Genomic DNA, 144,179 nt, shown 5'->3' with positions numbered 1-144,179 from the left:
ATGACCTATATGTTTAATGTTTTTATAGAGATTAGATCTCATCTTTGGAGTACGTCATATAAAGGATAAAACAAATGAATTGATGAAATTGTTAATAGAAAGCATAGAGAAAGAAGAATAACAAACAGAACATAGGAAGTGAGAGGTCTGAAAACAGAATATTGGGGAGGACCAATATTTCACATGTGAATAGAAAAAAGAGAGACATTAAAAATAGCAATCTAATGCTAGGAGGAAAATCAGAAAGATGATATAGGAATCACTTAAAGAATGACCAAACTTTGCTTTTTAATGCTGCGGCAATTTCAGGCAAGATAAAAAGTAAATGTGTCATTGTCTAACAGAAATAAACTCATTGGGGTGTTCGGAAAGCTATAGGGAGTTGCAAGTGAAAGTCCCAATATAACTGTTTAAAGCCTCAATGGAATGAAAATGAACTGAGGAGACACTAATGTCTTTTCAAAGGAATTAAAAGCATCATGAGAAAAAGGCATATCCTAGAAGGCTATATTTATTGATGTTAAATAAAAATTAACTTCTAGGTTTCGAGAGAAAAGAGGGAACAATCAAATAATTGATCACAAATGAATGCATAATACTTTTTTTTGGTAAATATCTTGGACATTTCTTGCAGTCTATGTAAATTGGTTTTATATCAAACCATCCATATGTTCTAGAATTTCCACTATAAGGAATCCTGTTGTTGTCATTATCATTTGTTTGTTTTTCAGAAGAAATATATCTTATCCTTAAAACAATCCCCAGATAATAACAGTGAAGAGAATCCATGCTCTTAGTTACCTGGATATGCCCTGTATCCAGAGTTTGCTTGGACAAAGAACTATTAGCCTCCCATGAAATGACATCTTTCTGTAACCCGTCTGGAAATCAAGTCCATGTAATGATTTGTTTGTGACAAATAAACCACATATGTAAATTCTGTAAGAACAAATGATTAAAGAAAAAGTTGAATGTTTTCCCATAATGTGAATACTTAAGGAAATCTCCACTTCTCATACACATATAATTCAGGAAGGCTATTTGAATAGTAAAAACATTAATTATGATGTAAAAGGAGAAGAAAATATAGGCTGGTTTGCTTGGCTTCTATAGGCACATCTTTTTGTTGTAGAATTTAAATATGTTTCTCTTTATGAAATCTTGGTTTTTATATAAGGATTAGGTAAATATAAATGTACAATGATGAGGAACCACACAGCAATAACCACTTTCATCCTGCTGGGACTGACAAATGACCCAAAACTGCAAGTTCTGCTTTTTATCTTTCTGTTGCTTACCTACATGTTGAGTGTAACAGGGAACCTGACTATTATCACCCTCACATTGGTGGATCCCCATCTTAAGACACCTATGTACTTCTTCCTCAGAAACTTTTCCTTCCTAGAAGTTTCATTTACTACTGTCTGTATCCCTAGATTCCTGTACAGTTTATCAACTGGAGACAATACTGTTACCTACAATGCTTGTGCAACTCAAATATTTTTTGTTTTTCTCTTTGGAGCAACAGAATTTTTTCTCCTGGCAGCCATGTCCTATGATCGCTATGTGGCCATCTGCAAACCCCTTCATTATATGACCATCATGAACAACAGAGTGTGCACCTTATTAGTCCTCTCCTGCTGGGTAGCTGGCTTGATGATTATTGTCCCACCCCTTAGCTTAGGTCTCCAGCTTGAATTCTGTGATTCTAATGTCATTGATCATTTCAGCTGTGATGCAAGTCCCCTCCTAAAGATCTCATGCTCAGACACGTGGATGCTGGAACAGATGGTTCTATTTGTGGCTGTATTTGGGCTTATTATTACCCTAGTCTGTGTGGTTCTGTCCTACACGTACATCATCAGGACCATTCTGAGATTCCCCTCTGTTCAGCAAAGGAAAAAGGCCTTTTCCACCTGCTCCTCCCACATGATTGTGGTTTCCATCACCTATGGCAGCTGCATCTTCATCTACATCAAGCCTTCAGCAAAGGAAGAGGTGGCCATAAATAAAGGAGTTTCAGTTCTCACCACTTCTGTAGCACCCTTGCTGAACCCTTTCATTTACACCTTGAGAAACAAGCAAGTGAAACTCGCTTTCAATGACTCCATAAAGAAGATTGTGTTTCTCTCAAAGAAGCAGGAGTTTTGATGAATCAAAGGAAAATAAAACATTCTGCAACTGTTTTACTGCTGCTTCTCACTTACTTCATGGCTTCCTTTATACATTTCAGTCTGATTAGCCTTCTCAATAATATTTAATATTTCATACTGACCACACCTTTATTAAACTCTTTATAATTTCAAATCGAATTCACACATTTTGTTTTCCTTTATTGTGAAATTTAAATATATAATTTCCAAGGAATTCTGTTTTTCTCCACTTATGAGATAGGGAAGTACAGAAAATAAGATTTCTCTAGGGAAGGAAAGTAATATTAAAAATTTGTATAAATTTTCTATGGGTTAAATTATATTACAATAGTGCTAGTCACTTACTTTCTGTAATAAAAGTCACAAAATGGACAACACAAATGCAACCATCAAAACAACAACAACAACAAAACCACCAGAGACATGCTGAAAATAATAAACCGAATAAGACATTCCAGGTCCATTAAACTAATTGGGAAAAAAGATGTCTACAGTAGTTTCTGATTAATCAGAATTGAAGAAGTAGAGATATCGTTATAATTACTGACAAGATTTACTTGATATTTTCTTATATAAAAGAGCAATATCACTTAAAAGACAAATACTTAATTTAAAGCAATATAAACATAAAATAACCTATTATGGGTTACTAACACACAATAGTTGCATAAAAGGTAATTGGGACACCAAACTTTAAGTTCCCACCAATAGGAAAACTTGTTAGATCCACACACAAAATATATACATAAAGGTGTGTGTGTGTGTGTGTGTGTGTGTGTGTATGTGTGTGTGTGTGTGTGTTTTCCTGAGTGGAGGTTATACCAGGGATTGAATTCAGGGGCACTTGACCACTGAACCACCTCCCCAGCCCTATTTTGTATTTTATTTAGATACAGGGTCTCTCAAGTTGCTTATTACCTCACTTTTGCTGAGGCTGGTTTTGAACTCACTATCCTCCTGGCTCAGCCTCCTCAATCACTGAGATTACAGGTGTGCACCACCACAACTGGCTTAAAAGTTTTCTATAACGATGTCAAAGATATAATGTGAGAAAAATAGAAAAAAAACTAGGAGATACAAATGTTAATATAGATTAGAATTAAGATCTAGGGAAGAATGAAGAAAATACTCAAAAATTAGAGAACTAATTTAACTAGTTTTGGAGTTATTAACAGTATACTCACCATTGAAAGAAAAAGGAAAGAAAATCCCAACAATATGTTACTGTCAAGAGGCACACCTCTGAGGCAGAGACATCCTCAGGCTAAAGTAAAAGGACAGAAAATTATATTCCACGGAAATGGAGATTGAAAGCAAGCAGAAGTAGCTCCTCTAATAGCCAACAAAGCAGATTTCAAGCTGAAATTAATGAGAAGAGACAAAAAGTTTCCCTTCACACTATAAAGGAAGAAACCCAACAAGAATATATCATAATACTAAATATTTATGCCCCCAGAACTTTTCAGAATAGCATATAATGAGCCTCTGGATCTCACTGATGTCTGTGGTGATATGTCCTTTTTCATCTCTAATTGCTTCTCTTCTTTCATCTGTCATTTTATCGCATCTCTCTCTTTCTTTTGCTTAGTTTGGCTAAAAGTCTATCAGTCTTGTTTATCTTTATAAAAAACAAACATTTATTACATTTTTCTTTGTACGTTATAATTTTCTATTAATTTTATCTTAGATCTTACTTATTCTTTTCCTTCCATTAGTTTTAGAATTGGTTTGTTCTTGTCTTTCTCAGACCTTCAGATGAATCATTAGATTGTTTCTTTGGGATCTCTCTGCGTTTGGAGTTTTTGTTGTTGTTTCTGTAGTTGTTCATGTAGGCACTTATAGCTGTAAACTTTCCTCTTAGAACAACCTTCAAAGTGTCCCAGAATAGGGAGAATGAGGTTGCCAACAGAGACTATTCCAGAGATACTGGCATAGTAAAAAGAAGAGTAAATGAAATTATTTCCTATGTATCATTTCTCTTATTAGAAATTGAGTTTCAGCCATGAAAACAAATGATAAAGGAATGAAGATTTTGACTACATTGTAAAGCCCTAAACCTTGAGGAGGGTTAGGTGTGTGTGTGTGTGTGTGTGTGTGTGTGTGTGTGTCTATGCAAAAATACAAAATAAAATGATGTATTGAAAATAACAAGAATCACAAGGTTTACACAAAGTGATGGAATTTTATTTAATTAAACTTTAAATGAGGGGCTCGGGTTTTGGCTCAGCGGTAGAGTGCTTGCTTAGCACGAGCGAGGTCCTGGGTTTAATCCTCAGCACCACATAAGAATAAATAAAGAAAATTAAGGTTAAAAAAACCCCCAAAAACCCCTTTACATGACTAGTGAAATTATATACCAAAACTTATGTATTATCAAGAAAGAAAAAGTACTTTTTAGTCTTTAACTTTCTTTAATTTCCCTCTAATTTATTCATAAAACAGAATAAACAATTGCTGCACAATACAGATTATTCTCCAGTAGAACTGCAAACTAATTTATTAGTTCTCTGACTAGATAGCCTGAAAATAAAAGGAATGTTTAATCATTTTTAAAGCATAAATGAGCATTGCATAGTTTTTTTTGGTATATTGCTTTGTTAATGTTAGCTCACACCTAGTTACCACTGTTATTTTGGGGGAAGCGATGATGATTATGATGATGACGACGATGATGATGATGATGATGATGATTGTTTTTGCATTCAGACTTGGTGAAAGTAAGAGCACCATAATGTGAAACCACACAAGACTGATAGTGTTCATCCTGGCAGGTTTGACTGATGACCCAGAATTGAAAGTTGTGTTATTTGTCTTCCTGCTTCTTCTTACCTACTTGCTGAGTGTCACTGGCAATCTGACCATCGCCACACTCGCCCTAGTGGATATGGACCTGAAGACTCCCATGTACTTTTTCCTTCAGAATTTCTCTCTTAGAAATTTCCAATACTATTAAATTGCTGGTTATTATGGCAATTGGGGACATGTCTTTTCCTATGCCGTTGTGCTACTCAAGTGTTTTTTGCCTTCCTACTTGGAGCATCAGAATTTTACTTGTTGGCAGCTATGTCCTATGACCACTATGTGGCCATCTGTAAGCCCCTTCATTACATGACCATCATGAACAGCAAAATCTGCATTCAGCTGGTCCTCAGTTGTTGGCTTGCTGGCTTGTCATCTTCCCACCACTCGTCTTAGGTCTAAATATTGACTTCTGTGCCTCCAACATTGTTGATCATTTCTACTGTGACACTACACCCCTCATGCAGATCTCCTGCACAGACACACAGCTCCTGGAGATGATGGGATTCATTTCAGCTTTGGTGACTCTCTTGGTCACACTGGTCATGATGATGGTATCCTACACCTATATCGCCCTTACCATTCTAAGAATCCCTTCAACTAGTCAGAGGAAAAAGGCTTTTCCACATGTTCTTCTCACATGATCCTGATATCCCTTTCCTATGGCAGCTGCTTTTGCATGTATCTTAAACCTTCAATCAAACAAAGAATATCTTTTTCCAAGGGAATTGCTGTCCTCGATACCTCAGTTGCTCCACTTTTGAACCCTTTCATCTGTACCTTACAGAATCAACAAGTGAAAAAGCCTTTGTTAATCTGCTACACAGAATTGTCTCTTTCTCAAAAAATTAATGTTTTACTTTGTTATACAAAGGATATGAATAAAGAATGCCCAGGTAGGATCAGTAGCTTCCAAGAGATAGTTTCCTCCTTTACTTTTTATTTCATTGCTCTGACATTTAACTTTATATCCTTTGAAAAATATTTTTTTTTTTCATAAAACCTTGGGGTTTGAAATGCTATTTTTTCTTTTAATCTCCATTAAAGCTGCCTTTTATTTTTGACATTATTTCCTCCCTTCTTTTAGTTTTCTTTCTATGGATATATGAAAACATTGAGCTTTCACTTTCAATATGTCTCTTTTGTCCCTTAAGAATTGCAATAAGGTAAGATTATAAAAGTTTATCTCATTTAAAATTGTATTTGACTTATGACCCATCAAACTAATTTAGAATTAATATTTATTTTTATGCTTCCAATTAACTGATGTATATTGTATTTAAGTAGATTAAAAGAAAATTATAGCAGAGCTTTTCATGTTTGCCTTTGAGCACTATTTATCTTTGACATGTATGTTCAAATATTTTATATGTGTTTCTCTAAGTGTATATTCACACATATCTATGTATTTGTGCATAAGCTCTAAAATAACAAATCACTTAATTTTTAGATGAAAGAATTTACATTTATAAATGATTTTTATCATAGTTAAAAGAAAATGTGATTATATTACTGGTTCATTTTGAAAATCAATAATAATAATAATATAATACTTATTTGATGGTCTCAATCTCCCCCAAATTCCTCTGATTAACTTGAGATAATCCTAAAGCAAATTCTAAATGATTTGTGAATCTTTGTGAAATAAGAGCAATGCTAATTCTATTTTGTTTTCACATTTTATTTGTCTGACCTTTATGTCTGACATAGGTATATATTAGTACAGATATGCAGATTGATATAGGTATACTTCCTACCAGTGATACCAAGATAGTTGAAGATTCTATTTCTAGCTTACTGATTTCCTAGCTTAGGACTGAATCTATTAGGAGACTCTGAAAGTTAAATTTTGTGGAATAAACAGAACTTCAAAAGAATAAAATATAATAGTATTTTTAAAGATACACATCTAATTTCATGAACATTTTCCTATAAACATCTGTATTAGATCGGATTTCCTTTTTTCACTTCATTTTTTAAAAGTGAGAATCTTAGTTGGAAAAAATATATTTGAAAATATCACCCAAAGGGATGGGATTAAATATTACCAGGGAGAAAAGTAAACATAGCATATAACTAAACAATTATATAAGTTTCTGTACAATTTGTAGAATAAATTGAATATTAGAAGATATTTAGATTATAAACATAATTTCAGGAAAAAACCTATTTAAACAACTGATTATAAATTATTTATAGTTTTTCTTTTCATTTAGTGTACATTTTTTTTCTAAATTTTCCATTTACACCTGATGATTGTAGAGCATTATCTAAGGTTTAGAGATATGAAGAGAACACAGAATTATGTGTGCACATACGTATGTACATATATACACACACATATGTATAAATATCTTGTAACAATGTTAAATAAAAGTCAAGCCTAAAGAATTCTCAAGAGATTCATCAATTTTGATTCTGTTATGTATCAGTGAGGACCGATTTGCTTAAAACAATACCATTCAAGTTAAACTGCCTGTCATTTATTTTGAAATACTTCATATATTAGCTTTTCTGAACCCTCTAAGTATTCAGTTCATATATCACTTAAGTATCTGTTTTTTCATTTCAATGCAGTTATCAATCAGTTCTCTGTGCTACTTATTTCATAACTTTTTTTAGTAACTCAATGACCTATCCCACAAGTCATTCTAATTTGCCAGTTGATTTACCCATAAAATTAACTATTTGAATTGACTTCTTTCAACATAAATTCTAATAGTTATGCACTTCCATTCTGACTATGCATACAGCTATGTTTTTTTACTCATCAAATTAATCTTCCCGAATTGAAATAAAGTATTTAAAGTGAAAGACCTTTATTTATTATTCAAAACAAAACTGTCAAATAGAGGTAGTTTGGATTAGGCAGAGTGGGGTGAAAGAGGGTAGGGGTAGGGGCATAGGAAGGATAGTAGAATGGATTGGATATCCTTACCCTGTATGCATGTATGACTACACGGGGCTGATGTAGTTCTGCATCATGTACACTCAGAAAAATGAGAAGTTATTCTCCATTTATTCATGATATGTCAATCATTCTAATGTCATGTAACTAACGAGAATAAATTTTAAAAATGTATAAATGAGTGAAAAATGGAAATATAGGTAAAATTTTATAGGAAAGTTTATATAAATATATATGATGTCAAAACTGAAAAAAGAAAACTGTCAGAATGTTTATTATTATATCAAAACAAATATCTCAAAAATGTGATCAGTTAAATATAAAATATAAAATATAAAATCCCTTATCTTCTAAATAAATCATTGTATTTGTACATTTTAATGTAAATATTTCTTCAATAATTTTAGTAAGTGAATAAGTAATTTAATATTATGTTAGCATTAATCTATAATTAGACTCCTTAAAAGCTCTATGTCATTTACACATGAAATAAATTCTCAGAATTTTGAAGTCTTTTTTTGAATAATACAAAATATAAGTTTCTAATTTTTAATTTCTTATCTTTATTGCTCTCTGTCTCCAAACATGTCATAATCCCCATATTCAGAAGTTCTTACAAATTATATTCATTTTCTAAAGCTGGTCATAACTTAAAATTTTTAGTAACAGATTCTCTGTTTGCTAACTTACTTGTTGAGCTAATTTTACATTCCATTCATAATATTTTAAATTTAAAGCTGAGTTGGGATTTTTATTATGATCAAAATACTTGAGATATTCTGGCTTTTGTATCACAGTGATATCTCAGAACATGTATTTTTAAGTATTCCTGTACTTCTATTTTTTTCAAAGAGTTGAAGAATTGGTATTAATTCTTCCTTGAAGTTTTGTGGAATTCATTTTTAAAGCTATTTTATCTTGGGCTTTACTTTTTGGAGGGAAGTTTTGTTGTGACTTCAATTCCTTTATTTTTACTTAGTTTTCAGACTATTCAGGATTCAGTCTTGGTGGGTATATATTTCTAGGAATCTGTTCATTACCTCTGGTTTATTCAATTTGGGGGGCATAAAATTTTTCGTAATAGTCCATTATGATTCTTTTATCTTTGAGGCATCTATAGTAATGTTTCTCTTTTTCATTTTTGATTTTACTAATTTTATTTTTCTCTCATTTTATTTTTAATTAGACTGTCCTAGGATTTGTTGACTGAATATTTTGAAGAAAATAACTCTTGTTTAGAAAAAGTTTTACTTATGCACATTTCCTGAAGGCAGAAAGAAACAAACAAATCCTTTCTTTATGATTCAATAGAATAATTATTTACAAAATGATAAAAGTTCTCAATTATTTTACTAAAAGTTCAATAAGAACTCAATAAAAATACAAACAAGATTTTTCTTATGGTTGTAAGTAAAATCAATTATATATGAAAAAAAATAGTAAAGTAACTATTGCCTAAAGAATTTGTTAAGAAAAGAAAATCTACAAGGAACAACAATTATCAGGGATTGAATATTTAATAAAATATCAAGTTGTAGGAGTATTAATAAATAGGTAAATTGGAATAGAATGAAAAGATTTATATATACTATTTTATATGTGAAATTTTGCATATAATAAAGATAGAAGATTACAGGAAATGTATGAACTTTTGTAGGGCATATTGATAAGTAATTTGGATATAAAGGTCACTCATTTCTTAAAATATAAATATAAAAATTGAGTTCAAATGGCTTAGGGATCTAAATATAAAAAATGAAACTAAACATAATTAAAAGAAAATGTGGGTAAATTTCTTTTTGAATTTTTAACTGATACATAGAACATAAAATTATATTTATGGAATATGATCTGAAGTTTTCATGTTTACCTTATAAATTATTTAAATAAGGGTAAACACATATATCTCCCCAAATATTTTTTATTTCTTCATGGTGAAAACATATACTTTCCTTTCTCTTAGCTTTTGAAATATATAGTGTCTTTATATTCACCCTTCTGTGCAATAGCAAAGAACTTCTTACTCCTATCTAAAAGTTTATTCTGCATAATCAAATGTTATTCTTCATAAAGATGAAAGAATCATTCAACATGTGAATTGATAAATGAGATACACTATGTCATCAGAATGAAGGACAAAAAATGATAATTTTAATACATACATAAGAGGCATTTGATACAATTTATTATCCCTTTGTGATTTAAATTCTGAACAAATTAGATTTTGAAAGAAAATAACCCAACATAATAAATACTACATCATATTGAATGGGGAAAAGCTTAAAGATTTCTAAGATCTGGAACAAAATGATGATGCCTATTTGACTAATTTTATTCAACCTACTACTGGAAGTCCTAGTCAGAGCATTCTGGCAAGAAAAGCAGTAAAAGGCATCCAAATTAAAAACGAGGAAGTCAAATTGTTCATGTTTGCAGATGACACAATCTTCCTAAAGGTTTCACCAGGAAATAATTAGAAGTAATAAATGAATTCAGCAAAATTACAGGATACAAAATCAATATATAATATCAGTTGCATTTCTATAAGTCACTGGTGAATTATCTAAAAATCAAGAAAGAAATCCTTTTATAATAGTTAGAAAAAACATAAAGTGTGTAGGAATAATCTCGCAATGAAAAAAAAGTATTAAAGAAGGAAATCAAAGATGAAAGTCACAAAACATAAGAAGACATTCCATGTCTTTCAATTAAAAGTATCAAAAATTAAGGTGTCTAAATTACACAAAGTGGTCTACACACTTAATGCAAGCTTTATCAAAATACCAGTGGCATGCTTCAAAGAACCAGGACAAAAAATCCTAAAACTCATATAAAACCACAGAAGACCCTAAATGTAAGGGTTCTGTGTTTAGGTCTCTGATAGCTTCATGACTGGGGCATGCTTGGTGGCTAGGAAGCTTCTGTGCAAAGACACAGAATGCCTGGCTGCTAGGAAAACTTCTGTGCAAAGACACAGAATGCCTAGCTGCTGCAGCAATGCCCTGCATGAGGAGGCTCTGTGCTAGAGTATTGTCAGCCTTGACCTTGATCTCTGGCACACAGCTCTGAAACTCTCTTGTTAGACAACAACCATATTTCACCAAGCTCCACTGTGCCTGAATCTGCCCACATAACAGTAACTTTAAATTATAGACTTTCTTGAGAGCTAATCAGAGCTCCTAACAATGCACATTGCAACTATAGTATGTAACTGAGGAATAAACTGCATAATGTTGCTAACTCTATAACCTTCCTAATGAAACAATGAACAATAGGGTACTACCAATGCCAGAGACCTAATGTAACTTATTGATATAAATAAAGCTGGTTGCTTGGCCATTCGGCCATTCTGCCATTTTTTTTCTGCCTCTGAGTCTTGCATATGTGTCTCTTTTTTATTTTCTTTACAACACCTAAATAACCAAAACATTCTAGAGCAAAAAGAATATAGCAGGAGGCATTACATTTCCTGCCTTCAAAATATACTGAAAAATTATAGTAATCAAAAGAGCATGGTATTGAGATAAAAACAGATATATGGACTAGTGGAGCAGAATAGAAAGCCTAGAAGCAACCCACACACCTATAGCCACTGACTCAAGACAAAGATGCTAACAACAAGCATTGGAGAAAAGATAGTCTTTTCAATAAACAATGCTGGTGAATTTCAAAATACAAATGCTAAGGAATGAAACTAGATCCCATCTCTTACCAGTTCCAAAAACTAACTTAATGAGAAAGAAATAGTTAAATGTGAAATTATGAAACTACCAGAAGAAAATGGAGAGGGCATTTTTAAGTCCTTGGAATGGGCAAAGATTTTTGGATAAGACTCCAAAACCACAGACATAAAAGCAAAACAAAACAAAACAAAACAACAATAACAACAACAAAAAATGAATGGAATTATATTTTAAAAAGCTATACAAGAAAGAAAACAGTCAATATGATGGATTATTTTACATATTTGATGTAAGAAAAAGATTTCTAGCTGTTATAATCAAATACAATAAAAATGATTGACACATTTGAAGACACAAAAATAAAGATCTTTTCCCCCCACATCTACTTAGACACAAACTCATAAAAAAATCAAGTCATGGTCAAATAGGAGGAAATATCTATCACACAGCAAAGATAAAAAGATGATATTAATGATTTATAAACAACTCTTAAAAGGTGTAAGAAAATAAAAACTTGATAGAGAAAATTAGCTAAAGACATATATAGACAACTCATAATTATATAGGAAATGGCAGCTTGATTTGTGAAATGATACTCAATCTAACATATAATTAGAGAAATGCAAAGTAAAATCATTCTCAACTACAATGTCTAAGACATAGGATAGCTAACATTTTGTAACTATATAAATTTACTCTGATGTTAAGGTTAATGAAAAACAAGAACCCTAATAATACAATATTAATAGGAATTAAAATACTGTGTGTAGAAAATGGTTTAACATTGCTAACTGAAAGTGAATGGGGTTTGCTTTTGATTCAGAAATCCCAATGTTAATAATTTATATTAGATTATGTAATTTAAATTTTATTAAAAAACTTATGAAATATATATATGCACAATTTTATTCATTTGTGCTCTCTACTTGTCAAAATTGTAAACAATCTATTAGCCAAATATGAGAGGAATTAAATCAACTGTGACACATCCTTACAAAGAAGGACTATGCACCCATTAACAAATTTAAAATATTTCCATGTGTTGGTGTATGTGTTTGAAAGGATATTCTTGTTTAGTGAATAATCCAAAAGGAAACAGGGTATGTGTCATATAACTTATTTAGCCTGAGCTTAATTAGTCTATAAGAGGCTATATTTTTATATCTTATATTTTCTTTTTTTTAATATTTATTTTTCAGTTTTTGGCAGACACAACATCTTTGTTTGTATGTGGTGCTGAGGATCGAACCCGGGCCGCATGCATGCCAGGCGAGCGTGCTACCGCTTGAGCCACATCCCCAGCCCTATATCTTATATTTTCACTTCTCATATCAACCTTAAAATATTATTATTTCTGTCTACTTCTAAACTCCTAACTATGTATCTGGGACTGGATGTGTGGTAGGCAATCAACTAGTATAACAACATATACAGAATTCATTGAAAGCATAGTTAGAACATATAAAAATGTGTGTGTGTGTGTGTGTGTGTGTGTGTGTAGAAAACAATTTGTCCATTTCTTAGGAAATGATATTTTGGGATGTCAGTTATCCTGAGAATTCTTTGTTCTTATTAGATATTTTCCTGTAAAACAGAAGACATAAATCCTTCACAGTGTCAAGTGATAATTAATTTTCATATTGTATAGCACATCACATTTAGCAAGTGATATAATACTTCAGATAAGTGGGTTATAGTAAATTTTAGAAAGAAGTTAGTTTGATAAATTTTCTAAGAACATATAATAAATTAGTCAAAATTAATATTTCTAAAATAACATTTAAATCAGTCATGTTTATGTAGAATTAAGTGCTTAGGGAGAAAACTGAATCCTCAGTGCTTTCTGCTCACCAGGATGATGAGTTAAGTATGGAAGTGCATAAGGTTGGCCCACAGAAGCAGATACTAATCTGTGTTAAACTATTAAAGGTTAGGGTTTTAACTATTATCTGTACTTCAGCTTGTAGATATGGGTGAAAGGTAATTGATAAGATAACATAATGATTTAAAAATAACTAGCATTTTAAGTTTCAATTTTATGTTATATTTACTATTTCAACAAAACTGCATATAAGTGTACTTATTGGCCCATGTTCATATGATGTTATATTATTTTCCCTCAAAATATGCATTGTACAGATACATGGTATATGTGATTGTTGAATCAGGAAAAATCAACCATGAGAAAATTGTAGTTTACTATATAATTAAACATTTATATTAGTGTTGCCTTTGGGATGGTTTGTGTAAATGAGATAAATTTATAATATACAATTTACATTTATTTTAATGTGGTAAAGAACTCTGAACATGGGCCACTGATCTTTCCATTGGTTTATACTTTTATTAAAGATGATTAAACAGGGGAACTCTAAATACTATTTTCAACCAAACTATGTTGGAGCCATTGATTTTCTTTGGCTTATCCTGCTTCATCTGTCTAGCACATCTTGTCTCATCTTTTTATCTCCTCCTAAGGTCCATCTAAAGATCCAAATACTCAAATGTCTACTTCTTTAAATTCCTGTACAGAACACTGTGGTAAGACCTCTATTTTTTGGTTCACCTTCGGTTCTTTTATGTTTATTTTTATATGTATTCTGCTGTCTTAAAGATAAATTATGCATTTTAGATTGAAAGTAATTCTGTTAATATCCTCAATTCAAAACACAAGATTTTACATAGCAACCATTTAAAATAGTTTTAAATATTTTGTGATGATCATAAAACACCTAAAAAAGAATTTTTACATAGGGGTATCACTAATTCTTTTTAGAAGTATTGTACTATAATTCAGCTTCTAGTTAAAACTTTAAAACAAAAAGCTTGCATAAAAGCTTTTAGAAACCTGTGCAGTTTTAAAGCCAGGACTTCTGAAAATAACCTCTATTAATCTGACCCTTTGCTCTAAATGTAAAACTGAGCACATTTCTGTAATATTTAATCTCATTTGTCCCACATAACACATGCAGAGCATTAAGAAAGTAATTGTTTTATATATAGTTCTCAGTGGGCACCAGATTATAGCCATAGACTTAGTAGCTTGTTTGCCTGACATATGAATATTATTATGTTGGGAAGGCTCTACATGCTATCCAAAATTTGTCTGAACTACAGTCCAACCACCCAGTGTAAGTTTAAAATTTATCACTAACTTTTCTTCTCCTTCTAAATTATGCTGACTTAAAGTATATTTATGATTGTAGTCTACACTTTGTGAAATCAACAAAGTGGTATGTTATTATAAAGAAGCATATTCTGTTTTAAATTTTCTTCCCTTATTACATATATATCTTTGTGTATTTTAATCACTCAATTTTTTCTTAAGCTAATTCCCCTAACTTTTTAAAAATATAATTTTTTTCTTTAGGTTACTATGACCCTTTCTTTCTCCTCACATTATACTTCACTTCTCATAGCACATCCCAAACACATTTTTATATTTCTGTGCTTCTGAAAATCATTACAGTACATTTCACATTATTAGATTTTATCAAGTTTCAAACTATAACTAGAAGAAAAACATTTTTTTTTATATAACAGCATTACCAAATTGTTTATAACAAAAATATTTTGGGAAGTGTGTGTCATCTGGAATAGATGTTATCAGAGATGAGGAGATAGAAATTGTCACAAGAAAAGCAAATAGATTGTACCTTGGTTGTTTGGAAATAGTTGAGGACCAGTGGTATAATTAGCCATAAAAGTCATGTAATATTCAGACATATTAAACTTTCATACAGCAGTAATGGCCACACTCTGGTTACTTGTCTAGACTAAATTTGTTTCTCTGTGTATGTTAAATGGCAAATATAGATTGCTGTGTATATGGTTCTACTTTACAAAGTAATCAAGAACTGATATGCCATCTCAACTCTTGTGTATTAATCAAAAAGGTGCATTCTCCAAGATTTATGGGTCTTCTTACTATTCATATAAATAACCAACACTCATTACATTTATAGAATTATAATATTGCTAAAATATATAAAGTTTTAATTTTCTGTCAAAGTATTCTGGAAATTCAAATTATTTTTCTTACCAGCAAATTACCTGTGCATTATGAATGAGCATTGCATTACTCTACCTGAAACATAATTTTGCTAATGGTAACTTAAGCACTAGCTATTGTTGTTATTTGATAGAGCTTCTTCCCTAACTCCCACCATTCAGACTTGATAAAAGTCAGAAAATGGTAATGGGAAACCATACAGTAGTGGCTGTGTTTATCATAGTAGGTTCAAATGATGACCCACATTTGAAAGTTGTGTTATTTGTTTTTCTGCTTCTCAGTTATATGCTAATCACTATTTTGAACTGATCATTTCCACACTCACCCTGCTGGATACTCACTAGGCTCTCATACATATTCTCTCCCTTAGAAATCCTATACTGGTATATGTATCTTCAAATTTTAGTATTATGGCTACAGGAAAAAAAAACACTATTTCCTATTACCATGAATGAAAATTTGTTTGAAATATTAGCTAAATTCAGAAATTTAAAAAATTTAAAAATATCAATCCAGGCATGGTGGTGCGTGCTTGTATTTCTAGGGGCTTTGAGGCTGAGGCAAGAGGACCTGGAGTTCAAAACCAGCCTCAGTAACTTAGTGAGACCCTAAGCAACTCGGTGAGAACCTGTTTCTAAATAAAATACAGAAAGGGGTTGGGAACATGGCTCAGTGCCCCTGCATTCAATACTTGGTTCAAAAAAAATAATCAAATATTTGAATAGCTTATAATAGCCTATTGTAGTAAAGCTTTTGAAAGATTGGTCATAGAAGGATCTCTCAGTGTTCTTATAAAGATGATGAATTAAGTGAAGGATATGTTAATTGTGATAACTCTCAGCTGATTTGAGAAATATTTGTGAATTGGTAAGTTTCTGAAAATGGAACTTTATATGGATGAAAAGGAAGAAATAACTTCTTGTAATATTAATTTTTATTTTATGTCAATTACATAGAACAAAAGAGAAATGAAGAATCAATCAGTGAAGATAAAGTTCATTTTGCTTGGACTCACAGATGACCCTCTGCTACAAATTGTGATTTTCCTCTTTCTATTTTTCAATTATATCTTGAGACTGCTGGGGAACTTAATCATCATCCTCCTTACCCTGGTGGATCCCCACCTCAAGACTCCAATATATTTCTTCCTCCAAAATTTTTCCTTTATGGAAATTTTGTTCACAACAGTCTGCATTCCACGGTTCCTGATAAGCATTCTCAGGAGACAAAAACAATTTCCTACAATGGTTGTACAATTCAGTTACTCTTTTTTTTTTCCTAGTAGGGGCTACAGAGTTTTACCTCCTGGCTGCCATGTCCTATGACTGCATGTCGCCATCTGCAAACCTCTGCATTACCCAGTCATTATGAACAGCAAAGTGTGCTACGTACTGGTGCTCAGCTCCTGGGCAGCTGTACTCTTAATAATCTTTCCCCCTTTGCTTTTGCTACTCAAGCTGGATTTCTGTTCTTCCAAAGTGATTGATCACTTCCTGAGTGAATCTTCTGTCCTGTAGATCTCTTGCACTGATACACGTTTCATAGAATTGATGGCTTTTGTCTTAGCTGTGATGACACTTGACATCACATTGTTATTAGTGGTCCTCTCCTACACATTCATCATCATAACTATTCTCAAATTCCCTTCTGGTCAACAACGAAGGAAGGCCTTTTCCACCTGCTCCTCACACATGGTAGTTGTCTCTATCACTTATGGAAGTTGTATCTTTATGTATATGAAGCCATCAGCAAAAGAAATGATGGCTTTAATTAAAATGTAGCTGTGCTCAATACCTCTGTTGCCCCTTTGCTCAACACTTACATTTACACTCTGAGGAACCAGCAGGTGAAAGAATCTCTTAAGCATATGCTCCAAAGATTTTGTTCTTTTAAAAAGGACAAGTCAGTGGTTAGACATAAATAATATGCTGTTGAAACTTGAATAAGAAAATTGAATATGATTATTTATTACATTAGTTTGTATGTATAATATTTCACCCCTTGAATATTTATATCTTATTAGGTTTCTTGTGTCTATCTACTCTTCTCTGTTCTTCTTTCTGAGTGGATTTTCCTAATTTCTATGAATAGATTCTCTTCTTTAATCCAGAATATTAAATTCTATCTTGACTTAGAGATGTCTATTCTCTTAAAGGGTAGTTTTATACATTGAAAATTTTTGCAAGAGAACCTTGCTAGACATACTTAGTTCAATATTTTGATATATGTGTTAATTGTTAAGCATTACATCTGCTCTTAAGTATTTTGCATTGCTAATATTGTCAGAGACAGGAAACATGATCATTTATTATGTAATGTAATTGCTGTTGTGATAGAAAAGTAGTAGAAAATCTAAGAAATTTTAAAGTTCAAGGTAAACTTCCAAGAAGAATCAGTATTTATGTTGAACATTGAAAGATGGATAAGGAAAATAAAAATGTAAGGATGTTGTGATGAGAGCTATAACATATGAAATGAATGTATATTCTACTGAAAACTTTTCTCCTGTGGAATTGTAATAATTAAGAATAAGTTAAACATAAACATGAATAGTTGTCATTTGAGGTAAAAAAAAAATTAAACTCCAGGCTTTGGTTCTAACTTTACAGTTTCTGAACACTGCAGGTGATACTACTTCATGAAAGAAATTCAACCTACAATTCATTTATATCTTGGTTTGGAAAAATATTTATATATTTAAAGCATGTGTATAAAATCACCTCCATCAGCCACTGAAAGAAACGATACACTGATGATTTTTAGTCACTGTAGATTAGGACCTGTTCTGAATTTCATATAAATGAAACTATGGTTTGAATTTCATGTCTGACTTCTTTTGTTCAATATAACAAAGTTCACCCATGCTATTGGATGCATTCATATCTTCTTCTTTATGCTAATGTAATTTAGCAACATGTCTTCTGTTCTTTTGAAATTGCCAGTTTTTCCTCACTTGATCCAATAGTTTGGTGTTTCATTGTCTGAGGAATCTCTCCACAAAAGTAAATTATTTCCTTGATTAGTGTGAAAAGTGAGTAAATTAAAATGCCAATCCCTGAAAAATTCTATCCTTACATATGTCCTTTTGAAATAAAATCTCTCAGAATGAAATTAATAAGAATGGACTTCTTATTTTTTGATGATTCCACTCTCCAGTTCCCATCATCCAGGCAGAGAAGCTTAAAAAATTGTCTCTCAAGGAATAGAAGAAGTAACTGTAACCCTAACCCTAACCCTAACCCTAACCCTAACCCTAACCCTAACCCTAGTGGGCCACGGGCCCACTTCACCTGAAAATAAACTTGATAACTTGTTTTTATAAATAAACAGACTCCAAGACTCAACTTGGTTTTGAAGATTGAGGGAGCCAAAAGCCAAAGTATGAGTATTGATGACAGGATGTTGATCAAACTAACACTTAAGATTTCAGGATGGAGGTCTGCAAAGAAGGTGAGGCAGGTGTGAATGGGAAATGGGAATGCATTTCATAATTTCTGAGGCAGTGTTTAGGGAAAGCCTTAGCAGTACAGTAGGTAATTCCCAAACACTTAGTGAGAAGATCCTCTGGATGTCACATTGGCTCAGCTGCCTGACTACAAACACCTCTGGGGAACAATAAACTTTGCTTCTTTTCCCACTTGCAAGTTTTTCACAAAGTCCTCTCCTGGTTTTAACTTACCATAGTGAGAAGGAAACACTGGGGAATGGCCTCCCAGTTGGTCCTCTGCCCTCAGAGAACAGCTAGAAAGGTCATGTGTGATGTTGACTCAGCAATATATAGCTCAATGGAGATTCTATAAAACCAAAGCCATGGTATTAGAGAGTGCAAATCATTGCTTTTATTGCTGACTCTACTCAAAGAATGATGTCAGTGTTGTGGACAGGCTGGAAGGAATGAGATGCATTTTTCATCTTCTTGTTCAATTTAAACCAGTTATAAGGACTGTTTGAAGTTTCTGTCAATTATGAATGCTTACATCCATGAAATCTACTCATGCTATTTCAGATGCCTTATGTCCTGGTTGGTGAGCGTAGTTTTAGAGGGTATAGAAGATGATTTCTTTTTTTAATTTTTTTATTATTAGTTGTTCAAAACATTACAAAGCTCTTGACATATCATATTTCATACATTTGATTCAAGCAGATTATGAACTCCCATTTTTACCCCGTATACATATTGCAGATTCACATCGGTTCCACAAGAAGATGATTTCTGATGCAGGGAAGAATCAGAAAAAGAGCAACAATCATAAGCATATATATTACTATTAAAGCAATTTAATTTTTCCAAGCCAAAACAGGTCTAGATTTTAAGATCTATATGTGTCCCTTGTAGAACAATATCTCAACTCCAAGCTCTTCTGGGACAAATTCTTCTCAGTCATCAAATCACAAATTCTGGGAACAAACCTATACTCATTCTTTCATTCATAACCTGACCAAACAGCTATCTAGGAACTTGTATCATACTAGACAAAAATAGGCATGCTCCTGGAAATTGAATGTTGATAGTTTCATTGACAGTAGATTGAGACCCATAAAATAAAATGCTAAAACACATGATAGAGAATTCTATTTGGGATTCTTTGTGTATTGCAGATACAAGTCCTTTTTCAGATATGCAATTTTCATATATATTTTCTACATTGTGGCTTGTATTTCCATTCACGAATAATGTGTTTTGAAGAGCATAATGTTGATTATTTATATTTATCAATTATTTTTCTTTACAGCTCATGTTTCAATTTAGCCCAAGATAACATCTACTGTCAGTTTTGTGTTTATCTGGAAGTTTTATACCTTTATTTTTATAGCTATGATTTATTTGAGTTTTCTATATAGTATGAGTTACTGATCATGTGAATAGCCATTTTTTTCAGATATTATTTGTTTAAAGATGCCCATAGAGAAAAATATTTATCATGTTGGCAATGTTAATAGTTCCAAGAATAAAAACACTAATCTATAAAAACTCACATGATTGAGAGAAAATTACAAGACATAATTTATCAAATGCCATCCTATACATGCCTTGTTATCATAAATATTGTTTCATAATGTGCTAAAATTTAGCTTAAAACTGAGCTTTATTACATTGACCATAAACTAAAACTTAATGAAGTACTATGGTAAATAATTAGAGGATTTTTTCTGCTGTTGTCCATATTTTGTAAAACTAGAGAATGAACAGAGAGAGGTGATAATAACCTTTGTGTGTCAATAGAAACTCACATCTGTTTTGTTATGCATACATTTGTCTTTGAAATGTGATCATGATAATGAAGAAGATAAACATGATGATAAAAATGAAGATATGTAGATGTTCCTAATAATACAAGCACACTTACAAAAGGTGAAGAAAGTTAACAGATCATGGGACATGAGCAAAGACAAACACATGAAAGAGTATTTTCATAGTGAAAATCAAATGATGTTATAAATTTAAATTAGGAATGTGTAATACAGTTATACCAGACAATAGCACCAAAATCACACACTGGAGAAAAGATAGCCTCTTCAACAAATGGCTGGGTAAACTGGAAATCCATATGAAATAGAATGAAAGTTAACTCCCATCTCTCACCCTTTACAAAAATCATCTCTAAGTGGATCAAGGACCCAGGAATCAGAACAGAAACACTGCACATACTAGAGGAAAGTGTAGGCCCACCAGTTCGACATTTTGGCACAGGAACTGACTTCTTTAACAAGAGTCCTAAAGCACAATAAATAAAGAATCAATACATGGGTTGGCATCAAACTAAAAAAACTTCTTTATAGCCAAGGAAACAATCAAGAGCATGAAGAGAGGGCCTATAGAGTGAGAGAACATCTTTGCTACCTGCACCTCACATGGAGTATTAATTCCCAGGATATGTAAAAAAAACTCAAAAAACTTAACACCAAATAAACAAACAAAACTAGAAAAGAAAAAAAATAAAAACAAACAAAAACAAATAACCCAATTAACAAATGGGCAAAAGAACTAAGTGGACACTTCTCAAAAGAAGAAATGTGAATGACCAACAAATATATAAAAACATGTTTAACATCTCTATCAATTAGAAAATTGCAAGTGAAAATTACAGAAATTCCATCACACTTCAAAAAGAATGGCAATTATCAAGAATATAAGTAACAACAAATGATTGTGAGGATGTGGGAAAAAGGGAACAGTTGGGACTGAAAATTGGTGCAATCTTTCTGAAGAGCAGTATAGAGATTCCTCCAAAGACTAGAAATGGAACCACCATTGACCCACTCCATGGCATATATCCAAAGTATTTTAAATCAGTGTACTACAATAACACAGCCCCATCAATGTTTATAGCAGCACAATTCACAATAGCTAAGTTATGTAAGCAACCTAGATGCCCCATCAACAGATGAATGGATAAAGGAAATAATGGAGTATTACTCAGCTGTAAACAATGACTTTAGGGCTGGGGTTGTGGCTAAAGCTGTAATGTGCTCGCCTGGCATGTGCAGGGCGCTGGGTTCGATCCTCAGCACCATATAAAATAAAATATAAAGATGTTGTGTCCACTGAAAACTGAAAAATAAATATTAAAAACTTCTCTTTCTCCTCTCTCTCTCTCTAAAAAAAAGAATGACTTTATTTCTTTTGCTGGTAAATGTATGGATCTGGAGAGTATCATGCTAAGTGAAATAATCCAATCCCCCAAAAATGAAGGTTTAATATTTTTGATGATATGTAGAAGCTAAATCACAATAAATGTGTGAGAAGGGAATCAGAGAAGCTCAGTAGATTATACAAAGGAGAATGAAAGGAAGGGATTTGGGAAAGGAATAAGGAAGACAGTAGAATCAATCTAATATAATTTTTCTAAGTACACATATTAAAATACCTAAGTGAACCCACCATTGTCCCCATACACAAGAATGGGGTCTTAATTAAAATAAGATATATTCCATCCTTATATAATTTTATCAAAATAGAGTCTACTCTCATTTTTAACTAAGAAGACCCAATTTAAAACAGGTGTATACTGGGCTTTTAGAAAGTGGAGAGGAGATTTATATAAAATTAGAATTTGAAGACAATCACTTTTCTAGATGACATGAAAAAAAATTTCATAATTGAAAAATGAAATAGTCCTTGTCAGAATTACTGTGTACTATGGAGTAAAAGGACTGAGGCACAAGTAATTATTGATCTGAGTTCACATACACTTCTACTTTCACACTTGAAAGGCACTCCTGGGAGATTCAATTGAAAATGTACAATAAGAAGTAAATTTACCAAGGACACAGGAATATAATTCTCAAATTTTGGGGGGCTATTCCTGATACAGTTAATGTGAGTGAGTTATGCCCCAGGGCCTGATATGAGAGCACATTCCTGCATTCATTCCTGCATCACTCTCTCTAAACAGAGTGAGAATTCTGTCCTGTGGAGAGAAACTTTCAAAGTCTAGGGATACTAGGACAGAAAGCTTTGTGATTTTATTATAGACATAAGTTAATAAAATATTCCAAATGAATAAACTAGACTTTTTGTAATTAGTTATGATTTTAAATCTGTAGCATAATTCCTAAAGCTCATCTAAAAGTTGTTGTTTTTGTTTGTTTATTTTTTGCTTTATGAGACACTCATGTACTGTGACTGTCTCATATAAATTTATACATGTGTTTAAATATATACCTGTTTAAATATATAATTTAAATATATACATGTGTTTAAAATTAGGCAAATATTTCTAAAGTATTACTTTCATAGTTGTATATAACAGTAAATCATGATCCCCTTATTGCACACTATCCCCCAAGCTTTCATTTCGAACTTCAGTAGTAATGTGTATTATGTTTATATTCCTTTGAGTTTTGTTTACATTCTTCTTCTGGCAGTCTTCACTGAATTGGTCCCTTGAGTCAGTGACAGAGAAAATGGATAAAAATATTAAGTAGCTCATGATATATAAAATTTTTATAGAAACCACATCAAACCATTTTAAAGCACTTCTGATACTGTTTCTATTTTATATTTTTGCTTCTTTCTCACGATTTATAGTCAAAGAGATATATCTGCTCTGGATAAAATGGAAAAAATAAGGCAAAAATTTTGACAATATAAAAATTGATTTGTATTTTAAGTTGTGCATAACCTGCAACAATTAAAATAAGCATACTAGTTCAGTAGAAGAAAGAGGGAATGTTTTTAGGAATACTGGTTTCCTTGAATTAAAACAAAGCCATTGTCTATTTTTTTTTATTATTCCAGTCATACTGGTTATTAGTGAAACTGGATAAAAGCCAGAGGTAAGTTGGATATACAGAGAGTGGAGGAAGACTCTTAAATCTCAGCATTGATTCAATTCTTAACAGCTCAACTTTTAATCAAGGTTAAATAGAATATACTCGGGTATATTTTGAAACTTGACATATTAAAAGTCACAAAATGGTTAGCATGTTTTGCTTTACTTAATCTATTCATTTTCTATTGATTAAAAGCAGAAAATTACTATTCGTATCTCTGTATTTTAAATTGAATACCGACTTGTAGTACTGTGTTAAAGGAATAGACTTGAGAGTGTATTCCACATTTGCTAGCTGTGTGGATTAATGGAAATTTTACAATTTTGAGTCTCAATGCTTCTTTAGGAATAGGTGGAACAATTTGACACTTGTGTTATGATAACTGAGATAAAATAAAAAAGTTTTCAGTCATTGGAATAAACTTCTGTTCAGTAAACCACAATTACTATTAGTACTCTTCTAAGAGTTGAGAATTAATTCCAACCAAAAGAAAAATCATCAACACAGCTATTTTTACAACCTAAGAGCCACATGATTTATGGAGTACATTTGTTTACGTGATTATATTTAATTCTCAAAAAGAGTCTTGATATTCCATTTGCATTTTAAGCAGAGACTGAAGCTTAATGAATTTAAGTAATGCATCCAAAGTCACCAATCCATTGCATGACACATCTGTATTTTTGATCTATATCTAAAAACCTAAGCTCATACCTAATGTAATAAAGAATAATCTAATCATGATTTGAGATGATTATTTCTTCTTCCTTTCTTGTTTAAATTATAGATAACTAGGTAATGAAATGAAAATATAAACACTGACACGAGTGTGAGTATTTATGAAATGATCATCAGTTCTAATTCAATGAACTCTCTTTTCCCTTTATTTCTTTCTCTGTAAGCTGGTATGATTACAGAGAATTGAATCTGCTCATCATTACTGAAATTAATAGATATAAATTATTCTTATTTCTATTACTTTTTAGGCAAAAGTTTTCTAAAATAATTGAAAGAAACAGTAAAAATAAATTCTCATAAACAAGTGTTTCAACCACTCAGTTGGTGTTCCTAAGGAGTCTTTGCTTTATTCATGCTGACGGACTTTTTCAGGAACCATCATCTCCCATGTCCTGGCTCAGAGGCTGAAATGCCTAAGAAGTGTAAAAGTGCATTTTAGTGTGGTTACAGAGCTGAGCTAGAGACTGCCCACATGTCGAATTCAATAATTAGCTTGTTCTGTAATGTACTAACCTAGATACTGAACAGATCCTGAAATTTATAAAGTAGAAAGAAAGAGTGTAACAGGATCAGATGCTCTATGAAATTTTACTAATGATTTCCACTGGGGTTTAAGTGAAGAAAAGAGAATTGAGCAAACGAAATATTGAAAAACTAGATTCTCAAAGTTATTGCATTACCAAGGAAGATGTCAACCCAGTGACATATATACATATATATATAAACAAACAACCAAAAGAGAGAGGTAGAGCTCAGAAATCAAATGGAGCCAAAGTTTTTTTATCTCATTCTCTAAAGAACATCCTTTGATTCTTCACATCTAATATATATTTTAGTATAGTGTTTCTAATCAAATATATTGCCCATATCATATTGGCTTTATTTATATAGTCATTATTAATATTTATTTGATAGTAGAGATTTGGAAAGTGCAAATTTTATTTAATAAGTTATAAATATCACTATTAAATTTCATTTTGAATGATTCAAAGAATCTATCTCAGATTCTTTGAAAACAAAATAAGAAGTTGCTGGGAGCCACAGCCAATTAATATGATGGATGGCATTTTTGATTGAAAGGTGATGCCAGCTAGCCATTGAGATGATATGATTATGTTAAAAATTACATTCATATGGATACCGGACTCCTGCTGCGGGACTCCTGGAGAAGTGCAGTAGGAGGGAATTCCGGGGGAGGCGCTTGCGCTGGAGTTCCGGGAAGGAACCGGCGGTACGCCGCGTGGGTGGATAAAAAAGCTTCCCAGGCACGGACGTGTTATTGGCGGTTCTTTCAAATAAAGTTTGTTCCTGTTTGAGTGGCTCATGATCTTGTGCCCAGCCAGAGACTGCGGCAACTGGTGGCCCTGTACGGGGAGCGCCTGAAGCTTGGAGGTGAGTAAAACTGCTCGCCCCTGAGGGAAGGCGACAGAATGGGTGACCATTTCAAAAAACAATGTGTTCTTCTTTTGATTTATTTTGTTTTTGTTTCAAGCTGCCTATCCCTAGAACTTTCTCAGGCAAACTGGGAAAAATGGTTGGCTCAAGGCTTGAAGTTGTTTGGCCCAGAGAAAGAGAAAATTGATACAACTATTCTTTGCTCCGTTTTTGTTTCATTCTGTTTCGGTTTTGTTTTATGCTACCTTACTGGGTTGCGTTACCTTTATAGTAGATTAGAAACTAGTAAAAAACAAACCGAAAAACTGTTAAGTAAATTGTTAGAGGTCCAAACTGTGGTAGAAAACATGTCAGGTCAAGCAAAAGAGAAGGTCTCTCCAGCTAGTCAGACAGAAGAAAATTTGAAGAAAGAAAGCTTAGAGGAAAAACGACCATCAAGTGGGGAGTTACAACAGGAGGCTGCTACTAACTCTGTTCTATCACCAGAGGGCGTAACAGCTGAGCGGCCCTCAACTCCCGTAGTTGATGCACAAAATCCTAAGGCAAGATACCAAAGACTAGCATGCCCTGTACTTGAGCAGGCAGGAGGGCAACGAATCCACCGTGCTTTAGATTTCAAAACAGTAAAGCAATTAAAGGAGGCTGTAACAACCTATGGCCCGCAAGCACCCTTCACCATAAGCATGGTCGAATCTATTACCAACTTAGACATGACACCAGCAGATTGGGCTAACATGTGTCGATCTGTGCTAAATGGAGGACAATATTTGTTATGGAAGGTTGCCAATGAGGAATTCTGCATGGAGACAGCTAGGCGAAATACAGCAGCCGGTTACCCTCAAAGAAATCTGGAGATGTTGTTAGGAAAGGGACCTTATGAGGGTCAACAGCAACAAATTGAATATGATCCTGGTGTATACGCACAAATTGCTGCAGATGCAGTTAGGGCATGGAAAACTTTACAGGGGCATGGAGATTTACAAGGACAGTTATCTAAGGTAATACAAGGAACTAACGAACCTTACGCTGAATTTGTAGATAGGCTTATTCAGACAGCTTCTAGAATATTTGGAGATGTAGAACAGGCAATGCCATTTATAAAACAACTGGCTTATGACCAAGCAAATCGTTGCTGCAGAGAGGTCATTAGACCATGGAAACATGAAGATTTAAACACATATATTAAATTATGTAGAGACATTAATGAACAAGGACAAGTCTTAGCAGCAGTACAACAGGCTTTAGATGCCAGGCCAAAAACATGCTACAATTGTGATCAGACAGGACATTTTAAAAGGAATTGCCCCATAGGAGGAGGGTTTAACAAAGCTAGGTATCAAAGGAATAGAATACCAGGTATTTGCCCACGATGCCGTAGAGGGAGACATTGGGCTAATGAATGCCGTTCTCAAACCACCATAGAGGGCACTCCGTTATCAAAAAACGGACAAGGATCAAGTGTTTACCCACGATATCGTGGAGAAAGGCATCAGGCTCCATTGCCAAAAAATGGACTGGAGGGCCCAATGCTCCGGGGCCCAAAACCACAAATATACGGGGCAATGGAGGAACCCAGCAGCACCATCAAGGTAGTGCCCAGGACACATTATCCATTAAATCCCTCATCAGACAAACTAGAGGGAGCGCAGGGCTGGACATCTGCGCCTCTGCCAGAGCAGTACTAACTCCAGAGATGGGAATTCAAATCATTCCCACAGGAGTAAAAGGACCTCTTCCCCAAGGAATGGTAGGCTTATTATTGGGACGCAGTTCTTCCACACTAAAAGGACTTATGATAAGTCCCGGGGTAATTGATCCCGATTATGAAGGTGAAATAAAAATTATAGCTAGTTCTCCAAGAGGCATATCAGTTATCTCACCAGGGGATAGAATAGCACAGTTACTAATAATACCCAGCCTACATGATAAATTTTCCAGTCGTACTGTAGAAAGAGGTACCAGGGGATTGGGCTCCACAGGTGTAGATTGGGCTATGCTGTCTTTAAATTTAGATTCTCGCCCCATGCTAAAACTAAATATTCAAGGATACGACTTTAATGGGCTACTGGACACAGGTGCAGACCTTAGCATCATATCTAGTCAGGAATGGCCAAAACATTGGCCATTACAACAAGCCACTCAAACGCTTCGAGGCCTAGGAGTGGCTACTAATCCCCATAGAAGTGCAATGGTATTAGATTGGAAGGATCCTGAAGGATGTGAGGGAACTATACAGCCATATGTATTGGATCATCTTCCTATAAATTTATGGGGACGAGATGTCCTAGATCAATTAGGTTTGACGTTAACAAATAACATCAATCCTAATGCGCCCACTACTAGGGCTAGACAAGGTTTTAAAAAAGAAAAAAGAATAGGAAAACAAGGACAAAATATAGCAGCACCAATTCAAATAGATCAAGGAACAGACAGACATGGGTTGGATTTTCAGAAAGGGCCACTGAGACAATAAAAATTACTTGGAAATCAGAAAGACCAGTGTGGGTTCCTCAGTGGCCCCTAACTAAAGAAAAGATACAAGTAGCCCATGATCTGGTCAAACAACAATTAGCAAAAGGACATATACAACCTTCCATATCTCCCCATAATACTCCCATTTTTGTCATTAAAAAAAAATCTGTTAAATGGAGATTATTACAAGATTTAAGAGCCATTAATAATGAGATGGTTATTATGGGACCTGCTCAATCAGGGATTCCCCAATTGTCTGCTTTACCAAAAACCTGGTATGTTTTAGCTATAGACATTAAAGATTGTTTTTTTTCAATTCCAATTCATCCTGAGGATAGTCCACGTTTTGCATTTACTATCCCTGCACTAAATCATGAAGGTCCTGATCAGAGATATGAATGGAAAGTACTCCCTCAGGGGATGGCTAATAGTCCAACTATGTGTCAAATTTATGTTAACAAAGCAATCCAACCACTTAGAAATCAAAATCCTGAACTACAAATATTTCACTATATGGATGATATGTTATTGGCACATAAAGATAAAAACACACTGCTAGAATGTTATGCCACACTTACAAATTTATTAAAAGGTTATAATCTAGAGATAGCAATAGATAAAGTACAATTAAATCTTCCAATTAATTATCTAGGAGTCCTGTTATCCTCAACCATGGTCCGTCCACCAAAAATTCAAATACGAGTAGATCAACTCAAATCACTTAATGACTTTCAAAAGTTATTGGGAGACATAAATTGGATAAGGCCTTATCTAGGCATACCAACAGGAGAGCTAGGACCTTTATTTGATATCCTAAAAGGTCCATCAGATCCAAATTCACCCCGCATGTTAACGCCTGAAGCAAGAAAGGCATTAAAAATCATTGAAACATATATGGAAAATATGCACTTGGATAGAATTGATATAAGTTTGCCTTTATTATTTATTGTACTACCAACAAAAAATATTCCTACAGGAGTATTTTGGCAAGAAGGTCCATTATTGTGGATACATTTATCTTATTCTCCTAATACTATTCTTACTAGATATCCTGAGGCTGTAGGACAATTAATACTCAAAGGAATAAAAGCAGCAAAGGGAGTGTTTGGGATTTCTCCCAATAAAATTATTACTCCATATACTATGGATCAAATTGATGAGTTAGCCAATGAGTTAAATACTTGGGCAATAATCATGTGTAAATCTAATGTTTCATTTGATAATCACTTGCCATCTAATCCTTTGTTGTCTTTTTGGTCTAAGCATCCTGTAGTTTTTCCAAAAATGACAAGAAAGACCCCTATCATGAATGCTCCAAATATATTAACTGATGGGTCAAATAATGGTACAGCAGCAGTAGTTACCCCTGATCAAACTTTTACATTTTTAGTACCCAAACAATCAGCTCAAAAGGTAGAGCTTAATGCAGTATTACAAGCTTTTATGATGTTTAAAGATTCTGTATTTAATTTATTTTCTGATAGTCAATATGTAGTTAATGCTATAGTATCCCTTGAAGATGCAGGTAGGATTTCCCCTTCTTCTACTGTTTTCTCTTTGTTTTCCACTATACAAAGTCTAATCTGGGACAGAAAAGATCCATTCTTTATAGGACATATCAGGGCACATACAGGATTGCCTGGAGCCCTTAGTTGGGGCAATGAATTAGCAGATAAATCTACACATGACATACATATTTTCTCCACAATAGAAGAAGCTATAAATTTTCATAAAAGGTTCCATGTCAATGCTAATACTTTACAAAAACGTTTTAAAATAACTAAAGAACAAGCCAGACATATAATAAAACAATGTCAAAATTGTGTGACATTTTTACCACAAGTTAATCTTGGAGTCAATCCTAGAGGACTGATACCTAACCATATTTGGCAGATGGACGTCACACACTTGCCAAAATTTGGAAAATTAAAATATTTGCATGTTACAGTTGATACTTCTTCCGGATTTTTGATGGGCTCCCTTCATGCCGGAGAAAAAACTAAAGATGTTATAGCTCATTGATTACAAAATTTTGCCACTGTGGGCGTTCCAAAACAGTTAAAAACAGATAACGGTCCCGGTTATGCTTCTACCTCTTTTAAACAATTCTGCTCATCATTTGGCATTACTCACATAACAGGAATTCCATACAATCCACAGGGACAAGGCATAGTTGAAAGAGCTCATCAAACTATTAAAATGTACTTATTAAAACAAAAGGAGGGAATTGGAAAGGGGTATATATCCCCCAAAGATAAACTTAAAATAACCCTCTTTACTCTAAACTTTTTAAATTTGGATTCATCAGGACTTAGTGCTGCGGAAAGGCATATGTATCCAAAAAATGTGCATAAGCCTAAAGTTCTTTGGAAAGATATTCTAACAGGACAATGGAAAGGTCCTGACCCAGTAATTGTCTGGAGTCGGGGCTCTGTTTGCGTGTTTCCACAGGGAGAACAGCAGCCGATTTGGATTCCAGAAAGACTAACCAAAACGATTTCTACAGATCGAAAAGAAGATGATTTGACTCAAATCCATAACAGCTGATATCCAGAACTCCAGCTTGGCCATTCTTACATCTGCGACAGTGATTAACCAGAATGCTTTTTTCAATATCTATTTTATTATTGCTTTTGCCCACATCATAAAGTTCTATTTTATTTTTGAGCTCATATAGACCTAGGTTGATGTTTTTCTGATCAGTTTTATTTTTTGACTGTGGAGTTTTTAACATTGCAATGGAGATTTCAACTAGGTGAAACTACAAGGCCTTTACTATTGTCTTATGTGTTGTATGTTATATGTGCACACTTCTGTTTTGTGTTATGTGTCTATATGTGCGTATGTCCATAGATCATATATGAGGAGTGCTCATAAAAAAATGGATCCAAGTACTTTTTATTATTCACGTAATTTTAATGGTTTAATTTAAATTGGGTAAACAGCTGTTAAAAATTATTTTAATATGTGTACAAATAAGCAGGTTAACAAATCTGTTTGTTTATTTTCATCTTTCCTTTTCATTATATTTAATAATTCTGTTCAAGATAATGTAAATTGTTCTAAAAAAAAATGTTTTCTTAGTACCTGTTAAAATGTTACATTTTTTTTCTTTCTCTCTTTAACATCATTGTCAAAATTCCTATTTTTCATCCCAGTGCCGGTGAAGACAAAGATGAAACCAAACTACAACTTCTTCGATAATTATCACAACAAACTGTATAAACTGATACATCAATGATCTTGGGAGGAAATGGACATATTGATAGATTCCTCCACTTTGAACTGCTTACAAAACTTGCCTGGACTATGTATCACTTGTATGCACTGTGATCTATCTGTTGATACAACAAATTATGGTAATGCTGGCGTATCTTTGCTGATGTGTCACCAGTGATGCAATTTTCCCTAGGAGTCGTCAATTGATGTGGTGTTGTGGCATTTCTGTATCCTCCTCCCTTCTACTAGTGATGGTCTAATTTTGGGGGCCAACAGAGGTGAGGCAAAGAACCTCACCCCCCCACTGGCACCAAGGCCAAATCTGGGGGCCAACAGAGGTGAGGCAAAGAACCTCACCCCCCCACTGGTGCATAGGCCTATCCACAAGTATGGCTATATGCTGGACCGGTAGTCAGTGACGGGTATGATCCAATTGCAGTGGTATCAACCTAAGACAGGAGGCTGACGCCTAAAGGTCAGTTTTCCAATGACGGGTAAGAACCATATGTTGAATTGGACAAACCTAACAGGCACGGTCCCTAGCCACATTACTTGTTGCTTAAACAGAAGGGGGGAGATGCTGGGAGCCACAGCCAATTAATATGATGCATGGCATTTTTGATTGAAAGGTGATGCCAGCTAGCCATTGAGATGATATGATTATGTTAAAAATTACATTCATATGGATACCGGACTCCTGCTGCGGGACTCCTGGAGAAGTGCAGTAGGAGGGAATTCCGGGGGAGGCGCTTGCGCTGGAGTTCCGGGAAGGAACCGGCGGTACGCCGCGTGGGTGGATAAAAAAGCTTCCCAGGCACGGACGTGTTATTGGCGGTTCTTTCAAATAAAGTTTGTTCCTGTTTGAGTGGCTCGTGATCTTGTGCCCAGCCAGAGACTGCGGCAAGAAGTAATTTTGATGTAATGTATAAAATGATGAGAACTAAATAACCAAAGACATGTTCTTTCAGGAGAAAATATAGAGTTTACATTCATAAATAATAAACTAAAATGATGAGTTAGATCTCTGCAGATACCATCATCCTCCATATAAACACATCCTTAGTTTAAGGATCAGGAATCATATATATTTTATTCAGTATTTAATTACTTTTCTTTCAAAGGAATAGAAATACTCATAATTTTTTCATGCTCATTTTATATTAACAAATGAAAACAATCCTTTGAATATTTACAAATTTTTATAGAAAAGCACAGTATACCACATTTAATTATTGATGTTCAATCTCCTACTGCTAGAGTTTCTTTAAGTCTGTTTCTTTGGTCTTTGGAAACTTGCTATACAAATGTTCATTTTTGTGTGATGTGCTCATAAAGCCTTCTTCTGTTTATTTATATCATCCTTCACTGCTCCTCCTACATTTCTTCAGAACCTTAATTAATAGCAAAAAATAGTGACTCATGATATTATTAATATTCACAAAAATGTTAAAATTTAACAAAGATTACAAAGATATATAGATATTCAATAAAGTTGGAAACAAAAATAAATAGAGTGTATTCATACATTTTAATATGGAATAGTAATAATGTAAATATATTTTTAAAAGTATGAGTTTCCCATATCAGTATGTTATTATAAGAACTTTAAAATTGAGACTGTCACCATATCTTGTCTATTTGATGGGAAGGTAGTTTATTATTTCAAGGTATTATGAAATACTCTTGATTTCAATAAAAACAAACACAAAGGAAAAGTAGTATTACTGGAGGAGGCATAAAGAGAATTGAAAGAAATGTTACAAAAGTAATTTAGAAATAATGTTTAATGAAGTTTTTAAAAATTTATGTATCAATAAAATGTGATTTCCCTTACTTTGTTTTAGATTAATTCCATATAGGGACATTGAGCTAAGTGTTTAAGTTTATCTTGTAAGGTAATGTGGGAATATACATCTTATAAGAGAAAAATAAGACATAAGTACTGCCCAGGCTAGAATAGAGCATAAAATAGGGAGCCTGATGGCAGCATTTGTTTCAACAACAAACTCAGCATTAACTGGATGAATCTTTCTTTTAGCTTTGAAGATAAGATCCTGTCCTTTCAAGAGTGAGTAGGGTAAGGACAGAGCTCACAGGAGACTTCAGCATAGTAAAGGTGTGGTGCGTTGGGAGGAAGGACTAGGGGTTCTTATAACATTATACGATGGGCACTCCTCCTGTGATGGAAAGAGGTGATTTGGGATGTCATTACAGTGAGCCACTCACAATGCTAGTTATAGCTTACTGAAAACCTCACAATCACTTCTGATACTAATGAGTATCAGAAAAACAAACTAGCCATGAATAATGTTGATATGCTGTGAATACATAATTTTCTCAGGTACAATGATCAAATCCTGCTAGGGATGGGAGTAGAGTGTGTGTACAATCAGGTAATTCCTAGTCTATTGTTGTTATTCTTGTGTAATTCTCTTGGGATTAAATGTATTTGTTCCTATGTATCTAAGATAGCCTTTGACTCAGAACATCATCCTAATCCCAAGGTATTCTTCTCAGTGGTTAGAGAATATTTTCTGCATAGAAAATGTCAATACAATTTCCATTAAATGTTAAGCATATTTCCAAATGCTTCACATATATTAACTTATTTAAATCTTACAATTATCAAATGAGATTGATTTGTATTGTAGATAAGAAAACTGAGCACAGAGGAGTGATTTTAAGACCTAAAGAGCAAATTGGATTTACAACCAGACATTCCCATTCTTTCATATGGAAATATCTTTGGTAATAATATTAAACTTTACCTCTAAAAAAAGCATTAGAACTTATTATTTTTAAAGTAAAAATAAAAATGTTAAAGCAAGTTTTCTTGGGATATGCTTATCTATTTATCTGAGGCCATTCTCAAATATTAATAACAATAATAAGGATATATTGCTTCAATTAGAAAAGAAAATAAGTTGACTAGTAATAAACAACATAAAAGTGACACAAGTAGACTAAAATGTCATAAAATCTTGCAAGAGCTTTACATTCAATAAACCTCAGATTCAAACCTTCCAGTGTTCTGTTTCCTGCTCCTTTCTCCCCTCTATCCTTCACACCTAGGCTGCTTATGGCAATGGCATCAGGATTTCCAACTTCCAATGAGATAGGAGGAAGAATTGGAAAGTTTATTAGCATTAGTAAATGTTAGTACATGGCTAAGGATAAAAAAATCACTTTAAATAATTATATGTCTTTTCCATTTTTGGTAATTTTCAATGAAACTAAACTATTACATAAGGGGAAATGTCTATAGAGATTGGCGCATTGTCCTAAAAGGAAGATATTTTGTAGACCCAGGTATGAAAGAGAAGACGTAACATTTGGAATCAGAAAAGTCTGGCTAAAAACTTAGTTAGCCCTACCATTTCAGGTTGTATAATACCAAACTATTTTCTTACTATCTTTAAACTTATTTTATGCACACATATTAACTATACATGTTAATGAAATTCAATGTGATATTTCTGTAGATGTATACAACATTCATTGATCATATTCAACAACTCTTCTTCCACTGTTCCATCAACCCATCCCTGCATTTTTCCTAATTGCTACTAATCACTATTATACTTGATTGTTTATTTTATTTTGTTATGTTTTTTAGATTCCGCATATGAGAGAGTACAGTGATACTTGTCTTCCGGGATCTAGCATATTTCACTAAAAATAATGCACTTCATTCCATCCATTTTGCTGCAAATGATTTCATTCCTCTTTGTGGTTGAATACTACTACTTTGAGTAGACATACTACATTTTATACATCCATTCATCTGTTGAAGAGCACCTAGGCCCTTAATATTTTACAATTGTGAGTTGTGCCACAATAAACATGGGCATGCAGGAATACCTTTAGTATAATGACTTCATTTCTTTTTTATATATACCCTGTAGTAGCATGGCTGGATCATTTGGTAGTTCTGTTTTTAGTTTTTGAGCACCTATGTGCTATCCTTCATAGTGTCTGTACTAATTTACATTCTTATCAACAATTTATAAGAACTCTTTCTCCACATATTTCCTTAGTATTTCCTCGTGTGTGTGTGTGTGTGTGTGTGTGTTTGACAATAACCATTCTAACATGGTGAGAGGACACCTCACTGGAGTATTGATACTAAAGCAGTTTTTAATCTACCTTAACTAAAGAGTTTTTCACTGTAAGAGTGGAAATTAAAGGGTTATTGTCATTGTCAGGTGGCTTTCCATTTCCCTTGAAGGTGGAAATGGCATAATATTTCAGCAAAATTCCAGCTTCACACGGGGATATTTATTAATCATCAACCCAAGTTTTTTGTGTGCACTTTCTCCTATAGGTTTGACAAGAGCAAACATAAACAACTGAAAACCAGATGAGAAACCACACAGAAATAAGAGCATTTATCCTCCTGGGACTGTCAGATGATCCCAGGCTCCAGGTGGTAATATTCATCTTTCTCTTCCTCACCTACATGCTCAGCATCACTGGGAACCTGACCATCATCACCCTTACTCTGCTGGATCCCCATCTTCAGACTCCCATGTATTTCTTCCTCAGGGATTTCTCTCTATTGGAAGTTTCATTCACAACCGTCAGTATACCCAAGTTCCTAAGTACCATTATTTCAGGAGATAAAACCATTTCTTTTAACAACTGTATAGCTCAGTTATTTTTTTTTTCATTCTCTTTGGAGTCACTGAATTTTACCTTCTGGCTGCCATGTCCTATGATCGCTACATTGCCATCTGCAAACCTCTGCACTACATGACCATCATGAATCGCAAAGTCTGCACAATGCTTGTCTTTGCTTCCTGGCTGGCCTCGTTTTTAATTATCTTCCCTTTGCTCATGATGCTGCTACACCTTGATTACTGTAGGTCGAATATCATTGACCATTTTACCTGTGATTACTTCCCCCTACTCCAACTTTCTTGTTCTGACATTAAATTCCTAGAGATAATGGGGTTTCCCTGTGCTGTGTTTACTCTGATGGTCACTTTGGCCTTAATAATTCTGTCCTACATATATATCATCAGAACGATTTTGAAGATTCCTTCTACTACTCAGAGGACAAAGGCCTTTTCTACATGTTCTTCCCACATGATTGTCATCTCCATCTCTTATGGCAGCTGCATTTTTATGTACATTAAACCCTCAGCCAGAGAGAGAGTGTCTCTGAGCAAGGGAGTGGCTGTGCTAAACACCTCAGTGGCTCCTATGCTCAACCCCTTTATTTACACCCTGAGGAATCAGCAGGTCAAGCAAGCCTTCATGAACATGGCAAGGAAGATTGTGTTTTTCACAAGTACAAGGAAAGACGTGGTGTGTTGAGGTAAAGGCACATTGATGAATAATTAAAAGTACAAAAGAATGAAATTTCAGTAGCCAATTCAAATCAGCATTTCCCTCTCTGTCCTTCTTGTTCATTTACTCTTTTTTCCTAACAAGTTCACTGACACATTTATTTACTATATGTCTCACAAAATTTAAATTATTTTTGTATACCTTTCTGACATCATGTTTTTCTGGTGCTTGTTTATTACAACTTCTCAAGCAATAATTATTTTACAAAGAAAACTGCAATTTGAGTTGTGGTCAGGACAAGAAGATATACATATACAAATGACACAAATTATAAATATTTTTATATTTTACTTAATACACACCAAAATATAAATTGTAATTTTATTCATATTCTACAGAAATTTCCTTGCACTTTTTTCTAGGAAACATCTTATATGTTACATAAGTGAATGAAAACTGTAAATTTTACTCATTTAAAAACCAAAAAATGGTCTAGGGTTGGAGCTCGATGGTAAAGGACTTGCCTGGCATGTGCAAGGTCCAACTTTATTCCCCAGCACCACAAAAATAATGATAATAATAACAATAGTTCATAAGTTAAAAATAAAAATAAACTAAGAAAAATGCTGCTGTCTATTCACAAAGTAGCATTGACCATTAATAATGCATCTCTAGATTTAGATGCTAAATAGACTTTCATATTTCCAAACCCTACAATTTCTCAGTAGATGCATAGGTAGACATACGTAAAAATATATGCATACAAACGTATATATACGCATACAAGGACATAATGAACAGATGCTATAGAAAATAATGAAGAAATAAGCACTGGATACATGGGATAAATTTATTTTCTGAAATTCCATTGTGATTAAGCTCTTTTCTGAATACGAACATGCCTGTGTTTGCACGTATATATGTGTATATATATGTATGTTCATATATATATGTATATATAAATAGATACATGCTCCTTGAAAATAATAAAAAAACATGATATATAAGGTACATATGCGTACATATGAAATCTCTTAACATATAGATCTTTTGAACATATTATATGTGTGAAAAAATTTATAGATATGGATATAGGTATCCTCATGTTTTGGACTTAGAAACAGGGCATATAATCAAATTAGTATATATTCAATTAAAATTTTGAAAATTTCTGCCTTGTAAAAAATAAAAGCGTCATTGCAAAGAAAAATATTCAATTATACATAAAGTCATGATTTCATTTGTTAAAATTTCTATTCCACACATTATGCTTAAAATACTTAAAAAGTTTTTAATAAATATGTGGCTGTGTTTGTGTGTATGAAAAACTTTAGAATATGGATACTGAGAAGTATTCTAACGTGAGAAAACTTACAGTAATTCTCATCAATGAGGTACATTTTTAATGTTATAATCAATTGAGAGATTGAGTATAAAATTTGCTGAAAGATAAAAAGGGATTCCAAATTTTGGAGGAAAATTGTACATAATTTGTAACTTACATTTCTTCTAAATTAATTGCAATTTTTATGTGAGGAAGTAAATATTTGAAAAACCTTTCTTTCTATAACCTCAAAGTACATATTTCCACACAAATAAATAAGGAATATTATCAAATAAATGAAGCATAAATAACATTATGAGGATGAAAACAAATCTGTATGTAGATCACATAGAATAATTACCTATATTAATGACTACCAGCAATTATTATAATTTTCTCTAGACACAGTGAGATAGTTTTGAACAGTTGCAGATAAAATTTGTCATTGGAATAAGAAAACTTAATGTAAGATCTAATCACATTGGCAAATTTTAAAATCACAACACAGCATGATTAAATAGAGGCACAATATTGTACAACAGATCTCTAGAATTTATTCATCTTGGAAATTCTATACACCCCTTGAATAGAAACTCCTATTTCCTTTTCTGCCAGTCCTGTAGCATTCTATTTTATGCTTCTATGAGTCTGCTTTAGATACTTCATATAGGTAGAATCATTCAGTGTTTGTACTACAATGATTGGCTTATGTAACTAAGTATATTGTCCTTCAGGTCCATGCTCATTGCACTTTATGGTAAGATTAAGTTTTCAAAACATAGTGTGTATATGTGTGTGTGTGTGTGTGTGTGTGTATAAAACATATATATGAAAAATATTATGCCAATTATCTTTGGATCCCCACCACAACCTTTCCCCCAATTATTTTGCTTTTCCTGCTGTGTAAGACAGCAATCATTTGACCATTGACTTTCTGAATATGGATTATTTCACTAAGCATGATGTTCTCCAGTTCTACTCATTTACCAGCAAACCATCTTCTTTCTTACAGGGTAACAACACAAATGTGCCTATATATCACATTTTCTTAATCCATTCATCTGTTGACAGGCACCTAGGCTTGTTTTATAACTTGGGAAAGGTGATTTGCACTACTATTAATATTGGTATGTATACATCACTCTCTTGGGATGATTTTAGTTCTTTAAGATAAATTCTGCAGAGTGGAAGAGCTGGGTCTTATAGGGCCCATTCTTAATCATTTTAGGAATCTGCATACTACTTTGCAGAGTCCTTGTATAAATTTGCAGTCCCACCTACAACCAAAGAGTGTACCTTTTTCTTCACATCCTCACCAGAATTATTATTATTTGTGCTCTTGATGATTTCCATTCTAGTAGAAGTCAGATGAAATCTCAATATAGTTTGATTGTGTTTCTGTCATCTCTAGAGATGTTCATTTTTTTGTGTGTATTTGTTGACCATTTGTATTTCATCTTTTGAAAAGTGTATGTTTACTTCTTTTGCCCATTTATTAATTAAGGTATTTGTTTTACTGGTGCTAAGTGTTTGAGTTCTTTGTATATTCTTGGTATTAATCCCCTGTCAGAGGAGTTGCTGGCAACAATTTTCTCCCATTCTGTGGTCTCTTCTCTTCATGCTCTTAACTGTTCCCTTTGTTGTGTGGAAGCTATTCAGTTTTGATTCCTTCTTGCTCATTTATCTGTGTTTTATTTTGTGAGTTTTATAGGCCTTCTTAAGGAAGTTGGTGCCTGCACCAATATATTGAGTTATTGACCCTATGTTTTCTTCTAACAGTTGCAAAGTTTATGGTCTAATTCCTAGGCCTTTGGTTCACTTTGAGATCATGTTTTGTGCAAGAGGAGAGATCAGGATCTCATTTCATTATTCTACATATGGCTGAGCAGTTTTCCTACCACCATTTTTTAAAGAGGCTATCTTTTCTCCACCATATATTTTTGACAACTTTGTCAAGTATCAGATGATTCTGGATTTGTGGGTTTGTCTCTGTGCATTTTATTTTATTCCATTGGTCTTTATGTCAATTTTGATGCTAACAACATGTTGTTTCTGTTACTATAAGTCCATAGTATAATTTGAGATCAGGTATTATGATTTGTTCACCCATGCTCTTCTTTGCTCAGGATTGCTTTTGCTATTCTGGGTCTCTTAGTCTTCCAAATGAATTTCTGGAATTCTTTTTTCTAGTTCTGTGAATAATTTTATTGGTATTCTGATGGAGGTTGCATTAAGTCTGTATGTTGCTTTTGATAGTATGGCCACTTTGACAATATTAATTAGCCTATCCAAGAACATAGGAGGCCTTTCTATCTTCTAAGATCTTCTTCATTTTTTTTTTTACAGAGTTCTATAATTTTCATCATAGAGCTCCTTCTTTCTCAACAAAATCACCATTGGAGTATAGAAAAGGTATTGATTTATTAAAGTTGGTCTTCAATTCTGATATTTTGCTGAACTATTTATCAGCTCTCTGAATTTTTTGGTGGAGCTTTCTTTCCTTCCTTCCTCCCTTCCTTCCTTCCTTCCTTCCTCCCTTCCTTCCTTCCTTCCTTCCTTCCTTCCTTCCTTCCTTCCTTCCTTCCTTCCTTCCTTCCTTCCTTCCTTCCTTCCTTCCTTCCTTCCTTCCTTCCTTTCCTCCTTCCTTCCTTCCTTCCTTCTTCCTTCTTCCTTCCCTCCCTCCCTCCCTCCCTCCCTCCCTCCCTCCCTCCCTCCCTCCCTCCCTCCCTCCCTCCTTCCTTTCTTTCTTTCTTTCTTTCTTTCTTTCTTTCTTTCTTTCTTTCTTTCTTTCTTTCTTTCTTTCTTTTTTTCTTTTCCAGGGAAAGTCTTATAGATTTAGGATCATATCATCAGCAAATAGAAATAGTTAGATTTCTTCCTATGTGTATTCTTTTAATTTCCTTCTCTTGTCTGATTGTTCTGGTTGGCTCAACATATATAAAACAACAAATGTGATTTTCCACATAAATAGATTTATAATAACATTTCAATAGATGTAGAAAAAGCCTTAGACAAAATCCAGCACTTATTCATGGTAAAAATGCTGAAGCAACTAGGGACAGATGAAATTTACCTTAACATATATTTTATTGGTTGTTCAAAACATTACAAAGCTCTTGACATATCATATTTCATACATTAGATTCAAGTGGGTTATGAACTCCCATTTTTACCCCATATACAGATTGCAGTATCACATCGGTTACACGTCCACGTTTTTACATAATGCCATACTAGTGACTGTTGTATTCTGCTGCCTTTCCTATCCTCTACTATCCCCTCTCCCCCTCCTCCACTCCCATCTTCTCTCTCTACCCCATCTACTGTAATTCATTTTTAAAGGATGTATATGACAAAATTAAGGACAGAGTCTTATCTTAGATAACCCTTCCTCATTGTGTAAGAAAACTGGAGAAATTACTAATTACAGGCATAATGCAGGAAAGTGCTCTATTATGAATCTGGAACATGTAGTTGATAAGAAGAAAGCCATCAAAATTTAAAATGTATGTTCAAAAAAACATCAAAAAACAAAACAAAAGCAAAACAAACAAACAAACAAACAACACTTTGCTCATAACTGAAGCACTCCAAAGAGGTCAGATTGTTAATTTTAATTTTCTGTGATATGTTTATGTCAAATACTAATGTGATCTAAAAGAAATTTCAAAATTATAAATTCATATGTCCATATGATTCAACATAATATACTTGAGAACCAACTCAGAATACTGAATAGACAACAGAGAAAGCATTTATCTAATCTTTTCTCTAGGAGTTTTAATAATAATAAGCAAATGGTAAATGATACATTGGAAATATTACAATTTTGTAGAATATAATGAACTAATGGAGTCAACTGTTCATCGCAATTCGGCTGCTCAGAAAATTTTGAAAACTTTGTAAGCATGTATTCCCTTTTTGAAACAGTTTTAAAAGAACAAAGGGAAAAATGCTATTAACCTGAATTAAATATATAAATCCAAATATTTACTATGGGAGATTTATATATATTGAATAATTTTTATTACATAATATGTTATTAGTTTGTGCAATTATATATTAAACATATGTGTTATTATCTAATGTTATGATTTGGATATGAAGGGTCCCATTAAATTCATATAAAAGGAAATAAAGGTATGTTCAGAGGTTAAATGATTAGATGATGATAGCTGGAAAGTCATCAGTGGATTAATACATTTGATGGATGAATAATTTGAATATAATACTGAGTGGTCTCTACAGGCTGGTAGGATTGGAGTGGAGGAAGTATATCACAGGGGTCATGCCTTGAGGACTTTATCTTGTTTCCTCAGATCCTCTGTTGTCCCTTCTCTGTCTCCTTTCTCTCTCGCTTTCTTCTCCTCCTCCTCTGTCTTGGTTTCCATGAGGTGAGAAGTTCTACTCCACCAGGGCTCTTTCACCATGACATTCTGCCTCACTGGGGCCCAGAGTAATGAAGTTTGCTGACCATGAACTGAACTTCTAAAACCATGAACCCCAAATCACATTCCTCCTTTAAGTTAGTGTTGTCAGGTATATGAACCACAGCACTGAAAAACTAACACATCTGATATTATATTTTCATTGTAGAAATATTTGAGAAGCATGAAGAACGTGAAAGAGAATAATATGTGTAATCCACTACCCAGAATGTCATATAGACGAAGGTTAATCATTTTGTGGTTATTTCCTATTAAAATATTGAAGTGATAATAAATAAAGGTAAAGCCAAGATGAGTAGAAAGATGAGGAAATTTGACAAAGCAATTAAATATTGCAGTCTTCAATGAGGATGATATTAGTTAAAGTATGTAATAACATTTTGTTAATTATGAAAAAAATATGTACTTCATAATTGTTATTTTTAAACTGACCATTATAGAATAACCTTTAGTTTACAGGGGACCAACATCTAACAAAGACAAAGTATTAACAATCAAAAAGGACTATGTAGACATTTTTTATATTTAAAAATATGATTAAATATTTAGATTTAGAATTCAGGTTTTGTAACAAAAGTATGCTTCATAGTTATTTTTATTGCTCAAAAAATATTACATACTAATAAAATATTAAGTAATCACAATTAATGGAAATACATAGTTTGTCGAAGACAGCATTGTAGATTCTCTGTGGAAAAAAAATACCATTCTCAAGGGAGATCCACAATAGAGAAGAGTTAGGAGGCTTCTGAGAAACTGAAGGATGGCTAACAAAAATCCCTCGAGGCTGATAAGATAGCAGATATATGGCCTGGCCTTTGTCTTGTTCCCAGGAGATTAAACCTTTGGAAAACAAACCAAGTAGAGTTAAAATATTTGAGATAAAATGTACAATCAGTTGGAAGCAGGATTGTGATTTAATAATCTATACTCATAACACCCAATTTTATAATATGTTTCTCTGTTCTTTCTTTAAATATTACTTTTTTAAACTTCTAGATCAAATTAGTGGAGGGGAACATAGTGTATTGCCACATTTTCCAAAAGTTTTTGACATTATATCTTTATTTCCTAAAATACTTCCCTTCCTTCATCATAAAATAGAGAAAATATAAAATCAAATTTGATTAGTGTGAATATTGCTAGTGTCTGACAAAAAAGCAATGATTTTATATTCTGTCCTTCACAGCAGAAATTTGAACATCTACAATATGGAAAAGACAGCTGTCAGGACTTAGCAGACTAAATCCACAGAATAGCATTCCCAGGCCAGTGTTTGAAGACCTGGGGACTAACTGAATGGGTTAAGGTGAATTGAAGATGTTTTCCTGTACACTTCTAGACATCCTTGTGGATGAGTGAATCAGTGGAATGAATGTCTTATGTGAGAAAAAATGACAAATGAAGAAAATGCTTTTCCATAAAACTTACCAGATAAGGAAGGATGATGTTTAAATGGAAAATATACTGTGCTATAATCCAGAGCTGCTAAAATAAGGCAAGTACTTTTGAAATTATGCTTCAAAACAAAGTGAAAAATAAATAACATGTTCTTTTAAGCTCAAAAATGAAAAAAAAAATTTGTATACTGTGTGCCTGCATGTACACACACACACACACACACACACACACACACACACTTCTAACAAATCATCAAAGACATCAAACTTTACAGATTTTGAGAGAATTATAATATAAATCAGTAAGTGAACATATTCCCTGGTTACTACATTAAATAGTCATATTATTACAAATAATATTATTACAAATATGTATTAAAATATAATGAAAAGAAGATAATCAAAATTGTTACAGATTGTGGAACTTATTTTAGAATTATATCAATAAGGACTGTACTGATCATAATAAATTATATCTTTCTTCTCTATTTAATTCTCTTTTACCCCCAATAGCTTTAAAAGAGGAAAAAGGAGAACCTAAGAGACAGGAACAAAGAGAAAGAGAGAGAGATGAACCACACAGAGATCACAGAATGTGCTTCTAGGCCTTTCTAATTATCCTGAGCTTCAGATTGGAATTTTTATCTTTTTATTTATCACTTATATATTAAATGTCACTGGGAATCTGACTATCATCACTCTAATCTTGGTGGAATTCCCTCTACAGACTACCATGCATTTCTTCCTCCAGAACTTCTCTTTCTTAGAGATCTCATTTACAATTCTGTCTATCCCTAGGTTTCTAAGTGCTATTATCACCCAGGATAAGACCATTTCCTATAACAACTGTGCAGCACAACTCTTTTTCTTTACCTTCATGGGAGTGACAGAATTTTACATTCTCACTGCCATGTCCTATGACCACTGTTTTGCCATTTGCAAGCCCCTTCATTGCACAACCATTATGAGCAGGAAACTCTGCACCCTGTTTGTGCTGTGTGCGTGGGTGGGTGGGTTTTTGGCCATTCCCCTCTCCCCCATGCTTCAGCTGGATTACTGTGCTTCCAATGTCATTGGTCATGCATATGATTATTTTCCCCTCTTACAACTGTCTTGCTCAGATACATGGCTCCTGGAAATCATTGGTTTCTACTTTGCTCTGGTTATTTTACAATTCACTTTGGCATAGTGTTTTTTTTTTTTTTTTTATCTTACATGTACATTATCGGGACCATTTTGGGAATTCCGTCTGCCAATCAGAGATAAAAGGTTTTCTCCACCTGTTTCTCTCACATGATTGTCATTTCTATTTCTTATGGAAGTTGTATATTCATGTATGCTAATCCCTCTGCCAAAGAAAAGGCATCACTGACTAAAGGAGTAGCTATTCTCAACACCTCTGTTGCCTCCAAGCTGAACCCTTTAATCTACACCCTGAGGAACCAGCAAGTAAAGCAAGCCCTAAAGGATGTGCTCCACAGGGTAGGGTATTCTACAAATAAATGAAAGAAAATTTGTCAAAAATAAGGGACACTGTAAGAAACAACTTAGTAAAATCTCAAAATTCATAAATATCTTTATTAGGTATCCTTGTTCTCTAATGGTTTCTTTATATGCCACATTATATTTGATTGGAGATTTCCCCAGTCCATTTTTCCAACTCCCACACCCATGTATATCCAACATATTGTTTACTGAGTTTTAAAAATATGCTGAAATTTTCCCCTACAGAATTTTCTTGAAATGGTATGTATTTATATAAAACATAATCTATGATATGGTAAAGAGTTTTAATTCTGTGTATATCATTCCATAAAAGGCACATGTGTCTCTATGTTGTACTTCAGATGTATAACTTCAAATTTTGCATAATTTCTCCCATGTTTTCAAGGTGAATATTGATAATGTCATAATGTTTTTAGATTCTACATGGTCTATATCTTGGTTCATTAAATTCAGTCCCTATAGGTAATATGTTCTATGACATTATATCTTAAGTATAGGGCTCTAAATTTTGTGAAATTGAAGGGCATTACTTTCATTTTCTCTGTAAATTGAGTCCCTCATTAAATGCACAAGATAAATTTAGGATTCACTATAATTATATTAATCATATGAACATCAACTCAATAATTAAAATTTTGTCTTAAGTTATCAGTTAATAGTTAGACCATAGGAGAATTTCAACTTCAAATGTTACTCTTTAAAAAATTTTTTTATCCAAGTAATATTGATTAGAAAATTTTATGACTAAACACTTTATTCCTAAATTTGTGGACTGCTATAATTTACAAAGTAAAACATAAAAATGGTTTTAATTATTTATAAAAAACCCATTACATAAATTCTAATATATTCCAAAAAATTCTTAGTCTTTATAGCTCAACAGTCTGCTAAAATCCGGAAATTAAAGGATTCCAATACAAGAAATTAACATGGTAATGCCTCACTGAGAAATTAAATCTTTAGGAATTTTTGTGATTTAAAGATGAATGCATGATTTTGAAGTAAATGTATTCCAATAGCTTTTTGAATTAAATATTTCCAAGGAACTTTCACATATGTATTACATTTATTTATTCAAAAATGTGTCTACTGAGGAAATGATTCAGTGATTGAAAAGTTTTGTACTTGCTCTCATGAAAATCTAAACAAAATAGAAAAAAATAAGTAAATAGGTGATCATAATGTAATTTTATAAGTGTTTTATCTCTATGAAGGATATATTGTACATATTTTAATTTTTTTAGTAGTAGATGGACAAAATACCATTATTTTACTTTTTTATTTTTATGTGGTGCTGAGGATTGAACCCAGTGCCTCACAAATGCAAAGCAAATGCTCCACCATTGAGCTATAGTCCCAGACTTTGTATTGAACATATTTACAGACATATTGAGATATAAATAATACCAGGTTTGCTCACAACATTAACAATTTACATAATTTTACCCACAAGCTGGCATCCTGGGTTGTAATCCTGTGGCCTTTTAATCTTGGGCTGCCAAGAGTAGCTTAAAACTGGAATGAAATTCTGTGGCTATTGAGCCTGGTCCAGTGCTCCGGAAACCATAAGCCCACAATTGCCATGGTCTTTCACTGAAGAGATTTGTTCAGAACCCAAGCTCCCTACATTTTGGCTGGTGGCTTTGAGAACCATAACATGAGTAAATCTCAAAGGATTTGTGGTTTATCTTGTGCCAGGGTGAGTCTAGAACTTCAGTCCATGAGTACAATCTTAAGTCATTAGCCAAGTCAGTAGACTATCTAGTGCTGTGTATACTGTGGTGGGTCTGGAATTGGGGTTTAAGGCTAATTCCTATGTTTATTTACCTCTCCTTTCCCCAAGTAGATGGTCTCTCTCCACACTGTACTGCCTGATGTTGGGAAGAGGTCACAAAAATAATATAAAATCATCCATCCTATGCTTCTTGATGTGTCAACTTTTATTCTTATACTACAACCAGGTTCTGTTGATGTATTACTTGGTTTCCTTAGCTGTTGTGAAACTAATATCATGTGAATATATTTGTACAAATTAAAGAGTAACGATGGATCAAGAGTCCTATTCCACCATTTTGCTATGCCATTCACAAAATTCCACTCCGCTTTCAAAGAAGTGCAGGACCAGTAGCTGAACTATGTTTCACTGGCTTAAAACCTAGTCACTAATCATCCCCATAGCATCTTGGGGATAAGTGGCATATTATTAAAAAGTAAGTATCCTTTTAGATTTTGGATAGATGTGTAACATGAAAGTTCAGTCAAAATTAAAAGTTAAATATTAGGAGGTCAGGGGAAAAACTATAGATGTAATAGAAACTAAAAATTAAGAAATAAAGATAGGAAATAAAAATGAGCAAGTGGTTGTGGAAGAAGAGAGGCAGGCCATTAATTGTTTTAAATTTTGAGAAAATATTTTAAAGAAGCATACATAATAGGATATTTAAAGAAAATGCTATGCTTTGTCTGATAGAGATTCATCTTATTTTTCCTATAAAAATATCAATAAGGTTACACTGCTGACAAATACACAAATGAGGGGGATTAGATACTTAACTGACTTCTGAACTTTTTTCCCTTAACCCTAACCCTAACCCTAACCCTAACCCTAACCCTTTATATGAATATGAGTTGCCTCATAAGTTTTTGTTCTGTTTAGAAAAAATGAGATAAACAAAATATTTAGTGCCTGATAATCAATAAATCTCAAACAATGATTGGTTAATTTATTATTGTTAAAGGCTTTAGGGAGAAAATAGGAAATATTAGCTATTTCTATTTAAAAAACAATGGCCATGGAATACAGTTTTCAGGGGTAGAAAATAGTGCCTATCATAATGTGTATCAATCATAAATTCAACACAACTCAATGCTATTTTATTTTTCTATGAGTTAACTAGTCATTTACTCATCTAGTTTCCTAGTTTCTCTCTTCTATCCCACTTTCAAATACTGTCATATTCCAATCCATCAGCGATTGCACTTCTGAAATTTAATATCACATGCTTTGCATACTTGTGATATTCATGTTATTTATGAAAAAATAAGAAATTGCTAAATGGAAAATGTATTACATATATACTTATGTATGATATGTGAGTGTTAATACTTTTCTAGTCATAAAACTTACATCTCTCAGTGTAGAACATTTTTAAATACATAAGTTTAAGTATTTAATACCAGATTTCTAACCATTTATTTTCTTGGTTCACAACTATTCCTGCAGTAAGAGGTTGTCATATGTATAACTATAAGCAACAGTTCAATGAAAGTATATGATACAGTGAAAGGAAGTAAATGTAACTTTTAGCAAATATTGCTATAATGTTAGCTATGGGTAGAAGAAGGCTCTCCCTAAATGTACATGATGATAGAGGGATAACTCTCATCAGAAATCCTTAACACTGGCCATTTCAGAAGACACTTAAGTCAGACTAGAAACTCAAGTAGCATTTTCTAACATATCCCTGTGTTATTATGAGGAAGATATGACGAGGTTGCCAAGATTCAAAGAATGCAAATATGCTAACATTCCTAAAGATAGATTCAGAATTCCTCAAAGAAAAAAGCATGAGTTCAAATAACCAAAGGAGAATCAAATTCTAAATCAAACTTTTATACACCCGATACCATATGTTATTTATATACTTACCTTATTAACATCAATACAGGTACTGTCTTATCAACATTTTAAAAAAAATTTTTATTTGTCAACTTTCTTTTATTTATTTATATGTGACTGAGAATTGAACTGAGTGCCTCACACATGCTAGGAAAGCACTCTACCACTGAGCTACAATCCTAGCCCTGGTCTTTTTCATTAATATTGATGAGACAGTTGAGGCTGGGGTTGTGAGTTTTATTCTTAGCACCACATATAAATAACTAAAATAAAGTTCCATTGACAACTAAAAATAAAATTTAAAAAAGAACAATGTCAATAATTCATTTATATCTTTTAGTGATAACCTTCCTCAGCAATCTTTGTTTACTTAATGAATTCCAAAGGTTATAAGAGACAGATAAAAATAAGCCAGCTCCACTTGTATAACATAAATACATAGAAATAGTTCTTCTTTTATATTGTTCTAATCAGCATTTGCCAGAAAATGTAAAATCATCAAGAAAGACCAGAAAGTTAGCTTGTTATTATTCAATTATTTAGTTTTTAATATTATGAGGGTTCTAAATCTGCAATTGTATGTGCAAACTGTATTTTGGAAAGTACAAATGAAATGGAATATGTATTATATTAAAGAATAACAAACTTACTTGTTATTTATTACTGGTAATATCATCAGTGGGGTCCCAACACAAGAACACAGCAATAGGCCTGTTTTTTTTTAAATTAATTTTTCCTTATGTTTCAGTGTTATGCTGTGATAGAAATGGGATCCTCTGTCTGAAAGTGGGCATTCTCTATCTGAAAGAATACCTTATTCCCAGTAAATTTTATTTTGATCATCCACTTGTTCATTTGCTACATCAATATTGAGAAAATAACTGAACCATGTATTTTATGAATGAAAATTTTTCTAGGCAATGATTTGTTTTGTGAAAAGAAGTTTCCCTTTCTTGTCCTTTTGGTCTTTTTACTAGAAAAGTAAATGAGGCAAAGAGGGTAATTATATTAGCCAAACCTTAAAATAGAAAATTTAGGAGAGAATATTAACACATTTTCCAAATACACATGTAGTTTCTAAAGTAGATGATAATTACAGTGACAGATTGTTAAACCTGTGAAAGTTGCCTAAAATACATGGCTTTAGTTTCCCAAAATATAACATCTGAAAGTAAGCTTAAATAAAATTTGAAGACTTTTGAAACTCTTCTTTCAATTGTGCTGTATTTTAGACTAGCTTTATAAGATTGAGGAAAGAAAAAACATCAATTACAATATTTTCATGAGTTTTATAAATTAAACATTTTTGTAAATAATTAAAAATTTAATTTTAAAGAAATACTGGAAGAAATAGCTTCTATTTAAATATTGTAACCATAAGCTTTTACCTATGGCCTGTAACAATATGTTTTCAATGAAGAGAGACCAATATTTAACTTCTGATCATACAAGTTATTTGGATGTGAGATACAATGGAAATGGGAGGGGGTTACTGGTGAACACAAGGTTTTATTTTATTTCACATAAAACTCATCTTTATGAATCTTTTTAAAGCATTATGCCCTGTCTTCAATCTCATACTAATATTTTACATTATAGGGAAACATTTTTATGTTCTAAAAAGAAGAAAAAAAAGGATTGACACTGAAAAACTACACTGTACCCACAGAATTCATTCTACTAGAGCTAACAGGTGACCCATAGTTCCAGGTTGTGATTTTGCTCTTTTTAATTATCACATATATATTGAGTGTCACTGGAAATATGAAAATCATCACTCTCACTTTGGTTGACTCCCATCTACAGACTCCTATGTATTTCTTCCCCAGGAACTTCTCTGTATTAGAAATTGCCTTTACAACTGTCTGTATCCCTAGATTCCTGGGCACAATTATTACTAAGGAAAAAAACAATTTCATATAATAATTGCACAACTCAGTTGCTTTTCTCCATCTTCTTGAGTATAACTGAATTTTACCTTCTAATGACCATGTCCTATGATCTGCATCATACCACCATCATGAACAAGAGTGTCTGCATATCGCTTGTCTTTTGTGCTTCGCTGTCAAGATTCTTAAACATCTTCCCACCAGTCATTCTTTTTCTCTAGTTAGATTACTGTGGCTCCAATGTCATTGATCACTTTGCTTGTGACCATTTCCCCCTATTGCAATTATCCTTCTCAGACAAATGGCTCCTAGAAGTGATTGAATTTTACTCTGCAGTAGTGATTTTGCTTTTCACTTTGGCATTAATAATTCTATCCTACATTTTCATCATGAGGACACAATTGAAATTCCCTTCTGCCAGTCAGAGAACAAAGGCATTTTCTACATGCTCCTCTCACATGATTGTCATTTCCATCTCTTACGGAGGTTGCATTTTATTTATCTTAATCCCTTTGCAAAAGAAAGAACATCATTGACCAAAGGAGTTGCTATTCTCAATACTTCTGTTGTTCCCATGATGAATTCATTTATATACTCTCTGAGGAATCAGCAAGTGAAGCAAGCCTTTAAGGACACCATCCAGAAAGTGATGCTTCTCTCTGGTAAAAGAAAGTATTAGTAATTTTATAAAAAGTAAATTTCTTATAATTGTTTTCTGTTATGTATAACCTCCTAAAACTTTCCTTCATTTATGGTTGTTAGGGTTTTTTTTTTTTAAATTTCCCCATGTCCTTGTAAAATTTACCCCCATATGGTTCTTAATAAATTTGATAAAGCTAAATATTATTTCAGAATTTTCTAATATTTCAAAATATTTTTTCAAATGTATTTGGGCAAAGGAGAAAAACTGGATTAATGACTATAATTTTAAATAGAAGTAGTTTGCATTGGAACAGACAAAGGGCATTTAGTTTGATGGAAAGTGGTCAAGATAAATGGGGACTTTAGAAATTTTTATTCTTACCTGGTAATAAAAGCAAATTTTAATGCTAAAAGTAATTATGACAATAATGAGGAGAAGTAGTAAGAGGAAGAGAGCAGAAGATGAAATAAATTTTTTCAGTATTATTATATGGTAGACAAATTCTTTTTTTTAATTCATACTTCTTTATTCACAAGGAGGAAAAAACAATTGATGTAACAATGCATTTGCAATCATCAAAGAGGAAGCAGATAAACCATGTTAAAGTATGGACAATCCTATCATAGACTTTTATAAGAATTAAATATAAGGAAAATATCCTTATACTTTTAACCTAGATTTATAAAGCTAGTTTAAAGATGTTTATGCAAGCTACTCTTGCTGAAGGTGTCTTTCTTTTTTTTTTTAATATATATCTTTTTTTGAGAGAGAGAGAGAGAAAGTGGGAGAGAGAGAGAGAATTTTTAATATTTATTTTTTAGTTTTCGGCGGACACAACATATTTGTTTGTATGTGGTGCTGAGGATCGAACCCAGGCTGCAAGCATGCCAGGCGAGCACACTACCGCTTGAGCCTCATCCCCAGCCCTGAAGGTATCTTTCAATGACAGGTTTTAAATTTGATGAACCCTAATTCTGGATCTTTTATGGTTAATGGTTTTCATGACCTGAGAAACATTTGGCTGCTCCAAAGTCACAAAAATATTCACTGATATTTTCTGGAAAACAAGTTTAGTATTTTTTAGCTATTGCATTTATATCTGTGATTTAACTCAAATTTAGTTTTGTAAGGTAAGAGCTCATAATCATTTTCTTCCAAGTGGATATTCAGCTCCACTGTCAGGCCTCCATTTGTTGAAGATTCTCCTTCTCTGTTTGATTGCTTTGACACTTTTTTTAAAAATCAAGTGATTAGATTAAAAAATGAATGTTTTTAGGTCCTGACTTCTATTCCACTGATTTATCTCATTACTGCTACTACTTTCTATAATAATCCTGGCATTGTTTTACCAAATTTAAACATGAATAAAAGAAAATACAAAAATTAAACTTAATTAAATGAATGAGATGAAAATGAGCCTAAGAACATCTGTAGGAAACGATTTTTTAAAATTGTTTCACAGTTTTGAAACTCTCCATAATTATTACCAATCAAGAGCAAAATATATTTATCCACAAATAAATTTAAAAAGTACATATTTTTAGTACCTTCAACTGAAATTTTAGATGAAAACTATTTTATCAAATTTTCTACTTAATTTTACAAGTCTCCCCACATTAGTTATATCATTTAATAATATCACAATTGGTAGGCTTTAAAAAATCATTAAAACATCATGTGTTGAAGCTGGATTATAAGTACACAATCTCCCTAATAAAATAAATGACGTTAAATTTATTTTACAATAAATAATAAAATGCTAAAAAGTCACAAATCAATTTTAAAAAGTGTACTTTGTAAAGAAAATAGTATATTATTTCCTTTACAAAAAAATCTTTATAAAATTTTCTTTAGCATTTGTCTTGGAAAAAAATTATAAGTTTGAATACAGTTCAGTAGTATTTTATAAAATAAAATCCAAAATAACCCCCTTCCCCCCCAAAAAAAATCCTTTATGAGCAACTTGTACATTACGTGGCTCTTAGAAACTGATCTATACTAATTTTGTTCATATTGGTGTAGAAGGACTCTCTATAATCACTACCATCATTTCTTAAAACACATAAGCCTCAAATTTTCCATAAAAACACACCTGAACAGCTTGAAAAGTTTGCCAAATTGAGAGTAACACCAAAACTCTTTAAGCATTGCAATTTGTTCTTAACTTAAAATTTTGTTTTGAGGCATATTATTCAGATCTTCCTACAATAATTCTATAATATGTTTTTAAAAATAACCCAAACACTAAGAAAATAAAAAGAGACACAGAGACAAGATGCAGAGACAGGAAAAGAAGTGGCAAAATGGCAGAGAGGCCAAGCTGTCACAGCTTTATTTATATCAACAGGTTATATTAGGTCATTGGCATCATTAGTACATACTTTTCATTGTGTCATTAGGCAGGTTATAGAGTTAGCAACATTATGCAGTTTATTTCTCAGTTACATATTAAGTTGTAATGTGCAATGTTGGAAGTTTTGTGTAGTTCTCAAGAAAATCCATTATATAAAGTTATTGTTATGAGGACAGGTTTAGGCTCAGTAAAACATTGTGGTTGTCTAACAAGAGAGTTCCTTTATTCCCAGGAGCTGTGTGCCTGAGATCAAGGGCAAGGCTGATAAGACTATAGCGGCGGGGCTGGGGATGTGGCTCAAGCGGTAGCACGTTCGCCTGGCATGGGTTCGATCCTCAGCACCACATACAAACAAACATGTTGTGCCCGCTGATAACTAAAAAATAAATATTAAAATTCTTTCTCTCTATCTACCTCTCTCTCTCTCTTAAAAAAAAAAAGACTCTAGTGGCATTGCTACAGCATCTAGACATAGCACATGTATTAGTTATCTTCTGCAGGGCTTTCTAAGGGTGGGAAACAGAGCCAGTTGCCCAGCAGGAGTTTGCTCACCAGCAGAACACTTCTCTGTATATTCCCATGGTCAGATTCCCTACAAAATACTTGAAGAAAGTTTGCTAAAATAAAATTACAATGCTTAACCATATTTTTTCTACTGACAGCAATGGAAATTACTAGAAACTGCAGTCATGCTCTTTTCAAATGACCTCCATTAAAATCAAATAAGTGGTATAAGAGAAAAAAATTCAGTTTTAACAGCCTCAAAACATATACAAAAGATGGAAATATTGATTTTTTTATTAATGATAGGAAGTGAAGATCTGACATTTAAAAATCAAAAGTATTTTTGCTAAAAAAAAGATGAGTTAGAACAATTACAGGTAAAAGATATCATTTGTGCATTTTTTAGTTTCATTAGCGTAGTTCTATACTCAGAATACCAACAACAGTTCTCAGATCCAATGGCTAAAAGAATGGAATCTGAGCAAGCACTCTCAATAACACTTATATTTACTACTCACTGTATACATATGATTCAAGTAAGGAAAACGTTTATTAATCATGCATTAAAGACAAGGCAGACTGGTACTATTGCCAAACTTGCACTGAGTCAAATAGGATGTTGCTCAAAGTTCCTCATACTTTGTGTTTCCGTGAAAATAAGTGTAAAAGCAGAAATTTGTACACATCCCAAAGTATTCTCTTCATTTGCTTTCCTGAGCTTTCTCTGCATTCTATTTTTCTTTTGCCTTTTCTATAAAAGTTTTTAACTGCTGGTGTTCTGCTAAAGTCTTGTACAATTCCGTTATGCACGGCAGATAATTATTCTTTCTTCTGATTTTTCAATCTTATATCTTTTTAAATTTTGTACTGGGGCTGGGGATGTGGCTCAAGCAGTAGCGTGCTCACCTGCCATGCCTGCGGCCTGGGTTCGATCCTCAGCACCACATACAAACAAAGATGTTGTGTCCGCCGAAAACTAAAAAAATAAATATTAAAATTCTCTCTCTCTCAAAAAAAAAAATTGTACTTCTTCTTCAATAATCATCTGATATTTGGCAACTTCTGATTGAATAGCATTTAACATATTACTACCCTGATCTGTTCCATAGGTTCCTCTGCAAGTTGTCTTTGTAACTCTGCTACCTTCTGCTGATGCATCATTTTTCTGTCAGACACATGACCATTAAGTTAAATACAATTTCATCTTCACTGTACTTTTGTGTTCTTTTTTCTCTGACTAGCGGTACTTCACTGATCCAATCATCTTGATTGTATGCAACTAAATCAATTGGTTCTTCTCTTAGTCCATCCAGTTCATACAGTCTTCCATTAACAGAACATAACTAAAAAAATGAAAAGCATCTTCTTCTTTGGCTGATGTCTTTGCATCAAATTCAAACATTTGCTGTCTGAAAAAACTGTGATGTATCTGTCGAATCACATCCGAATTGCTGAAGGCCAAACCCTTCATAACTGCATCAAAACTTTGTGAAAATTCTTTAAACTCTGATAATGTCTCTCCTAAATGGACATGTTGATGGGTACGGTTCAATACACACTTACAATGGCTTGAGTTGCACGTGCATTTTTAATTACTGGCTTCGCGAAATATATCGTGTCTAGTCTGAACTCCTTAACACAGTGCATCCTGGTTCTTTTGGCTGCCACTTGAGGAGAAAAATTAAGCCATGAATTGGTTTTAATTTTTTAAAATTCTCAGGTTCTAAACTCCATATTTCTTCTACTTGGGCTCCTTGGCAACCGAATCCTTGAATGAGCTCGGTAAAGACCCAGGAGAGACTTTCCATGAGACACCACTCCCGGGGCTTGCAGGGTTCACCAGTTGCTGTGGGTCACAGATCTCAGCAAACCCGCAGCAGAGCACTAATTCTTGAAACAGTTGCCATTACCTACGAATCTAGAGTGTAGTTTTTGATATAAATTTTTTCAATAAAACCTAGGGACTCATTTAATTCTTTCAACAATTTTCTGAGGTATATATAATTAATATTTTTCTTTACTCCAAGGTATTTTTCTTTAGGTATATTAAATAACTCCAAAATTATATACATATGAGAGTGAGAGAACATAAAATGTAAAACTTAACAAGAAAAATAAAATCAATTAGATTAAATAATGTTATAAGCATGTACAAAATACTATAATGAATTCTATCATTCTGTATAATTAATATGCATTAATAAAAAAACTTGCACATAAAAAAATGACTGGAATTATGATAAATTGGTGAGAGTTTAACAAATTTCTGGAGAACTGAAATTGAGAGTCTAGAAATGACTTTAGAGTTTATAATAGTAAGGGTAAGAAATGACATCTCTTGTGATGATATTCCACTTACTTCATTTTTGTACTAAGCAAATCATATGCATGATTTATTTTATAAATTCCCTTAGAAAATAAGTAGTGCTATTTGTAATTTATAGTGAATGAACAAAGTGAAGTAGATGTTGAGAATTCAATATTTCAGAGATTATACCTTGGAATTATGGGATAAGTCTACTTCTCTAATATCACAAACCAAATTCATAAATTTCCAACAGTGACCTTTGTCGCGACCCCTTGCCCGCAAGGAAGATGCAACTCAGGAATCTTCTTTCAGCAGTTATAGGCCCTTGATATTTCTTCTTCTTCCCTCGGATGCCCCTCCCAGCCTTAATAAAGCATCTCAAGCCCCAATGCGAAGCTGCCACGTGGAACTTTCTCATAGGGTGTTGAAAAACCATGCGCCAACTCTCCCAAATAAGGAGTTGTTTGTCACAGACCACAGCGGAGCCAGCGCCATCTTGTAATGGCGACCATAATCTGCAGAAGCGGCTCACCACAGTTCCCCCTTTCTGTTTTCTGAAAACAATACAGGCGAGAGTAGAGGTCCTATCCCACTGTGCAGAAGTGGCTGCATAGTATGGCTCAGTCCTAAGGAGGGCCCTTCCCCAGATCCGAGGCCATATCAGCCGACGCCTTTTTTCGTGGGGCGGGGCGTGGACATCAAACCCGCATGCAATAGGACATGCTCTCCTTGAGGTTCACTTCAAGGATCACTCAAGTGCAGTGCCTTGCCTCGCATCCTGTATCGTGACGATAGTGGACGAAGGGGGATAGCTGAGGCTGAACTGTGGTTGTTTTCAACGACAAACAAGTTGACAACACCCTGAAAGAAAGGCACGGACTTTAAGGCAATAGAGAAGCACTAGTGTGGAAACCCATCTGCGTGCAATGGCAGCAAGACCGGGAGAGTGCAAGGGCTTTCCAACACTAAGAGAATAATGAGGAAAGACATGCCGATCCCAGTGCAATGTTATAATAACTTGGGGTGCAACGACCATGTCAAAGATTTACTGTTTAAGATGCACAAGCCAGACTTGAGGTGAATTGCCATTTTCTAAAGCTGCAAGAGCTTGGATGATCATAGCCTTATCATGAGCACTGCGGGCCTTGAGGCGACAGAGAAACCACAAGCAGAGAAACATACCGAAGCAACACATTGCACCAAAAATGCCTACCCCCACCCACTCTTTAAAAAAGGAAAAGGCAGAAGATATCCAATCAGCGAATTGACCCAAAGTCACGGGATCAACACGGGTACTATTCAAGACAGCTATCTGGGTTAGTTGAGACTGGATCATGTCTTCCGCTTCCATGGACCAATTTCCGGCCAAATATTCGCCAATGATGCGGGAAGCATTCCTGGAATCATTAAATCTGACAGAGGTTATGCATAAATGTGCACGTTGGTCAACACAACCCAAAAGCACCAAGTCAGCCAATTCTTCTACCTGAGCTTGGAGTAAATCTATTCTTTGGTTGGCAGCTAAAATCCCTGACAAAATATGTTGATTAATTGTATTTTGGGATTCAAGTATAGTGGAAGTTTGTTGGACAACTTGATTAATGGTGGCAGCAGTTTGTACTTGATTGGCCATAGCCACTCCGGCCGTAACCGCTGCAGCAGCAGATACCGCCACGGCTGTCACTATAGCCGCTGTGATTCCAAAATCTCTGCGGACTCTAAGTAGCTCAACAATAGGGAATTTATCAGGATCCGCAGTGACCGGGATTGGGACACTTCTAGGCCCTTGGAATGTAACAGGCCATCTAGGGCCAGGAGAAGCGGACTTGAAGATGCGGCACCCATGACACAACAAAAGACGCACAAAAAACAAAAGTGAAAGTACACAGTGCAGCTGCAATAAAATGTAACGCTCTCTCTTGCTTTACAGAGGAGCTGCCCCGCTTTGATCGCGGATCCCACTTACCTGGGACTAATCCCCGCTTTGATCGCGGATCCCACTTACCTGGGACTAACCGGTGCACCACCCCTGACTACTGAAAGTTCTGGTTCCCAGGTCTTGGCACCACTTGTCGCGACCCCTTGCCTGCAAGGAAGATGCAACTCAGGAATCTTCTTTCAGCAGTTTATTCAGGCCCTTGATCTTTCTTCTTCTTCCCTCGGATGCCCCTCCCAGCCTTAATAAAGCATCTCAAGCCCCAATGCGAAGCTGCCACGTGGAACTTTCTCATAGGGTGTTGAAAAACCATGCGCCAACTCTCCCAAATAAGGAGTTGTTTGTCACAGACCACAGCGGAGCCAGCGCCATCTTGTAATGGCGACCATAATCTGCAGAAGCGGCTCACCACAGACCTTCACTTGGGATGTTGTATTAAAAGTTTCTGATAAGTACCAGAATTGTTAGAGAAATTTCCATTACTTCTATCATTATTATACAGGTTATCATTAATTATCTTATGACAGGTTTGGTGGATATTGTGAGCAAAAAGGCTGATTCTGCATGAAATGTTCTAAAATTTTTATGGGGAGAAATCGTCCAGGCAATGTTATCATTGATGATGACAGAAGGTTGGATTTTCACCTGTTTACCCTACCAGAGTTATGATCAATTCTGTAATAATTGCTAAATGTGAGCACGTTTTTGTGCTAAGCCTATGATAAATCTCTTCATTTGCTGTCCCTTTAGTTTTTATTCTTATCATTTTATATTTTGTGTTCTAAAATATCACATAATTTCTTTATTAAAATATTTAACAGATATTATCTCATTATTTAACATGCATGAATTGTACAGTTTTCCTGATTGCTTTGTGCATGGACTTAAATCAGAAAGTAAACCCCAGTGTTTCCTGCATTTAAAATGAGAATCTGATATTTATTAAGATGAGGCTTAAACATTTTCTAGAAACATGTCACTATCTTTCCAAGTGCTTAATAAAGTATCATTATTAATATTATCTTCAACAACATAGTATACAACCATTTACATACAATTTGCTCAAAAATAATTCACTTGTATGAAGCCCAGTAGTGTTAACAGGACAACTGTCCTTACGTGGTACCAAATGTGGTTCCCTTAATCACAATTACAACATCTCAGCTTAGTCATTTATAAATTAGAGATTATAAAAAATGTATTTATTATATTTATATAAAACTTTTATATTAAATTTTATTTATATTATATGTATAATAATAAATTTTATTCGATTTAATTATGTGAATTACATTTATTTTTATTTATTTATTTTTATTTATATATAACAGTTTAACACATTACAATGCTTATTACATACATAGACCTCATTTTTCATATCTCTGGTTGTATACATAGTATACTCACACAAACTCGTGTCTTCATACAAGTACTACAGATAATAATGATCATCACATACCACCATCATTAATTACACCATATCCCGTCCCTTCCCCTCCAAATACTCGGCCCTATCTAGAGTTTGTCAATTCCTCCCATGCTCCCTCTCCCTATCCCACTATGAATCAGCCTCCTTATATCAAAGAAGAAAATGGCATTTGGTTTTTGGGGATTGGCTAACTTCACTTAGCATTATCTTCTCTAACTCCATTCATTTATCTGGAAATGACATTATTTTATTCTCTTTTATTGCCAAGTCATATTCCATTGTGTATATATGCCACATTTTTTATCCATTCATCTATGGAAGAGCATCTATGTTGGTTTCACAATTTATCTATTATGAATTGTGCTGCTATAAACATTGATGTGTCTGTATCCCTGTAGTATGCTGTTTTTAAGCCATTTGAATATAGACCCAGGAGTGGGGTAGATGGGTCCAAGTGTGGCTCCATTCCCAATTTTCTAAGAAATCTCCATACTGCTTTCCATATTGACTGCAGTCCCACCAGTAATGTATGCATGTGTCTTTTTCCCACATCCTCACCAACACTTATTGTGGTTTGTCTTTATAATAGCTGCCATTTTTACTGGAGTGAGATGAAATCTTAGTTTTGATTTGCATTTCTCTAATTGCTAGCTATGATGAGCATTTTTTCATATATTTGTTGATTGATTATATACCATCTTCTGAGAACTGTCTCTTCAGGTCCTTGGCCTATTTATTGTTTGGGTTATTTGTTGTTTTGCTGCTTAGCTTTGTGAGTTCTTTATATACTCTACTGATTAGTGCTCTATCTGATGTGTGAGGGGTAAATATTTGCTCCCAAGATGTAGGCTCTCTATTCACCTCACAGATTGTTTCTTTTGCTAAGAAGCTTTTTTAGTTTGAATCCACCACTCTTATTGATTCTTGATTTTAATTCTTATGCCAAAGGAGTTTATTAAGAAAGTTGGGGCCTAACCCCACATGATGGAGATTAGGGCCTACTTTTTCTTCTATTAGACTCAGGGTCTTTGGTTTTATTCCTAAGTCCTTGATACATTTTGAGATAATTTTTTGACATGGTGAGAGACCAGGGTTTAATTTCATTTTTTTTTTTTGCATATGGATTTCCAATTTTCCCAGCTCCATTTGTTGAAGAGGCTATTTTTGCTCCAAAGCATTTTTTGACACCTTTGTCTAATATAAGATAATTGTAATTTTGTGGGTTAGTCTCTGTGTCCTCTATTCTGTACTATTGGTCTACCAGTCTGTTTTGGAGCCAATACCATGCTGTTTTTGTTACTATTGCTCTATAGTATAGTTTAAGATCTGGCATAGTGATGCTTCACTCTTTCTGCTAAGGATTGCTTTAGCTATTCTGGGTCTTTTATTTTTTTCAGATGAATTTCAAGACTGTTTTTTTCTATTTCTATGAGAAATGTCATTGAGATAATGATTGGAATTACATTAAATCTATATAATGTTTTTGGTGGTATGGTCATTTTGATAATACTAATTCTACTTTTCCAAGAGCAAGTTAGATCTTTCCATCTTCTAAGGTCTTCTTTGACATCTTTCTTTAGGGTTCTGTAATTTTCATTATATAAATTTTTCACCTCTTTCATTAAGTTGATTCCCAAGTTTTTTGTTTGTTTGGGTTTTTTTTAGTCTATTGAGAATGGGGTACTTTTTCTCATTTCCCTTTCAGAGGATTTGTCAATGTTATACAGAAATGCCTTTGATTTGTGGGTATTGATTTTATATCCTGCTACTTTGCTGAATTTATTTACTAGTTTTAGAAGTTTTCTGGTGGAACTTTTAGATTCTTCTAGTGTTGGGGATGCAAATCAAGTCAAGATGGCACCTGGCACTTTGCCAGGAGGAGTGGTTTGTGAAGTAACGCCGCCAGCAAGTCATTAAGATGATGAGGATTCCTTAATGACTGACTGCTGTATCTAGAATATGTTAATTAAGTTAAGCTGTGTGTAATTAGTTGGGTATATGTACCTCTGCTGTCCTGCAGAGAAGCGGCTCCTTCTATCTCGGGTGCCTGCTATTTTGAGATCTTGCTCAGCTCCTGCTGAGTTCACTCGCAATAAAGTAGTTCCAGCTTCAATCTTCAAGTTGCTTGTCAGCTCTCAGTTATTTAGCCCAGTGGGACTATGGCATTCTAGGTATAGAATCATGTCATCAGCAAATTTAGTGCCTTTTTTTTTCTATGTGTATCCGTTTAATTTCTTTAGTCTGTCTAATTTCCCTGGCTGGTATTTCAAAAATATGTTACATACAAGTTGAAAAGAGAGCATCTCTTTCTTATTCCAATTTTTAGAGGGAATGCTTTCAATTTTTCTACATTTAGAATGATGTTGTCCTGGGGAATTTCATTCCACTTATGATGTTGAGATATGTTCCTGTTATCCCTAAATTTTCTAGGGTTTGAACATGATGGGGTACTGTATTTTGTCCAATGCTTTTTCTGCATCTATTGTGATGATCATATGATTCTTATCTTTAAGTCTATTGATGTGATAAATTACATTTATTGATTTCTGTATGTTGAACCAACCTTGCTTCCCTGGAATGAATCCCACTTAATCATGGTGCACAATTTTTTTTGATATGTCTTTGTACTCATTTTGCCAAGATTTTATTCAGAATTTTTGCATCTATGTGCATTAGAGATATTGGTCTGAAGTTTTGTTTCTTTGATGTGTCTTTGCCTGGTTTGGTAATCAGAGTAATACTGGCCTCATAGAATGAGTTTGGCAGTGCTGCCTCTTTTTCTATTTCCTGAAATAAATTGAAGAGTATTGGTATTATTTCTTCTTTAAAGGTTTTCCAGAACTTGGCTGTTGTGTATCCATCAGTTCTAGGCTTTTCTTGGTTGGTAGATTTTTGATAGCATCTTCTATTTTATTGCTTGAAATTTACCTGTTTAAATTCTGGATATCATTGTGTTTCAATTTGGGAAAATTAAACAACTCTAGAAATTTGTCAATGCCTTTGATATTTTCTATTTTATTGAAGTAAAGTTTTCAAAATAATTTCTAATTATGTTCTGTATTTCTGTAGTTTCTGTTGTGATATTTACTTTTTCATCATGTATCTTAGTAATTTGAGTTTTCTCTCTCCTTCTCCAAGGATCTGTCAATTTTATTTATTTTTGCAAAGAACCAACTTTTTTTCTATCAATTTTTTCAATTGTTTGTTTTGTTTCAATTTTGTTGGTCTCAGATCTAATTTTAATTATTTCCTGTGTTCTACTGCCTTTGGTGTTGATTTGTTCTTCCTTTTATAAGGCTTTGAGAAGTGATGTTAACTCATTTATTTTGACTTTTTCTTCTTTTAAGGAATGAACTCCATGCAATGAACTTTCCTCTGAGAACTGCTTTCATAGTGTCCCAGATATTTTGATATGTTGTATCTGTGTTTTCATTCACCTCTAATTTTTTTAATCTCCTCTTTGATGTCTTTTGCAACATATTGTTCATTCAATAGCATTTTATTTAGTCTCCAGGTGTTGGAATAGCTTATGTTTCTTCTTTTATAATTGATTTCTAATTTCATTCCATTATGATCTGATAGAATGCAGGGTAGTATCTCTACCTTTTTATATCTCTACCTTAGAGATGGATCCATGTGACGCTGAGCAGAAAATGTATTCTCTCACTGAAGAATGAAATATTCTATATATATCAGGTAAGTCTAAGTTATTATTTTTATTATTGAGTTCTATAATTTCTTTGTTCAGCTTTTGTTTGGAAGATCTATCTACTAATGAAAAAGATATGTTAAAGACACCCAAAATTATTATGTTGTTTTTATTTGACTCTTGAACTTTGATGAATGTAGATGCTCCATTGTTTGAGGCATACATATTTACAATTAGACTTGTAATTGTTATGTCTTGTTGGTATATGGTTCCCTTGAGCAATTTGTAGTGTCCTTCTTTATCCTTTTTGAATCAATTTAGTTTGAAGACTTCTTTATTTGATATGAGGATGGAAACCCCTGCTTGCTTTCACCGTCCATGTGAGTGATATGATTTTTCCCATTGCTTCACCTTCAGTCTGTGGATGTCTTTTCTGATGAGATGAGTCTCTTGGAGGCAGCATATTGTTGGGTCTTTTTTTGGGGGGGGGTCAAATCTGCTAGTCTGTGTCTTATGATTGGTGAGTTTCGGCATTAACATTCAGGTTTATTATTAAGACATGACTTGTATTCCCAGCCATTTTTGTTTATTTTTGGTATTTAATATGACTTGGTTTCTTGAGAAAATCTATGATTAGATTTTCCTTTAGTGTAATACTTACTTCTACTGATTTTTATTGTTCTTTATTTCCTCTTCATGAAATATTTTGCTGAGGATGTTCTGTGGTACAGGATTTCTAGTTGTAAATTCTTTTAACTTTTGTTTATCAGGGAAGGTTTTTATTTAATCATCAAAGCTAAAGATTAGTTTTGCTGGATATAAGATTCTTGGTCGGCATCCATTTTATTTCAGAGCTTGGTATATGTTGTTTCATGATCTCCTGGCTTTGAGCGTCTCGTTTGAAAAATCTGCTGAGATACAAATTGGTCTCCTCCTATGTGTGATCTGATTCCTCTCTCTTGCAGCTGTTAATATTCTATCCTTATTCTGTATGCAAGGCATTTTCATTATAATGTGCCTTGGTGTAGATCTGTTGTAATTTTGTACATTTGGTGTCCTGTAAGCTTCTTGTATTTGGTTTTCCAATTTGTTCTTCATGCTTGGGAAATTTTCTGATATTATCTCATTGAAGAGATTGTTTATTCCTTTGGTTTAAAACTCTGTGCCTTCTCTATTCCAATAACTCTTAGATTTGGCCTTTTGATGCTGTCCCATAATTCTTGGATGTTCTGTTCATTGTTTCTTACTATCACTGTGTGATCCACTTTATTTTCCAGATTATATACTTTGTCTTCATTATCTGATATTCTTTATTTCACATGATCTAGTCTGTTGGTTATGCTTTCTATTGAGTTTTTTTTATTTGGTTTATTGTATCCTTCATTTCAAGAATTTCTGACTGTTTTTTTCCCAGATTCTTTATCTCTCTCTTAAAGTAATCTTTTGCTACCTGTATTTGCTATCTTATCTGTTTGTTGGAGTGATCAATTTTTGCTCATTTAGATCATTCTTTAATTCACAGATTATTTGAATTATGAACCTTCTGAACTCTTTTTCTGACATTTCATCAACTTCGCTGTCCATGGGTTCTGTTATTATAGTGTCCTGGTTTGTTTGTGACACTTTCCTCCCTTGTTTTTTCATGTTGTCTATGTGTCTTCCTTTCTTGCAGTGTGGATCTGAGATATTACAGTTTCTTCCCTATGTTCTTATAGTACCCATGCAGATTGTCTGTACCTCACCTTGATGTTGGGCTTCCAGACCCTGCTGGTGTCTCTCAGTGTATGTTACTGCATCTAAAATTGGTGGTGGCAATAGCAGAGATAACTTGAGATAGTAGTTAAGATGCCCCAAGATGGAACCAATGTCTTACAGAGATAGGCCTGAAAGGGTGGGCCTCACACTCTCTTTGGGTTACCTGCTCTGAGATGCAGCTGCTTCTAGGCCCTTTCTGCTGTCAAAAGTTAGGAGTTATTGTGTGTAGAAGGTTATAGCAATTACTGTAGTGTTCCAAGATGGAATAGAGTTAGGCTTAGGCTCCCAGGTGTAGGGGGGAAACTCGGACCTACTCTGGACTTGAGTTCTGCACAAGTCGGTGTGGGTGGATGTGGGCTGGGTCTGGCCTCCAGCGGTAGTCTGCTGGAGACTTGTCTCAGGTGGGTCTCTGTCCACCAATGGAGGGTATAGACCTGAGCCTACTGTGAGCCTGGGTCCCACCAGGGTGTGGGAAGATCTGGGCTGGGCCTGGGTTCCTGCAGTAGTCTGATGGTTGAAAGGGGGCAATCCTATGCCAGAGGCTGGGCTCCTATGGGTCAATATCCTTTTCATTATACTGAAAATTTTTCAGAGAATTTGAAGAAATATTTTTTAATTAAAAATAATTTTCAAAAATAGCCTTGTGATTAACTTATGGGAATACTTATTGGGAAAAGATATACTTAGTATATTGAACTAATTAAAACTAATTTGACTTATGATTTTAATCCAGGTCTCAGTCACACAGTATTTTCTAAGGAATTTTTACACATAGATTCTGATCTCTTAGAAATATTTTTACTGGGGATTTTTTTATGACTATATTGATTGATATCATATCTTTCATTATATTTTTTGAATTATTTAGTATTTAAGTAAGGAAAAGCATGAATTAGCAAAACATCATCTGATTTGGAGTTTGTGATTTAAAAGGCATTTGCCATATTATGAAATAAATGGGTTAATAAAAAAATATTAAAGAGTGTCTGTTTGGGCAGCACATATACTAAAATTGGAATCATACAGAGAATGTTGTCATGGACCCTGTGCAAGGATGAAACACAAATCTGTGAAGAATTCAATTAAAAAATATTTCAAAAATTCAGAGATAATAATGGGCTTTTAAATTTTATTCAAAAGTAGGTTGCCACAAAATTTAAATAATTTTTAAATAATACAGAATCTTTAAATCTATTTCTCTTTGTTTATCAAATACTTGCTGTGGTAATAACCAGAAAGATTTTCTTTTCAATAAAATACAGAGAGAATTCTCAAAGGATGCATGCAACCAGAGATTGAAAAAAAAACTATTTATTTTCACTATTATTAGACTCTTTGTTTATATCTGAGGCTTCTGCAGTCCTCATGGACAATAGCCCAAGAGCCTGCACATAATTGACTTTATGATCATTCCTCTCTCAGTGGACTCCATCAGAGATGAGCAAAACCTCTATGATGAAATACTTGGTATAAAGGTTTTACAGAATAAAAATAACTAAAGCCATCAAAGACAACCTCTATTCTGGCAGACAATCATGGAACCTGGATGACACAAGATTGCAAAGGTCGTTAAATATTCATGATTATTCCATTTTCCTCTTTTAAGATGCATAAATATACCAGAATTTTTAAAAAATAGATTTTTGTCTTAAGTTTACCTGCCCTGACTACAGAGTGAGATCCCTTTAACTTAATAGACTCAGTCTTGTTAGAAATCCATCTCTTGCAGTGGAAGAACTGAATCGTTTGCCAGTTTATTGACTGATTTCAAAAAGAGAGCCAAGAGATTTTTAAATTTTTAAATTAATCAAATACTAATGAAAATGAATTCTTCATAAAGAGAAAATAAAATACATTTATTTAGGAAATTCATTCATTTATGTTTGAAAATAGCTTTACATAAATTAGCTTTACTAACTTTAAAGTTTGTTTGATGCAACAAATTTTAACATGCTAATAAATCATGTTTTTTTATACTTCCAAAGATTGCTACAAAAACAAGGTAGATCAAAGTAGAACAAGGTAAAAATATTTTTTAAATTGTTTGTTACTATCATGTAATGATTTAAATACTGACTTTGTTATAAAATAATGGCTACAGACAACATGGTATGATTATATATAATATTCCTATATTAGAATATATGTAATACTGCTATGTTAGATAGAGATAATTCTTTAGCTATAAATTATGACCAAAATTAAGGAAGTACAAAATGAATAATTAAAATCTGCTTCTTCCTAAAATGCCTTATACATTTTGATTTAAATACAAAGACCAATGTGCTTGATAGAATTACAGTTTCAGCAGCCTAGGGATATTGAATGCAAATCTTGCTTGTTGATATGAAAATGCTTTCATGTGCAGTATTTTACCTGTAAATATTCTATTTCTACACTTAAAATGCTAGAATCAAAAAAAGAGTTTGTTTTGCCTTATGCCTCTCCTTAGGTTTCTGGCATGGTTGACCAGGGAAGAAACAACCACACAGAAGTTAGTGACTTCATTCTCGTAGGCTTTGAGGTCAGCCCAGAACTCCATCTTCTCCTCTTCCTGATATTTCTGCTTGTCTATGTCATGATCCTTCTAGGGAATGTTGGGATGATGGCCATTATCATGACTGACCCCCGGCTGAACACACCAATGTATTTCTTCCTAGGCAACCTGTCTTTTGTTGATCTCTTCTACTCATCTGTTATTGCACCCAAGGCCATGACCAACTTCTGGTCTGAAAGCAAGTCCATCTCCTTTGCAGGCTGTGTGGCCCAGGTCTTTCTGTTTGCACTCTTCATTGTGACAGAGGGATTTCTCCTGGCAGCCATGGCTTATGATCGCTTCATTGCCATCTGCAACCCACTCCTCTATTCTGTTCAGATGTCAGCACGTCTCTGCACTCAGTTGGTGGCTGGGTCCTATTTTTTTGGCTGTGTAAGCTCAGTTCTTCAAACTAGTGCAACATTCAATTTATCCTTTTGTGCTTCTCGGGCCATTGACCACTTTTACTGTGATAGTCGCCCACTTCAGAGATTATCTTGTTCTGACCCCTTTGTCCACAATATGGTATCTTTTACCTTATCCACCATCATTATTTTGCCAACCATCATAGTCATTGTTGTTTCTTACATGTATATTGTGTCCACAGTTCTAAAGATTCGCTCCACTGAGGGCCGCAAGAAAGCCTTCTCCACTTGCAGCTCCCACCTAGGAGTCGTGAGTGTGCTGTACGGGGCTGTTTTCTTCATGTACCTCACCCCTGACAGATTTCCTGAACTGAGCAAAGTGGCCTCCTTATGTTACTCCCTAGTCACACCTATGTTGAACCCTTTGATTTACTCCCTGAGAAACAAAGATGTCAAAGAGGCTCTTAGAAAACTTCTAGAAAAGAAAAATGGTATCCTATGATTATTATTTCTGTTCCAACAGTTGTATTGTGGCATTTATTTCATAACTCTTGTGACCACTAATGATATTCTTCTTAATATGAAAAAAGTACTGTTAGTAGAATTTTCCAGGTGTATTCCCTTGCCAAGGTTCCTTTTTCCCCTTCTTAGACATCATTAATCCTGAAAGTCCTGGATATGAGAGATGTTCTGGAGATTAGGGAATTATTTTCAGGATAAACCCTCTCACTGATCCATAATTACATTTTATTTCACAGAATCAATGTGTATGCCATACTGTTGAACAATGTTTTCATATTTTATTATACTGTTCAAACAAATCTTTAACTAGTATGTGTCTTTAGGTTTGTCCTTCCCTCATACCTACAATTATGGATAATTCACAGATGCCTATTTTTTTAAATACTATATTTTTCAACCGTATAGATAGTTCCATTAGTATATGTAGTGGTAATTAAATTTTCACCTTGATTAAATATTTTATATGTGTTGAACACCAAGGAAATAATAATAGTAATGATCCAACTATAAAGAGCTTCACTAGGTACATTAACTTGGAAAGTTTGATTTCCAGCATGCCAGGAATTTTGGATACTCTGAAGCACTTAGTTACTGGATCCTAATTCAAAAACTGGAAGGGAAATAGAAACTGAAAATACTTTTGAGCACTCATTCCCTTAATTCAGATATTTATAATTTTGTCTTGTGTTAATTATTGCCAAGGAACAATGAAAAGAGGAATGAAGGGAGTCATCAAAACAGAGTGTGGCCTCCATATTGCATATGCTGATCATTCCCACATTAATCCTTTTATTTACTCTGTAAGAAATAAAGATACTAAAAAAGCTCTAAGAAACATCCTGGGGAAAATGTTTTTCCACTAGTGCATATTAATTTTACAGAAGAGTCTGTTTCAATGTGGCAATCTTTACATACATATAATATCATTTTATCAATTTTATTATACAGTATTTTCCTTACCTTACTCTGATCCAATTCTTTCCTCTTTCCTAATAGTCTCTTTATGTCCTTTTATTTCCTTGTATCATCTATGTGAGAAAAATATTTGATACTTGTCTTTCTGAGTTTGGCCTATTTTGCTTAATATGATGTTCTCCAATTCCATCTATTTTCCTGAAAATGAGTTCATTTCAATCTTTATGGCTGATTAAAACCTCATTGTGAATATAAACCACATTTTCTTTATGTATTCAAGCATAGATGGATACCTAGGGAAACATTTTTGTGTGTGATAAACTCATTGATCTCCAATAACATTTCATGTCAAAAAATCAGTGTGCATGTCATAGTATTAAACAGTGTTTTTATATTTTATTATACTGTTCTAACAAAGCTTTTTCTAGTGTTTAAGTTAGCTATTGAGAATTATACTGTGATAAATATGTTAAAAGTACACTGACTTTAATTCTTTGCATAAATATTGAGCACTGGTACAGCTGGATCATGGGTACTTTAATCTTTCATTTTTAGGAACTTCCATACTTATTTCCATAGTGGCTGTACTTATTTACATTCAAACCAACCTTTTGTACAGTTTCCTTTTCCCTGTATCCTCACCAGCATTTATTATTATTTGTATTCTATTTTAAAAATTTATTTATCTTTTCTAATTTGTTATACATGACAGAAGAATGCATTTAAATTCATATAATACATATAGAGCACAATTTTCCATTTCTCTGGTTGTACACAAAGTAGAGTCACACCATTCATGTTTTCATACATGTACTTAGGATAATGATGTCCATGTCATTCCACCATCTTTCCTACCCTCATGCCCCCTTTTTTCCTCTGCATCCCCTTTTCTCTAGTCAAAGTTCCTGTATTATCCCATTCTCCCACCCACTCTCATTGTGGATTGGCATCCACATATCAGAGAAAATATCTAGCCTTTGGTTTTGGGGGATTGGCTTACTTCAGTCAGCATGATATTCTCCAACTCCCTCCATTTACCTGCAAATGCCATGATTTTATATTCTTTTAATGCTGAGTAATATTCCATTGTGTATATATACCACAGTTTCTTTATCCATTCAGCTATTGAAGGGCATCTAGGTTGGTTCCACAATGTAACTATTGTGAATTGTGCTGCAATAAACATTGATGTGGCTATGTCACTGTAGTATGCTGTTTTTAAGTCCTCTGGGTATAAAGTGAGGCTTGTGATAGCTGGGTCAACTGGTGGCTTCATTATAAGTTGTCCAAGGAATCTCCATACTGCTTTTCAGATTTGTTGGACTAATTTGTCATCCCACCAGCAATATATGAGTGTGCCTTTTCCCCCACATCCTGGCCAAAACTTATTGTTATTTGTATTCTTAAGAGCTGCCATTCTGACTAGAGTGAGATGAAATCTTATAGTAGTTTTGGTTTGTATTTTTCTATTTGCTAGAATGTTGAATATTTTTTTCATGTATTTGTTCATCAATTGTATATCATCTTCAGAGAAGTGTCTGTTCGGTTCATTGGCCCATTTATTGATTGGGTTATTTATTTATTTTTTTAGTGTTAAGTTTTTTGAGTTCTTCATATATCCTAGAGATTAGTGGTCTATCTGTTGTACTTGTGGTAAAGATTTGCTCTCATTCTGTAGGCTCTCTTTCACCTCACTGATTTTTTTTTTTTTTGCTGAGAAGAATATTTTTATTTTGAATCTATCCCATTTATTGATTCTTGGTTTTAATGGTAAATATTTGCTCTCATTCTGTAGGCTCTCTCTTCACCTCACTGATTGTTTCTTTTGCTGAGAAGAAACTTTTTATTTTGAATCTATCCCATTTATTGATTCTTGGTTTTAATTCTTGTGCTGTAGATTCTTATTAATAAAGTCAGAATCTAATCCCACATGATGAAGATTTGGGTCTACTTTTTCTTCTATTAGGCACAGGGTCTCTGGTCTAAATCTTAGATCTTTGATTCACTTTGAGTTGAGTTTTTTGTGTGCATATGAATTTCCAGTTTTACCAGCATCATTTATTGAAGAGGCTATCTTTTCTCCAATATATGTTTTTGGCACCATTGTCTAGTCTGAGATTACTGTATTTCTGTGGGTTTTTCTCTGTGTCTTCTATTCTGTATGATTGGTCTACATATCTATTTTGGTGATAATACCATGCTGTTTTTGTTTCTATTGTTCTACAGTATAGTTTAAGGCCTGGTATAGTGATGCCACCTGATTCACTCTTCTTGCTAAGGATTACTTTGACTATTTTGGATGATGTTTGTATTCTTGATGATTCCAATTCTGATTGAAGTGAGATCAAATCTTGATGTAATTTTGATTTTTATTTTCCTAATGGGTAAAAATGTTGAAATTTTTTAAATAGAATTATTGGTCATTTGTACTATCTTTTAAATGTCTCTGTAGTTAATTTGCTCACTTAATAGGTGATTTGTAATTTTTTGTTGTTTCTATTGTGTTTTTTGAGTCATATATTTATTCTTGGTATGAATACTCTTCCCAGAGAATAGTGAGCAAATTTTTTCTCAATTGCATAGGCTGTCTATTCACTCTGTTGTTTCATTTGATGTGCAGAAGATTTTTAATTTGGTGTCACTGCATTTATCAATCTTCAATATTTTCTGAGCTATAGGAGTTCTATTCAGGAAATCTTGCCTTTGCCTATGTTTTGGAGCTTTCCCCTATTTTTTTAAATAGCATTTGCAAATTTGGGAGTCATACACCATACACCTATGTCTTTGATCCACTTGTAGATGGTTTTCTTCTGTGTGTGTGCAGGTGACTAGTGAGGGTCTAGTTTCATTCTTCTGCATGAGGATATCCATTTTTTCCAGCCCCATTTGCTAAAGAGTCTGTCTTTTCCCTAATGTATCTTTTTGGCATCTTCTTCAAGAGTCAAATTACTATAGCTTTGTGGTTTTGTCTCTCTGGGTTGTATTCTATTCCATTTGTCTATATCTGTTTTTTTTCAGTTTCAGGTTCATAGTTATTTTTATTATTATTATATCCCTAGAGTATTTAATCATTTTTAAAAAGGAATTAGAGATGAGAAAGAAATAAAAGGAACACAGATAAGAAAGAATTTGAATTTTTCCTATTTTCAGATTATATATCTATATTCACTTTTTCCAGCACCAGTTGTTTAAAAGGCTAACTTGTCTCCAACATACGTTTTGACAACTTTGCCAAATATCAGATAACTATATCTGTGTGGGTTTATCTATGTTCTGTTCTATTTTTTTTCACTATTTGTCTTTATGTTCACTGCCAATACCATAATGTTTTTGTTTTTGTAAGTCTATAGTATAATTTTTGATCAGGTATTGTGATGAATCCATCACCACTGTTCTTTGTCAACATTGCTTTGGCTATTCTGGATCTTTTATTTTTCCAAATAAATTTTAGGACTGTTTTTTATAGGTCTATGAAGAATTTCAATAGCATTTTAATAGATATTGCATTGAATATGCTCAGTGATTTTGGTAATATGGCCATTTTGAAAATATTAATTCTGCCTATCCAAAAACATGGAAGGAGTTTCATGAGATCATCTTCAATTTCTTTCTTCAATGTTCTATAGTTTTTATTGTAAAGATTGATCTTTCACCTTCTTCATTTGATTTATTCCCAATTATTGTGTGTGTGTGTGTGTGTGTGTGTGTGTGTGTGTGTGTGTTTGGTTATTGTGAGTGGGATAGTTTCCCTGATTTTTTTTCATTTCAGATTCATTGTTGGAATATAAGAAAACTATTGATTTTTGCATGTTGACTATGTATCATGCTACTTTGCTGACTTTGTGTATCAATTATATAAATCTTCTGCTGGGTTTTTAGAGTCTTCTACATATAGGATTGTGTCATTAATAAACAAAAAATTTGACTTTGATTTTTCTGTTTATATCCCCTTAGTTTCCTACTCTCACATGATTGACGGATTAGAATTTCAACAACTATATTGAATAGCAGTGTTGAGAGTGAAAATCCTTGTCTTGTTTCTGATTTTAGATGAAATGCATTGTTTTCTTATGTTCAGTATGATATTGGCTTTGTGTTGGTAATATATAGCCTTTATAATGTTGAGGTAAGTCTCTTCTATCACTAGTTTCTCCAATATTTTTAGCATGAATCAGTACTGGATTTTGTCTGAAATGTTTTCTATTTCTATTGAGATTGTTCTGTGATTCTTGTCCTCAATTCTATTTATGTGGTGAATTACATTTATTGATTTTCATATGTTGAAAAAAACTTGCATCCCAGGAGTGAAAACTTTTTGATAATTTTCTACTATATTATTAATGCATTTTTAAATTCATGTGCTAATATTTTATTAAGAATTTTTACAGGGCTGGTGATGTCGCTCAAGTGGTAACATGCTCGCCTGGCATGTGTGGGGCGCTGGGTTCAATCATCAACACCACATAAAATAAAGATGTTGTGTCCACCAAAAAACTGTAAAATAAATATTAAATATCTCTCTCTCTCTCTCTCTCTCTCTCTCTCTCTGTCTCTCTGTCTCTCTCTCTCTTTCTCTCTCATTCATTTGGGAGTTTGTTTTTTAATTTCTGTGTGTAGTATATCTATATGTGCTTTTGGTAGTGTTGGATTAGTGGTTATGAATTTATTTAGTTTTATTTTCATCATGGAAAGTTTTCATGTCTTATTAAATTCTAAAAAGCAGTTTTGTTAGATTTAGAAGTATTTGATGTCAATTATTTTCTTTTAGAGCTTGGAATATCTCAATTTAGGCTCTCCTGATTTTAGAGTCTGAATTGAGATCTCAGAAATGAGTCTTATTGGTTTGCCTCTAAATGTGACCAGATGTTTTAATTCTTTCTTTATATTCTATATTCTGCATTAAAAATTATGCTGTGTTTTGGAAAGGTCCTGTTTTGATCTTGTCTATTTAGAGTTCTATATGCCTTATATGTATGAATGACCATCTCATTTCTCAGGTTAAATTTTTTTTCACTATTATTTCCTTAAAGTTTCTTAATGCCATTAGCATGTATCTTAATATTCTTTTCTATCATAGTGACTCCAAAATTTGGTCTGGATGACTTGTACCAGATGTTGTACCAGAGTTCTTGTATACTCTGATCATGGTCTGTTCTTTTTTCCTTTATTGCACGCTGAATGTTCAAATTTACTTACCATGTCTTAAAGGACTGATTTTCTGTCTTCAAGGCTGAAATTTTATTTTTTAAGTGATCTAAACTGTTGGTGACAGGGTGAAGTAAATTTGTTATTTGATTCATTGTGTTTTCATTTCAAGTTCTGATTGGTTTATTTTCAGTATTTCTGTTTCTTTATTGAAATAATCCATTACCTTCTGTATTTGCTTTCTTAATTCATTCCTTAGATCTTTTTCTACTCTTTGAACATTTTAATAATCAAATTTTTATCTTTTTCGGTAATTGCAACCACTTTTGTATTCATGGATTTCTTTCTTGAAAGATTGTACGTTTGACGGGGGAGGGAGACTTGTTTGCCTTTTTCTCCATGTTTTCAGGGGTTTGGGACTTGTGAATCTGTTGAGATGGATTCCTATTCCTTTTTATGCATGCATAATTTTGGTATATAGTTTTCATTTCTATTCTTGGGAAGTCTTTCTGTTTTTGCTGTTTGAAAACATGTCAAGAAGTGAGATGGAGGCCCCTCTAGCTATTCCTACTTATGATCTGGTCATCAATTTGTGTTTTCTATTCTAAGTGCCGAAGTATTGTTAGAGCTTAGGCAGTTTATGAATGGAATGAGGTATATTGTTACTTGATTCAGTTGTGAGTGTATCTCATCAGTAGAATTTCTATGCTGTGTACTTGTAGCATCCCAATTGCTTCCAAACTCTTCTTATAAAAACATGGAACAAATAATAGCAATAAGGGTAGCAACCAATATACAGATTAAGATAAATGTCTAATGCTTAATATGACATCTTTATCACAATTGCCATATGAAAATAGTGGGCTTAGCATTTAACATCAGCATTAACAATAAACAGCTATGAACTAGATCTAACATTAAACAGAAGTTGTCAACTATGAGATTCACCATATAAATAACCACCACAAACATGAATGATGAGAGACAGGCATTATATAAATTAAATAATTCAGTAAAATTATAGTCCCTTAAGTGCAGAGAAAATGAGGTAGGAAGGCAAAATAAAATTTGAAATATTTGAAAAGTCAACAGAAGTTTAAAAGTATAATGAAAATTGAAGTTTTACCTGGATGAAATATATCAACAAACTCCTAAATCATGAATCATTTAGGGCTCTAAATGGGAAATTCCAATAGGTGGGATTTAATTATGGCCAGCATTTGGAACTTTGTCAGAAGATATATGAGATAGATTCACATGCACTATTGCTGGGCAGAGAACAATCTTTGCCAGATGTCTGGGGCTCAGGAATCTTGTTAAAATGCCACTCTCAGAGCAACCCTCCACAGCTCTCACTTACTCCACTGCCATGAATGTAATTTCCCCAAGATCAGGCCTGGAGTGCAAGTATGGCTGTTTGTCCATCTGGTCTCTTCCCAGCTGGTTGCATTGTCCTCTAGCAACATCAGAAACTCAGCTTCTGTCTCTTCCGTATCTCAAGCCTGAATTTCTCTGGGTATAATCCTCTTGTAAAGTGTTTTAGTCACACTGGTCCAGGCACATTCTGGATCCTACAACAGAGTGTGCTGGGACATACTCTTGACACCCTTTATAAACTCCTAATCTCCCACCTCTGCAAACTCCTACCTGGCCACTTGTAGATGGTTCTCAACATGACTCTCCACTCAAAAGTCAAGACATTCTGATCACATTTGAATTATTAATTTGATAACAATCTCTGGGTTGGTTAAGATCCCTCTCTATTCCAAAGATTCTCCTCTGTTTTTGACTGGGTTATCCCTCCCTTCTGCAGTGAACTATGGCACTGATGCTAATGCTAGCAAAGCTAGCATATCTCTAATGTATTATTTATTTCTCTACATTCAAAACTTCTGAATGTCTTTGTCCCTATGATTGTTTTCCTGTCCAAGGTTGAATTTCAGTAAATTCCCTCTGGCATTCACCTCACCAAAAAGCAATCCTGCTGCTGTAATCTCAAATTGAGGAGCAACTGGAGAGTGTACCCTTACTCTAATCCACCATCAGTCCTCTCTTCAGTTATATCTTATTGTAAATTGTGTATTTAATCTCAATTTACTACATTTAATTACTTATATTATGCATGTCCCTATAATCCATTATGGAAAATGTCAAAATAAAGGAAGATTCTTTAAAAATTCTGAAAGCACATAAATTGTTACATTCTCAAGAGATAAGTTTTTGCTTAAAATTTTTATGATATGCGTAACATTGGAATCTGAACTAGTTTAGTAATACCGTTTAACAGTCAAGCCCTCCTGGAAACTATGGAGATGATCTTTGAAAATAGAAACTTTGCAGATAAAATCAAGTTAAGATATAAACAGTCACATACATTATAGCAAGTTTTCTACTTGTCTTCATTTAACAGGTCCTCTATACTGTATGATTACAAATGATTTAGGCCTATGGACAAGCATTATATATTCTTGCAATAATAATTGCAATTAAATATCAGCATTTTGTGGCATATTACTCAAGTTCTGAATTTTTATCTTTGATAAATTATTTTGATGTACATAGAATTTAATATAGGTTTTGTGTTGATTCTTTTTTTTTACTGTGCACTCTGTATTTCTTCACTTTTTATTATCATAGTAATCTTATGTTTTGAATAAGAAAGAATAATCAATCCGAATTTTCATTGAGTTTGAAATATATGGGACTCTGAATTAAATATCAACTAAATAAAAGTCTCAAAATAATAATATGAATGGAGACTTTTCAGGTCAAACCAATGAATAATAAGATAACCTGTAGAGAAATATTATATGCATTGAAGTTATATGCACTGAGTTATAAAAATAATTTAAAATTTAAAATTTAAAATTCAATTTAAATTGAAGTTATATGCACTGAGTTATATGAAGTTATATGCACTGAGTTTTAAAAATAATTTAAAATTCTCACTACTTTTAATAAGAGTAAAAATTTACAAACTAAGATTAAATTCAACACAGAGGAAACATAAAACTCAGTCAGAGGAAATATAAAACCTTAAAGATAAATCTTACATCATTTATAATATAGACTAAGGGAGATTGTTTTAGGCCATTCTAAATGATCAGAATGAATTCTTAATTTTTCCCTAAAATAGAAAAACTTTGCCCATTCATTGTTTTGTGTGTTGCTCTTTAGAGAATGTTAATCCCCATTACTTTGTACTTTTGTTTCTTCTTGTGAAGTCATAGATCATAATGAAACATACAATTTTCTAAGGCAATATGAACACTTGAAGTTTACAAAAATAAAATTAGGAATCATTAATGTAAAAATTGCTGCATATTTTGGCATATGACCTCATGATATGTAGGGAGAAAGAAAAAGTAGATTCAAGAAGAGTATATTTTCAGGCTTACAAAATGCAATTTTAGGGGCTGGGACTGGGGCTCAGTGGTAGGGCTCTCTCCTGACACATGTAAGACACTGGTTTTGATCTTCAGCACCACCTAAAACCAAAATAAAAGTATTGTGTCTACTTACAACAAAAAACATTTTTTTAAAAAAAGGCAATTATAACAGAAATGGTCTGAAATGATAAGAGGCCAAAGCCCTTGCAAAAAAAGAAACATTTTTTTTTCCAGAAAAGTGAAAAGATAAATAAATGTCTCATCTCAAAGTTATGTTTCAATACATTCAGTTCCATTTCCAGCTATAAGACTGCATATGGATCTCATTGTGAAAATCCTGGGATAGAGCATAACATGACACTGGTGCTGGTGCAACTCACTCTCCAGACTCTACCATTGTCTCAAGCCTAACAGTGTTAGGGAAATGGGTTATCCATTGGAAAAACAAAAAAGAAATTAGAAATATATCTCACATACAAATGTGTACTGAGTTCTATGGCTGGATATTTAAATCAACCAATGGATGATTGCTTAGCATGTGTGAAGATCTATCTGTGGGTTCTATGTAATTGTTGATTTATAATTCTGAATAGAAAACCAGTGACTGTAGAATTTAAATAACTTTGCTAGTTATTCATTTTTGTATTTTTATTAGTTATTGATGGACCTTTATTTATTTACTTGTTTATATGTGGTGGTGAGAATCAAACTCACTGCCTCACACATGCTAGTCAAGTGCTCTATCACAGCTATAGCCCAGCCTCACTAGTTATTCTTATAATGAAAATATTTTATATTTCAATGGTGTTTTAATAATCTTCAAATTTCTTTTTTCTGTCACTAGCATACAGTTTCATTTTTAAAATTACATGAACTATGAAATTAATGTCTGCAACAAACTATTTCTATGCTGTTTTCTGCATCTGTCCTAGTCTTTCCAGACACTGATGGAATTGGGCATTTGTTTTTCCCCTTAGAAGTAATTGGAAAATATTCTCTATTTCCTAGTTATGCTTATAGTATATGTTTTATGCAGTTTTATATGTTCTCCTTTATATATTTTTTCTTCAAAACTGTATATAAAAAATGAATGTTTAGGCTCCCACCATTGCTCTTATGCAACATGCAAATCTGATAAAAATTTATTTATTTTTTTGTTGTTGTTCCTTTTAGATAAGATAGAAATTCCTTTATAAAAGAATTGCTGTTTTACAAAACACACTATTTCATACCTTTTTTTGGACTATGTTGTTCTGTATCACATCTTACTCAATCATCACAGTTATGTGGTAATTTAGAAGAGGTTATGTCCTTTTTATAAATATGTATATTGATGCTTTAAGAATTCAGTTACTTAAGATTATTAAGCAATAATAGCCAATAAAATAACCTGATTTAAAAATAAACAAATAAAACAGTCTGCCATATTTTTGTATTGTACACTGTTATTTTTGCTTTTATTCTATCATTTTATTTCTTTTAAATATGACTATTATTTCTTTTAAGCATGACTATATTACAGTTGTTTCAGAGAGGATACTAGCTTAAAATATTATACTTAACTTATAAATTACAGTATTAATCAATCAAAAAAATCTTTAGTGCTAATGAGCAATCGAATAAGCAAGAAAATATATAAATTATGAACATTATTATGATAGCTAAAATTATTAAATGAAGACAGATTAAAAATAATGAACATAATAAATGCATTTATTAAAATACAGCAGTTCCTCAATTTGAAAAGTGTCATGGACATTGAGTAGAGATCACAGTAGGAATTAAGATTCTGTATTTTGTTGCTGTCTCTATCCAGAAAATATCATCGAGGGAAAAATTTTTCAGACTTTGTGTTGTATTATTATTATTATTTTGGTGGGGCTGGGGATTGAACTCAGGTCCTTGTGCATGTGAAGCAGGCACCTTACCAACTGAGCTATATCCCAGCCCCCCTGACATTGTTATTTTCTTGTTATCATTTTTTTCTCTGTCTCATTGGACACTGTTCCCCAGCTTCCTTTTTGAAATTCAGTACTAATTTGTATTATGCTTTATATTCCTTTGAGTATGGTGCACATTCTTCTTGTGATTTTTACTCACCGAATGAGTCCCTTGAGCAAGTGGAGGTAACATGGATAAAATATTAAGTAGCTCATTCTTCACACAATTTATGTATAAAACATGATAAATAATTTTAAGACACATTCTGATATTTTCTGTATTTTATATTTTTGTTTCTTAATCTCCAAAGCCAAAGAAATAGATGTACTCTGAATAAAATGGAAAAACAAAGATTAAAAACATTGATGGCCAAAAGCAAACTAGTTTAGTGGATGAAAGAGAGAATATTTCTTAGAATTTAGAACTGCTGGTTTTACTAGATTACATTAATGGCATTGTTTAATATTTCTACTGTTTAATAGCCATTCTGAGTAATAGTGAAATTATTATCTAAATTATTAGAATTATTAGAAAATCTGAGGTAAATTGAACATATAGAAGTTCGAAAAAGACTCAAATTTCAGCACTGATGCAATAACATTCATTCAATCATATTACATTCAATCATATTAAATAGAATATATTTGGATTATATTTTAAAATAGTACATTAAAAAGTATATAAAATGATTTGTATTTTTTATTATATTATGTTATTAATTTTCCATTGATAAAACCTGGAAATCACTCTCTATATCTCTTGTGTTTTTAATTAAATACAAACTTGTAATACTGTGCTTAAGAGTATAGACTTTACTTTTGGATAGTCTGAGATTATATTTGACATTTGCTAGTTATATGAATTAAAGGAAGTTACATGTCTCTGAACTTCAATACTTTATTTAGCTTTAAGGACAACAATTTCATACTTGTGTTATATGAATTGAGATAAAATATAAGTTTTCAGTCACCAGAATAAATAGTGCATTTAATAAACCACAAGTACTACAAATTCACTTTCCAGAATTGAGAATTATTTCTGGCTAAAAGAAAAATAAAATAATTAATACATTTATTCTTAGAGTCTAAGTTTCACATGATTTATGGAGCACATTTGCTTATATAATTCATTTAATTATCAAAAATACTCTTAAAATTCCTACTACATTTTTCAAGAGAGAAACTAAAGCTTAAGGAAATTGAGTAACTCAAAGTAACAAATCTATTGCATGGTACATTTGTATTTTAAATCTATGCCTCTCTAACAGAAAAGCACAAATACTTTCTATGAAAAAAAATGACTTTATGTCATAAATGAGAAATTAAACACATTTAGATATGATGATTTTATTATATTTCCCCTTCCTTTCTTGTTTAAATTATAGATGGCTAATTAATGGAATAAAAATATGATCCCTTACATATATGAGAGTTAGTATATATGAAATAATCATCAAATGTTATTTGATAATCTATTTTTTCCCATGGGTTGTTTTTATATACACTGCTACAAATGCACAGAATTAAACCTGCCCATCATTACCAAAATTAATAAATATAAATTATTTTTATTTCTCTACAGAAAGTCACCTAAATGATTGTGATGAACAGTAAAAATGGATTCTAATAAGTCTTCTAAGTACTCAATCAGCGCTTCTGAGGAATCTTTGCTTTATTCATGCTGACAGACATTCTCAAAGGAACCAACTCCCATGGCATGGCCCAGAGCCTGGAATGCCTAAGCAATGCCAGGAGTGCATTTTAGTGTGGTTATGAAGATAATCTAGAGTTGCCCACACATTGTATTAAATAATTAAACTGTTCTCTAATGAGTTAACCTAGACTCTGAACAGTTTTTAAAAGTAGCATTTAAGTTATTGCATTGCTAAAAAAGATTTCAACCCAGTGCAAAAACAAAATAAAATTATTACAAACGAGAGAGAGAGAGAGAGAGAGAGAGAGAGAGATATCAGAAATCAAATGGAACCAAAGTGTCTTATCACAGTCTTTAAAGATAAGGATCTCTTTGATCCTCTAAATTATCTCCTTGATACCCAATGTGGAGAGGGATGGTAAAGAATGGGAGAGCAGAGCAGTGTCTGAGATTGGGGTCTCTGATGACATCATGGCTGTGGCATGCTTGGTGCCTGGGAAAGTTTCTGTGCAAGGTGCAGGATACCTAACTGCTATGGTAATGTCCTCCATGAGGAGGCTCTGTGCTAGAGTCTTATTAGCCTCAATCTTGATCTCAGGCACACAACTCCTGGGAATAGAGAAACTTTCTTGCTAGACAATCACAATGTTTCACCAGCTCCACTGCTCCTGAACCTGCCTGCCTAACATTAATTTCAGACAACAGACTTTCTTGAGAGCTACACAAAGCTTCTAATATTGCACATTGCAACTGTAGAATGCAACATTGAGAAAGTTGCATAATGTTGCTAATGCTATAAATTTCCTAAATACAACGAATAATGCTTGCATAGTTTTAAATCTAATAATGGTACATATATAAATAAAAATTGCTGGCATATCTCTTTAAACCTGATTTTACATCAGAGAGCAGCACTCCACCTGACCCCAGCTATTATCTCAAGATATGCATCTGTGAGTTTTTATTTTTCTTATCCCCCTTCGCCCCTGACCAGAACCTGCTAGATTGGTAGCTCTGATAGAGGCACTAAAACATAATATATTCTTTTAGTGAGAATTTTTTTTTTCATATTGGGCATCAAGTATATTGCCCGCATCTCATCTAAACTATTTGGAGGACCATTGTTAATATTATTTTTTATGGTAAGCATTAAGAAGGAATTGGAAAGTCCTGACCATGTTTTGTTGCCTCTTATTTAACAAATATTAAATATCACTATTCATTTTCATTTTGAATGATATTAGGAATCTGTATGATCTTTGATGGTGAAATAAGAAGTCATTTTGATGTAATGGGTAAAAGAAAATGGGATTGAATAACAAATAAACCATATCAGATCTGAAACCTGGAATGATGAGTCAAGTGGAGATATACATCATGTGTTACACAAGTAAATTCTTGAAATAGTTAAAAACTGCACCTTTTAAACACAAAAGTTGTGTAAATGCTCGTAATTTTATTAATCTTATCTAATATTGGCAAATGAAAAGCATAGTATTTCACCCTTAATTCTTTATTATAGATCATCTGCTACTAAAGTTTTTTCAAGTATTTTCTCTGGTCTGTGAAGAATTTCTTTTTTTTTTATTTTGTCAATATTAATTTTTTTTATTGGTTGTTCAAAACCTTACAAAGCTCTTGACATATCATATTTCATACATTAGCATACATTAGCTTCAAGTGAGTTATGAACTCCCATTTTTACCCCAAATACAGATTGCAGAATCACATCGGTTACACATCCACATTTTTACAAAATGCCATACTAGTAACTGTTGTATTCTGCTACCTTTCCTATTCTCTACTATCCCCCCTCCCCTCCCCTCCCATCTTCTCTCTCTACCCCATCTACTGTAATTCATTTCTCACCTTGTTTATTTTCCCATTCCCCTCACAACCTCTTATATGTAATTTAGTGTAACAATGAGGGTCTCCCTCCATTTCCATGCAATTCCCCTTTTCTCTCCCTTTCCCTCCCACCTCATGTCTCTGTTTAATGTTAATCTTTTCTTCCTGCTCTTCCTCCCTGGTCTATTCTTAGTTGCTCTCATTATATCAAAGAAGACATTTGGTATTTGTTTTTTAGGGATTGGCTAGCTTCACTAAGCATAATCTGCTCTAGTGCCATCCATTTCCCTGCAAATTCCATGATTTTGTCATTTTTTAGTGCTGTGTAATACTCCATGGTGTATAGATGCCTCTGTGAAAAATTTCTATGGAAATGTTCACTGTTTTGATGCTCTCATGAACCCCTCCTGTACTTATTGATGTCTTCCCTCATATCTCCTTCCATATTCCTTCACAGCTTTAATCAGTAACAAACAAACAAACAAAAAGGAGGTATTTAAGAAGAAAATAGATACACGATAAAGTTGAAGCATGTTAAAAGACTTTTTCACTAGGTAACAATAATGTAATATATATTTATAAAATAAGAACCTTCCACATCTGTAAGTAATTGAAGTTTTTTCAATAGAAACCATAACTTGTTTCTTTAATGAAAAGGTAGTTTATGACTTCAGGGTGTTTTGCTTTTAATTTCTCTCTTAATTTCTAAATGGTGAAACTAAGCACAAAGGAATATGTAGTTTTCTGACCTAGAAAATGCAATAGGTTCAAAACTATACGTTTTCATTCCTTTCTACGGAAATATCTATGGCAATACAATTTACCTTCCTTCCTTCCTTCCTTTCTTTCTTTCTTTCTTTCTTTCTTTTTCTTCTTTCTTTCTTTTTTTGGCACTGTGGCTGCAACTCAGGGGTGCTTTATGACTTAACTATCCCTAATCATTTATCTATCTATCATCTATCTATCTATCTATTTATTTATTTTGATAGCAGAGATTGAACACAGCCCATTTTATCTTTTATTTTGAGAAAGGGTCTCACTAAGTTGCTGAGGCTGGATTTGAACAAGTGATCATCCTCTGTGTAAGTCCCCTGAGTTTATAGGATTACAGACATGTACCACTCACCTAGCCAAATCACTTTTAAAAGGATAAAAACTTACCATTTTAAAAAATAAATAAAGACACAAAGGTCATAAAACAACACTCAGATCTACCAAACCATCATGAAATTTTACAAGAAGTTCACATGATATAGAACTCAGACTCCAGCCTTCCAAGATATATTATTTTTCTACTTCTTTCTCCCCTCTATCCCTGACACCTGAGGCTGTTTATGACAATGCTTTAGTATTTCTGACTTCCAATGGGTTAGTAGTAAAGGTTGGAAAAGCTCATGAGTGGTAGTAAAAATTGATAGATTGCTAAAGAAAAAGCACTCACTTTATAAAAATAATGTATCTTTCCTATTTTTGATAATTCTCAAAGTAATTAAGATATTTATTTTTATTAGTCAATTATACTTGTAAAGAGGTTCATTTTGATAAAATCAAACCTGCAGGGAATTTAATTTATTCCACTTCAGTCCCGAGTTCCCCGTCCCCTATTCCCCATTCTCCTCCTTCCCCTATTCTCCTTCTCCTTCCCTTCTGGTTTTACTTTCCCTCACTTATTTATTTATTATTGTTTTGTGCTTTATAGATATGCATAAAGGTGGAATTTACTGTGGTATATTTATACATGTACATTGTTGCAAGCCATCCATGGGTTGTGTGTGTGAGCTCTGCGCATTTGAGTGTATGAGGGAACTGGACTGACATTGCTGCCTAATTGGGCTGTGCGACCTATGTGTGCCATTTCTCTCACTCTGCCTTTGATCCCACACAACACCTGGGATGGGTGTGACCTTCCAAGATGTCAGTCAAACTGCTGACCACAAGACATCACCAAGCAAGACTGCTTGCTTTGAAACCTTGCCTTATTTGGCTGGAACTTTTTTGAATGTCTTTTCCCCAATAAATAGAAGTTTTCAGGTGTGCTTGCTGTCTTGCTTCTTCCAGCACTGGAGCTGACCCTTGGGGTCACTTAGCAGAGCTGAGCCATCCTGCCTTAGAAACTGAGGTTTGTGTGCTGTGTGGTTTCTTCACCCTTTTATTAGTTATTGATACAGTCAGCCCCTTTGAACCCAGTTCATATTGCCATTCAACATTTCCTCCCCTTTTCCTATCACTCCTTCCTCCCCCCCCGCTCTCTCTCATATCTTCCTCTCCTCCATTAAATTTTTCCCATACCTTTATGACTCCTTATGTTTTCCTCTTATTTTGCTCTAGCTTCTGCCTTGATTGTCTGAGTCTGGCTTATTTCACTTAGTATGATGTTATACAGCTACATTAGTTTACTAGAAAATGCCATAATTTCATTCTTTTTTTATGGCTCAGTAAATCTTTATTATGTATATATACCACATTTTCTTAGCATATTCATTTGTTGACCTGCACGGCTTCTGTAACTTGGCTATTGTAAATTTTATGCTATAAAAGTGATGAAACTATATCATTATCATATGCTGATTTTAGTTATTAAATAAATACCAAGGAGTGGAATAGCTGGGTCATATGGTGGCCCACTCCTGATTTTTTGAGGAATCTGCATACTGCTTTCCAAAGTGATTGTACTATTTTATAGTCCCATCAATAATATATGATTGTACCCTTTTCACCACATCCTCTCTAGCGTTTATATTATTTCATGATATTGCCATTACAACAAGAGTAAGATGAAATCTTCTGGTAGTTTTGTTTTGCATTTTACTGATCACTAGAGTTTTTAAATAGTTTTTCATATGTTGATCATTTGTGATTTTTTCTTTTGAGAAATTTCTGTCTAGTTCTTTTTCCCACTTATTTATTGGTTATTTGGTTTTGGTGTTAAGCATTTTGAGTTCTTTATGTATTCTAGATATTAATCTCTTATCAGAGGAGAAGCTGACAATGACTTTCTCCCTTTATTTAGATTCTGTGTTCATGCTCTTAATCATTTCCTTTGCTATGTAGAAGCTTTTAATTTGAGGCCATTCCACATATTGATTCTTGGTTTTATTTTTTGAGTTCTGGTGGTTTTGTTAAGGAAATTGGAGGCTGTACCAATATGTTGAAGGGTTAACCCTTTCCTCTATTCTAACAGTTGCAGAAATTTTAATTTAATTCCAGAATTAGGTCTTTGATCCACTTTGATTTCACTTTTGTGCAGGGTGATAAATTGAAATCTAATTTTATTCTTGTCCATATAGATGCTCAGTTTTCCCAGCACCATTTGTGAAACAGTCTATCTTTTCTTCAACATATATATTTGGGCACCTTTGTCAAGTATCAGACAGCTCTAAGTTATGTGGAATTTTTGTGGTAAGCCATTGTTGTAGATTGTGGCCGCCATTAGAAGATGGCGCCGGCTTCCACTGTGGCCTGTGGTAAACAAATCCTTTTATGGAGAGTTGGCACGCTATCCCTTGCCACCCTATGAGAAAGATCCACGTGGCGGCTTAAGATTGGTACGTGGGAGGCTTTATTAGGCTGTGCTTGGGCGCTCGGGAGGAGGGGGGTCACTAGAAGATACTTTAATGAAGGGCCTGAATAAACTGCTGAAAGAAGATTCCTGAGTTGCGTCTTCCTTGCGGGCAAGGGGTCGCGACAATTTTTACTGTGTCTTATGTTTTGCTTTGTCCTGTGCTTTAGGACATAGAAATTAACATGAATACATACTGTTTAGAAAAATAAAAAAAATCCAAAACATGAGTTTTTATACATCAGAACAACATAAACAACAAATTTTTTAAAATGATAAACTGATGAAAAATTGTCACATTGTATGTGATCACGAGACAGTCATAAGTGTTAGATTAAGTGTGTTACATAGCTAGGTCATAAATAAAATTCAACTGTATAATTTGGTTTAACCTTTTGAGTGTACTTTAGTAAATTAATATCAAAGCCTCAATATGTGAATATATTTTTATTCTGAAATTTATTTATTTAGTTTTAGGTTTAACAAATAAATGCAGATTTTAATAGTGTAAAAAGCCTTCACCCCATCCAGAGACCACAATACCAATGCCTTGAAATCAAGAGAGGGAAATACTTGAAACAATATTTTATTTTCAATCCAAAGAGAACTAGAAAATATTTCCTAGGTAAAAATTGGACTAAAGTGATTGGTTAGAAAATCTTTCCAGTTTGTTGGAGATGAAAATCTTGAAGAAGCCAGGCATGGTGATGCACACATATAATCTCAGTGTCTCCAGAGGCTCAGGCAGGAGAACAGCAAGTTGCCAGTCTCAGCAACTTAGAAAGACCCTAAGAAACTTAGAGAGACCCTAAGCAACTTAGTGAGACCCTATCTCAAAATAAAAAATAAAAAAGGAATAAAGAGGTGGCTAAGTGGTTAAGTGCTGCTAAGTTCAATCACTTATACAAAAACAATAGCAGTCAAGAATTCTAACATTTTCCAAGCACCAATCATAGGAAATGGGGGCGGAGGGCATATACTAAGACAAGAAAACCATTCATAAACTTTTGCTATTAGGTCATCTTCATCAAATTACCCATTAGAACTCTTGTTAAAGAATCAGTTCAAGCTATTGTTAAGTCTCAGAAGAATAAATACAATGGCTATTTCATTTAAGTTCATCTTTTATAAATTTGTATAATGATTTTCTCTAAGAAGCTGGTTTAACATGATTTAACCAAATTATATGTGATTAGTTATTTGAATTATTATATAAAGATTCACAGGTCTTATTGGGTTGTCTTTTGGAATGCTAATTTTTATTGTTATGTAACAATAATATGAAGTTATAGATGAGGGAACATTATTACTTTCACACCCTAACTTTTCTTTTTAAAGGAAAAAAAATGAGTATCTGCACTAAAAATATCCAATGTAGCACTTTATTTTCTATTGAAAAAATTAGTTATCCCTGCATTTTTAAAATATAAAAATATTTAAACGTACAACCATTTCCCGAGTCTTTGCCTCTTAAAAACAAAAAGTATTAATGAATGGAATAAGTAAGGGACATTTTGGGGAAAAGGGCTAACATGCAGGAAAGAGTTCAGGAAAGAGCTTACTATCATATGATACCTCTAGGAGCAACTGGGTTGAGAAGAAGGAAGCTGAAAGAGTATCCTTCCCTTCAATAAAAATGATCCATTGTAGTTATTGTGTCCCATAGTTCTTAGGAATGACACAGGTCTTCAAAAAGTCTTTGTTGGCTTTTCTTCTCAATGGTGGTGCAACAAAACTTGGGATTTCATTGCAGTAACTGGTCATATAATTAAGAAGTTATCCATCCTGATCTCTTGAAATAGTGACTATTTTTAAAAAGAAATGACATTCACAAAATATGCTTATTGAGTCTTGTTAGAAAATGGTGGTGGGTGGGAGGCTGTTCCTGTTCATCTACATAAGATAAACACTGGAGATATTAACCCGAACATGGTAATAAAATTGTGTGACAGCTGAGGAAAATCTCTAGAAAACTTGATTCAAGAACTAAAAATTCCTTAACTCTCATTTTGAAATATTATTAAAATATTGATTGAAGAGGTGTAAGTAAAAAATCTAGGGGAAAAATTTTTTTTGTAGAAGACAATGATGAAATCCTTAAATATAAACTGAATAGAGGATTAACCATTGTGTAATTGTATGAATTAAAACCAAATGTGACCAAAACCTGTATCAACTAAAGGTGTCAATAATTTTTCAAAAAGATCTACCATATGGTACAGTGCTTTGAGTGTTGCAGCTATAACAGTCACATGTGAGTTGAAGAAAATTGGTGATAGGAACTTTATAGATGGTGCCCTGGTAAATGTACACAAAAGTGTCATATATATATATTTTTTTTTTCTTTGAAATTATATTCCTGAGATTCATGAAATTGTGCATTGTGCAAATCATGAAATGTTTATAAACATATGCTTATTTTAGACTTCTTAACAATTGTAGAAAACAAAAAGATGTATAATATTGTGTTAGGAATTGGTTTAAAACTTGTGGCATATTTCATAAGTTTATTTTAATATAGGTGAAATTTTGAAAAAATAAGAATTTGCAAAACTAAAAAGAAATTTATAAACTGATAACAAACACACAATGGGCTGAAATTAGAATTAATTGCACTTATAGATATGTAAAAATTTTCTTTTTAAGTATTTAAAATTTTCATTTTAAGATGACTAGCATGTAACATTGTGAATTCAGATATGCAAATTTCTTGCCTTCTGGTTTGAATACATTACTGACAGATGCCTCAAGAAAACAAAAATTCACCAAAGATACACTTAGTCTGTTCAAGAGCTAAAACAAGGAAGAGATGACAATCAACAGTTTGGTTGGCATGGAACATAACAACATAAGCACATGAGTGATACTTTCACAGTATGACTTTATTCCCTAGCAAAGGAAAAAAATTGTCAAATACAAGGACATATGAAATTTAAATAATTAAAATCAATGACAAAGTAATTTCAAGATGAGGCACAAATAGAACTGAAGCTAGCTTTGAATGTGTAAGCAAATTATATAGATATATATTTATTCATAAATATTTCTTACACATTGATCATAAATCTAGGATTGTGTTAGTTTGGGTAGGTATACTAATTTAAACAAAAAAGATAACATCCTAATTTCAACAAAATTAGTTTCTCAGGGAAATGCTAAAATTGAAATAAAAATTAATTGTCACAGGAAAAAAAATGAACAATTAACATAGATTTTTAGAAGACTTTCCAATAGAGCAGATGCTGAAACTGAAAATCACAATAAGTAGATGTACACAGGCAGACTGTGGAGAGTTTATTTAGCATTTGGAATTTGATGTTTTACTTGATCTTATGTTATCAAGGAGTTAGGATATTTTCCATCCTTAACAGGCTGAAAGTATATAAGTAATTTTTTTCCAGCTGTATATCCTTGGATCAAGAAATTCTTCACTTGTAGCCACATTTGTATCCCAGTGGACACTGCAATAAATTACATACTAGCAGAGAAATGTAAGGAGAATCAAAGGAGTGAGCCAACAATGTGGCAGTTACATTTTAAAATACAAAACAAACTACATACACACAGGCTTGGTCATAGTTGGCAAAACATGAGATTCAGGTCATAGTGGACTGACAAACTTATTCATGAAGTCCAGATGAGATGTTACATATTTACATTTTAGACCAAATATTCTAGGAAAGGCTGGAAAAATAATTACCTTTAAATATTCACCTTTAAAATACAGAAGATCTTAACCATAAAAAGAATTTATAATTTTATTGAATCACAAGAGATTGTGAGCCAAAGCCAACAATGCAGAATAATCCAGTTAGATACAAATTACAAATGTAGAATAAAAGGAGTAGCCACGCCCATCAGGGTATTGACAACATCAATTGCAACTTACAAAAGAAACTATATGTGTATTAGTTTTCTGTCTCTAGTAGTGACTATTTCTGTCAGGCTTTCATGTCACTCTTGTCAGATAAAATAGCTCTAAATTTTACATGAAGATTGACTAAATAAACCTCAATAATTAGTGATGAAAAACTACACAATAACAACCTTCATTCTGTTGGGACTAACAGATGACCCTCAACTTCAGATTCCAATTTTTGCATTTCTATTTCTCACTTACATGTTGAGTATATCTGGGAATCTGACCATCATATCCCTCACTTTATTGGACCCCTACCTTAAAACACCCATTTACTTTTTCCTACAAAATTTTGCCCTATTAGAAATTTCATTTGTATCTGCTTGTATCCCTAGATATTTGTACAACATAGTAACCAATGACAGGTCCATTACTTATAATATTTGTGTCATTCAAGTGTTTTTTATTGACATCTTTAGAGTAATAGAATTTTTTTTCTTCTGGCCATTATGTCCCAGGATCAATATGTGGCCATCTGCAAACCCCTGCATTATGTCACCATCATGAGCCACAGAGTCTGCAGGAAGTTTGTCCTCTGCTGTTGGATGGATGGTTTGTTGACCATACTCCCACCACTTATTCTCTTCCTAAATTTGAAATATTGTGATTCAAATGTTATTGATTATTTTTTCTGTGATGCATCTCCTATCTGGAAGATTTCATGCTCGGACACATGGCTAATAGAGCAGTTAGTGATTGTTTGTGCCGTGCTGACCTTCATTCTGACCCTTGTGTGTGTTGTTCTGTCCTACATATACATCTTCAAGACCTTCTAGGATTCCCCTCCACCCAGCAAAGAAAAAGAGCCTTTTCCACTTTTTCTTCTCACATGATTGTGGTGTCCATCACCTATAGAAGCTCTATCTTCATCTATGTCAAAACTTCAGTAAAAAAAATCTGTGGCTATCAATAAAGGTGTGGCAGTGCTAATTAAATCCATTGCTCCCATGTTGAATCCATTCATTTACGCTCTGAGAAACAAATAGGTAAGACACGTTTTCAATGATTCCTTCAAAAAACTTGCTTTGGTCTCAAAGAGGAAAGAAAACGTTCAAATATAGAAATAAAATATTAACTAAGGATAAACCATTAAATTCCATAACTATTTATCTCTGCTTGCTCTTAACTCAATTCACATAAACCTTCTCAAATATTTCTTACACCCAGAACAAATAGTCTCCATCACATAAATTCACTCCTTTTGTCCCCTTTCAAACAAACCCTTTTCAAGCTAAGTTCCCAATCTAAAGAAGTGATAATGTTTTTGTAATTAATGTAAACCTGGTTCACTACTTTTAATCTACCCCCCAAAAAATAAATAAATAAAAGAAAGAAGAAAGAAAATAAAGCAAAATAAAACAAAAGCAAAACCCAACAAGGAAATAAATAGCTTAGCTTGTATGTACTTGTATTTCTAAGAAAATAATTCATATAGATTTCTCAGTTCCTCTTCCACTCTAAATGATGCTATGTGGTTTTTTAAAAATGTTTTTTGAGCACCTATCTCTTGACACTCAAAAAGAAAAAAAAATATTTATAATATTCTTCAATTTGTTTAGTTCACTAATAATCCTTTATATCTAAAGATTTTTTTAAAATTACAATTATCAATAAGGGACATGATATAATTAAAAAGTAAAGAAAGTTAAAATAAATGCACATCCAAATAAATGTGTTTTAAATAAAAGTAGATTTGATATTTAAGATCCTAAAAGTTTATTGCTAAGTATGTAATATTTGCATTCATATAAAATGCTAAAATTTTAAAATTAAAAGATTCACAAATTATATAGACTAATAATGCTAGGTGTGCTAATAGCCACCATTGTGTTGCTTCTTCACATGGTCACTCCTTTATGTTAGCATATCCCTGGTAGTATCTCTTATTGCAAATTAAAACAACTTTGAGACCTTGGGCCTGCAGCATAGTGGAGCATACAGAAACTGAAATCCAGATCTGTGAGTTAGCAGCTAAAGTCTATGTGGGCTGAGCAATCCTGAAGAAAGGCAGATACTGGCATTTTTACCCAGGGGAACACAGGTTAGAGAGGCTAAAGACAGCAAGGCTCTCCCCAACAACACAAGTCATAAGGTGCAAGGGAATAGATAGGCTGCCTGTAGTGGATTGGAAGGTTAGAAGAGGCTCTTGGCTCACCCAATCAGCTGGTCCAGTACCAACTGGGTTCCTGGGGCCCACTCAGGGCAGCACTCAATGGACCCTGACACTAGTCCCCATCATCCTCCCCAGCCCAACATCCACCAATCCCTTGGCCCTGCCAGGTTCAGCATCAGTCTGGCAACCAATCCTCAGTCTCCCTAACCCTCCCTAGCCACCAACCCAGCCCAATGTTTGCAGCTACATGGCCAGCCTGCAGATTTCATTACCTCATCTTTATCCACCCAATACTAAACAGCTCTCTGAGACAGGCACAGAAGTCTCAGTGCTCAGCCATCAGGACCACCTTGGAGAGTAGTGCCTAATTGGAAATTCAAAAGGGTGGGAGGAGGAAAGATCAAGTTTGTAGACTATATCAGGGACCAGGAATTGTGGGGTCCACAGGTGACATAAGGGCTAAGATCAGGTTTTTACATCATTCAAGTGGAACACAAAGGAGATTCCTGGGGAGCAGTCTTCTAACATGGAGTGGCAAATGCTATACCCTAGCTCCAGGAGTTCTACTTCCAGAACTAACCCTTCAACCCTAGCAACTTGAGGGTGGAGCTACCAGCAAAGTACAGACAACTCCACCTGTTGGCTAAGAAGGGAAGCTGAGAAACTTGAACTCCAATGGAAACAATTGTTTAATTTTCCGTTGAGATCCTGTTTTTCCCTTTCTCTCTCGCTCACATTTTAACTATTTTTGAAACCAAGTATTTCCATGCATCAGTTATTGAGGATGAGCATGTCTGAATAATATATTGTTTTGTTATGTATTCTTTTATTTTTACTTTTTCCTTTAATTTGTTTTTAAATTTTTTTATATTTCTCATCTCACTTATCTGTCTCCCTGGATTCTGTTTCTCTCTTTTCTCCTGCTAGCAGCCATCTTTATTAATTCCTCTTCACTCTTTCTATAATTATTTACTTCTACCTTATCTTCTACTTCTTAATACATCACAGCCTACACCATTTCTGTTCTCTTTTTGTTCATCATTTGAAATCATATACCCACTTGCAAACTTAGCATTTATATTGTAGAAAATAATTGAACATATCATTTCTGCTTATTGTGACAAAACTGTAGATGTCTTAATATGATCTATTTGGTTTAAGGCTGTAATGATGTTAGTATTGGGTGCTGTTAATATTGATCTCACCCTTAAAGATGAGGCACTGGAAACTTTCAGATACACTTCAAGTCTACAGAGTAAAAATCATATTACCTCAGATTTGAAAGGCCAAATGGGAAGACTCACAAAACAAAACAAAACAAAAACAAATAAACAAACAAAATACCATTAAAAAAAGGGAACTAAGTGCCCCAAATAAACCAAGATGCTCTAATCATAGACTCCATTAATAACATAGTAGAAGAAATGTTATTTTTCAATGTTCATAGTTAAACTGATCCATGACATAATGGACAATGTAAGGAGTAAAATCAGAGATAAGTTTCAGGAGGTGAAAGATCAGTTCAATGAACAGAAAGATTATAAAAAAAGAAATCAAGAAGAAATCCTTGAAATGAAGGAATCAATAAACCAAATTAAGGATTCAATAGAAAGTATCACCACTTGGAAGACAGAACCCCAGACAATGAAGAAAAAATAAACAGTCTTGAAAATAAAGTTGACTACACAGAGATGATGGCAAGAAATCATAAACAAAAATTCCAAGAATTATAGGATAGCATGAAAAGGTCAAATTTAATATTTATCAGGATAGAGGAATCTGTAGAGATACAAACAAAAGAATGCACAATATTTTTAATAAAATAATATCAGAAAATTTCCCAAACCTGAAAAATTACATGGAAAATCAAATAGAAGAGGCTTATAGAACCCAAATGTACAAAATTACAACAGACCCACACCAAAGCATAGTATAATGAGAATGAATAACATACAGAATAAGGATAGAGTTTTAAATGCTGCTAGATGGAACAACAGGTCACATTTAGAGGTAGACCAATCTGGATTGAGAAATCAGCCCAGAAGCTCAAGCTAGGAGATCTTGGAATAATATGTACCAAGCTCTGAAAGAAAATGGATGCCAGCCAAGAGCACTACACCCAGCAAAATTAAGCTTCACATTTGTAGATGAAATACAAAACTTCCATAATAAACAAAAGCTAAAAGAATTCACAACAATAAAGTCTGCACTACAAAGCATACACAATAAATTATTTCAGGAAGAAGAAACAATAAATAAAAATGATAAACAACAGTTGTAAAAACTATACTAAAAGAGTAGTCCATCAAGGGAAAAACTATTACAAATTAAAAACAAGAAATAAATCAAAAGACAGGGAAGAAAAAGTCACCTCCAATACTGAAATTGTATATAAACAGCCTAAACTCATCTATCAAAAGACTTGATTTGGCATATTTGATTAAAAAATAAGACTCAACAGTATGTTGCCTACAAGAAACTCACCTCATAGGCAAAGACATCCACAGACTGAAGGTAAAAATTGGAAAACAAACAAACAAATATATCATTCACATGAATCTCAAAAACAAGCAGCGTTTCTATTCCCATATAAGATGAAATGTACTTTAAGTTAAGTTAATCAGAAGAGACAAATAAGGTCATTTCATACCACTTAAGGGAATTATATGTCAACAAGACATAACAATTGTAAATATTTATACCCCAAACTGTGGAGCACCTATGTACAACAAACAAAGCCTTATTGATATCAAGGATCAAATAGATCACAGCACAATTATACTGGGTGACTATGTGCTTCTCTCAACACTGGCAGATCTTAAAACAAAACAAAACAAAACAACTAAGAAGCTATAGCTATAACACTAAAAAATACAATTTATAATTTAGACCTAATAGACACTATAGAATACTTCATCCATCAATGGTGCATACACTTTCTTCCCAGCAGTATGTGTATTATTTTCTAAAATAGACTATATGTTAAACCACAAAGTAACTCTTAACAAATACAGAAAAAAAAAATACAGATAATACCTTGTATTCTGTGAGATTAAATAGAATAAAATTTGAAGTCAATGATAAAATTAAAAATAGAAGCTACTGTAAAACATGGAGACTAAAAAATATGCTATTATAGATTTATAATGATAAATGCATAGCAGAAGAAGTCTGGAGGAAAATAAAAATACTTAGGTAAATAAGAATAGTGATACAACGTATCAAAATCTCTGGGACACTATGATGGTGGTTCTAAGAGGAAAGTTCATTTGTTGCATTGAGCTCATTCATTAAAAGAATTGAAAGACAATATATAAACAATCCAATATTACATCTCAAGGCACTAGAAAAAGAGAAATTTCACTAAAGTCAGTAGAAAACAGGAAATAATTAAAATCAGAGCCAGTATCAATATAATTTGAATAAAAAATTCAAAAATTCTATGAAACAAAATGTTGGCTCTTTGAAAGCATAAATAAAATTTATAAGCCCTTAGATAAGCTAAAAAATACAGGGAAAAACTCACTATTAAAATCAGTAATGAAAAAGAAAATATAACCACAGAAATTACTGAAATACAGAAGATACTCAGAAGAAATTTTGAAAATTTATACTCTAATAAATTAGAAAATCATGAAGACATTGATAAATTTCCAAAGACATATGACCTACCTAAATTGAACCAGGATGATGTAGAAAACTTTAAACATCAATTTTAGGCAATGAAATTGAAGACACCATCAAAAGTCCACCACCACCAACAAAAAAGCCTACAACCAGAATGGCATCTCAGGTGAGTTCTACAAGACCTTGAAAGAACTGAAACCAGCACTCCTCATAGTATTCCATGAAATAGAAAAAGAGGAAACCCTTTTAACTTCTTTCTATGAAGAGAGTATCACCCTAACACCCAAACCAAAAACACATCCAGGAAACAAAACTTCAGAACAATATACCTCCATGATGAACATAGATGCAAAAATTCTTAATAAAATACTAGCAAAACACATATAAAAACACATTAAAAAGATATTACACTATGATTAAGTGCGGTTCATCTGAGAAATGAAAGGTTATTTCAACATACAAAATTCAATGCAATTTTTCACCACATAAACAGACTTAAAGACAAGAATCATGTCATTATCTCAATAGATGCAGATAAAAAATTGACAAAATACAACATCCATTTATGTTTAAAACACTAGAAAGACTAGGGTAAAAAAATGTACCTCAACACATTAAGCTATGCACATCAAACTCAAAGCCTACATTATTCTAAAAAACAACAACAAGACAAACAAACAAACAAAACTGAATGCATTCCCTCTAAAAACTGCAAAAATACAGGGATGCCTTCTATCATCACTTGTATTCAAACATAGTCCTTGAAACTCTAGTCATAGCAATTAGGCAAATGAAAGAAATTATAGGGACACAAATAGGAAAAGATAAGCGTAAACTATCTCTAAAGCCAAACATTTCATCCTGCATTTAGAAAACCCTAAGAACTATACCAGAACTCATCTAGAATTCATAAATAAATTCACCAAACTAGAAAGACTCAAAATTAGCAACATAAATTAATTGCATTCCTATATTCCAATGATTAATCAGCTGAAAGAGAAATTGGGTAAACTATCTTATTCATCATAGTTACAAAAATAAAATAAAATATTTGGGATTCATCTAGCAAAAGAGGTGTAAGACCTCCACAATAAAAACTAAAAAATATTAAAAAATAAAATTGAAGAAGACCTTCAAAGATGGAAAGATCTTCCATATTTTTGGATAAGCAGAATTAATATTGGCAAAATGGCTATACTGGGTCAGGGTTGTGGCTCAGTTGTAGAGTGCTTGCTTAGCATGCATGAAACACTGAGTTCAATCCCCAGCACCACATACAAATAAACAAATAAAATAAAGGTATTGTGTCAAGAAATATATATTAAAAAATGGCCATGCTACCAAAAGTGCTATACAGATTCAATGCAATTCCCATTAAAATTCCAAAGATAATTTTAATGTAAATAGAAGAAGTAGTTACAAAATTTATTTGGAACAATTAGGGTCCCAGAATAGCCAAAGAAATCTTTAGTGTGAATAATGAAGCAGGAGGCATCACAATACCAGACCTTAAATTATACTACAGAGCTATTGTAACAAAATCAGCAAGGTATTGGCACCAAAATAGGTATGAAGACCAATGGAACTGAATAGATAACATAGAGACACACCCACATGAATACAATTATCTGATACTAGACAAAGTCAACATAAACATATATTGGAGAAAAGAGAGCCTGAACAACAAATGATGCTGTAGAAAACTGGAAATCCATATATAACAGAACAAAATTTCATCCCTGTCTCTCACCTTGAACAAAAATCAACTCTAAGTAAATTAAAGACCTAGGAATTAGACAAGAAACCCTGCACCTACTAGAAAAAAGTGCAGGCCCAACACTTAACAAGATGCCCAAAGTACAAGAAGTAAAATAAAATATAAACACATTGGATGGTTAAAAACTTCTTTAAAACAAAGGAAACAATCAAGAACATGAAGAGCCTACAGAATTAGAGAACATCTTAGAAACTTCATCTCAAAAAAGTTATTAATCTCCATGATATACAAAGAATTCAAAAAACTTAACACACATACACACAGAGAAATAATAATAATAACCCAATCAATAAATGGACAATGGGACAAAACAGACACTTCTCAAAAGAAGAAATATAAACAGTCACCAAATATATGAAAAAAAGGTAAACATCTCTAGCAATCAGAGAAATGTAAATTAAAACAGAAATCTCACCTCACTCCAGTCAGACTGACAATTATCAAGAGTATAAGTACCAATAAATGTTAGTGAGTATGTGAGGGAAAGAGTTCACTAAGACATTGTTAGTGGGTACTGACAATTTGTGCAACCATTCTGGAAATCAGTTTGGAGATTCCTCAGAAAGATAGAATGTGTATATAATTTGACCCATTAATATGACTCCTTGGTATGTATCCAAAGGAATTAAAAGCATACTACAGTGACATCACCACATCAATGTTAATAGAAATACAATTCACAATAGCTAAGCTATGGAACCAACCCTACACACCCATCAACAGATGAATGCATAAATAAAATGTGGCTTATATACACACTGGAATATTACTCACCCATAGGAATTATAAATGAAGAATGACTTTATGACATTGCCAGTAAATGGATGGATCTAGAGCCTATCATGCTAAGTGAAATAAGCCAAAGCCAAAAAACTAAAAGTCAATGTTTTCTCTGATAAGTGGAAGCTAACCCACAAAATAGGGGGAGAAGAAGATTGGAAATTCAGCAGATTAGATAAAAGGTAATGAAGGAAAGGGAGGGAAGAATAGGAAGGACAGTGGAATGAATCTGATATAACTTTCCTATGTACATATATAAATACATTGCAGTGAATCTCATCATCATGTAAATCACAAGACTGAGGTTCTAATTAGAATAAGATATATTGCATGTTTCTACACATGTGTCACAATAGATTCTATTGTCATGTATAAATAAAATCAGCAAATTAGGAAATAAAAAAAATTCAGATTTCATCTTACTCTATTTAGAATGGCAATCATCAAAAATACAAATAATAATAAATACTGGCAAGGATATAGGAAAAGGTACACTCATAAATTGTTGGTGGGAATGAAAATTTATACAACCACTGTGGAAAGTATTATGAATATTTCCAAAAAAAAAAAAAAAAACAAAACTAGGACCAGATTCCTATGACTCAGGTTTTCTACTCTTTGATAGTTTTCTGAAAAAATAAAAATTAGCATTACTCTAGTGATACAGGGACATCATTGTTTATAGCAACAGAATTCACAATAATGGAGTTAAGGAATCAACCCAGGAGCCTATCAACAGATGAACAGATTATGAAAATGTGGTATGTATATACAATAGGGTTGTACTTAGAAATAAAGAGAAATGAAATTGTGACATTTATGTAAATGGATGGAAATGAAGAACAACATTCTTACAGATATGGGCCAGACACAGAAAATCAAGGATCAAATGTTTTCTCTCAAATGTGGAAGTTAGAGCAACAGAAGGAAAAAGGTTGGTTCCATTAAAATAGGATGGACATCAGTGGAATAGAGGAAGAGGATTGAGGCCAGAGAATATAAATAGGAAAGAGGAGGAACTGAAGAATGAAACTTACCAAATTATGCTTTATACATATATGAACACACCACAGTGAATTTCACCTTTATGTATATCTATGAAGCACCAATGAAAATCATAAATTAATAGAGGACAAGTAAAGTAAAAAAGGGAACCAGGGAGGGGAGAGGAGAGAAAAAGAGGCAATAAACTGTACTGGAGACTAAACTGGAGCAAAATGTATTCATGCATGCATGATCAGGTTAGAATGAGCACCACTTTTATGTATAACCCTATGCTTAATAAAAATATTATTACTATAAAGAAGCTTGTCATGTTTCATTTTTCACTATTGCCATGTTCACAGCATCAGTTCCCAAGAGGTTTTTACCCTCTTAGTGATGCTCAGTGTCGGCTCCCTCTTGGGTCGGTTTGGAACATCTTCCCTAGCTTCCTGTTCAAAGTTAATTCTCAGAATTATTTTTTTTTCCAGGAGCTAATTAACATTTCTGGACCTAGGTCCCTGGACAATAATTTATCCCCCAATGTCTCTCCTGATTAAACTAGAAGAAATGTGCGCCACTGAAACTGGTATAAAGTTGCAATGAAGTTCATTACCAATCTTCAGACAAAATGGAGAAAATAAGACTTTAAAGAAGAGGGTGTGTCCCTGATCTTTGATGATTTTAAATATGCCAGCTTCTTAAGAAATTGTAAGAGGAGTTTTGATTTGAATCAATGGAGGAAGGGTAGTAATAAGCAATTGTTAAATGAAGGGACAGACAGAAATGCCTTCTTCTCAAAGCCTGCCTGAATACTTTGTGAGTAATCAGGGTATACATTAGGATTAAGAAAGAAAATATGTGATAATTTATTGGACCTTTTCATGCACATCTGACATCTCAGTTCTGACATTATGTAGCTTCAGAGATACAATCTCTTATCATCTTTTCTATGTCAAAAAGTGAGTATGTACAGAGGTCATCAATGTTACCCTTCCAATGTGGTGAATTATCAGATCTTTATCAATTTGAGTTTCTACTAATCTTTGGGGTATTTTTATTTAAAATCTTGTTTGAAAAATTTTTAATGATCAATTAAGCATGAAGTAAAAAAAAATTGGGGGCTGGTTTAAACAGAGGTATTTCCTCTAAACAAGTTTCAAGGGATATCTAAATATTCTCAATATTCTGCTCAATATTCCTCAGCTACTTTCCCCTTCCTATACTGCTTTTCCCTTTCTCAGCTTCACAGCAAATTGAAGTTGCAATGAAAAACCACTCTTTGACTGAATTCATCCTTCTTGGACTAACAGATATTCCAGAGCTTCAGATTATCATTTTCATATTTCTCCTCCTCACATACCTGTTCAGCATCATTGGGAATCTTACAATCATCATCCTCACCCTGCTGGACTCCCACCTCCAGACTCCCATGTATTTCTTCCTCCGGAATTTCTCCTTCCTAGAAATTTCCTTTACATCCACTTTCACTCCTAGGCTGCTATTCAGCATCTCAACTGGGATCAAGACTATCAGCTTTGCTGGATGCTTCACTCAATATTTCTTTGCTATTTTCTTTGGGGCCACTGAATTTTACCTTCTGACTGCCATGTCCTTTGACCGCTATGTGGCCATCTGCAAACCTCTGCATTATACCACCATTATGAACAGCAGGGTCTGCCTCCAGATGGTTCTCTGCTCTTGGCTTTGTGGCTTCCTGATCATCTTGTTCCCAATAATCCTGACCAGTCATCTGGATTTCTGTGGGTCCAATGTGCTAAATCATTATTACTGTGACTATGGACCCCTCATAGAAATCTCTTGCTCAGACACTAGTCTACTGGAACTATTCGACTTTATCTTAGCACTTCTGACACTGTTGGTCACACTGGTGCTGGTGATCCTCTCCTACACAAACATCATCAGGACCATTCTGAAGATCCCTTCTGCTCAGCAAAGGAAAAAGGCCTTTTCCACATGTTATTCTCACATGATTGTCATCTCCCTCTCTTATGGAAGCTGCATCTTCATGTACATAAAGCCTTCAGTGAAAGAAGGAGTTGCCTTCAATAAGGGAGTAGCTGTGCTCAATAACTCTGTTGCCCCTTTACTGAATCCATTCATTTACACTCTAAGGAATAAAAAGGTAAAACAAGCCTTCAAGGATATGACCAGAAAAATTGTGCATCTTCATTTATTTTAGTGGCCTCAAAACAAATGAAAATTGTTAAAGATGTTCCTGAAGGTGCTCTTCAGTTGTTAAAGTGATTTCTTAGATGAATTCAATGTAAGTACCTATTGAATTTTCAGATTAAATTTCCACCAAGAAATGGTTAATTAAAGAAGGTTAATTCAAATTTTTTAGGGGATAACTTTTAGATTTAAAAAAAGAGGAGAGTGTTTTTTAAACTACGCAAACACAGACAAAATGAACAAACAAACAAAAACCAAAAAAAAAAATCTGCTTGAAAACTTTTTTGCTTATCATAAATATTACAAGTTGAATGACCAACTCTCTATCCCCCAAGGAGCTCTAGGACTCATCACTAGTTATCAGAGTGTGGATACAGGTCATAGTGATAGAACACTTCTCTAGAATGTTCAGAAGTAAAAAAAATAGTAATTATTTTATTATTATCAAAAAGTTGTAAATGTACTGTGTTAAATATGACTGGCTGTTTCTCAGAAGAGATTGTTCATAATCTATGCCCCCAAATACTCTACAAAAACACTTTTTCTATGGTTTTAAACAGCTTTATTTATGAAGATACTCCTTTTATTTTATTTTACTTGTTTTTTAGGTGTACATGGACACAATACCTTTGTGTATGTATGTATGTATGTATGTATGTCATGCTGAAGATTGAACTCAGTGCCTCATATGTGTGAGGCAAGTGCTCTGCCACAGACCACAATCCCAGCCCATGAATCTACTCCTTTTGGTGACTCCAAAAACTGCCTCCCTGCCACCACTTACAGAAAGAATTTCTTATGGTACAGTGTTAGATGACATGAATATTTTTAAGGACATTTCTGGCTGTCTTATTTGGGTGCTGAAATTAGAATGAAGGGTGTTAAATGGAATCATCCTGTTTCGTTGAAAAGGAGACCCAGGCAAATAGAAATCACAGGGAATTTTGGCAATGATAAAAATCCACCAAGACAAGAGTGTAACAAGGCTGTGCCTGACATTTAGGGGACACATTTATAGATGATTCTGGGGCAGTTAGGGTTATTAATAAGGATGCTATGTCATGGTCTATTAACCCTCTCCACAGCTCCTGCTTGAAGTTCCCTTGGATACCCCTTTGACCTTGCCCATCATTGTGAGGATGGTAGACTCCTGGCTTCTCTGCTTAAGTGGAACCACCTGGCATCTGACATCCTCAAGAATATTAACAATCCCAACTCTATGGCTATTTATGTCCCCCATGACCATCTATTTCTCCCACCATCATATGTGGTGTATTAAAGCCACTATTAAACATTAGTGATGCTTGTTCCCCTCTCAGAATCCTAGTCCTCATGCCCTTGGAAAATGTGGGACCTCCTCTGGAATGAATCTTTGTAGGGCCTTATAAGATATTTCCACATCAGTGAGCATTGGACATTGCTTTTTCCAGGCTCTATGGGACACCTTAGCCATGAAATGAGATCCTTGGCTAGATGTTAAATCCCATGTCTTTAGAAAGTTTCCCATGTCCATAAATTTCAGCTCAACAAGTCTTACATGCCTGACCCCTAAGCAATATCTATATCTCTGACTCCACCCAGGACAATTGTCTGGTGATTACAACTATTTCAGTGTATAGATTTTGTTTTACCTCTTAAGTCACCATGTCTCCACATACATGATATGGGATTTAATGCATTAGCTTAGCACCTAGGAAAGGAGATGAGAACAGCTCCAGAGGGAAGTCTTTCATCTCTTGCATAGTGTAGACCCCTGAACCACCTGCTTACCACTTCTTATTAAGGAAGAATGAGCCACAGTTTTAATTCCAATTGTTCATAGGGTTAAAAATGTGAAAATACTCAGGCCTATATATTCAAACATCCTTTTTTTCATATTTCTAGTCATGTTTTCCCCATCAGGGTATTTAGCTTTATAAAACACCTGTGTTGTGAAAAATTCAGAGGTTTCTGGAACTCAATGACTAGAACAAGCAGATCAACATGCCACTCACATGTTTGTTCTTACACTACAGAAAATACATCCTCCTTTGAAAGCTACCATGCAGATCCCCTGGCTCTCACAATTAGCTACTAACTAGTTATTACAATCTTGTGATCCATCTTTAGGGCATCAATATAACTTACCTTTAACTATTCATTTACACATGATCTCCAACATAAAATAAAATACTGCATATCATAAAGAAGAAGAAGAAGAAGAAGAAGAAGAAGAAGAAGAAGAAGAAGAAGAAGAAGAAGAAGAAGGAGAAACTGTTTTGCTTTCTTATGCAAAACATAAAGCACTAAATATAACTATTCTCAGATATGACAGATACTCACATTATCAGACAGGAACTTGGAAATTATTGTGATGACCATGTTAAGGATTTAGTAAACAAGGGGGCAAATATGTCTGGACAATTTGGAAATTTTGTGGAAACACAAAGTATTTTTTAAGAATGTAATTGAATGCTAAAACTATAACACATAATAACAGAATTAAAGAATTTTTAATTAACCTACTGGACACAGATCAAGAAAGAATTAGTATTTAGTTAAGAGAAAATATCCAAATTAAGTCCAGAGATAATAAACTGAATTGGGGGACAGACTATTCCTGAATCATGGCACAATATCAAATACTATAAAATATGTTCATTATGTGTTCCAGAAGAAGAGAGCAAAAATGAGGGGAAAGAAATATTTGCAATGTTATAGTCACACAAACTTTTTTAGAAAAAGGAAAAAGAAGGCTTATTTCTTTGCTAGCAGAAAAACAACACAGAGGACTACTGTCCAAGTGGCTGTGATTCTGCCCATCAAGTTAAGCAGGAGATTTTAGCTTCTGAAGAGGTGGTTCAAAGGTTATATTCCACCTGTTCTCTGTTGTAATTCACTTGTTAATTTGGGAGAGAGTCATTTCTGAGAGGTTCTGCTGTCATCTCCAAAGAATTACTTCATTCCTGTGATGAGTATGTTCTCAAGGACAGATAACTCTGACTAGGATGGGGAAGAAAGATAATCCTGTTTCCCCTGAGATTAGAGAGGGGAATAGATTAGGAAGAAGCAGGGAGAGAGGAAGAGGGAAAAAAAAAACAAGTCCATTTGAAAAATAAGTTGCAGTGACATAACAGATCTTCCAAACAAAAATTAAACAAAGAAACAATAGAACTAAATAATACAATCAATAATTGAGACTTAAGGGAGATATGTAGAATATTTCATCCATCCATCCATGAGTGAATACACTTTTTTCTCCACAGCACATGGATACTTCTTTAAAATAGGTCATTTCTCACGTCAAAAAACAACTCAGAAAATACAAAAGAGTGAGAGAGAGAGAGAGAGAGGGATACTACCCTGAACTCTATCAGATCACAATAGAAAAAACTTAGAAGTCAATGATAAAATAAAAAATATAAGATACCCCAACACTTGGAGACTAAGCAATACATTATTGAATGACAAATAAATAACAGAAGAAATCAGGGATCAATAGAAAAAATACTTAAAACATATCAAAATCTCTGGGACTCCATGAAGGCAGTGCTGAGAGGAGAGTTCATGCAATGACTCATTCATTAAAAAAATGGAAAGTCAATGAATAAATGACCTAACATTACATCTCAAAGTCCTAGAAAAGGAACAACAAACCCACACCAAAAGCAGTAAAAGACAAGAAATAATTAAAATTAGGGCTAAAATCAATAAAATTGAAACAATTTAGGAAATTGACAAAACAAAAAGCTGGTTCTTTGAAAAAATAAAATTAACAAACCCTTAGCCACACTAATAAAAAATCAAATTACTAAATTCATGGTGAAAAAAATGATATCACAATGACACTACTGAAATATAGAAAGTAATTAGAAAGTGTTTTGAAATTTCTATTAAAAAATATAGAAAATCTTCGAAGCAAAAACAAAGGTCAGGCAGTTAGTGTAGGTAGATGAATCCAGTTGGGTAGGAAGATGGAAGATGAATAGGGTTGGGAAGGAGGACACTGCTTCAAAGGAGAATGAAATGTTAATACCTTCAGGACACTTCACATTCCCCTAACAGATATCCAAATAACACCTGCGCCCAGGAGACTGGCCCTCCCAGCAGAGAATTATTAATGAGTATTTCCTGGCTCACTCCCCCTGAATTGCCTCTTTCCTGCCTTTTTATCAAAGGTGGGATAAAAGTCAGAGACATGAGAAGTGAAAAACATGGAAATTATAAGAAGGACATGATTCACCCCCTCACATGGACCTCGGCTTTGTTCTCTCTTCTCTGCTGAGAAGACTGTGTTACTATTTTTTAAATCAAACTTGTTGCTTCCATATTTCCCTGTTGTTCAATGTTCACATCTGGGGAGCAGAACTCATTATCACCAGTTACTGGCTGTAATATCTTGATGACATCAACAAATTTCTAGAGACATACTACTTAACAAAGCTGAATCAGGAAGACCTACACAATTTAAACAGATCAATTTCAAGCAAGGAAATGTCAGTTTGATGGAGGTGACTTAGGAACAAAGCACCAGGCAGCCCACCATGCGCAAAAGAAATATCGATCAGGCACCTACAGGACCCTGTCTGTCAATCAGCAGGGTCTCCTGGTCAAACCTGGATCTCAGCCATTTCCCCTAGTAACTCCATTGGGACATGAAACTCTAAAAATCCCTTTTCCTGTCCCAAGCTGTTCTCTTCCTGCTACAAGCCCCATAAAATTCCAGTCCGGTGGAGCTCCCACACAGTTTCTCCTCAGACCCTCTTCCTATCCACTCTGTTGGTCTGATAGAGTTCTGCCAGGGAGTGGAGTCTCAATAAAGCCTCATCAGCAGCCTTTTTAAATCTGCCTCCTTTTGGTTGCCACCCTTGCCTTACCTTATAGGAAATAGGAGACAGCATCAAAATTCTACCAAGAAAGAAAAGCCTAGGACCAGACATATTTTCAGCCAAGTTCTAGAAGACCTTCAAAGAAGAATTAATACCAATACTCCTTAACTTATTCCATGAAATAGAAAAGGAGAGAATACTTCCAAACCTATTCTTTCTTTTAAATTTTTATTTATTTATTTATTTTAGTTGTGGTTGGACACAAAAACTTTGTTTTATTTATTTATTTTTATATGGTGCTGAGGATTGAACCCAGCCCCTTGAACGTGCTAGGTGAGCACTCTATTGGTGAGTCTTAACCCAAGCCCCCCCCCCAATCTATTCTATGAGGTTAGTATCACCCTGATACCAAAACTAGACAAAGACACATTAAGGAAGAAAACTTCAGACCAATACCCATGATGAACATAGATGCAAAATTCTCAATAAAAATCTGGCAAATCTCATACAAAAATATATTAAATATAGTTCACCATGATCAAGTGGGGTTCATTCTAGGGATACAAGGTTGGTTCAACATATGAAAATCAATAAACACTATTAATCACATCAATAGACTAAAAGTTAAGAATCATATGATTACATCAATAGATGAAGAGAAAACATTTGACAAAATACAAAACATTTTTTATTTTCAAACACTAAAAAAAACTAGGGATAGTAGAAATATACCTCAACATTGTAAAGCTATCTATGCAAAACCCAAGGCCAACATCATTCTAAATAAAGAGAAACTGGAAGCATTCCCTCTAAAAATTAGAATAAGACAGGGATCCCCTCTTATACCATTCTATTCAACAGAGTTCTTGAAACTCTAGCTACAGAAATTAGACAGATGAAAGATATTAAATGGATATGAATAGGAAAATAAGAACTCAATGCTGCTGGTGTTGTAGCACAGTGGTGAAGCACTTGCTTCACAAATGTGAGGCACTGGGTTTGATTCTAGCACCACATACAATGAAATAAAGGCATTGAGTACATACACAAATACACACACACACACACACACACACACACACACACATATATATATATATATATATATATATATATATATATATACATATATGTATATATTTAAAGAACTCAAACCATCACTATTTGCCAAAGACATGATTCTATACTACAGGGTGCAAAAATTCCACCAGAGAACTTCTATAATTAATAAATGAATTCAGCAAAATAGCAGTATATAAAATCAATACCCATAAATCAAATGCATTTCTATACATCAGTGATGAATCCTCTGAAAAAGAGGTGAAAGACCTCTACAGTGAAAACTATAGAACACTAAAGAAATAAATTTAAGAAGAACTTAAAAGATGGAATGGTCTCCCATATTATTGGATAGGGAGAATTAACATTGTCAAAATGTTATACTACCAAAAACATTATACAGATTTAATGCAATTTCTATTAAAATCCCAATTACATTTTTCCTAGAACTAGAAAAAGCAATCATAAAATTTATTTGCAAAAATAAGAAAGGCAGAATAGTGAAAGTATTTCTTAGCAAGAAGAGTAAAGCAAGTGGCATCACAATACCAGATCTTAAATTATACTACAAAGCCATAGTAACAAAACTGATATGGTATTGACACCAAAAAAGACACACAGTCCAATGGTACAGAATAGAAGACACAGAGGCAAACCCCCCAAAATATAGTTATCCCATACTAGACAAAGGCACCAAAAACATACATTGGAAAAAAGATAACCTTTTCATCAAATGGTTCTGGAAAAACTGGAAATCCATATGGAGCAAAATAAAATTAAACCCCTATATCTAACCCTGCATGAAACTAAACTCAAAGGAAATCCAAATCTTAGGCACTAGAACAGACACCCTGTACCTAATAGAAGAAAACATAGGTCCAAATCTTACCTTATTGGCTTTGGTACTGACTTCATTCACAAGACACCTAAAGCACAAGAAGTAAAATCAAGAATCAATAAATGGGATGGATTCAAACTAAAAAGCTCCTTTTCAGCAAAATGACCAAGAAGGTGGAGAGAAAGCCTATAGGGTGGAAGAAAATCTTTACCACATACACCTCAGAGAGAGCATTAATCTCCAAGATATATGAGAAAAACCTTAATAGCATAAAAATAAATAACCCAATAAATAAATATGGGTAGGGAACTGAACAGGCACTTCACAGAAGAAGATATACAATTGATCAACAAATATTTTTAAAAAGTTCAACATCTTTAGCAATTAGAAAGATGCAAATCAAAACTGCTCAAAGATTTTATCTCACTTCATTCAGAATGGCAATTATCAAGAATACAAGAGACAATAAATATTGGAAAGGATGTGGGAAAACTTATACATTGCTGATGGGACTCCAAATTGGTGCAACCACCATGGAAAGCAGTATGGAGATTGCTCAGAAAACTAGGAAGGGAACTACCATTTGATCCATCTATTCCACTCTTCAGTTTATACACATAGGACTTAAAATCAACATACTACAGTGATGCAGCCACATCAATGTTTATAGCAGGTCAAAGCACAATAGCTAAACTATTGAACCAACCTAGATACCCTTCAGCAGATGAATGGTTAAAGAAAATGTAGTATATATGCACAGTGGACTATTACTCAGCCTTAAATAAGACTGAAAATATAGCATTTGCCAGTAAACGGATGGAACTGGAGAATAAATAAGCCAACACCCCAAAACAAAGGCCAAATGTTTTCTCTGATATGCAGATGCTAATTCTCAATAAGAGTGGAGAGGCTGGGGAAGAATAGGGGTACTTTGGGTTAGGTAAAGAGGAGTGAAGGGGGAGGAAGGATAGTAGAATTACTTGGACATTAATGCCCTTCGTGCAATGACATGACCACTGTAATCCTAAAACATATACAACCAGAAGAATGAGAAGTTATACTCCATTTCTGTACGATGTGTCAAAATGTATTCTACTGTCATGTATAACTAATTAGAACAACTTTTAAAAAGAAAATAAATAAATAAATATGGTTTGTATTACTGCACAATAAAGACCTTTTAATACTAGACGAAATTATCAATTAATTTCCAAAGTTAGAATTATCTAAAAGTATTCTGGAATAATAAAAAAGATATAAAACCCCACGATAATGATACACATCCATGAAGTTTTATTAAAATATATGCATGTCATATTTTTATGGAAAAACACAAAAGTTACAAAACATATGGAAATATACAGAAATAATAAATATAGCTTAGTAGAAAAGCACTTGCCTAGCTAGACACAGGAGGACCTGGGTTTGATCTTAGTATAGCAAATAATAATAACAATAGCAGCAGCAACAACAACGTAAACAAAACTACACAAGATTAAAATAAGTGACATTGGATTTATGTACTTAAATTCTATTACAAGTCGATCATCCTTTATTCAAAAAATTCCAAATCCAAAATGCTCTGAAATAGGAAACATTTTACACACCAACATGATGCCACAGGTGGAAAAATACCATACCTGACTCTCGCCCCCATCCTGCTCAAGCGAAGAAATGGGTTTTTCTCCAGAGGGATGGGCTAGTTGAGAAATAAAAACTAAGAAAATAGTGCTATGAAATAATCAAGGAATACAGAAAAGTAGTTTCAGAGTGGGAGCAGCAATAGGCAAGGCTGACCAGACGGGTCTAACAAAGAAAGAAGTCTGTGTTTGCTTTATTTGTATTGGGACACATCAAAGAAATTCTATGGAAAGTTCTTCACCAAAACAGGTAGAGGTGGGGGCAAGTAAGCTGCTGGGTTCCTAGCGGTTCACACCCATCTCCAGTGCTGCATGAGACCTCTTGGCAGAGCTGAGGGGAAGTTCACTTGCGTTTGGGACTGCCACAGGGAGTTCCCAGTACCAGATTTACCCCCTCACTGGCTATGATGCTGAAAAATGTCCTCATGCATTTCAAGATGGCTTCCTAAACCTGTCCCGTGTCACAGGCCACAGTCAAAACACAGGAACACTATAAAATACTGCCCCAAATTACCTTCACATTATGTGTGTATGTTGTATATGAAACAAATGGATTTCATGGTTAGACTTGAGTCACATCCTCAAAATATTTCATTAGGAACAAGCAAATATTTCAAAATCCAAGTAAATCCCAAAACTGTGCTTCTGGTCCCAAACATTTCTGATAAGAGATGTTTCCAAACTATAATTTCCTGTATTTTTTTTCCCCCAGAGAATAGGTTTTCTTCAGTCCTTGAGGATCCAGCTCATGACATGGGTTTGGGTAGAGGATGTGGGGCAGGACCAGCAGATCTAAACTGGGGTGAAGCTCTTCTAAACTGCACAAGGTAGATTCCTGCCTACCTTGATCTGAATGGTATAACTTACACAGTAATGCAGCTTCACATAGAGCTTGGGAAGCCCATAAGAGCAGAAGACACATGCTTTGGAAATGTCCCTGATGAATGCAGTCTTTGTTTCAAATGAGTAACTTTTTGTTTCAATCTTTGCAGTAATACAAATGTATTTTATTTTGATTATTAACATACATTGTACAAATTGATGGGATTCATTGTGACTTTTTCATACATTTGTATGTGTGTGTGGGGCAATCATCCCATTAACCCTTTTTCAACCCTCTCCTCCTTCTCTTCACACCCTTTCCATCCTTCTTATTTCCTCATGGTCCCTCTTCTACTTTCATGTTTGACTTTGTTTGCTGCTTGTTTGATTTGGTTTCCACATAAGAAAAAAATGCCAAATTTGTTTTTATGTCTTTGGTTTATTTTACTTAACATGACATCCTTCAATTCCATCCATTTTTGTATCTGGATGAGCATTCCAGTGTGTGTGTGTGTGTGTGTGTGTGTGTGTGTGTGTGTGTGTGTGTTGTGTGATATTTTCTTTATTCATTCATCTGTTGACAGTCAACAACACTTAATCCATATCTTAGGTATTGTGAATTGTGCTGTCATAAACATGGGTATGTGGGTGTCTCTTTTGTATGTGAATTTGTTTTCTTTCAATATATACCCAGGAGTGGGATAATTGTATCATATGGTAGTCATATTTTCAGTTTCTGAAGGCATTTCCATATGATTTCCACAGTAATTGTACTAATTTACAACCTCACCAGCAACGTAGAACAATTCCTTTTTGTCCACATCCTTGCCAGCATTTGATATTTGTTGTTGTTTTGATAATAACCATTCTAACTGTGGTAAGACAAAACCTTATAGTAGCTTTGATTTTCATTTCCTTGGTTGCTAAAAAGACTGTGAAAGGGAATTTTTTTTAAAAAAGGACACAGGGACAAGATGCAGAGGCAGAAGAGAAATTTGGCAGAATTGCAGAATGGCCAAGCTCCCAGCTCTTTTTATATCAATAGGATATATTAGGTCACTGGCATCATTAGTACATATTGTTCATTGTGTTACCAGGAAGATTACAGATTTAGCAACATTATGCAGTTTATTCCTTAGTTACATACTAAGTTGCAATGTGAAATGTTACGAGCTTTGTGTAGCTCTCAAGAAAGTCCATTATATAAAGTTACTGTTATGAGGACAGGTTTAGGCTCAGTGAACACTTGTCCAACAAGAGAGTTCCTTTATTCCCAGTAGCTGTGTGCCTGAGATCAAGGGCAAGGCTGATACAACTCTACCGGCATTGCCACATGTATTAGTTATCTTACTAGTTCCTAGGAGAAACTGCAGGGTGTTCTAAGGGTAGGAAACAGAGTGCCAGTTACCCACTGGGAGTTTGCTCATCAGAGGAATGCTTCCCTGGATATTTCCATGGTCAAAATCCCTACAATATTGGGCATTTCTTCATATATATATTTTTTGGCCATTTTATTTCTTCTTTTGAGAAGTGTCTATTCAGACCACTTGCCCATTTTTTATTGGATTCTTTGTAAGTTTTTGAGGTCTTTATATATATTTTGGAAGAAGAGCTGGCAAGATTTTCTCCCACTCTGTAGATTGTCTCCTTGATCTGCTGATTGTTTTGCTGAGCAGAAGCTTTTTAATTTGAGCACAGCCCTTTTTGTTGCAGTTTTCTTTCTTCTTCTTGGAAACAAGACTGGAGAGATAAGGGATATGTTACCTGAAGTTTCACAGATATATTGGTTAATGTACATATTTCAATACAAATATATTAAAATTTGTGAAATTTTGTGTGAGTTATGTAAAATTCTCAATTGTTATCTTTCTCCTCAAAAAAGGGCTATTACAAGTTTCAAACATGTTCATATTAAGCCATGTCAAATTTACCCTGGAAATCAATGAAATGGTATACTCAAAAAATGTTTAAAAGAAGTATTACTGTTAAAAATTATGAAAGAGCTGTTGGTGAGAACTTAGAACATAACATCCTTAAACATTAGTATGTCACTGAATGATTGAACAAGGATAAACAGCAACCATGAGGGGAAGATGAGCTATCTGTGTAAGAGGTAGGTGAAACCAAGTATCATGTTTTTCTTAGATTGGGTATTATGACTAAGCTTACACGGTATCAAATAGATTTTACGAAGAGATTGATTAAGTGTCTTAAAGCAAATATCATAAGAAAAATTATACTTTCAATTGTACAACTTTTGTGTTTAATGTTTGCATTTCTATAAGTACTACTTATAATATATCCTGGCAGATCTGCAGAAAAAAAATATAGAAATATATGTAACGAAACAACAGTTACTCATTTTACATTCTTTTTCCATATTATCAGACAAAATTTTCAACTTCCTAAATTAACCATGTGAGAGACACAAAAGAATTTTCAGGTCTTATGCTTTCCAATTGCCCTAAATGTTATAAAAACAAGTGAAAACAATTACATTAGTATTTTAAAATTTTACTCTTGTAGTCAGTGGCAGATGATACTGACGACTTCCTCTGAGAGTACATCATTACTATTGACTGTTAGATTTTCTTCATTGGTGCACTCTAATTGTCAATATTGGAAAAAATCTATTAGGCAAAATATGAGGGGCAATTAAATCTATTTGACACAGTTTTACAGAGAAAGACTATGCAGCCATTAACAAATTTAAAATATTTCCATGAGTTGATGTGGTGTGTTTGACAGGATATTATTGTTTAGTGAATAAACCCAAAGAAATAAGATATCTGTAGTATAACACATTTAGCCTGAGGTTAATTTGTCTATACGAGGCTATATTTTTTCCATCTTATATACTCACTTTTCCTGTCAACTTAAAAATATTTTTCTTTCTCTCTGTTTCTAAATCCTAAACTGTAGATCTGGGACTGGGTGTGTGGTAGGCAATCAACTAGTACAGCAGCATGCATAGAATTCTTTGGAGACAAAGTTAGAACATGTAAAAGCGAGTGTGTGTGTGTGTGGGGGGGGGTATGTTTGTAGAAAACACTTCTGTAATTGACAATTTAGCAATCCCTTAGGAAATGATGTTTGGGGATCTCAGTTACCATGAGAATTCTTTGTTGTTAGATATTTTCCTGTAAGACAGAAGACATAAATTCTTCATGGTATCAAGAGATGGTTAATTTTCATATTTCATTGCATTTCACATTTAGCAAGGAGTACGATACTTCAGATAAGTGGGTTATAGTAAATTTTAGAAAAGAAGATGATTTGATAAATTTTCTAAGAACATGTAATAAATTAGTCAAAAATAATATTTCTCAAATAATATTTAAATCAATTATATATTTTAAGTAGAATTAAGTGCTTAGGGAGAAAAACAGATCATCAGTGCTCTCTGCTGACCAAGACGATGAGTTAAGCATGGAAGTGCAGAAGGTTGGCCCAAATAAGTGTTTACCAATGTGTGTTAAACTACTAAATGGTGAGTGTTTTGACTACTAACTATAGTTCAGCTTGTGTATACTTGTGAATTATTACAGATAAGATAAATATAAAATAATGATTTTACACTGACAAGACTTTTAAGTTTTAATTTTTATTTGGTATTCACTATTTTCAACAAAATTGCATACAATTACATTTATTGGTTCATGTTCACATGATATATATTATTTTCCTTTACAGCTTGTGTTGTACAGATACATGGTATGTGTGGTTGCTGAACCAGAAAAAATCAATAGTTTGATATGAGGAAATTCTAGTTTATTACAAAATTGAACATTTATATCAGTGTTGCCATTGAAATGATTTGTGTAAATTAGATAATTTTATGATATATAATTTCACAATCATCTGAATGTGGTAAAGAACTCTGGGAATGGGCCGCTGCTCTTTCCAGTGTTTTATGCCTTTATTAGATTCAATTAAACAGGGGAACTCTGGATACTGTTTACAACCAAATTAGGCTGGAGCCATTTCTTTTCTTTGGCTTATCCTACTTCATCTGCCTAGCATAACTTAAGGCCCATCTAAAGATCCAAATACTCAAATATCTTCTTCTTTAAATTTACTGAGAAGACCTCTTTTTTTTGTTTGTTTATTTTTATATACATTCTATTATCTCAAGAATTAATTATGCTTTCAATGTTGAAAATCATTCTGTTAATATCCTCAATGCAAAACACAAGATTTTACATAGCAACAATTTAAAATAGGTTTGATTATTTTGTCATGATCATGAAAACACCTAAGAAATAATTTTTCTATAGGGATAACACTAATTCTTTAAAGAAATAGTATTTTATAACTTAGCTTGTGGTTAAAATTTCTATGAAAACTTGAGTAAGAGCTTTTAGAATACTGTGTGAATGTAAAGCCAGGACTTCTGAAAATAACCACTATTAATCTGAACCCTTGCTCTGAATGCAAGCCTGAGCACATTCTTTAAATGTTTAATCTAATTTTTCCAACATAATACATGCAGAGCATCAAGAATAGTAATTGTTGCATATAGAGTTCTCAATAAGCACAAGATTATTGACTTAGTAGCTTATGTGCCTGACATTCAAATATCATTATTTTGAGAAGGCTGTACATGCTATCCAAAATTTGTTTGAAAAGCACTTCAACCACCCAGTGTAAGTTTGAACTTTATCACATATTTAAACCTCCCTAGATCATTTTGACTTAAAGTATACTCATGATTATAGTGTACACTTTAGGTAATCAGCAAACAGGAATGTTTTAGTAACAGAAGCATATTCAGTTTTAAAAGTTTTTTCCTTATTACTTCTTTACACATATATATTTATAAAATTATCTTTCTTGATCTTAATGATTTAATTTTTTCTTAAACCCATTCGCCTTACTTTTAAAAAATGTTATTTTCCTTTAGGTTTCTATTACCCTTTCTTTCTCCTCATATTGTATTTTATATATATATATATATATATATATATATATATATATATATATATATATAGTTATCTACATCAGCATTACCAAATTATCTATAAGAAAATGTATTCGAAAGAGAATCATATCTGAAATAGTTGTCATCGGACAGGAGGAGCTTGATTCTCCCAAAAAAAGTGCATATATTATTATCTGTTTGTTTGGAAATATTTGAGGACCACAAGTATCATTCACCATAAAAAGCACTCAAAAATCAGTCATCTTTCATACACTGAATAAAACAGAAGAGGCAGACACAGTCGGGTTATTTACCTCAACTAGATTTGTTTTTCAGAATGTGAATTTTAAATGCCAAATATAGATTTTTGTACATGTTGTTCTACTTTATAACTTCTTAATCAAGAAATGATATAACTTCTCAACTCTTGCATATTTTGTAAAAAGGTGCATTATTCAAACCTTATGGGTCTTCTAAATGTTCTTATAAATAATTACTACTCACTACATTTATAGAATTATAATTTTGCTAAAATATATGAAGTTTTAATTTTTCTGTGAAGATATTCAGGAAATACAAACTATTTTTCTTAGCAGCACACTACCTGTAAAATATGAAGAACATTGCATAACTCTACCTGAAACATAATTTTGCTAACTCTAACTTAAGCACTAGTTTTCACTGTTATTAGACACAACTACTCCCTAACTCCCATCATATAAACCTGATAAAAGAAAAAGTATAGTAACGAAAAACCATAAAGTAGTGATAATGTTCATCATAGTGGGTTCAAATGATGACTCACATTTGAGAATTGTGTTATTTATCTTCCTGTTTCTCAATTATTTAGGCACTGCTTTGATCTGATCATTCCTGCACTCAACCTGCTGAATGCTCACCAGAGCCTCATATATTGTTTTCCTTCTTGTAAATTTCCTATAGTATTATGTGTATCCCTTAATTTTTAATTATTATATCTACTGGGAAGAAAACTATTTCTTATAACCATTGTGTCACTTGAATGACAATTAACTTGAAATATTAGCTAAATTTAGAAATTAAAAATATATCAAGCCAGGTGTGGTGGTGCATGCCTGTAATTCCAGTGGCTCAGGAGGCTTAGACAGAAAGACCTCAAATTCAAAGTCAGCCTTAGTAATTTAGTGAGGCCCTAAGCAACTCAGTCAGACCCTGTATCTAAATAAAATACAGGAAAGGCCTGGGAGTGTTGCTCTGTGGTTAAGTGTGCCCAAGTTTAATTCTGAGTACCAAAAAAAAAAAAAAATGAATATTTGAACAGTCCATTATGATAAAGCACTTAAAGACTGGTCATAAATTAACATGAATCAAATTGAGGAGCTACATTTCAAATGACTATTAATTGTCCTATGAACTGGAAAGTAGGACTTAGCTCTGAACAAGGGAAGGATCTCTCAGTGTTCTCATAAACATGATGAATGAAGTGAAGGTTATGACCATTGTGATGAACTCTAAGCTGATTTGAGAAATATCTGTGAATTACTAAGTTTTTGAAAATTGAACTTTCTATCTCTGAAAAGGAAGAAATAACTTCCTACTTGTGATACTAGTTTTTATTTTCTGTAAATTTGATAGGACAAAAGAGAAATGAAGAATCAATCAACGGAGTTAGAGTTTATTTTGCTTGGACTCTCAGGTGACCCTGTGCTACAAATTGTGATTTTCCTGTTTCTTTTTTTCAATTATATCTTGAGCCTGATGGGGAACTTAATCATCATCCTCCTCACCCTGCTGGATCCCCGCCTCAAGACTCCAATGTATTTCTTCCTTCGAAATTTTTCCTTCTTGGAAGTTTTGTTTACAACCGTCTGCATCCCACGGTTTTTGATAAGCATTCTCACTGGAGACAGAACAATTTCCTATGGTGGTTGTGCAACTCAATTGTTCTTTTTTTTCCTATTAGGGGTTACAGAGTTTTTCCTCCTGGCTGCCATGTCCTATGATCGCTATGTCGCCATCTGCAAACCTCTGCATTACCCAGTTATTATGAACAGCAGAGTGTGCTACCAACTGGTGCTCAGCTCCTGGGCAGCTGGACTCTTAATCATCTTTCCCCCTTTGCTCCTGGGATTCAAACTGGATTTCTGTGCTTCCAAAGTGATTGATCACTTCCTGTGCGACATTTCTCCTGTCCTGCAGATCTCTTGTACAGATACACGTTTAATAGAATTGATGGCTTTTGTCTTAGCTGTGATGACACTTGTTCTCACATTGTTTTTAGTGGTCCTCTCCTACACATTCATCATCATAACCATTCTCAAATTCCCTTCTGGTCAACAACGAATGAAGGCCTTTTCTACCTGCTCCTCACACATGGTAGTTGTCTCTATCACTTATGGAAGTTGTATCTTTATGTATATGAATCCATCAGCAAAAGAAAGGGTGGCTTTAACTAAAGGTGTAGCTGTGCTCAATACCTCTGTTGCCCCTTTGCTCAACCCTTTCATTTACACCCTGAGGAACCAGCAGGTGAGAGAAGCTCTCCAGCATATGCTCCAAAGGTTTTGTTCTCTTCAAAACAACAGGACAAAGGTTAGACACAAATAACATTCTTGGGAACATAAAATGAAAAAATTCATTGCTTCAGATCTCTGCCATTTTTTCCCTTGATTATTTATATCTTATTAGGTTTGCTATGTCTATCTGCACTTCTCTCCTCTTCTGAGTGGATCTTTCTATCTCTAGGAATGAACTGCCTTCTTCAATACAGAATATCAAATTCCATCTTTACCTAGAAATGTTTATTCTCAAAAAGGGCTGTTTTATATACTGAATGCTTTTTGCAAGTGAAACTTGCTATACATAGTTAGTTAAATATTTTGATACATATGTTAATCGCTAAGCATTGCATCTGCTCTTAAGTATTTTGCATTGCTAAAATTAACAGATACACAAAACATGATGATTTATTATGTAATGTAATTGACATTGTGATAGAAAAAGTAAAAAAACCTAAGTAATTTTACAGGTTAAAGTCACCTTTCAAGAAGAATCATCACTTACAATGAATCTTGAAAAACAAATAAGGAAAATAAAAATTCAAGGGTTTTGAAATGAGAGTTATAACACATGAAAAGGATGGATATTCTACTGGAAAAGTTTCTCTTGTGGAATCATAATAATTACAAATAAGTTATTTGTAAACATAAATAGATGTCATTTGTGATTGAAATATTTGAATACCAGGCTTTGGACCCAAATTTATAGTCTCTGAGCACTACAGATGACACTAACTCATGAAAGAAATTCAACCCACAATTCCTTTATATCTTGGCTTGGGGAAATATTCACATATTTAAGGCATGTGTATAAAATCACCTCCACCTGCCATTGAATTAAAGTATACACAGATGATCTTTAGTCACTGTAGATTAGACATGCCTGTTCTAAGATTTCATGTGAAAGAAACTACACAGTTTGAATTTCACATCTGACTTCTTTCATTCAACATAGCAAAGTTCACCCATGCTATTGCATGCATCCATAGCTCCTTTTGTATGCTGTTGTGATTTATCAGCATGTCTCCTGTCCTTTGGAAATAGCCCATTTTTCCTCCCTTATTCCAATACGGTTATCTATTGCATTACTTCATACCTCTGCCATTTTTTCCCTTGACTATTTGTATCTTATTAGGTTTGCTATGTTAATTGCTAAGCATTGTATCTGCTCTTAAGTATTTTGCATTGCTAAAACTGACAGATACACAATTTTATTCTCTGAGGGATCTCTCCATAAAAGTGAATCATTTTCTTTGGTGTGAAAAGTGAGTAAATTGAAATGCAAATTCTTGAAAACTATTCTTCCATATATCTTTTTGAAATGAAATATGTCAAAGAGGTTAATAGGAATGCACTGTTCTCATGTCTTGCTGAGTTCACTCCTCAATTCCCATCATTCTGACAGAGAAGCTTAAGAAATTATCCTTCAAGGAAAAGAAGGACATCTATAGAGGAATACACTCCACATTTTTTTGCTCTCTTTATGAGCCCACTTCATCAAATAAAAAAATAAATAAAATAAACTAGATTACTTGTTTTTAACAATTTGACAGACTCCAATACTCTACTCGCTTTTCAAGACCTGAGGGAGCCAAAAACCAAACTTTGAGTGTTGACGACAGAATGTTGATAAAACTAATATTGAATATTTCAGGTTGGAGGCCTGCAAAGAAGGTGCAGGAAGTGTGAATGGGAAATGGCAATGAATTTCTGTAATTTCTGAGATTGTTTACCAGGTGACAGTTCTGTTTCCCCACATGTTGAAGCATAACATTAGAGAAACACCTGAGGCAAGAATATAAAGCTGGGTTTATTTAAAAAGGAGTGACGGAGACTTCTCCTGGGAAGGAGAAGGGAACCATAGCTGGTATCCTGGTATCCCCAGAGGTGAAGGTGTTCTGGCTTTTTTATAGGCCTTAGGCTTCCTTTGTTCTCCTGCTCTCTTCCCCTGCATGTCTCTCTCCTTCCTGCTTTCATGATTAAACCCAGGTGATTCTCTGTGGGATGGCAAAAGATGAGAAGCAGATCGGCTGAAGAGGCCAAAGCAGGGTGATCTAGGCAGAAAGGGGGTATAATGAACAACTCCCTGTAGGGAAGGACAACCCCAGGGACAGGTTACCTTAGCAACAGGTTGGCGCAGGGGCAGGCTATCTTGATAAGGGTAGAGGAAGGGCTCAGAAGGCATTAGCATTTTGATCCCTCTACAACTTCCAGACTCACTCAAATTGGCCTCCTTGATCCAACCTGACTTGATTTACATATATATATATATATATATATATATATATATATATATATATATATATATTTGACTGCTGTCTAATTCTGGCTCCACTTTTCAAAACCTTAGCAGCAAATTAGATAATTCTCAAATGCTTAATTAGAAGATACTCTGGATGTCCTGTTAACTCAACAGCCGGACTACAAACCCCTCTGGAGAACAATAACTTTTGCTTCTCTTCTCACTTCCAAGTTTTGCACAAAGTCCTCTCATGGCTTTAACACACCGTACAAAACACTGAGAAGTGGCCTCCTAGTTGGTCATCTGCTCTTAGAGAATGACTAGGAAGGTCATGTGTGAGGTTGACTCAACTACACATAATTCAATGTAGACTGTATGAGAACCAAAGCCATGGTCAGGAGTGAAAATCACTGCTTCTATCACTGACTGGACTCAAAGTGTGATTTTGCTGATGCAGTGGCACATGCCTATAAGCCCAGCAGTTCAGGAGGCTGAGACAAAGGATTGTGAGTTCAACGGCAGTCTCTGCAAAAGTGATGTTATAGGACATTATTTCCCAGGCTATACAAAGAACTCAAGAAGCTTACCATCAGGAAAAAAAAAAGAAAGAAAGAAAAAGAAAAAAGAAAAGAAGCTAAAATAATCGAATCAATAAATGAGCAAAGGAACTGATCAGACTCTTCTCAAAAGAAGAAATAATAAATGATCAACAAATATATGTATTGGGAAGATGATGGCCAGCATCTCACTGAAGGATTCTTCATCCTGCCCAGGATAATCCAAGTCCCCCTAATACTTACAATCTCAAAAAATTATTAAATAAAAAAGCACAAATACTCAGAAATATTTACAGAATGTGAAGCCTCTGATAGATCTAGTCTACATGGGTTCTGGAAATAGACAAAGGAAAATGGCTGTGGTGGTGTATTTAGGTGTAGGTACATCAAAGGCAGGGATAAGATTTCAAGGCAGAGCCTTGCTTCATGATGTCTTGCAATCAGCAGGTTGATTGACATGTTGGCAGGTCACACCCATCTCAGGTGCTGTGTGGGCTGTTTGGCAGAGTTTGAGGGGGGAAGTTCACCTGCATCAGATGGTCATTCCCTGTGGGGGTGCCATGGGGAGTTCTCAATGCAAGACTTATCCTTTTAGGAGGTTACTATATGCAATAGTCCACATACGGCTCACAGACGGCTCATGACATCTATGAAAAAATGTTCAACACCTCCATGAATTACAGAAATGCAAATGAAAACCACACAGAGATTCCATCTCACTCCAGTGAGAATGACAATCAAGAATAAAATAAAAAAATATTGCTAAGGATATGGAGAAATGGGAACACTCATACATTGTTGGTGGAACTGCAAATTGTTACAGTCCCTCTGAAAAGCAGGATGTTGATTCCTAAAAAAAAAAAAAAAAAAAAAAAAAAAACAAGAAATAGAACCACCATTGACACACTCCTTGGAATATAACAAAGGATTTAAAAGCACCATACTACAGTGACACAGCTGAATCAATGTTACAGCAGAAAAATTCACAATAGCTAAGCTGTGGAACCAGCCTAGATGATGATCAACAGATGAATGGATAAAGAAATTGTGATATATATATATTACACACACACACACACACACACACACACACAATGGAGTATTACTCAACCATAAAGTATGATTTTATAACTTTTGTCAGTAAATGGATGGATCTGAAGACTATCATGCTAAGCAAAATCATACAACCTCAAAAAAAAAATCAAAGGTCAAATGTTTTTGCTGATATGTGGAAGTTAAATCACAATAATGGGTTGGGGAGAGAAACAGAGAAGTTCAGTAGATTAAGCAAAGGAGAATGAAAGAAAGGGAGAGGGAATAGGAATTGGAAAGACAGTAGAATAAATCTAACATAATTTTCCTACATACACATATGATTATACCTAATGAATCCCACCATTGTGCCCATCACATGAATGAGGTCCTAATTAGAATAATATATGTTCCATTCTGGTATAATTTTATTGAAATAGAGTCTACTGTCATTTATAACTAAGAAGACCCAATTTAAAAAAGATGTAAACTGGGCTTTCAGAAATTGGAGATGAGATTTATATAAAGTTAGAAATTAAAGGCAAGTAACCTCTAGAAGACATGAAAAAAATGTAATGATTCAAAAATGAAAGAGGGGTTGGAAGAATTGCTGTATACTATGGAATAAAGTGACTGAGGCAAAGCAATGATTGATCTGAAATCATATGTACTACTACTTTCACACTTGGAAGGCTCTCCTGGGAGATCCAATTGAAAATGCACAAGAAGAAGTAAGTTTATCAAGGACACGGGAACTTAAGTCTCCTAGCCATGTAAGCTGGGAATATCCCTTGATACAGTTGCAGGGAATGTGAATGAATTATGCCCCAGGGCCTGATATGTGAGCACAGTGTCACATTCATTCCTGCATCACTCTCTCTAAACAGAATGAGGATTTGTCCTATGGAGAGAAACTTTCAAAATCTAGAAATATGAAGACATGAAGCTCTATGCTTTTATTATACACATAAGGTAATAAATATTCTAAATGAATAAACTAGACCTTTTATAATTAAGTTTTTATTTTTGTTTTTTGAGACATTCACCTACAGGCGAAACTTTTAAATATACACAAGTGTGTAAAATTATGCAAATATTTGTTAAGTATTGTTTCCATAGTTGTGTGTTACAATAAACTTGCCCCTAGGAAATCTTGACTTCAGAAAAGGTTTGGGAAAGCTTGTAAGGAAAAGGGATTTGTAAGGTTGAGGGGAAAACAATGTGACAACATTTTCTTTGGGGCTAAGTGGATGAGTTAAAATATGAAAAATAGAAATAAATGAATAATTAGAGCCTAAGCTATAACTTAATATTTATCAATTCAGAAATACAGAGGAAAATAATTAAAACAATACTAAAATATCCTAAAATATATTTTTCTTTTTTTCCTTCTTGGTTTATTTTTTATGTGGTTCACCCAAGTCCTTATTCTATTGAGGAATCTGGTTCTTTTGAAAATTACTCATTTAGATAATTTCTTTGTGCCTCAAAAGATTTATTAGAGATTATAAACAACTTTCTTAACATAATTTTATATATCCATTTGCTTATTTTTCACAAACTAAAAGTTTAATTCTCTTTAATTGTTTTGTCCTAAAAATACTTAAACTTTTAGTGGAAATAATCAAATGGATATAATTGAATTATATAATGGATATAATTGTTTCTCATCCAAGTACCTGTATTCTAGATCCACTGTCACATTTATATCCTAAGCCTCAAAAATTATTAAGAGGTTAAAACAATGATCTTTTTTTTGTCCTTCTGATTCTAATATATTCATGCTCAATATTATTTTGAAAGGCAAACTCCTAAAATAAAAGAGGTGAATATTGAAATTTCCATCTCACATTGTCTTTTAATGACTTTAGTTAAAACTGTCAAGAAAATCCATGACCTCAAAAAAATGGGAGGTGCTTATTAAATGTATGATGTATTGACTATGTCTGAAATTTTTACACAGAAGCCCTAGGAGTAAACACTTGATATATCAGAAGAACTGGTGAATGTATGAGGTCATGGATATAGTAAATATCCTGATATGAGTATTATTATGGGTACATTTATTGAATATTATACTATATACCATACATATATACAAAGTTTATATATCAATTGAAAACAAAAAAGAAATTAAAATTTAAATCTATCTAGTAAATCATTATATTTGGAAATTACTGATTGCACTCAGGGGAACTTGACCACTGAGTCAAATCCCCAGGCCTATTTTGTATTTTTTTTTTTTTTTTTTTTTTAGAGACAGGGTCTCACTGAGTTGCTTAGTACCTTATTTTTGCTGAGTCTGTCTTTGAACTCACAGTTCTCCAGTCTCAGCCTCCCAAGCCTCTGGGACTACAGGTGTGAGCCACTGTGCCCATTCTACCTCTTTAATTAGTGTTGTCTCTATTGCATCAGCATATCAAATAGCACATTCTTGAATTCTTCACAAACTTGAGTGTTATCCTTCAATGAGTGTAAGCAGCTCCAACAGCATATTTTTACTGAATGAGAGGAATGGGTTTCTTTTCTTCTACATTACATACAGAGAAACTAAGGCAAGAAAAGTACATGACTTACACAGTGTCCTAGAGAGTGTATGGTGAAATGTTTACTGAGCCATAAATATTTTGAAACCCTATTCTAACCATTAGTCTTACTGTCTCCAAATGCATATAGTCATCTAACACCACTGTGTAATTTGCAAATGTTTATCACTCAATCTTGTTTCCTTACATATATTTTTAGTTTCAGCAGAGTTATTACTTTCTTCTGAAAATTATTCCTCTTCTTTTAAATTCCACAGAAGTCATCTTCTCCACACCATAATATTTTTGTAGACCTTTATTATAACATTAATTACACACACTGTGTAGCAATATTTGGTTTATATGTATGTGTCTTTCAGGTAATAAAAATGTCTTAAAACTAAGGATTTTACTCCATCCAATGTATGAAACAAGATATTTACATAATAAATACATATTGAATTAATTAGTGAATTATATCCATCAAGATATAATTATGAAAATTTCAAAATCATGTTTTGTGGAATCTAATATTTTATAAGGAGAGGTAAAATACAGTTTGGATTTAAAAATTGAAGGAAGTTACCAAAGTAGAGCAAAATTATTTGTGAGAAGGAACAGTGGAATAGAGCCATAAGACTTTTCAAGAGAATCTCCTTCCTGAGGTAATTGATGATCATAACAAATGTATGGAACTGGTTTTTAGGTTTTTTTGTTATTTATTTATTTATTTATTTATCTATCTATTTATTTATTTATTTATTATATTTCTTACATACATGACAATAGTGGATAGTGGAATTCATTACAATCATAATTATCCATTCCAAACACCATTTTTCATAACTCTGTATAATTTGGTTTTTAGTTTTTAAGTTTGTAATTTGTATCATGTTCATAAATTTTGTTTTTTGAAAAACACTAAATCTTGTGTAATACATCCCAAAAGACTTCTTTCACTTGCTAGTTCCTTAGAGTATAGATCAAATGATTTATTAAAGGAGCAATTGAGGTACCTAGCAAAGGTACATCTTTTTTTGGAGAGAGAGAGAGAGAATTTTTTTAATAAAATTGTTTAGTTTTCGACAGACACAACATCTTTGTTTGTATGTGGTGCTGAGGATCGAACCTGGTCTGCAAGCATGCCAGGCGAGCACTTGAGCCACATCCCCAGCCCAAAGCTACATCTTTGGATACTGTCACTCTTTCTTTTGCTGATGGTTTTATATACATAAAGATACAGCTACCATATGTCATGGAGACACACTTCATATCCAAATGATATCAATGTCAGGGAAGATTTAAATAATAAATTTTGAAATTACAATTTCTCATGTAATGCATAATTGATGAGCCCTTTGAACAATGTAACTAAATTTTTTTCCATTGAGAAAATTAAATTTTGAATAATTTGATGTTTCATTTAACTTTTTTTGGAATGATCTATATGAAGGCTTAATAAGATGATATTATATGTTTCTTTTCAAAGATCAACATATTTTTAAGTATTAGGTCTACTAATATCACCATTTTTATTTTTAAAAAATAGTATCTAAAAGACATGGCCAAAACATCAAATGTTTTTCTTTAAAATAGTGCTTTGCTTTGCTTAAGCATGGGAATGATTAAGATGAAAAGTTACTAAAGTAAAACACATGAAATAAATGAAAAGTGAAATGATAGACATCTAGGAATAAAAAGTATCTCCTTGAGCATACAGTAATTTTGTCATGATGCCTGAGGACCATCAGATTTTTAAATAGCATTTTCCTTCATTAGGTTTTGAATTTTGAACATGCTGTCAGATGATGGCAATACAAATGGGCTATATCACATGTATAGCAATTTATTGGAAATACTGAAGAATTTCTGTAGATGTGTTTATGATTAAAAAGTTGATAATTTTTTCTTCTGTAGAAGTCCTGGAAATAAGAAATAAAATAAAATATAAAATACAGATTAAATTTCTGTGTTGTTCAATCCCTTAAATATTCATTCATATATTGGAACATTTTCTTCCAGTTATTTTTGTTTAGGTATAGTTGAAAAAGACACTGAGTTAAACATCTTACTTTGTTATTTGCCAAACTATGGACATTTTCACCATGTATTAATGAGTTTTTCTTAATTTTTGAAAACATTTTATTTTTGATAATCATGCATTAATTGTGGGTTCAAAATAATATCTCAACACATGCATACAGTGTTTGCTAATCAAATCCAGACTCCTTTACTCACTTTTCACACACCCTAACTCTTGTCAAACTCTGTTGGCCACTGTTCTACATTCAAGTTAAATTTCTTAGGTTTCCTCATCTGAGAGAGAACTCTCTCTCTCTAGATTTTAACCTTTTATTTTTTATTTATTTATATTTTATGTGATTCTGAGGATCGAACACAGTGCCTCGCCCATTCTATGCAAGAGCTCTTCTCACTGAGATAGAATCCCTTCCCTGGCTTATATCTCTTAACATAATGCCCTTCACTTCATCCTTTTTATGGCCAAGTAATATTCCTTTGTGTGTGTGTGTTTATATATATATTTTACAATATGTGTGTGTATACACACACGTACACACAAACACACACCCCATATTTTCCTTATTTATTGATATCCTGGTGGGCAACTATGTTGATTTATATCTTAGATATTGTGAGTAACATCACAATAGCCATGGGAGTGTACGTGTTTCTTTCTTATGACATTTTCATTTCCTTTCAATATATAACCAGGATTGTTAAGGAGTGTGATAACTGAACTATAAAGTAATCTATTTTTAGTTTTTTTGATGAACCATCATACTATTGTTCCAAATTGCTGTACTAATAATTTACATTCTCACCAACAGTATATAGGGTTCCCTTTTCTCTACATCCTGGCCAACACTTGTTATCACTCATCTTTCTTATAACAAGCATTCAAAAGTTTGCAAGGTGATGTCTTATTGTGGTTTTAATTTGAATTTCACTGATGATTAGAGAGACTGTGCAGGTTTTCACAAACTTGTTTACTATTTGCTTTTCTTCTTTAAAGGAATGTCTGGTTCTCTGCCAATTTTTAAAAATATTTTTATTAGTTGTTAATGGACCATTTTTATTTATTTATATGTGGTGCTTAGAATCAAATGCAGTGCCTTGCACATGCTAGGCAAGCGCTCTACCACTGAACCACAACCCCAGCTCCTCTTCACCAATTTTTAAATATAATTACTTGTTTTCTTGCTCTTTAGTTGCTTTGGTCCCTTATATATCTTGAATATTGGCCCCTTGTCAGATATATGATTTGCAGATATTTCTCCTAGTCTATGGTTGCCTCTTCACTCTGTTAATTGATTCCTTGACCATAGAGAATTTTTTAGCTTGTCGTCATTCCATTTTGTCTACTCTTGCTTTTGTTACCTGTGTTTTGGGAGTTGTTTCTGATGAATCATTGTCCAAAACAATGCAAGTCCTTTTTTCTCCTAGCAACTCAACAGTTGAGGATCTTTAATTTAAGACTTTTGTCCATTTTGTGTAGATGTTTGTTTAGAAGCCCAATTTTACTGTGTGAAATGAAAGTTGAATTTTGCCCTTCTGTATGTGGATTTTCAGTTTCTCCAAAACTATTTATTTAAAAAGAATATTTATTTCTCTGTTGTATATTCATGAAAATTTTGTTAAAAATATACTGATTTGGAGTTTATATTTGAGCATTTTATCCTCTTCCGTTTCTTGTCATTTCTGATTATATATGCCAGTGTCATGCTGTTTTTAATATAATGCCTTCATATTGTATTTTAAAATCAGGGAACTTTAGGGTTCCAGTTTTGTTCTGATAATTCAAAATTACTTTGGCTTGTTGGGGTCTTTTCTGAGTGCATATATGTTTTAAAATTAGTTGTTCTATTTCTATGAAAATGGCATTAAAATTTTGATAAGATAAGCATTGGATATGAGGCAGATGCCTGCACCCTTGGTCAGCCTTCTCATTTTCAAGCTACAGAGATAATTTGAAAATGTTAAATTCACCTTTTTATTTTTCATAGTATGGGAGATGCAGGAATTCTGAACTCTGCCACCTCCAAGAATACAGTGATTTAGTAACAAATAACTTTGGTGATTACTGAAAATTTGAGACGCTGAGTGCTTGCAGAAACTACTTGCAGAGTGAGTTTAAATATCTGAATTTATTGCTAGAGCAATTCAGGGAAGAAGATGTGGCAAGTACCCACTCTCCTGCCTAAATAAGCAGAGGTCTCACATCCTTCTAGTAAGGGGATGCTTCTGGTATGTACTTATTGCTAAAGCAATCAGAGAGGAAGGTGAACTGTGTCTTTTAGGAATGTTGAGGTCTCCCTGTCTTCTTTCAGTGAATGATCATAGGAATAAATCTCAGGAACAAGTCTGGAGAGATAAAGATGAGGAGCTGGCATGCATCCTTTCTGGTCTCACTGAAGGAAAATCTTTATCCATGAAGGAAGCTGTTACTATCCCTGAAGGAAGCAGAAGAAGAATGTGCAGAAAGCAAGAAGAAATCTCACACTCTGGTAACAAGGGGAGACTTCTGGTCTCTGGTTATTACTGAAGCAAACCATGGAACATGATGTACAGAGTGCCTCATTTTTTTCTTGCTGTTCTTGGAAGCAGCACCTTCCAACTAATTTCCATGGAGAGAATATAGGACTAGAATTATCACTGGAGAAATCTAGGGAAGAAAGTGCAGGGAGATCCAAACGTCCCATTTAAGTATTCTTATTGGATTTGAGGTATTCCCCCAAAATGCCTGTGCCAATGCAAGAATGTTTGTAGATATAATTATTAGATTGTGTGTGGTGTAACTGAGTCAGTCCATCCTAGTTTTAATTGAGTGGGTAATAAGTGTAGACAGGCGGAGTAGGGCTAGAGGAGGTGGGTCACTGAGGGCATTCCCTGAAAGAGTTGTTTTCTGTGTCCCCTTTTCTCCCTCCCTCTCTCTGCTTTCTGCCTGCCATGAATGGAGTAGCATCCTCCATCATGCCCTTCTGTTATGATGTTATTCCTTACTTCAGATGTAGCAATGAACTCAACTGACCATGGACTGAATCTCTGGAACCATGAATCAAACTAAACTTTCCCTCCTCTAAGTTGTTCTCTTGTCAGGTATTTTGAATACAGTCACAAAAATATAGGGTCAGCTAGGCACTGTATCCCATGTCTGTTATCCCAGCAGCTCAGAAGGCTGAGACAGGATGATTGGGAGTTCAAAGCCAGCTTCAGCAACATTGAGGTGCTGAGCAACTCAGTGAGATTTTTGTCTCTAAGTAAAATACAACAAAGGGCTAGGGATGTGACTCAGTGGTTGAGTGCCCCTGAGTTTAATCCCTGATACAAAACAAAACAAAGGAATAGGGTTAAAAAGTTTTATTCTTCATTCATTATGTAGATTCCTAGATAGTGCATTGTAAGAGCCACAGGAACTGCTAGAAAAGGTTGATGCGAAAACTTTCCATGGGGAAGTTTGAAACTGGGCTGATCCAAGAGGTACAGCTTCTCAGAGTGCTTTAATGGTTGGGAACCTCTACTTTGCTCTTTGGGTGTGAGGAGAACCCTCCACTTTTCTGTCCTTGCCAATCCTCAAGTCGGGGTTATGTAGAAGATAAGCTCTTTGAAAAGAACTGTTAAAGGTGAATACTATATTGGGGATAAGCTGTTCACTTTTTGTAAAGAAGCTGAGAATTGGAATTTCCATCCCAATTATAAGGTGACCTACTTAAGTTTAGAGCACAAGACTATCTCTGCTTTTCCTACCCACTTTTGGTATGGCTCTTTTCTCAGTTGTCTGGTCTGTAGGAGTTTTTCAACTGGATTCTGACTTTCTCTTGAATGGAACTGATCTATTTGTACTGTTTGCTCAGTGTGACTGTAGGAGGAGGGAGACTCCAGGGCCCACATTTCTCATCACATTGCTGCTGTCTTAGAGTCTCAGATTGTTTTTAGTGTACAGAAAATTAACTGCTTTTTGTATGTTGATTTGTATCCTACAAATTTACATTTAGCCACAGTTTTAACAATTGTTCTTTGTTGTTATTTAATTTTGGAGTGCGTAGGATTTTCTATTTATAAGATTATTTTGTCATTAAACACAAGTAATTTTGCTGGCCATAGGTACATGCCTATTATCCTAGCTACTTAAGAGGTTAAGGAAAGAGGATTTCAAGCATGGGTAATTTAGTGAGACTCTGTCTCAATATAAAAAATAAAAGGGACTGGGAATGTAATTCAGTGGTAGAGTACCCTGGAGTTCAATACCCAGTATTTTTTTTTTAAAAAAAGCATTATTTTATCATATCTGATTTGATTTCTTTCTTTCTTTTTTTTTTTTTTTTTTTTTTGGCACTGGATGCTCCAGCGATAATTTACAGTACTATGTTGGATAGAAGTAGTGAGATTGGTCAGCAATTCCTTGTTTCTTTGTTAGAGAAAATTTTGCTTTTGTTTTTCACCATGGAGTATGAGATTATCTGTGAGATTATGAACATGGGCTTTTATGTTGAGCTAAATTCCATCTGTTCCTATTGCTTGAGAGTATTTATTATGAAAGTCTTGGGTGATCTTCATATGGGGAAGATCATGGATTAACTAGGTGAGCCCTAATGAAATTATAAGTGTCCTTTAAGTGGGGGCAGAACTGTATTTGAAAAGAACAGAAGAATAGAAAATGATGTAATGACAGAGTTGGAGATTTAATAAGGTGATCATAAGTCAAGTGACAATAGCAGCCCTCAGAACCTGGAAGAGGCAAAGAATAGACTTTACTCTAGAACAGTAACATGAAAAGGGCATGTTATTGCCAACACCTTGATTTTTGCCCAGTAAAAGTTATTTTAGACTTATGGACTCCAAAATACATGAAAAAATAATTTTTTTATTGTCTCATGTCAGTCAGTTTGTGATAATTTATTACAGCCATCATAGTAAGCTAATACAATGGTCAACAAAAGAAGTTAGATTATATACATAGTTATGCTATCAATAATATAAATTAAAAAGAGTCTTCATAAAGTGAAGAACTCAGATTTTTCTTTGAAAAAAAATCTTTCTTTTGCCAAAACATGAAGGTTGTGATAGAAACTGATAATATGAAGGGATAAACCAAAAGAAAAATGAAAGTTTGCAGTGTCCAGAAAGACAGAGAGGTGAATATGTAAGAAGTGGAAAATGACAGACCCCAAAATAGTGTGGCTTGGGAAGAAGGAGTGAGAAAGATCATTGATAAGATTGATCCTTTCCCAATACATCCTTTCCAGTGACAGGACAATCCCTGGGAAGGAGATATCCATCAAGCCTAAAATGGAAGTTGCTGGGAGAAAGCAAAAGCATTGATCTTTTCCCAAATAAATCTTTTCCTAGTGGTAATACAATGGGACTCTGAAGGGAAAGAGATAAGCACTAAATACTTACCCCAGAACCTCCATTCTTCCCCACGTAAAAATATCGCCCAGTTAAAAAAAAAAATTCAAATTCTCACAAACCTGTTTCCTGAGGGCTCAAACTGACATGTTCTGCCAATAATTATGCCATCTCTAATGTTACATGTGTAAACTCAGATTCCACCTTTGTTCAGTGTCTTATTTTACATCTGGAAGGTGGGTGTGTCAGATACATGACTCCATTGCTGAATAAAGTCTTTGCTGATCAGTGATGGTTGCATTCAGCATGGTCATTTTGTGCTAGCAGAATGAATTCTGATATAGATCATGATGTGAATTAAAAATGAAGTGGTAATTTAGTGATTGGGTGTTACTCAGATTAAGGGAAATTAACCAACATGTAAATTCTACATAGATGTTTAGTTGTGCTACATGCAGATATATTGAGCTGTAACCAAAATTCTAGCTTACTCAAAAGCAGGATAAGAAAAAATAAAGACCCAGTTGTCATCAAGATGGTGTAAGAAGAAGTGCCCTGCTCATAATTCTCAGAGGAAAAATAATTTGGGAGCTATCCACTAAGTGCCTATAGGAACTTTCAGAGGTAGATAGGAGCTTGTGAAACCCTCTTGAATCCCAAGATAGGGGAGGGCCATTTTAAAGAAGATAAAGGAGAGCATGGTGTCCCCAAAAGACATGGAAACAGTTTCTTTCCTTGTGGGTTTGACTGAGGTGCCCTGAAATAGATCTCTGTTACAGTTTCAATTCCATTGACAAGGTCTTAGAGACATTCATATCCATACAGGGATCAGAAAGCATCAGTAGCTGCCCAAACTCCTAGTTTGACCCACCAACTGTAGACCCCACTAAAGACTGAGAAGCAGCCAACGTCCTGGTTCCCACCATATTTGGCTATAATCCTACAAGGAATATTTTCATCAGTATGAATATATGCATGATGGAATTCAAAAGAGAAGAGAAAACAAAATAATGGATGGAAACCTCTCAAAGAATCATATACACCTTATTCAGTATTGAATTATTCTTTCAAAGAATTATGAATGCTCATAATTTTATCATGTTTACTTTTTATTAGCAAATAAAATCAGTTCATTGAATCTTTATAAATTTTTACATAAAAGCATAGTATACCACCCCCAATTATTAACATTAGATCTACTGCTTCTAGTTTCATTAAGCCTGTTTCTTTGGTCTTTGAAAACTTTCTATAGAAGTATTCATTCTTTTGTGATGTGCTCAAGAAAATGTTCATTTTTTATGTCTTCCTTCACAGATCCTCCTGCATTTCTTTAGATTTTTAATCTTAATATATAATGTGTTTGTTTTATGTACTATAATGTTTTCCCACTTACTTGTCTACCCAAAATTACTTCCGGACTATTCTCCTGCTAATAACCTTCTTCTTTAGATTTGTCTTCCACGCTTCCTAAGATATGACAACTCTACATCCTCAACTCCTACTGCCTCAGCACATATTCCTAGTTTTTCATTCTTGGTTCTATGTCCACCATCAGAAACTGTAAACCCTTTTACAAGCCTACTGATTATATTGTAGGTGATAATTGAATTCACTATTTCTGTGCATTGTGATCAAACTGTAAACATCTTAATAGAAACTAATTGTTTTTAAGGTTGTATATTTTTTATATTGGGGTCTGTTAACATTGTCCTTCCCCTCAATGGAGAGGTATTGGAACTCTATAGGGACACTATAAGCCTATAGGGTAAAAACAGTAATGCCTCAGGTCCACAGTGCTGGAAGGGAAGACACAAGCAACATGAATAAACAAGGGAGGAAAGTGCCCCAAACAAATCAAGGTACCACATTATTAGAACCCATGGATAGAACACCAGAAGAAATTGCAGAGAAGGAGTTCAGAATATACATAATTAAAATGTTCTGTGAATTAAAGAGTGATATAAGAAAGCAAATATAGTCAGCAAGAGATCATTTTGATAAAGAGCTATGTAAGCAAATACAGGAAGCAAAAGATTACTCAATAAGGAAATAGAGGTTTAAAAACTAACAGAAATTCTTGAAATGAAAGAAACAATAAACTAAATTAAAAGTTCATTTGAAAGCATCACCAACAGATTAGACCACTTGGAAGACAGGACATCAGATAATTAAGGATATATATATATATATATATATATATATATATATATATATATATATAATCTTGAAAAGAGTGTAGACTACATAGTGAAAATGGTAAGAAATCATGAGTAGAACATTCAAGAAATATGGGATAGCATAAAAAGTCCAAATTTAAGAGTTATTGGGATAGAGGAAAGCATAGACTTCCAAACCAAAGAAATCTATTCAATAAAATAGTATCAGAAAATTTTTCCAACATCAATAATTAATGGGAAAACCAAAGTTATGAGGCTTAGAGGATACCAAATGTATGAAATCACAACTGATCTACACCAAGACAGATTAGAATGAAAATGTCTAATATGCAGAATAAGGAGAGAATATTAAAAGCCACAAGAGAAAGGAATGAGATTACATATATGAAAAACCAGTTATGTTATGTGCAGATTTTTCAAACCAGATTCTGAAAGCTACAAGATCCTGGAAAAAGATATATCAAGCTTTGAAAGAAAATGGATGCCAACCAAAAATCTTGTATCCAGCAAAATTAAGCTTTAGATTTAGTGATGAAATACAAACCTTCTATGAAAAACAAAAGTTAAAAGAATTTACAACTCAAAAATCTGCACTACAGAACATCCTTGACAAAACATTCTATGAAGAGGAAATCAAAATCAGTAGAGAGAGGTGTTACACTAAAGAAAAAGCTAATCAAAGAAGAAAGCACATAAAGTTAATTATCAAAAATAAACAAAAATGGCTGAGAATAGAAATCATGTCTCAATAATTACCCTAAATGTTAATGACCTAAATTCATCACTCAAAAGACATAATCTTGAAAAGATTGTAGATTGGATTAAAAAATTTAAAATAAAATAAAATAAAAAACAACCAATAAGCTGCCTCCAGGAGACTCATCTCATAGGAAAAGTCATACACAAACCAAAAGGAAAAAGGTGGGAAAATCATACTCACATGGACCATGGAAGCAAGCATGGGTTTCCATCCTCATATCATATAAAGTAGACTTCAAGCTAAAGCTAATCAAAAGGGATAAAAAAGGACATTTCATACTAATAAAGGAAACCATACACCAACAAGACTTAACAATTATAAATATATATCTCCCAAACAATAGAGCATTTATGTTCATCAAACAAGTTCTTCTGGACTTCAAGAGTCAAATTGACACAACACAATAATCTTGGGTGATTTTAACACACCTCTCTCGCCACTGGATAAATCTTTCAAACAAAACTTGAACAAAGAAACTATAGAGTTCAATAGTACAATTGATAACTTAGACTTAACTGACATACATAGAATGTTATACATCTATGAGCAAATACACTTTCTTCTCAGCAGCACATGGATCCTTCTCTAAATTATACCATGTATTATACAAAAAAGCAACTCTTAGCAAATACAAAAAAGTAGAGATACTATCCTGCATTCTGTCAGATCAAAAGTTAATGAAATTAAAAATCAATAATAAAATAAAAAATAAAATCTACTCCAACACCTGGAGACTAAATAATTGAATGAACAATGGGTTGCAAAACACATCAAGGAGGAGATTAAAAAATCCTTAGAGGTAAATGAGAAAACTGATACAACATGTAGAAATCTCTGGGACACTATAAAGGCAGTACTAAGAGGCAAGTTCATTGCATGGAGTTCATTCCTTAAAAAAAGAATAAGTCAACAAATAAATGACCTAATATTACATCTCAAAGTTCTAGAAAAAGAAGAACAAATCAACACCAAAAGCAGTAGAAGACCGGAAATAATTAAAATCAGAACTGAAATCAAGGAAATCAAACAAAAGAAACAATTGAAAAAATTTACAAAGCAAAAAGTTGCCTTTTTGAAAAAGTAAATAAAATTGACAAACCCTTAGTCATGCTAATTAAGAGGAGAGAAAACTCAAATTACTAACATGTGTGATGAAAAAGGTAATATCATAACAGACATTACAGAAATACAGAAGATAATTAGAAATTATTTTGAAAATATTTGCTCCAATAAAATAGAAAATATTGAAGGCATCAACAAATTTCCAGAGCCATATGATTTGCCCAAATTGAGTCAGGATGATATACAGAATTTAAACAGACCGATTTTAAGTAATGAAATAGAAGATGCCATCAGAAATCTACCAACCAAGAAAAGCCCAGCACTGCATGTGTACACAGCCAAGTTCTACAAGATCTTTAAAGAAGAACTAATACCATTACTCTTCAAAAAAAGGAGACAGCACTTCCAAACTCATTCTATGAGGTCAATAACACTTTGATTTTCAAACCAGGCAAAGACACATCAATGTAAGAAAACTTCAAACCAATATCTCTAATAAACATAGATGCAAAAATTCTCAATAAAATTCTGGCAAATTGAGTGCAAAACATACCAAAAATATAGTACACCATGATCAAGTGGAATTCATCCCTGGGATGCAAGGTTGGTTAATCATACAGAAATCAATACACCTAATTTATCATATCAATAGACTTAAATAATTTTCTTATGACTTTCTGACACCTCATTTTTCTGGTGCTTATTTATCATGACTTCTTAATCAATAATTATTTTTTAAAATATTTATTTTTTAGGTGTAGATGGACACAACACAATGCCTTTATTTTTATGTGGTGCTGAAGATCAAACCCAGGTCCCACCCATGCTAGGCGAACGTTCTACTATTGAGACACAATCCCAGCCCCAATCAATAATTATTTTACAAAGAAAATTTCAATTTGAGTTCTGTTTAGGAAAAAAAACATACCCCTTATATAGGAGACATCACTTAAAGATATTGATATATTTTTAACACACCTAAAGACATAAATTGTGATTTCATATATATTTCACAGAAATTCCTTTGAATTTTCTTGCATTTTTTTCTAGGAAATATCTTAAATGCTACATAAGTGAATGAAAAAATGTAATTTTTTTCCATATAAAACCAAGAAATGGGATTGGGTTGCAGCTCCATGGTAGAGTACTTGCCTAGTATCTGCAAGGTCCTAGGTTCAGTCCCCAGCACCACAATAATAAAAAAAAAAGAATCCTAATAATAATTCAAAAGTTAAAAATAAAAATAAACCAAGAAACATGTTATTTTTCTATTCACAAAGTAACGTGGACCATTAATAATACATCTTTAGACTTGGGTGGTGAATAGACTTTCATATTTCCAAATCCTACAGTTTCTCCATAGATGTATAAGTAGGCATACATATAAATATATACATACATATTTATATAAACAACATAAAGACCTAATGAACACATTCTGTAGAAAATCGTGAAGAAATAAGCATTAGATATATGGGATAAATTTATTTTCTCAAATTCCATCATGAGTAAGCTCCTTTTTGAATGTGAGTGTGCTTATATGTGTATATATGTGTTTGTGTGTGTGTATACACAAGTGTGTATATATATGGATATATATATATATATACACACACGTACACATGTGCATATATATGGATATATATATATATATATACACACACACGTATGTATATATACGTGTGTGTATACATATATCAATATAAATATAAATATATATATATATTCATAAATACATACATTATTTGAAACTAATCCAAAACATGATTATGCATGTATGTAAGTATATGAAATCTCTTAAACATATAATCCTTTGAACATATTATATATGTGAAGAAATATTTACGTATGGGTTTAGATAACCTTCTCCTGTTTTGGACTAGTTAGAAACAGGGCATACTTCCAAGTTTTCTTAAATAAAATATTTTAAGTTACTTAAGTAAATACTTAAATACTTAAGTAAAATATTTTAAGTTTCTGTTTTGTATAAAATACAAGCTTCACTGCAAAATATTTCATTATATATAAAGTTATGGTTTTATTTGTTAAAATTTCTATTCCAGGTTGTATGCTTAAAAATCTAAAATAATGTCTAAGGTAACAAAAGAAAGTTCTGTGTGCATCTGTGTTTGTGTGTACAAAACTTAAGAATATGAGTACTGAGACATATTCTAACATTTGAGAACACATACTGTAATTCTGTCAATAGAGGTACATTCTTAATGTTATAATCAATTGAGAGATTGAGTATGAAATTTACTGAGAGATAAAAAGTGATACAACCTTGAAGGAGACTCTAAATTTTGGAGGAAATTACAAATGACTTTAAATTACATTTCTTCCAAGTGAATTACAGTTTTTGTTAAGAAGTAAATAGTTGAATAACCTTAGGTTTTTATAACCTCTAAGTACATACTTCTTAACCAATAAATAAGGTATGCTATCAGATTAATGAAAAATAATAACTTATTATGAGGATGAAACCAAATCTGTAAAGCATATAGAATGATTGTCTATATTTCTAACTACCAGCAATTACTATAGTTTTCTCTAGATCCAACTGACATAGCTTTGAACATTTTCAGATACAAATTGTTATTGGGGTAAGAACAAGTGACATGAGATCTAACCCCTTGAACACGTTTTAAAGGCATGATACATCATGGTTAAATATAGACACAATATTGGACACTATATCTCAAGAATTTATTCATTTTACATAAGGGAAATCCTATGGACCTCTTCAATTAAAACTCCCTTTTCCTCTTCTGCCAAACATGTAGCCACTACCATTGTACTCTCTGCTTCTATGAGTCTAGTTTAGATACTTCATATAGGTAAAATGATTCAGTGTTTATCCTACCATGACTGGCTTATACAACTAAGTATATTATGGCAAGATTACTTTTTTACAAAATAATATGTGTGTGTGTTTAAAATGAAATATATATATGTATGTATGTATATGTGTGTGTGTGTGTGTGTGTGTGTATCTCCATATCTTTGTTGTGTATAATGCTACAATGAACATGATGGTGAGATAGTTCTTTATGGTCTTCATTTCCACTATTTTGGATCTATACAAAGTAGTGGGATTTCTAGATCATAAGTTAATTCTACTTTTAATTGTTAAAGGAGCCTCTGTGCTGTTCTCCATAATGACTGAACCATTTAATATTCTCATCAACCATGGACAAGAGTTCTGATTTCTCCACATCCTCCTCAATGGCCGTACATTTTTTCTCTTGTTATAATAGCTCTCTGAACTAACAGGTATGACATGATATCTCATAGTTTTGATTTAATTTTCCCTAATGATCAATAATGTTGAGCTTTTTTCCATATACTTCTTGACCCCTTATATGACCTTTTGGAGAAATATCTATTCAAAACCTTTCATATATTTTTAAAATGAGCACATATTCTGGCTACTGCCCAGCAGGTGTCTACTGAAGTTGAGTTTTTCTAATAAAGTGCTGAATGCATAGTTTCTTTCAGGCAGGTTTGGACCATTTTTCCAGGCCAAAATTCAACATATTTTTTTTCTTTATAATCTCTAGAGAAAGCTTATGATATGAAATTAGAACCCAAATGTAATGTATGTTTCAAATTTATCAGCTATTATTAGGATAGTTTAGAGAAGATGTCATTGGTTGGGAAAGATTGCCTTATAGATGGAAATGTTAGTCTGTAATGTAGAAATAGGTTCTATCTGCATTGTGTGATTATTGATCCTTGAAATTTATCCCTCTTGTCAACTACAGTCTGCAACAAGAGAACTGTATTTTTTATTAATCTCTTTTAGTAATATAACAGTAGCTTTATTAGTTTGAGAAAAATTCTGCCCTAATAAATATTTTCATAAAGAGTTGATCATATCCTCTAAGCATAGTTACTATATGCCAGGTGTCATGGTTACCATATATTATCTGAAGAATACAAATCAATACATTCAATTTTGAAGAAATTTTTTTCTGAGCTAGTGCATATACAGAATGAATCATGATAAAACAAAAATGAACTCTCTGGATGTCAGACTTTTTTTTTTACCAATATGCAGGTGCAGACTAGTTTAAACACATAGATTTTATAGAACAGCTGTTTTTAAATCACCAGTTAGAAGAGAGATGTATCAGAAATCACTCCCAGCATGTAAATAAGGGGACCTAACTCCTAGAGCAATAATGGCAAGAAATAGAAATTTACCAAAAAACAAATATTTCAAGAAACTACAAAATAGTATACACAAAGCTGACAAAATGGACATGTTAAAAAGTTAAACAATATTTTGTGAAAAAAAACAAACATAATCTCAGATCTCATAATCTCATTAAGTAAGTATAAACAGAATTCATTTTAAGATACATCATTTTTCTAACATTGAGCTTAAGAAGAAGTTGTAGAACACCCAGTTCTTAATTCCTGAAAATATTTTCTCTAAATTATTGGAAAGGAGAGTGTATTAGTAAAAGTTCTCCAAAGAAACTGAAGTGATAGGAGATATAGGTACAGATAGATAAATGGAAAGACTTTTATTAGAAAGATTTGACTTATGCAGCCATAGTTACAGATGTCACATAATCTGCCATCTGCAAACTGGATGCCTGTAAAGCCAATGGTGTAGCTCTAACCCATGACCAAAGATCTGAGGTGGGGGAGTACATAGCTGAAGGCCTTGTCTGAGTTTTAAACCTTAGAACTCTCCAAGGGCAAGAGTAGTTGGATTTCTCAGTTAAAAAGAGAGAAAATTCCATCTTTCTTCTACCTTTTTGTTTTGTTTAAGCTCTCAACACCCATAATTCTTCTAGAACCAGGTTAAGTGGGAAAAGGGATAGTTTGATATATTTTTAAAATATTTGAGAAGGACTAACAAAACAAGCCATAAACTGATTATTTTTAATTGATCCTATAATATGTAACCAGGCTTTGGGTGGCATATAAGATAAAATATTGAATCATACAAACAGCCTGTCAGTAAAACTTATAGGTCATAAATTCTATGTGATCTCATTTCTTGGGTTTTCCTGACACAGTCATAAAAATTTCTGTCACTGAAATCTCCTTAATGTCTTTGTTTGAGCATTACTATTTTAATGAGCAAATTCTAAACATCTGACTTAATCTTAAGCCTATCTGTACTGCAAGACTGCACATAATCCTTAGCCTAGTCTACGTGTGTGAGCTTTTGTCAATTTTTTATAGCATTTTATCACCTAATAACATAATTTTAAAAATTATTATGTTTATTTTTTATTGTGCCTCCATCCAGTTCATGCAAATTAAAGTCTCTGTTACTTTTCTTGACTATAGTTTCTCAAGCATGTAATAGAGTGCTTGAAATGAAGTTTGTACCAAAAACAAACAAAAATAACCTTTGCTTACTAAATACAAGTGTAGAGAGGCCATAATAAACTAAAGGGATCAATAAAGCTAATTAAAAATGAAAGAAAACAAAAGCATACAAAAATATATATGGTCAGTCAAAAGTTGAAAATTTTTACTGGAAAAATGTGATTACAATTTTAGGAGATGTTGACAATAAGTCTTGAGTTTCTCTTCGTCTCAATACTCAGACAAGACCACTAGGAAATAAAGCTTCAGAAATCTTTATAATGATGTTTGTAGATGCTGGGAATTTTCTTGGGATCCTAACAACACCAATTTTCTTGGGATCCCCATTACTCTTTTTCCCCCTTATTTTGTTTTGGCTTCTGTATATGATGAGACCGATCATTTCTGAATCTGGCTTATTTCACTTAGCATTATATTCTCCAGGTCTATCCATTTGTAGCAAATGTCATGATTTTATTCTTCTTTATGACTGAGTAACAACTCCATTGTGTTTATATATCACATTTCTTTAATCCATTCATCTGTTGACAGGCACTTAGCCTTGTTCTATGATTTGGTTAATGTGAATTTCACTGAGATTAACATTGCTTTGCATATATCACTGTAGTGTGCTGATTTTAGTTCTTAAGGATAAATTCTGAAGAGTGGGATAGCTGGGTCATATAGTAGTTCCATTCCTAATCTTTTGTAGAACCTCCATACTGCTTTCCTGAGTGGCTGTGTGAATTTACAGTCCCACCAATAGTCTATCAGTATACTTTTTTCTTCACATTCTCAACAGAATGATTTATTATTTGTATTCTTTATGATTACAATTCTAATTGGAGTGTGATGAATTTTCAATACAGTTTTGATTTGCATTTCTCTCATCTTCATGGATGTTGAATTTTTTGTGTGTATTTGTTGGCTACTTGTATTTCATCTTTTGAAAAGTTTTTGTTTCATTCTTTTGCCCAGTTATTAATTGAGGTATTTATTTTACCGGTGCTGTTTGTGTTCTTTATATGTTCTAGATATTAATCCCCTGTCAGAGGAGTAGCTGGCAATTTTTTCTCCCATTCTGTAGGTTTCCTTTTCGTGCTCTTAATTCTTCCCTTTGTTGTACAAGAGCTCTTCAATTTGATTCCATCTTACTCATTTATTCTTGGTTTTGTTTCTTGAGCTTTGTAGGTCTTCTTTGGGAAGATGTGCCTGCACCAATACATTGGGGTGATGACCTCATGTTTTCTTCTTACAGTTGCAATGTTTTGGATTTAATTTCTGAACCTTTGATTCACTTCGAGTTGACTTTAGTGCAGGATGAGAGATCAGGATCTAGTTTTATTCTTCTATATATGGCTGATCAGGTTTCCTACCACCATTTGTTAAAGAGGCTAGCTTTTCTCCAACAGTATATATATAGGTAATTTTAAAAATTTATTTGTTCTAACCAGTTATACATGACAGCAGAATGTTCCTTGATTCATTGTACACAAATGGAGCACAATTTTTCTCTTCTCTGGTTG

At 33.5% G+C, this 144,179-nt stretch overlaps 4 protein-coding genes, 1 non-coding gene and 5 pseudogenes across 5 annotated transcripts; 9 read left to right on the top strand and 1 right to left on the bottom strand.

Annotated features, from left to right (window-relative positions):
* The first annotated feature begins 1,203 nt into the window (after positions 1-1,203).
* On the top strand, positions 1,204-2,151 carry LOC143398489 (olfactory receptor 6C2-like). Its single transcript, XM_076855392.1, has one exon. It carries the CDS (start codon positions 1,204-1,206, stop codon positions 2,149-2,151), a length of 948 nt encoding a protein of 315 aa, XP_076711507.1.
* Positions 2,152-4,884: 2,733 nt separating this feature from the next.
* Positions 4,885-5,804, top strand: LOC143398488 (olfactory receptor 6C74-like; annotated as a pseudogene).
* Positions 5,805-36,016: 30,212 nt separating this feature from the next.
* On the top strand, positions 36,017-36,975 carry LOC143398487 (olfactory receptor 6C1-like; annotated as a pseudogene).
* Positions 36,976-37,846: 871 nt separating this feature from the next.
* Positions 37,847-51,813, top strand: LOC143398486 (olfactory receptor 6C3-like; annotated as a pseudogene).
* A 3,522-nt stretch (positions 51,814-55,335) lies between these two features.
* Positions 55,336-56,105, bottom strand: LOC143396979 (ubiquitin carboxyl-terminal hydrolase isozyme L5-like; annotated as a pseudogene).
* Positions 56,106-66,695: 10,590 nt separating this feature from the next.
* On the top strand, positions 66,696-66,806 carry LOC143398662 (U6 spliceosomal RNA). Its single transcript, XR_013091277.1, has one exon. It is a non-coding gene; the product is annotated as a U6 spliceosomal RNA (small nuclear RNA).
* Positions 66,807-68,142: 1,336 nt separating this feature from the next.
* LOC143396978 (olfactory receptor 9K2-like) lies at positions 68,143-69,114 on the top strand. The gene has a single exon (XM_076852980.1). It carries the CDS (start codon positions 68,173-68,175, stop codon positions 69,112-69,114), a length of 942 nt encoding a protein of 313 aa, XP_076709095.1. The 5' UTR covers positions 68,143-68,172.
* A 22,494-nt stretch (positions 69,115-91,608) lies between these two features.
* Positions 91,609-92,564, top strand: LOC143397556 (olfactory receptor 6C2-like; annotated as a pseudogene).
* A 9,484-nt stretch (positions 92,565-102,048) lies between these two features.
* On the top strand, positions 102,049-102,984 carry LOC143398485 (olfactory receptor 6C4-like). The gene has a single exon (XM_076855391.1). It carries the CDS (start codon positions 102,049-102,051, stop codon positions 102,982-102,984), a length of 936 nt encoding a protein of 311 aa, XP_076711506.1.
* A 15,701-nt stretch (positions 102,985-118,685) lies between these two features.
* LOC143396977 (olfactory receptor 6C6-like) lies at positions 118,686-119,648 on the top strand. The gene has a single exon (XM_076852979.1). The coding sequence runs from the start codon at positions 118,689-118,691 to the stop codon at positions 119,646-119,648; it is 960 nt and encodes a 319-aa protein (XP_076709094.1). The 5' UTR covers positions 118,686-118,688.
* Positions 119,649-144,179: the final 24,531 nt, after the last annotated feature.

Source organism: Callospermophilus lateralis, chromosome 4, assembly GCF_048772815.1.
Source record: "Callospermophilus lateralis isolate mCalLat2 chromosome 4, mCalLat2.hap1, whole genome shotgun sequence".
NCBI classification, from domain to species: domain Eukaryota; kingdom Metazoa; phylum Chordata; class Mammalia; order Rodentia; family Sciuridae; genus Callospermophilus; species Callospermophilus lateralis.
The sequence above is the reverse complement of the archived record's forward strand: the minus strand, read 5'-3'. Positions and strand labels throughout refer to the sequence as shown.

Coding starts and splice junctions, on each gene's coding strand:
- LOC143396977 (XM_076852979.1), top strand. CDS start 118,689: ATGAAGAATCAATCAACGGAGTTAGAGTTTATTTTGCTTGGACTCTCA.
- LOC143398485 (XM_076855391.1), top strand. CDS start 102,049: ATGAAAAACCACTCTTTGACTGAATTCATCCTTCTTGGACTAACAGAT.
- LOC143398489 (XM_076855392.1), top strand. CDS start 1,204: ATGAGGAACCACACAGCAATAACCACTTTCATCCTGCTGGGACTGACA.
- LOC143396978 (XM_076852980.1), top strand. CDS start 68,173: ATGGTTGACCAGGGAAGAAACAACCACACAGAAGTTAGTGACTTCATT.